The 140,546-nt window shown below is 57.2% G+C and overlaps 1 protein-coding gene and 1 long non-coding RNA gene across 5 annotated transcripts; both read right to left on the bottom strand.

The window, feature by feature from the left end:
* Window positions 1-7,546: 7,546 nt before the first annotated feature.
* Window positions 7,547-11,038, bottom strand: LOC144247149 (uncharacterized). Its single transcript, XR_013340845.1, has 2 exons — window positions 10,705-11,038; window positions 7,547-7,852 (listed from the first exon to the last, which is right to left on the bottom strand). It is a non-coding gene; the product is annotated as an uncharacterized LOC144247149 (long non-coding RNA).
* Window positions 11,039-66,523: 55,485 nt separating this feature from the next.
* Window positions 66,524-122,203, bottom strand: PCDH1 (protocadherin 1). 4 transcript variants are annotated; one of them, XM_031506050.2, is made up of 6 exons: window positions 120,752-120,911; window positions 114,037-114,851; window positions 110,312-112,504; window positions 93,563-93,782; window positions 69,338-69,380; window positions 67,249-67,358 (listed from the first exon to the last, which is right to left on the bottom strand). In XM_031506050.2, exons 1-5 carry the CDS (start codon window positions 120,813-120,815, stop codon window positions 69,355-69,357), a joined length of 3,318 nt encoding a protein of 1,105 aa, XP_031361910.1. In that variant the 5' UTR covers window positions 120,816-120,911; the 3' UTR covers window positions 67,249-67,358; window positions 69,338-69,354. The 4 variants fall into 4 exon arrangements, with proteins under 4 accessions (XP_031361908.1, XP_031361907.1, XP_031361909.1 ...); XM_031506048.2 differs by lacking the exons at window positions 69,338-69,380; window positions 120,752-120,911 and adding an exon at window positions 122,043-122,203 and having other exon boundaries at window positions 66,524-67,358; XM_031506047.2 differs by lacking the exon at window positions 69,338-69,380 and having other exon boundaries at window positions 66,524-67,358; window positions 120,752-120,912.
* Window positions 122,204-140,546: the final 18,343 nt, after the last annotated feature.

Genomic DNA, 140,546 nt, shown 5'->3' with positions numbered 1-140,546 from the left:
CACGCTGCCAGGGGACGTGCCCGCAGTGTCCCGGGTGCGGAGCGGGGCCCACGCTGCTGGCGTCCCCCAGGACAGGGGCCAGCTCAGGGACAGCGCAGTGCCACACTGCCGGGCAGGGATGCTCTGAGAGCAGCTGGCCCCGGTCAGGGGAGGCCATGGAGGGACAGCAGTGTCCCTGAGCAGGTGATGGACAGGGAGGTGACAGTGACAGGGAGGGGCTGGAGGCAGAATTCCCCCACAGGTGACCCCAGAGGCGTTGTTGTGGTGGCTGCAGGGTGAGGGACAGCAGCTGTGACATTCCAGGAGCCGAGCCGCCTCCTGCTCTGAGCCCTGCAGTTTGGCTGAGCCCAGGGCTGAGCCTTCTCCCTCTCCCTTCCAGGGGGCTGCGACCCCCCAGCACAAACTGGAGCTTGTCCTGGCCCTCTCAGCTCCAGGGCCTGATCCAAGGTGGGGCTGCTGCCGTGGGTGTGCCCTGGGGAAGGGGACATTGGGGATTTGTCACATCCCCCATGTGCCCTGACAGCCCCAGCTGGCCCTGGGCTGCCCCACACACAAATATCCCTATTTTTTCTGATGTGCTGGCATCTTTTGGCCCCCTGACATCTGGCATACACGGGTAGGGTGGCACTTAGTGGCACAGTGACAGAAAACCTGCCCTCGTTCCGGGTCAGAAAGGCCTGGGTGCTGTCTGTGCTCAGCTCCTGCCCTTCCCACCAGCACCCACCAAACCCCGCTGTAATTTGCTGTCCCTCAGGCTGCTCCCTATTACTGCTCTCCAAATGTCTCTCTCCCAGTCTCCATGGTGTTAAATTATATTTCCCCAGCTGGATTACTTTGCATTTGTTCAGAATGAATTTCATTTGGCTATTTCCTTCCTAGGCCTGACCCTTCTTTCCCAGTGCATTATCTTTTAGCTCTTTGTCCTCACCAGGATTTGCAGCACCTTCCCATTTCATATCCTCTGCAAATTTAATTAACAGGCTCTTTACCCTCCCTCTTTCAGATCAAATGAAGATGTTAAAGGAGAGCAGACCTGGCACAGATCTCACCACTAACCACTAACAACAATACAAGTACCTTGCACTTAAATTATGCACTTTCCATCAGAAGATTTCAAGGGCCTGTGCTGCAGAAGGATAATTATTAAAGCCGGGAACTCCTCTCCGCTGGGGAATTTAATATTTGAGGTCTGCCTCAGGGCATGTGTCTTGTTGACTGTTGTGTTACCACTGGCCTTGACAGGCCTGGGATCGATGGCCCTGCGGTGCTGCTGTCCCTGTCCCTGTCCCTGTCCCTGTCCCTGTCCTTGTCCCTGTCCCTGTCCCTGTCCCTGTCCTCATCACGCTGCTCTGGCCCCACCGAGCTCCCTGCATGTGGGACCCCCAGCAGGAGCCCCAAGCAGTGAGCTGGCACTGGTTCAGCAGTGTCACCTGCTGAGGTGCAGGAAATGACTCAGGAAATGCTGATTTTGGCTGGATTGGGAAATCCGGGGTGCTTCAGCCTGGGCACGCTCATGGGATGGGGACAGAGGGGTCCTGGACAGGGTGGGGCACCAGGCTGAGATTCACCTGCCCTTGGGCCAAGGGAAGAGGAACTCCAGGGCTCCTGGGGCCAGCAGGGTCAGCTCCTGGTGGGAATCACAGCCCTGGGATGGGCAGTGCCCCAGGGCAGGGCTGAGCTCCGAGGGTGGGCAATCCCACCTCTTTTCCCTTCAGCACCGACTGGGAACTTCCCAAAGCTGGAGCTTCCCATGGGGATAGAGGGTAGCCAACCCCCCAAAACCCCTCTAAAATCCTGCTGTTCTTCATTTTAATGCTGACACAAACTGTGGGACAGCTGCAGCATAAAAGGGATTTGCAGGGGAGAGTTCTTCACACAGCAGTGGCTTCTCTTTTTGCTGTTTCCCAGCATTTACCAGCTGAATGTTCTCGTGTCAGTGTTACCTGCACGATGAATAATGCACGCTGCTCCTGCTCTGTGTGACTGTATTCCCAAATCCCAGCTGCATTCTGTGCCTGCACACAAACCCCCAACCAAATCTGCTGCTGGCACCTCCTCCAGGGTCACCACCGTGGCCAGGGTGTCCTGGGGGGAGTGTGCCCCAAAAAGGGCATTTCCTGTGCTCACTGCTCCAATTTCCTCAACAAAAATTGCCCTCAGACCAAGGGAACTGAGTGTATGAGCTGCCAAAAGGAAAATCCCATGGAGGCAGGGGTGCAAAGAGGAGCCAGCATCCCTGTAGAGTCTCTCCCTAAGGCTGGACAGCAGGGCTGGAAAAAACCTGGCTCTTGGAAGGTGCTTATTTGTGCCTTCCTGGTAATGCTCCCAAAGTCCCCTGTGCTCCAGGCTCCTGCCTTGAAGGGGGAGTTCTGTTATTCCCTGGCTGTGCAGTCCCTGAGCCTGGCATTAGTCCCTGTGGCATTTTTCTCTTCTGATAAGTCAGCTCATATCCTTGATTTTCACAGCAATATTTCAGAGAGGCTGAGCGGGAATTCATCTGCTGTTCATAACAGAAGGAAAATAACCCCCAGTGCCATTTCAGGGGAATATTGATATGGCCCTGAGCAGGGGGAAGGGACTGTGCAATTCCAGCTGGAAATTGGGACTGAAATCCCAGCTGGAAATTGGGGCTGCCCTCCCAGCACTGAGCTCTCAAACCCGCCTTGGAAGAGAAGTGGGATTAAGAACCCAAATTCCTCACAGGATAAATCAAGAAAGAAATGAGCTGACAATGCTGGGAGCTGAATTTTTGGTGGGTCAGATTTTCCAGAGCAGCTGGGGCTGCCCCTGGATCCCTGGCAGTGTCCAAGGCCAGGCTGGACAGGGCTGGGAGCAGCCTGGGATGGTGGAAGGTGTCCCTGACATGGCAGGGGTGGGATGGGTTGGGATTTAAGAATTGCAAACCAGTCTGGGACTCCCTAATTCCATTCCATGACCTACCCCTGGTAGTTCCTGCAGCACTGGGCTCCAACCCTAACTGATAACTAATGAGTTAACCCTTAATCAGCCGCTCATATTGCCATTTCTCTTTTCCAGGTGGGTTTCCTTGCTCTGCCTCAAGGAGTTAAGACCCATTGCTATGTTCTCTGTCTTTTGTTTAAACCAAATTTTCAGCACCCTCCAGATTTTCTCTCAGGCAGTGAATCAGCTGAGATGATGAGAAGCAGTCCCTCTAATCTTCCTCCCAATTTCCCACCTTTTCCAGCACAATCCATTTCCTCCACGCCTGCAATCTCCACCCTCATCTGTGGCCAGGGCCGCTCTGGCTCTCGTGCTGTGCTGGAGATGGGAGATAGAGCACATCAAAGTCAGGATTTTCCCCTTTTCTTGCTGTTCTTTGCACAATTTATTATCAGGGAGCTGTGCCAATCTCGTGCTGCCAGGGCTGGGAAGGCGCTGCTGCTGCTGCTGCTTCGGATTAATTCAATCCAGGTAAAGTTGTCTGGGCTGTGAATTGTCCCTTTCCTGGTGCCAAGTCTGCTTGGCCAGGTTATCACTCCTCGGGAGCAGCAGCAGCCAGCTCCTCCCGAGGCTGGAAAATGCCCATAAAAATATCCACTACAGGTTTGCCTTGGAGAGGAGGGAAATTGGAAATCAGGGAGCAGCAGGAATGAGGTGGGGAGCCCCCAAAAGCAGCTCCTTGCTGGCTGAAGAGTGGCCAAGCTCAGCTCTGCAGGAATCTCTCAGATTCTCAGTGCCCTCAATTCCAGTTTGTCCTGGTAAATTATTAATCCAGCAATAAAAGCATTTCCCCTTTTCCAGGCCTCAAAGCTCCACTCGGGCTCTCCCTGTGGCTTTTATCTCCTGCTCCATCCCAGAGGAGGAATGGAGGTGATGGGATGGTCCCAGGGGAGACAAAGGGATGCATTTGTGTCCCTGAGCTGCTGTTTTCTGTGCCCTGCATCCCAGGAAAAGCTGCCCAGGCACAAGGGTGTCCCAGCAGTGAGGCCACAGCTGCGTCACTGCCAGAGGGCAGCTGGAATCTGGGAGCAGCTGGCACCCAGAGGTGCAAAGTGTCCCATGGGAATGTCACCTGGAGTTCTGGGCCCACTCCCACACCTCCCAGTGAGGCCAAGAAACTCCCTGGATGTAAGGAACCAAGGCTTTCTTGGTCAGGTGCAGTGAAAGACCCCTGGATCCTTTCCCTGGATCACGGCCCTTGGAGAGGCTCTGCTGGGGAAATGGGAACACTGTGGGTTGAGTGGGAACAGAAGGAGTGGGAATGGGAATGGGAATGGGAATGGGAATGGGAATGGGAATGGGAATGGGAATGGGAAACACCAGCAGGACCATGGAATGGCAGAGCAAGGGGAAGATGGACATTGGGGTTTGGAGCAGCCAGAGACAGTGGGAGGTGTTGCTGCCCATGGCAGGGGTGGCACTGGATGGGCTTTAAGTTCCTTCCAGCCCAACCCATTCCATTATCCTGTAATTCCATGATCTCTGCTTGCCATTTTAAACCGGAGCAAGGCTTTCCCCGACTTCCCTGCCCAGGGACAGGATCTGCAGTGCACTGCGGGGACGCTGGGCTCCAGGACGGTTTGGGTGGATGGACACCAGAGATCTCTGAAGGCTGCTCTTGGAATATCTGGTTTGTTAGAGGGGGTGGAAGGTCCTGCTTGGAGTCACCAGACGTGACCCGTGGCAGGCCCTAGGGCGTGGGGGCAGGGAGAGGCAAGGGGCAGGGGGAGATAAGAGGATGTTCCAGGAGAGGGGCAGTTCCAAGAGGGTGGAGGTTCCAAGAGAGCGTCTGGCTCCTCAGGGACTCCTTGTCAGGGGCTTTGAGGTGGGCTGGAACAAAACTTGGGCCAGTGGGGTCACAGACTCCTGATGCTCCAGGGGAGGGTTACAGGTGTGGGATGAAGCACACATTGGGGTGAGATAGAACAGTCCATCTGACCCTTGGACCTACTGTAGGTAAGGGCATTGTCCAACCAGAAGGGGGATTGTCCTCATCCTGGCTGTACTATTGTTTTCTAGTTGTGCAGTAACTAAGGTTTGGTATCTCAAAACTTGTTACCATCTCAGTCTCTGTATTTTCTAAATCTTTAGCCAGGCAATCATATTTACAAGGCTTTCTTGTTTCATCTTCCCCAACAGTGCACTTTGGCATCGCTGTATCCCACAGCACTGCCTTTCTTCCTGCAGGTGTCCAGGTGTCCCTGTGCCCCTCCCTGCCCTCTGACAGTGACTTTTCCCCCCTTTTCAGGTGCCTTCCCTGCTCGGCTCCGTGTCACCGACACCGACGCTCGCGTCACCTCCGATCGCGGCCCCACTGTGTGTCACCTCGGCACAGGAGGAAGCAGCCAGGCAGAAAGCACAGCAGATGTCAGCCCTCCTCGTGTTTACAGGGGAGAACATCACCTGGCATCACCAGAGACACGGGCAGCAACGAGTGATCTCCTCCCGGGGAGCCCAAGGACGGCCCCGCAGCACCTGGAGTATCCCTGAGCCTCGAGCCAGGAGAGAGCTTCAGCATTCCCATCGTCCTGGCGCCCAGGAGGGAAAACACCTTTCTGCAGAGCATGAAGCTCCTGAGAGCAGAGCCCTCCTGATCTGCGTGGCCCTGAGGAGGCTGAATTGCTGCAGAATCTCCAGGCAGAGCTTGTCCCCTTGGCTGTGTCACCAGAGCTTGGGACACCTTTTCAGCACCAGCTCGCTCTTGGATGTCTCTGTCACTCTGAGCTGCTTCTCCTGCAGGGCTGGCTCTGCATCCCCACCTCTGCACAGCTCTCCTGGAGCCCCTTCAGGCCCTGGAAAGGCTCTGAGCTCTCCCTGGAGCCTTCTCCTCTCTCACCCCCAGCTCTCCCAGCCTGGCTCCAGGGCAGAGGGGCTCCAGCCCTGGGAGCAGCTCCGTGGCCTCTCTGGACTCACCCAGCAGCTGCACATTGTCCTTCCTGTGCTGGGACCCCCCGAGCTGGAGGTGGGATCTCACGAGGACAGAGTGGAGGGAGACAATGCCCTCCCTTAAATCATCATCAGCAGCTGCTCATCCACGAGCTGTTGGTTCTGTTCCACATTCCAGTGGGAATCCATGTCTCTCTGGGATGCCAGGAGGTGTGAGGGGCTGGGAAGGGTGGGAAGGCTGAGCTGGTGCACACCTGTAATGAGGATGATTGAAGGCTGAGTGCAGGATGATACAGAACAATATCAGTAAGTGGTTTTAGTGTCAGCAATCTTCAAACTCGCTGTCAAAGGGAACATTTAAACGATTTTCCTGCTACTCCAACGCATCCAGGTTATATTTATATCCAGAGAAAACTGGTGCTATAAATGTCAGCTTTGGAGAAGGGCTGGCTGCATCCATCAGAGCAGGAATTAGGAAGGAGGGAGGAATGATGTATCATTGCCAGCTGATGGACTTGTCTGCAAGGAAAATCCCTGAGGCCTGATCCATGGCAGGGAATGTCCCAGCCTGGGCATCCCTGTCCTGGGGTTTGGACAGCCTCTGTTTGTGGGGAGATGTCTTGGTTTGAACAGACAGGGAATGAAGGCAGGAGCCTCCCCTGAAATGGAAAATGCAAACCCCCTCCCTCTGAGTTGTTGTAATTTTGAAATTTTGGGGCTCTCAGGCAAAGATATGGGAATAGGAATAACAGTTCTGTACTAGGAAAACTAAAATTACAAATGCAATGGTACAAACAAAACCAAACCCTGCCGGAGTCAGAGCAGCCCTGTCCCCTGTGGGTCAGGGAGGTGGCTCAGCCCCATCCCAGGGGGGCTCAGCCCTCCTGCAGTGCCAGCTGTGCTTCTGCTGGAGCAGGATCCTGGGCAAGGGGGGAGTTTTCCTTGGAGCTCCAGGGCTGGGGGAGATGGGCCTGGGTCCTCTGGGAATGCAGGGGGAAGAAAGCTGCTCCTCTGGGAATGCAGGGGGAAGAAAGCTGCTCCTCTGGGAATGCAGGGGGCAAAGGCTGCTGTGCTGTTCCCAGGTCAGATTGGATCCAGGTAGGAATTCTTGGCTCCTCCCCTGGGCACAGCATCTCCCCATGGATGATGGAATTTTCTCAGCCATGCAGGGACACTCAGTGGCCATTGACATCCTGCAGTTCAGAGTCAGGAGACCCCTCAGTGGGAAAGGCTGGATGGTTCATCCCAGTCCTGTGGTGCTTTCCTTAGGACCAAGCTTTGCAGCAAAACCCAGAACCTGGCATTCCATCACACCTGGAGCAGGGAGGCACCTTTGGGAGGAGCAAATGTTGGAATTTAAGCATTGAGGGAGTTCAGGTCTCACTGATGACATCAGGAGGTGGGGGCATCCCACATCTGATGTCCCCATCCCACATCAATGTCACCATCCCACATCTGGTGTCACCATCCTAGATCTGGTGTCACCATCCCAGATCTGGTGTCACCATCTCAAATCTGATGTCACCATCCCAGATCTACTGTCATCATCCCACATCAATGTCACCATCCCACATCTGATGTCACCATCTGTCTTGGTTTGACAAGACAGGAGTCTGTGAAAGAGGGCAAGGCCTCCATCCCCCCCCCCCCCCCCTGAATTACCAGGATCTTTAAATTAAAAGGCTCTCAGGCAAAGATATGGGAATGGGAGTAACAATTCTTTACTAGGAGAAAACTAGATAACAATTTAAAAAGGCAAATGCAATCGGTACAAACAAAACTAGTGATAAAGTCCACAACCTGAGGATTCGGGGTGTTGGTAGCAGTCCGGTTGAAATGACAGCTGCTCGTCTTGCAGTGGCTGATGAATTGCAGCTGCAGTGGTGATCTTTAGAAGGGTTTAGTTTTCCTCTGAAGATCTGGTGGCAGTGGGGCCGGTCTTCCTCTGCGCCGGGGTTGCCTCCGAGCTCCGCCGCCGCCGCCTCACCGCGCTCCAGCTGCTCCGCTGTGAGATCCCGTGAAGAGAGAGAGAGAGCTGCTTCTCTCCCCAAAAAGCTACCCCTTTAAACAACAATAGAGTGCTTGGCTTCCCCCTCTGGGTGGGACCCCTCACGGTGTTACATTTACCAGCCCGGCAGTGAGTCAGTCAATAGTGTATAAACAAACCATTGCCTCTACGGGGCAAACCATTGTCTTTGGGAGAGATAACAAAACCTGCCCAACCTTTCGACAGATGGCAAATAGAATACAAGCTTATCTTACAAACCAGGACACCATCCTATATCTGGTGTCACATCCCACATCAGTGTCACCATCCCACATGTGATGTCACCATCCCACATCTGATGCCATTACCCCAGCCTGGGCCAGGGCTGCTCCAGAGCCCTGAGCCAGCACAGACCCTCCTGGGCGCTTCAGCTGCTCAAAGCATGCCATGAAATTTGCTTTTCCCTGGCAAACTTCTGGCTGTGTCCGTCATGCCTGCCCTTTTCCAGGTGGGATGAGGTTGGAATAAGCAGCCTGTGGGTTGCTGTTGCAGATCTGACTGATCATGTTTTCAAACATTACACGGGGCAAGTTGGCCCTGGCAGGTGAAGCAGCAGCACAGGGCTCCTGCTAAATGCAAGGGCTCGCTGAAACCCCTTAATTGCTGGGCAGAAAATACAAACAAACAAGGGAAACCATTGACATTCCCGAGAACCTTTGGGTATCAGCGGGAAATCATTCCCAGCTCGGCTCACGGGTTCTGCTGACAAGTCCAGGAGCAGGGAAAGGTGGGCGCTGCAGGGCTGGGAGGGCACCAGGGGGTTCCAGAGGCGGCGGGCACGGGAGCCTGTGTGTGCCCCGAGCCCTCCCCCAGCTCTGCCTCCCCAGCCCTCCCTCCATGCGTGCACTCCTGCCTCCTGCTCCGAGCCATCTGCCCCTACAAAACGCTCTGGGAACGGAGCCCAGGCAATCCCTGGAGCTGTGGGAAGGGAAAAGCGAGGGCTGGGGCAAACGGCAGGAAGCTCCCCTCGGGTGAGCAGCGGATTTCTGCCAGGGAATCACCTCTGCCCACGCCCTGGCAGTGCCAGCTGGGTCCTGCCCCCATCCTGGCCTGAACAGCCCCGCTCCCATCACAGCCAAACTGCCCCAGCACATCCCCTGCTCGTTCACCCCACAAAGTGAGCATAGGGAAATCAGGGATGGGGATCCCAGAATCCCAGAATGGCTTGAAGTGGAAAAACCCCATCCAGTGCCATCCCCTGCCATGGGCAGGGACACCTTCCACTGTCCCAGGGTGCTCCAAGCCCCATCCATCCCAGCCTTGGACACTTCCAAGGTGATTAGCTTGAAAAAAAAGGAGGTGAAAGAGTAACCTACTCAGTCTGGGGAATAAAACTTCAATTATTGGTTCAGGAATTAAAGCAAAACCAGAGCCAGACACAGATATTGGTAAATTCAGAATAGATGGAGAGGTCTTGGGGCAATTAACCCTCACACCCCAGGGCTGGGGCAAATTCCACTTCCTGGCACCTTGAGTCCTTATTTTCCCTCAGGAAAAACGACATTTTAATTCAAAGATTTGTTGGAGGGAAGGAAGAGCACCCCACAGAATGTTCTGTCAGGCCTTCAACGCTCCAAGTGGATAAAAGCAGCAGCAGCTGCCCTTGGGCCATGGATGGATCATCTCTGCATTGATCTGAGCTAAAATAAATTTAAAAACCAGTTTTTAATGGCAGTGCCAGCCCAACCCCACAGCTGGAGGTGTGGAGCAGGAGGGAAAAGGGAGTGAGGCAGGATGGGGGCAGGGGGAGTTCCTCCAGGGGATCTGGGGATGAAGCACATCCTCACACGTCTTCTGCTTCCTCCTCCCAGCTCAGGAGGCTTTTGGGACCTCTCTTCTGTGGTGCTGCTGAGGAGGATGGAGCACAGAGATGGAGGATGGGGATGGGACAGGGGATGGGACAGGGATGGGACAGGGATGGGACAGGAATGGGGCACAGGGATGGAGCACAGTGATGGAGCACAGGGATGGAGGGCAGGGATGGAGGGCAGGGATGGGACAGGCATGGGACAGGAATGGAGGGCAGGGATGGAGATAGAGATGGAGCACAGGGCTGGAGGACAGGGATGGGACAGGGATAGAGGACAGGGATGGGACAGGGATGGAGGACAGGGATGGAGCACAGGCTGGGTGCCCAGGATCTCTCTCCAACAGAGAACAGGAATAAAGGCCAGGCAAACAGACACGATGTTCCCCTCTAATCAGCCCCATCCTCCTCCAAACCTCAGCTCAGACACGCCGCTCCCCACCCTGCCGGGCCAGGCATCACCAGTGAGTTGTTCATCACCTTCTGGGAACCTCTCCATCCCATGTGCCCTTGACCCTGGGGGTTTTGAACCCACCTGTGTCCCTGCAGCCTCGCCCTTCCCCTGGGCACAGCAGCGAGCTCAGCAGAGCGCGGCTCTGCTTTCCTACAGCACCACGGAATCCGAGACGGCACCGAGAGGGGCGAAGGATTCCTGGAGCCTGGGAACATTTGCATGGCATCAGATAGTGCTGAGGAGGGAGAGGGAGGCTGGAAACCAGAGCCTGGACACTCTCGCCTGGATTCGGTGGCTGCAGGGTCGGGTTTCAGCAGCACAAAGCAGAGGAATTGTCGCTGTCCCTTCAGGACGCGCAGCTCCTGTGAAGGGGAGCACCACCCTGCCCTTCCCCAGCTCTCCGGACACTGCGGGCACTGGCGTGTTCCCAGCAGTGGTTCCCACACCCCCACCCTCCTCCTGGGCTTGGTTTTTGGTGTTCCCAGCCATCCCAAGCACCCCAGTCCCAGTGCTGTGGGCTCCTGGAGCTCCGTGGGGCTCTGGGCTCACCCTCCTCACTCTGCTCAGGGCGGGAGGGGAAACTGAGCCCAGCTCCATGCCCAGCTCCCAGGTGGCTGCTGGAGACAACCGGGATGCCACGGGATTTTCTTCTTTTCCTGCTGGAACTTTGTCTCTTTTGTCGGAATCCATGGTATTGATGATCCCAGATTGTAGAAAGTCTCTGTCTTTCTGCCCCGCTGCCAAAGCAGAAGCCATAATTGGTCTGTGCTGGTTCCAAGGTTGTTTATTCTGTTTATCTCTCACATGTTCTGCTGCCCTGCCCAGCTCTGTCCTGCAGGGCAGCGTGTGGGGCTCTGCCCTCAGTGGGATGTGACAAACATTAAATACCAGAAACTCCCTGGGCTGCATTTACAAGAACGTGCCAATATCTGTCACCTACGTTGGACAGTGTGTCCCCAGCCTGAACCAACAGAAAAATGCCAACACCACAGTGAAACATGGAGGGCATGAAGAAGGAGAAAAAGGACAAGGCACACCCAATTTCCTCCAGCTTGTCCCCTTTGGACCCCCAATCTAGAATCCTAAAATTTTACTTTTGCACCCATGCCACACTTAATTATTATTATTATCAAACCCTCAGAGCTTGTAATTCATCCTGTAAGACTGAAAACTCTTTTGCATGGACAGAGATCACAGCCAGTGTCTCTGGGGGCTCTGTCCAGGGGGGTTCCTGACCCCTGCCAGGGTCCCAGGGCAGCCAGGGCAGCCAGAGGGAAGCCCTGGATTCCCACATCATTCACGAGGCTTTTGCCTTCCCGGTGCCACAGACAGCCTGGGCACTTCCAGGCAGCCCAGGGCTGCCAGCCCTCAGCTGGGAATGCTGGAGGGATTAGTGCTTTCCCTGACCTGAGCTGCTCACCGAGTCTGTTTTTTGTTAGGGAGAGAATGGATTAGGGAGTCCTATTTCTTGGTTGTAATCCTATTTCGAAAGATACTCGGAATCCCGTCCCTGAGCAGGGAGGACCTGCCTCCAGCTCCTTTCCCAGCTGATATCCCGGGCGCCTCCACCTTTCCCGGGGCTTTTGGCACACACAGGTACAATGCACAGGGGGAAACACCCTCCCTTCCCTAGGAACTGCACTGGGAGAGGCCTTCCCACACCAGGACTCAGCTCTGGAGCTGTATTTTTATTTCAGGCTCTGGTTGTGACCCAGACTGAGTAAGGAATGCTGGCCTTGCCTCCACTGAGGTATCTCCCACCTTCCCAAAACCTCCTTTATGGGAGGATTCAGGGATTTTTGTCTCCTTGCAAGTCCTGCACTGGTTTGTCCCAATCCTTCCGTTCCAGCAGTTGAAACATCAGAGGAGCAAAACTGGAGCAGATCCCCCACCCGTCTCTGCTCCCCCTCCATCCATCCCTCCCCAGCTTTCTCTGAGCTTTTATCCCAAGTTTCCCTCCAGCACTCCCACCCCATGGCATGCTGCTTTCTGGAAGGGCCTCACATTTCCTGTCATTTGCTCTTTCCAGAGGGCTGGAAAAATTGGGAAATGAGGATGTCTTGTCAGCCACAGGGGAAGCCACAGCATTGCTGGGATTGCAGAGCATTCCATGGGGAGTAGCAGTGTTCCCAGGATTGTCCCACAAAACCTTTCCTGGCCTTTCCATGGTGCTCCTTGCTCAGGGCTGGGACCCACATCTCCAGGGAGAGGTGAGGAGCTCCAGACACCTCTTTCCATGGACTTCCCTTGCTCTTTTTTACACAGGAGGGGGTTCTGCCATGGGATTTCCAGCGTTTTTCAGAGCTCTCCCCCTCAGTGCAGCTGACTCAGTGATGTTCTGCTGTCCATTTCGGAGAGGACACTCCGAGATGTTTCCAGAAGGGTGAGCTAAAGCTTTCCCACATCCAAAAGTCCTGGTGGTCCTCCAAACACACCCGAAATTCCTGGATGCAGGGCAAGAGCCATGCCGAGACTGAGAAGCCCTCAGGAGCTGTGGCGCCACAGGACTGGGGCCCCTGCCCTGGGATGTGCTGGAACTCTTGCTGAGGAATGAGAGCGCGGCAGGACTGGCCCAGAGCTGCCCAAAGCCAGGGAGGTTTCCCCCGGTGGATCTTGCCAGTTGCTCTGGGAAATCTCATTTTCCATCTGCCTGGCAACTGGGAGTGTCCCAGTGCAGGGCAGGGAGTGCTGAGCCTTTGCAAAGCGTGGAGGCCATTCCTGAATCCCATAAATCTCCCTCTGGGCTCCCAGGCAGGTGTGAAATACAGGATGCTCCTCGTGTGTCCTGGAGCTGGGCAGGATTTACTCCATGCCAGGCTCTGGATGCACATTTCTTATCTCAGCCCCGAGATTTATGGAGTCCCTGAGATTTATTCTGCCTGTAAAACGCTGTTAAATGCAGGGCTGAGTTGTGCAATGGCCATTGTTTGGGAATGCTTTGTGTCTGCTGGCAGAAAAACGGGCACAGCCCTCCCCGAGCGAGCGGCTGCCAGGTGGGAAGAGGCTCAGGAGGGATGTGAGGAGCCAGCTGCTGCTGCCAGGGGGATGGAGAGGGGCTGGGATGCACCAGCAGCCCACCCTGGTCCTGCCGAGGAGGGCCAGGGGCCAGGGGGGTCGTCAGGAAAAGGGAAAGCATGGAGGGGGTGAGGGGATGGTGAAAATCCCAGTCCTGTGGTGCTGGGGGTGCAACTCCATCCCTCCCTGCTCCTGCTGGAGGGGACATTTGGGCAAGGGCGTACCGAGGCAGAGAGGCCAGACAATGGGGAATTCTTGGGAAAAGGGGTGAAGGGGGTGAGGGGACGGTGAAAATCCCAGTGCTGTGGTGCTGAGGCTGCGCCACCACCCTGCTCCTGCTGCAAAGGGACCCTTGGACGGGGGGATACCAAGGCAGACAGGCCAAAAAATGGGGAATTCTGGGGGAAAGGGATGGAGGCAGTGAGGGGCTTGTGGAAAGTTCAGTCCTGTGGCCGCTGGAGCTGCACCATCACCCTGCTCCTGCTGCAGAGGGATTCTTGGGGGAAGGGATAATGAGCCAAGAAATGGGAATTCTGTGGAAAAGGGATGGAAGGGGCAAGAGGCCAGCCACGACCCGCAGCCTGGAGCTGCATCAGCTCGATTCCGCCGCTCGGCAGCCGCTCGGGGGGGATTCCCATGCAGGCCGGGGCAGATGGGCGGTGGGAAGAGCATCCCGAGCCCCGGGGCCGCTGCCCCGCTCGGTCCCGGCCGGGCTCGGCGCTGGCTGGGGGAGGCGGCGCCGGCGCTGCCGGCAGAAAAGGCTCTTTTGATGGAACGAAAATGTTCGCTTTTGAAAAACCTGGAGTCGGGGAAGGAGCCTCGGGGTTACCATGGAAACCCGGGGCTGAGCCGTGCCGCAGCAGGAGCCGCAGCCCGGGGACGGCCCCGGGCGCACCGGCACCGCTCCGGCACCGCAGCGCGCATCCCACCGGGAAAGGGATCGGCCGCCGGGAAAAGGGATCGGCCGCCGGGAAAAGGGATCGGCCGCCGGGAAGGGCTCGCTCTGCGGGCTGGGAGGCAGAACCCGGCCGTGCTGAGCGGAGCCGGGGCCACCAGCCCGCTGTAAACAAATCCTGCGGAGCGACAGCAGCGGGAGCTGCCGCCCATTGGCTCCCGCTCCTATCTCCGGGAGGATCGATAGAACAAATTAGAGCGGGCAGAACAATGCGAGAGAGAGCCCTGCAAACCCCAATTACCCCAGAGCTAATTAATGTGTTTTTAAACAAACATTATGGCAGCGCTTCAAACAGCGCCGAGGCGGCCGCAGAAGTTTCACGAGGGCGGCGGAGCAATTCCTTAGCCCGGGGCGATGGGGTGGGAAGGATCCCAAAACAAGAGTGGGGAGGGAAAACAATTGCTGGATCCGAGCACAGCTGGGGGAAAGCCGGAGCTCTTTCCGGCGCACAGCACGGGGACCGTGCTCCCCCAGCATCCCGCAGGGCTGCAGATCAATAGTCCTGGAGAAAAACAGGCAACGGGGAAGAAAAGGAGGAAAATGCGGTGCAGCAGCTCGCTCAGCCCTTCTAGGAAGGAGCAGACAAAGGGATGCAAGGCCCAAGCTTCCTGAAAGGACTCTGACCCGGAAAGCTGACCCTGAACAAAACGGGATCCTCGGGAATACAATGGCACCGGGACACGGCGCTGATCGGTCCCGGAGCGCCGGACAATGCGGGAGCGTTATCCCAGGCCGGCCTAAGGAAAACACAGGAAGGCCGGTACCCCTGGAGATCCCTGCACACCTCCAGGACATCATCCTGCCTGGACACAGCCCCGAGCAGCAGCTGGAAAACCCCTCAGCCAGGGTTCCGGGGAAAGGCCGGCGACAGGAGCACGATCCATGAAAGCCCAAGTGGATCCTCCTGAGAAGGGGCAGCCACCACAGCTCCAGCTCCAGGTGTTCCATTACAGACCAGGGGAGGGGTTTGCCCACCCCAGAGATTGGGGGAAAAGTGCTGCATGAAGGAATTGGAGAAAATCATCTGACAGCACTGAAGCCATGCATGATCCATCAGGCTTGGGATAAAAATCAAGAGGCTGAAGCCAGGCCCAGGGTGAGCACGGTGCAGGCACCACGGGCTGGGCATGCACAGGAAACATCCACTGTGGATCCTGGAAAGCTCCTGAGTTCCAAAAGGGGTTCCAGAAGAGCTGGAGAGGGACTGGGGACAAGGGGTGGAGGGACAGGACACAGGGAATGGCTCCCAGTGCCAGAGGGCAGGGATGGATGGGATATTGGGAATTAGGAATTGTTCCCTCGCAGGGTGGGCAGCCCTGGCACAGGTGCCCAGAGCAGCTGTGGCTGCCCCTGGATCCCTGGCAGTGCCCAAGGCCAGGTTGGACAGGGCTGGGAGCAGCCTGGGATGGTGGAAGGTGTCCCTGCCATGGCAGGGCTGGCACTGGATGAGCTTTAAGGACCCTTCCCACCCAAAGCATTCCACGATCCTGTGATTTCCCCAGACTTTCCCGGCTCCTGCCATGTGTGATTGATTCACAGACAATTCCCACGAGGGTTGTGTTTTTTGCTCCATGCAACTCGGCAAATTTTTCTCCCAAGAATTTGTCAAGGCTTTTAGCATTGACACACTTTTCCAGACTGAGGGTGGAGTCTGTGGCTGGGGAAGGAGGATTCTGGAATTGCCCCCTGTTGGTGGCCCAGGCCCTCAGCCAAAGTGTTCAGATGGCAGCTGAGCCCCTGCTGGGAATCCTCTGTCCCCCCTTAACCCAGCAAGGCCTTGTCTAGCCCTGCAAAAGCAGCTGGAGGATCTCCAGGAGGGATTTCACTACCCAGTGATGGGGGACTGGGTTGGATGGATCCCAGTCCTGCAGCCTGGATGTGACAGGACATGGGGAATGCTGGATCAGCCCCAGTCCTGCAGCCTAAGCCTGAATTCCCCTGGGGTCAGTCCCTACTCAGACTGGGTCAGGGTTGGAGCACCTCTGGCTCTTGGGTCTCCTTCCCTCCTGATGGTCCTTGCCTGGTGCATGGGAGCAGCCAGCTCCTAGAAATCCCATTTTTGGGTCGTGCCTCCAATTCCTGGTGCAGGGGAGCACCCAAGCCCCAGAAATCCCATTTTTGGGTCATGCCTCACTTCCAAGCTCCCTGCCAGGAGCCCAAGGATAAACCCCCAGCTCCAAGCACTGCCAGCACAGGCACCCACCCCCACCCAGTGCCGCTGCAGCTTCTCCTTGCCCCCAAACCCGCCGGTCCCAGCCAGCCCTGGGTCCCCATCCCTTGCACCTCTCTCCACTCGGATGCAGAGGGTGAAGCAGCGGCAGGAGGCGGCCCCGGGCAGGCGGGGGAGGTGTCACACACACCTCGGGCACGCCAGGCTCGTTCCTGCCCGGTACAGAGGAGCTGCCAGGCGCTGAGCTGCAGCCGGCTCTGCGCTCCCGCTGCAGTCCATCAGCCGAGCGCTCCCTGTTTGGGATAAGTGATGGGAGCAGGCCGGGAGAGGCAGCAGGGAGCCCCGGGAAGGAGGTCTGTGCTCTGGCTGCTGTGCGGGAGTGCAATCCCAGCTGTTCCTCGCTCTTTCTCAGCGGTTTGTCATCTCCTTCCCTCCTGCTCCTGAGCAACAGCCCAGGCAGGCAGGAAGCAGCTGGGGCCTGGATTACCTGGGACAATTCCGTGCCCTGACCAAGCTCTGGAAGGAGCAGGAAGGAAGCAGCACAATGGCCCGAGGCAGGATGAAGGGTCGGTGCAGGAAGGCACCCCTCCCTCCCTCCTTCCCATCCCTGCGTCTGGGACCTCTCAGGCGTCCCTTCCCTTGGATCCGCGCCGGAGGAGGGGATGTGAACCTCCTGCTCCTCGTTTCCCTGTGCTCCAGGTGCTGCAGGGTTCCAGCCCTGGAAGCACAGGTGGGCACAGCCTCGGGGGAAGGAAGCTCCTTGGTGTGAGAGATGCTGCTCACTTCCAAAAATTTAAAAAGTTTATTAAACCTTTTCAAAAATACAACAGAAGAATGAATAGAGCAAATATTTCAGTGTTGGGAGCAGAGGATTTTCCCACCATGTGCTCATCCACACAATGGAGGTTTCACCTTTTAACCCTTTATCCCCCCAAAGTTGTGTCCATCGACTCCTCCTGCTCTGTCCAGTGCTGGAGATCACTTCTGACACCTTGACTGGAGCTCAGGTGCTGCCACAGCAACGAGCCACCCCTCCCAAATATCCCAAGCCCAGGGCACCCCTGATAACAGCACAAGGGGGTAAAACATAGCTATAAAACTTCTCTTTACATATATATATATGATATTTGCCTTTTAATTGTGAGAGTCAGCCATGGCATCACTCATCTGTCACACTGGGAGAGACTCAGGTTGGTGGTGCCCTGTGTGTGGTGTGGCAGTGCCATACAGGTGGCACTGTCCCCTCTGTGCCACTCTGGGTGGCGAGGGGGAAGCACAAAGCAGGATAAGCACCAGGGGACGTTTGGATTTGATATTAGGAACAATTTCTTCTCCAGAATGTTTGTCTAGCACTGGAACAGGCTGCCCAGGGATTTAAAAGCTGTGTGGATGTGGCACTTGGGGACATGGTCAGTGGTGGCCTTGGCAGTGCTGGGGAGATGTTGGACTTGTTGATCTCCGAGCTTTTTCCAACCTAACCAGTTCCATGTGCCTCCAGGCTGGTTCCCCCTCCTGCAGCCCTGCCAATGTCCCTTCCCCGTGCTCCATCTCATCCTTCCTCTTTTGTTCCTCCCTCCCCCTCGCTGTTCTCATTCCCGCAGATCCACAGGGCTCCCTCTGCCTCCGAGCCGCCCCCGGGGACCTCTCCCTCTGCTCTGCTCAGGCCATTACTCCTCAAATTTCCTTTCAAACACTGGCAACTCCTCCCGAGGAAACGCAGCTCTCCAGGCAGGGAGCCTGCTCACCCCTGCCCACGTTTCCCCTGCCTCCCCCCGGCCCCGCAGGTGCTGCAGAGGTGGGAATTCAGGTGTTCGCCTGGATGGCTCCCAGCAAGGAGCATCAAGCGGGAAGGGAGCACAAAAGGCACCTGGGGGAAAAAATAAAAGCTCCTGATGCATTGCTGAGAGGGCTGAGGGGGGAGCAGCTCCTGCCTGCGTGGGGTTCCAGCGGGATTGCAGCGGGATTGCAGCGGGATTCACCCGCTCTACCTGAGCAGGCTCTGGGAGGTGACGGAGGCAGGGGTGCTCTGTCAGGATCCGTGGGAGCAGTGCCTGCCCCGGCGTGCCCCTGCCTCGGGACACGGCTGCAGCCCGCGCCGCAGCGGAGCTGCTGCTGCTGCTGCCCGTGGGAATCTCGGATCGCTTCCCGGAGCGCGCTCGGATAAGCGGCACCGTGGGAATTCGGGAAGCCGGGGACAAGGCTCGGCTTCGCTGGGATCGGCGCTGGGGGACTCCAAGGACGTGTCATTATCCTGTGCACAGAGCCAGCGGATATTTGCTGCGTATTTGCTGGGCTCTGTCCATCCCTCCTGGCTCGCATTCCCCCGGGACAGCTCTGGCTCTGTTTCCCGTTCGGAGCAGAGGACGAGCTGGCAGCACACACGGATCAAAGCCCTCTGCAGTGCCCTGGAGCCTTTGCCAGGGGAGGATGGCAGTGCCAGCTGCCCTTCCTGCCCCGTCACGCCCTGCTGGGGTTTAGAATCCCAGATCCCGAGCGCTCACATCCAATTCCTGCAGCAGCGCCCGGGGCCTGCGGAAGGGGCTCCTGCAATGGAGCGTCCAAGCTCTGAGCACTCAGCCTCGGTCACAGCAGAGGTCACTTCATTCCAGGACATCTGGCCCTCTCCTCAGCCTCCTGCAGCCCAGTGCCACCCCCAGCCCCTTCCCAGCTCTGCTTCCCACCCTCTTCTTCCCTCCCTGTGCTCCTGGATGGACCAGCTGCTCCTCCTCCTCTCTCCCACAGCCTCCCCCACAGCCTGCTCTGACATCCAAGCCTTATTTAATGTCTGTTTTGCTGCTAGGAAATGCAGTTCGGTGGCTGGAGATGGGGAGGGAACCACGTGAGGAGCAGCAGCAGCCTCCCCACGGATCCCTGGCAGGCACTCAGCCCCTTCCCTGGTGCTCCAGGGAGCAAGAAGCTTGGAGCATCCTGCCTTCCAAGGGTTAATGCCTGCTGCAGAGTCCTTGATTCCTCCCTCGTGGCATTTCCCATCCCTCTGCCTGGACAGCACTTGGGGATGCACTCAGCACCCCCAAACCCCTCATCCTGCTGTCCCCGAGCTCGGGGTTCAGCAGAGGAGGACCAGGAGCAGCGTTTTCCTGATCCAGGAGCCCTGAACGTACAGGCAGATTAATTTAGCATGAACAAAACACTCCTGCAACACAAATGCCCTGCAGCGACAGGGCCCAGGCGCTGCCGGGGCTCCAGCCTGGGCTGCGGCTGGGAGCAGCGATGCTGGGGGATCAGGAACATCGTGGGGAGCAGCAATGCTGGGGGGAGCAGCAATGCTGGGGGAGCAGCAATGTTGGGGGGGAGCAGCAATGCTGGGGGAGCAGCAATGTTGGGGGGGAGCAGCAATGCTGGGGGAGCAGCAATTTTGGAGGGGAGCAGCAATTTTGGGGGGGGAGCAGCAATGCTGGGAGGAGCAGGAATGTTTTGGGGGAGCAGGAATGTTTTTGGGGGAGCAGCAGCAATGTTGGGGGGAGCAGGAATGTTTTGGGGAGCAGGAATGTTTTGGGGGAGCAGCGCTGCCCCAGCTTTGGGTGCTGCAGCGCTGGGAAGCAGGCAGGGATGCCGGAGGAGGAAAGGGTCACCCAGGGAGCCTGGGAGAGGGGCTGCAGGCCGTCCCTGCTGGGAGCAGAGCACGGAAATGGGCGGCAGGAGAGCAGGGATGCTGCCAAGAGCTGTCCCAGCATCCCTGCCACAGGGAGTGGGGGACAAGTCCCGGCGGGAGGAGCAGCGTGCAGGCAGAGCTCCGGGGGTGCGGAGCAGCGAGACATTGTCACTGTACCACAAACCCACCGTGGGCAGGGCAGGGCAGGGCCGGGCTGGGCTGGGCTGAGCTCCCACTGCCAGAGGGCAGGGATGGATGGGAGATTGGGAATTAGGAATTCCTCCCTGGGAGGGTGGGCAGGCCCTGGCACAGGTGCCCAGAGCAGCTGTGGCTGCCCCTGGATCCCTGGCAGTGCCCAAGGCCAGGTTGGACAGGGCTGGAGCAGCCTGGGACAGTGGGAGGTGTCCCTCTGGCAGTGGGAGCCATTCCCTGTGTCCTGTCCCTCCATCCCTTGTCCATTCTCTCTCTCCAGGTTTCCTGTGGCTCCTCCAGGCCCTGCAAGGCCACCCTGAGCTCAGCCCAAAGCTTCTCCTCTCCAGGTGAACAATCCCAGCTGTGCCAGCCTTTCCTGCCAGCAGAGCTGCTCCATCCTCTGCTCATCCTGGAGCCTCCTCTGGCCTGGCTCCAGCAGCTCCAGCTCCTCCTGTGCTGGGACAGGGCTGGGGCAGCTCTGCAGCTGGGGGCTCACCTGAGCACAGGGGCAGATTTTATGAATGTCCCCTCTCTTCTCCAGGCTGAATAGGTTCCTCAAGCCACTCCTCATCACAGAGATGTTCCACACCACTTTCAGTCCCATTTTTCCTGCTGCCCAGGAGAGGAAATTCCTTTTTGACCCATCACGAGCTCATTTCCCAGTGAGTCTCTGATGAGGGACATCTCCCAAAAGCCTTTTGAAAACCCCTGCAGATTCTCTTGAGCAGATCCCCCTGCGCCCATAGGAAAAAAAAAAGAAAGAAAATTTTGTAATGGAGCAACTCCCGCCAAATAGGTTGGGATGAAATGAGGTGCAGTGAAAAGGACTTGATCCTCTCAGTGAACATCTATGGATTCTTGATGCACAATTTCCTTCCCCAGACACTGAAGGGAATTTTTCCCATTAGAACCCATTTATTTATGTACCCAACAGCTCCATTTCTATTTTCCTGACACAAAGTCTGACCCACTGCTCTGTGAGACTCCACATCCCATTTAATCCTTACAAAACCCCACACAACCCCCTCGGGCCACATTTGATCCCTTCCCTCGCTTTGCCACCGAGCTGATTTCCAGCACAGGGTTTCCATCAGCAGATGGAAAATATCATCTTTTCTTTCTGTACCATTCTTTGGGTGAATCTCCCTGGCTCTGGCAATTAGTTCCTATTCACGCCGTCAATTTGCTCTAAATTCCCTCTCCTAATGGCAATTCCATCTGAATCAATTCCTTTGATTCCCTAAATCAACCTGCAGTGGTACCCGAGGCTCAGCCTGCCTCAGGGACCCCGCCAGCCCCATTTTCTGCCTCTTTCCCCTCTCTCTTTAATTTCCTTCCTGACTCTCCAGCCCAGTTCTCCCCCTCCCTCTCTTGCTGGGCCTGGGTTTGTCTCCTGCCAGCCCCGGTGTTTTCCTGGGATTTACAGCCTGGCTGTGTTCTCAATTAGCAGGTTCCTTCCAGCTTTTATGGCTTCCGAGTCACAACATTTCCAAGGCTGTGGCAACATATTAGAGACTGCAGATGTAAAACAGGTATTAAAATAGGTATTAACTGCATTCCTCAGCTTCAAAATTCCCAGCTCCTGGGGCTTGGAGGCAGATGTGGCTTCAGACCAAGCTCTCTAAATTACCTTTCCTGGAGCATCCCAGGGAACAAAATCCTTCCTGCCTTTCACCTCCTACCTTGGACCCTTCTCTTGCATCCAGTTGGAAATAAAGGTCCTTCCACCCCCTCCTCTGCTTTTGCCTCCTCCTCCTGCAGCTCCTCAGGAGTTGGGCAAGGCTGGGGACCCCTCCCTGGTGAATTGACCCCTTTCCCAGGACAAATCCCCTCCGGGATAAGGTGGAGCATGGTGGGAGCAGGAAGGGGTGAGGAATTATTTTGTGGATGGAAACAGCCCAGCCACCTTCAGAGCCGGGATGAAACATCCTGGAGCAAGGGATGGCTCCCAGGGGGGAGGTTTGGGATGCCAGGCTGGAATTTTGGGCATCCAGGACTGTCTTTCACAGCCTCTCAGTGGGGCACTGCTGGGATGGCTCCGGGTGTGATCCCTGGGCTGGAACATCAGGGCTGCAGTGGGGAGGTTTGGTTTGGAAAGGCATCCCTGGGGCTCTCCCCACGCCAGGATTTGGTGCTCACAGTGCACAGACCTCTGGATGTCCCTGCAGCCCCTGCCGGGCTCTCTCCCGAGCTGATCCCAAAGGCAGCTCTGCTCCTGCTGCCTCTCTCCTCTCTCCCAGCCCGGCTTTATCCGTTCAGGAAATGAAGCTGAGCATCCCTTAGGAAAAGCTGGAAACTCGCTCGGCTTCCCCCGCTGGAAGCGGGGCTGGCGGGGCTGGGTGGAGCATTTGGAGCAGGGATAAACACCTGGGGAGAGAACAGGAGGGGTTTGGGGGTGGGAAAGGAGCTGCTGGAGGGTCCATTGGCCCCTGAGTGAGGCTGGAGCCTGCTGCTGGCCCGGAATTGCGGAGCAGGCAGGGTGGAAAGGCTGGGAAGCAGCAGAGGCTCGGCCAGGCTCGGTGTGGGGCTGTCCCCTGGGAGGACAAGAAATTGTCCCCTTCTCCCTTTGAGCTCCACTCGAAGCCAAGCAGGACAAAACTCAGGAGTTGTGACCCACAGCAGAGCCAAACCAATTAATCCAACTGTAAATACAATTAGGGAAGCGTTCCATGGATGTGGTTCCTGAGGAGAGGGGGTCAGGACATGGCAGAAATGGGGATTCCCTCCTTGGCAAGGTGGGTGGCAGGAGCACCGAGCTGGAACTGTGGCTTGGCTGAGGCCATTTGGACATCAGGAATGCGAGGGAATGGCTTCGGGTGTTTGCTCTGCTCCCAAGGCGTTCCAAAGAATAATAGCACTGATCTTGGAGGGATTTCAAGCAGCTGAAATTAGAATGAATGCTGTTTTTAATTTGGACTAACGAGCTTAAAGAGCAAAATGAAAGACTCCCAGCAATTTTGCAGAGTCAAGACACTTAACACGAAACCGGGGAACATCAGAATCTGATCTTTGCAATGTTTCCCATCTGATCTGCAGAAAGAGCAAACAAGCCCCAGTGTTTGAGTCAGATTAAATGGTTAATTATTACTGCTATTGTTGAACTCTGACAGTGTAGCAAATCAGTGATGGATGGGAGAGAAATAGAGCCAGGCTGGCTGGGAGCAGCCTGCGATGCTCGGGAGAGCTCAGCGAGCACCAGGGCCTGGCAGCATCACAGCTGGGCTTGTCAGCATCACCCCACTCCTCTGGGGGACACAGACACCTTCAGATGGCCTGGGGGAGCCAAGGGGTGAGTGTTAATAGAAACCCCAAGCATGAGAAATACCCGCATTTATTGGGATGCTGCCTGCTCAGCAAAGATCTGTCTGTGTGGGAATCCAGAGCTTCCCTCTGGCTGCCCTGGGACCCTGGCAGGGGTCAGGAACCCCCCTGGACAGAGCCCCCAGAGACACTGGCTGTGATCTCTGCCCATGGAAAAGAGTTTTCAATCTTACAGGATCAATTACCAGCTCTGAGGGTTTGATATGAGTAATAATTAAGTGTGGCATAGGTGCAAAAGTAAAATTTTAGGATTCTAGATTAGGGGTCCAAAGGGGACAAGCTGGAGGAAATTGGGTGTGCCTTGTCCTTTTTCTCCTTCTTCATGCCCTCCATGTCTCACTGTGGTGTTGGCATTTTTCTGTTGGTTCAGGCTGGGGACACACTGTCCAACGTAGGTGACAGATATTGGCACGTTATTGTAAATGCAGCCCAGGGAGTTTCTGGTATTTAATGTTTGTAACATCCCACTGAGGGCAGAGCCCCACACGCTGCCCTGCAGGACAGAGCTGGGCAGGGCAGCAGAACATGTTAGAGATGAACAACCTGGAAACGAGCACAGACTAATTATGGCTTCTGCTTTGGCAGCGGGGCTGACAGACAGAGACTTTTTGCAATTTTGGAATCATAAATACCTCAGATTCCAACATGTCTGTGGCACAGAAACCCCTGAGAGATTTGCTGGACACTGACATTGTCCCCTGAGCAGCCACTCTGGGGCTGAGTTGAAATTAAAACTCCTCCTGCCTTGCCATAAGAGACTCCCAGGTTTGTTGGGAGAGCATCTGGCTGGATTATCTTTTAAAAAAGTGCAATTACAATAGCGGTGAGGTGCAAAAAGGAAAAGAAATGTCCCCAGCTGTGTCACAGAGGCTGTTGATGTGACAGCCCCTGTGCCAGCTCCTCACTTCTGGGGAGCCGGGTCTGAGCAGCTGCTGCTTGAACTCCATCCCACAAGGGGGAAAATAAAGGGCTCTGAGGGCTTGGTGACAATGCTGCCCACAGAGGGACCTCAGGTGCTGAGCCACAGTGTCACAGTGTCACTCTCAACAGTGTTGTCCCCCTGGATGATGGTTCCCAGACTGGAACTGATGGTTCCAGCCAGAAATTTAATTGTTCTTCCTGTGGAGCTGAGTTAAGCCTGGCAGGAACATCCAACATTTTCAACCAGGGCTTGATGGTGCCTCTCAGCACCTTTCAGTGGGGGTTTCTGGCTGAATTTGTTGCAAAGAAAACCTTTAAAATAAAGGTTTAAAATAAACCTCAGTGTTTCAGGTGGACACCAACATTCCAAGGGTTTTCCAGCTTGCCAGGACAGTGGTGCTGGGGTGACATGAGCTTCCAGGTGTTTGGAGAGCTTGGATAATGCCCTGATCACATCCTTGGGGTGTGTAAACCAGCCTGTGCTGGGCCAGCACATCCAGGGAATCCCCCCGGGCGTTTTTGTCAGGATGGGAAGGAGGCACATCCTGATTTCTTGTACCAAAGATCCCTCCCTTCCCTCCCAGCTCCATCCGTATCCCTTGTCCTTCCCTCACTCCTGAAATGTCTCCTCTTGCAAGCCCTGCCCAGGAAGCAGAGAGTGCCCGGGCAGGGAGCAGAGGGAGGGACGTGCCCGGAGCTGGGCAGCTGGAGGTGCTGCCAGCCCATGCAGGAGCGGCTCCTTCCTCCCTGGCTGTCCTGGGGTGACGTGATGGTGTTTGTATCCCCAGTCGTGTGTTCTGTTTATGTTTGATATTCTATTCTGTGCTTTCAGAACTGACTCTGAAAGTGAAGGTTTGTTTTGCCTTGTTATCAGCCGGCTCAGCTCCCCCCATGCTCTGCTGTCTAGAAGAGGCTGGTGCTGGCTGGATTGCTTTGCTTTGCTTGCTTTTGCTTTTGCTTGCTTTTGAGTTAGTTTAGCTCAGCAGTCCAATTCTTTCCCTGGACTGTTTTCTTTTTTCCCTTTCCCTTTCCTGAATATAATTCCAACCTGCTCCGGACTGGGACTGGGAAACACCAAGGAGCACCCAGAGCCTGCGCTCTGTGATCTGCAGCAGCCATCCCCAGTGCCCAGAGCAATCCCCAGCGCCCAGACCCGGTGGCCACTCCCAGGAGAGACTTTCTGGATTGTCTTCTGGTGTTGTTATTTTCTTTTGTTGCTGGGGAGTGTTTTGTTTGTTAAATAAACAGGTTTTTTTCTACTTCTCTCAGAGGAAATTTTCCCGAACCAGGTGGGTGGGGAGGGGCCGTGGGGGTTTGTTTTCTGGGGGCTCCTTCCAGAGGTTTTTCTCCGGAATTTGCCCTAAACTGGGACACTGACATCCCTCCTTCCCTCATTCCCAAGCCCTCCTCCAGCCTCCTTCCCACCCCACCCCGCTGCCATCAAGGTGAGGATGGGGAGCGGGGTGGGACCTGCCAGGCTCTCAGGGCCAGCAGGGATTGAAACAATCCAATTTAGCCCGTGCTGCTCCCAGGGACATGAATAATGGGAAGTTGATGCTAAACTGGAGCCATAATTTTCATACCAGTGCAAACAGATCCAAATTGTGATAAAAGGTTTTCATCTGCCGAGGCTTGGAGAGGCCCCTGCACGCTGATTTACGGCGCCTCTTAATGTCGCATCTGACAGCACTTTGCAAACAAAATGTTCTGCCCATAAACTCACAGCCAGCGACTTCGGGAGGCTGGGGGAGCGGGGAGGGAGGCGAGGGGTGAGGGGTGCTGCAGGGGCACTGCTGCTGCTCCAGGTGTTTCCCAGTGTTCCCACCAGGGCAGCCCGACAGGCTGTGGGAAGGTGAAGGCAAAGCAGCCAGGCTTGGGAAGCTCCAAGGAAAGCATCCATCTCCTCCTGCCCATATCCATGGGGGCTGCGTGTCCAAATGGCAATTCCCATCCCAGAGGGGCTGTCCCAAGCCAACAGGAGCAGGGAATTGGCAGCTCTGGCTGGGAGCATCCCTGGCTTGGCAGGGCCACGCTGCCCTCTGTGCCTCCTCGCCCCTGCACTGGGAATCGTGCACTCAGCAGCTCTCCTTGGGAGCCGGGTCCGTGCTGGAATTCAGTCGGATGAGTCCTTCCATCCTGCATCGCGGCTTCTCTGAGACTCCGTGACCGAGCCCGGGAGGTTTTGTCACGCTGTTCCTCGGTGTTTCCATCCCCTCTCCTTCCCTCTGCCAGGGCACTCCAGATCCCCGTGCCCACGGCTGCCCCATCCCTGCCCTGCCCCATCCCCGGAGCCGGGAGCAGGGAGCCTTTCCCTGGGGAGCCAGCAGGAGAGGTGTCCCCTTCCCTGGGAAGGATTTTGGGAACCAGCAGGAGAGGTGTTCCCCTTTCCCTGGGGATCCCCGGAGCCAGCAGGAGAGGTGTTCCCCTTTCCCTGGGAAGGATTTTGGGAACCAGCAGGAGAGGTGTTCCCCTTTCCCTGGGGATCCCCGGAGCCAGCAGGAGAGGTGTTCCCCTTTCCCTGGGAAGGATTTTGGGAACCAGCAGGAGAGGTGTTCCCCTTTCCCTGGGGATCCCCGGAGCCAGCAGGAGAGGTGTCCCCCTTTCCCTGGGAAGGATTTTGGGAACCAGCAGGAGAGGTGTTCCCCTTTCCCTGGGGATCCCCGGAGCCAGCAGGAGAGGTGTTCCCCTTTCCCTGGAAGGGATTTTGGGAACCAGCAGGAGAGGTGTCCCCCTTTCTCTGGGGATCTCAGGAAACAGCAGGAGAGATGTCCCCTTTCCCAGGGAAGGGATCCCCGGAGCCAGCAGGAAAGGTGTCCCCCTTTCCAGGGAAGGATCTCGGGAACCAGCAGGAGAGGTGTCCCCTTTCCCTGGGGATCCCCGGAGCCAGCAGCAGAGGTGCCCCGTGCCCGTGCCGGGCTCGGGGTGTGCTGAACAGCCGCTGTATCCAGGGCCGGCCGGAGCCTGGCAGGGATGCCGCGTTCCTCGGGAAGCAGGAGCTGCGGGCTGATGGATCACAGCCCCGGGCGTCGGAGCACGCAGATCTGCTGCAGTTTGCACCAGTGGAAGCTTTCTCAGCCTGCCTGGCTCCCTTCCCGGAGATAATGAGCTGCAGTAATTGAGCCCGGAGGTCAGGAATGTGCGGCTGCTGCTGCCAGAGAGGAGAGGGCACTGTGCTGTGCGCAGGGAGCTCGGCAGAGGTGATGCCGTGTCTCCATGGATATCGGGATGTCGAGCGGCGCTGCAGGGACCAGGAAATCTGGGAAGAGCAGTGCCGGGCACACAGGGCCGGAGGGAGCACTCGGGTGTTGCCTCCCAGAGCAGAGGGGAGCAGAGCCAGCAGCACCCCGGGGTGCGGTTCTGGGGCTCTGCAGGAGCTGTGCCCGGGGGGGAGTGAGGGGGGCAGCCCAGTGCTGCTCCTGGATCCCCTCTGGGATCCAGCTCCGGGCCAGGGTGGGATCTTGTCTGGGTTTGAACAGCCAGGTGTGTGCTGAGGACGGCAGGAGCCTCCCCTGAACTGGAAATGCAAACCCCCTCCCTCTGAGTTGTAATTTTGAAATTAAGGGGCTCTCAGGCAAAGATATGGGAGTAGGAATGACAGTTCTGTACTAGGAAAACTAAAATTACAAATGCAATGGTACAAACAAAACCAAACCCCTGCCAGAGTCAGAGCAGCCCTGTCCCCTGTGGGTCAGGGAGGTGGCTCAGCCCCATCCCAGGGGGGCTCAGCCCTCCTGCAGTGCCAGCTGTGCTTCTGCTGGAGCAGGATCCTGGGCAAGGGGGGAGTTTTCCTTGGAGCTCCAGGGCTGGGGGAGATGGGCCTGGGCTCCTCTGGGAATGCAGGGGGAAGGAAGCTGCTCCTCTGGGAATGCAGGGGGCAAAGGCTGCTGTGCTGTTCCCAGGTCAGATTGGATCCAGGTAGGAATTCTTGGCTCCTCCCCTGGGCACAGCATCTCCCCATGGATGGTGGAATTTTCTCAGCCATGCAGGGACACTCAGTGGCCATGGACAGCAGAGATCTCCTGGAGGGAGGATTGGCTGTGGGAGGGATAAAGAAAAAACTGCCCCTTGAGCAGAGGATACCTGCCCCACCTGTGACTGATGGGAATAGAGTACGGATCCCCAAACCTCATCTTACAGCCCAGGACAGATCTCATCCTGCTTTTCCCATGTGGAAGCTGATCCGCAGCTCTGCTGGTCCCACTCAGCTTCCCCCATCACGTGGGGACATTGGGTGACAAGAATTTCAACAGGACCTGGTGCTATGTGCAGGTGGGGAAGGAATGATGATTCCAAATGCTGAGATCTTTTTATTCCTCTTCTTTTTCTCTCACAGGGGGCCCTGGCTGGGTACAGGAGCCATGAGACATCAAAACCTGCCCAGGTTTAGGGGAACATCCACAGGGTCCCTGCTGCAGCCCTGGGTGGCTGAGCTGGAAACACCTGGAAAATTAGGGATTTCTTTCTGGCACTGGAGCTTTTAATAACACATGGCTTGCTCCAAAAAAAAAAAAAAAATCAGGACATAGGGAAAGCTGGGACAAGGAAAAGCAGAACATGTGCCCTCAAACCCACAGGGGAGCTGCTGGGCACATGGAGCTCACCCGGAGCTCTTCCCCTCCTAGGCAGGCTCGGGGATGCTCTGGCTGTTGTCAGAGCAGCAGCAGCTCCTTGGCAGCTTCTGCTGGCAGGGAAGTTCTGCCCCAGCCTCGGGACAGTTCCGTGTCCTCCCAGCCCCACTGCACGGGCAGCACCAGGCCAGGAGAACCAGCCCATCCCCTGCTGGAACTCAAAATGTCTCTCAGACATTTTTAGAGGTTCCAGGCCTTGGTCAGAAGCATTTGAGACCCCTGACAGGCAGCTGGAAACAGCTTTGATTTTGAGATTGAGCCATGGAATGAGTTACCAACTTTGGAGGTGGAACAAGCAGTCACAAAAGGTTAGATAGGATAGTAGAAGTTACAAAACAGAGGGGAATTTTTTTTAGTATTGTACAGGGGCGTTTTAACACTTGTACGGGGGGTTTTTTACTTTGTACATGGGGGTCAGAAGTTCTAAGATGGAGGAAAGTGGGCTGATCCTGTTCTTCCTCCTTCTTCTTCCTTGCCTCCATGTGCTTGGTGATGTTGGCACTCACAGATTAGTTTAGAGTAGAAAAGCACTTTGTAACATAGGTAGTAGGTATTGGGGGAAACTATAAACATGTAATATGTAATGTACCATATAAAAGATAGAAAAGCACCATTTAATATAGGTAATAGGCATTGGGGAAAACTATAACCATGTAACACGTAATGTACCATATAAAAGATAGAAAATCACCATTTAATATAGGTAATAGGCATTGGGGAAAAACTGTAACCATGTAACATGTAATGTACCATATAAAAGAGAGCAGCAGCCCTGGGCGGGGAGAGAAGAAGCAGTCGGGGTCAGAGAGGATGTCAGGGTGTGTGTGTGCCTCTGCCTGAGCTGTGAGCAAACCACAGCAGCCCCAGAAGAAAATCTTTGAGATAACTTGCAATAAACTGCCTTGAGACCAAACAGCAAGAGCCTGCACAGTTTTTTCTTTGGAAGCACGGGTTGGAGGAGAAACTTCACCATCACATGGGACCCCAGAGCAAGGCCGGGGTTCTCATAATCCCCTGGTAATTCCCACTAGAAAGCACAGCAGGATGGCACAGGCCCTGCCACCTGTGTTTTGGGGTTTGGGGGTCAGTTTGTGCCCAGGGCAGCTTCAGGGCAGACCCGCACACACTCCCACTGCTGGAGCTGGGAGCTCCCCATCCCACCCTCCTGCCACCACGGGCAAGGGGATTTCGCTCCTCGGGTGCTCAGTAGCCCCCGTGGCACAGCCAGGAACCAGTCTGGTGTGGGATTCCTTCACATCAAAAGATTTTAGGCACATTGCAAAAGGCAGGCCTCGGAGACAGCAAAATAGTGATTAGAGCTAAGCAATAGCTGTAAGATTTGTCAGCAAAAAAAGCATACAAAAAGTAGAAAGAAAGGACAAATAAAACAGTAGTCTATATATTAACACTTAGATAAACTAACTTCCTAAATTGCAAAAAAAAATCTAGTAAAATATTAAAAAAGTATAAACTTAATAATAAAGCTCTATACATTATATCTTAAAGCTTACAAATATTATATTCAAAATAAGCAAGCATTATTTTAACTAAAAATATGTATACTTATAGTAATTAAATAAAACTACTATCAATATGCTTTATGTAACTAGTCAAAAAGTTTATAAAATAAATTATAACATTAAGTTCTTAGTCTGTTACCTAGATGTAAGCTACTAGCATCTTCCTATTATCATAACCATATAATAAAACTAATGCTAAAAAAAATAAACAACTCAAAACACATACCACAACATTCCCATCCCATTTGTGACTTATATAAAACCCCCAGTCAGCAATAGTCTGGCACAAAGAAATCTTTCTGAGCGCACATCAAAACAAGATGTGGACATAGAAAACCCCCCAAAAAGGAAAAAATAATTAAAATAACCTCAGTAGTTACATACTAAATATTAAAAATATTAATAGTTAAATACTAAAAAATATTTAAAACAACAGCCCCAAATGGGAAGGTCTGCAGAGGTTGGGGTCCAAAAGAAAGGCAGGGATGATCAGCAGAGGCTGATGGTTCCCACCCTTCCCAGTGAGCGAGCAGGGTGTGACACCAAGAGGGTTTTTTGCTGCTTGGTGTGAGAATTCAATGCTCATGAGGCCCCCTGGGAACCCCCGCTCTGCTGGGTCCCTGGTTAGAAAGAGTTCCTTTATCCCTGTGCCAAAAAAGCCAAACCTCAGCATCCCCATCTCCCCCTCCTGGGAACGCCTCGGGGTCCCTGCTGCATCCCAGCCCCTTTGAAAGCGCTGCAGTTGCAGCAGCCACACTGACGCTTTCCTGGCCGGGGTCACGGCTCCTTCCCAGAGTTATTAGTGTGCCTTTCTCTGGCCTTGAAAGCTCTCTCATATAATGTTCCTTCTATCTGTGTTTGGAAAGGATTTTCTATGGATTTGCTGCTGCCAGGGCTTTCTCTGGGAGGAGTTTTGCCCACAGTGAAGCTCGCGGTGCCCTTTGGCTCAGGCTCTGCCTGGAGGGATCTCTGGGTGTGGGGATCTCAGAGGAAAAACATCAGCAGCACTGATTTCCCAACTCCCAGATCCCCAGGAGGATGGGCCAGGCCTCCTCCCAGGCACATCAGGACAAACTGGCACCAATTCCAGCAGCAGGAAGGCACCAAGGGCAGCCTGCTCCTTGTGCCAGGCATGTTCCCATCCCTGCTGGACTCTTGGGGTTTGAACCTGCTGGAACTCACCTCTAGGTTAGGGGTGGCTCTTTTTTAACTTGTGCTTAAAAAAAAAAAAAAAAAAGTTTTTTGTTGTTTGGTTTTATGGTTGTCTATTGTAAGTTATTTAAAAGATTGTCTTTTTGGGCTGCAGCTCAGGTAAATGCACACACACTCTTAGTTATCTTTTTGTCTCTTGTCTTTTTTTTCTTTCTTTGCCTAGGGCTGTTGCTATTTTTTATATGGTACATTATGTGTTAAATGCTTACAGTTTTTCTTTAATGCTTATTACCTATATTAAATGGTGTTTTTCTACTCTAAATTAATTTGTGAGTGCTAATATCACTAAGAACATGGAGGTAAGGAAGAAGAAAGAGGGAGGACAGGACAGGCCTGTATTTTTCTGTCCTAAAACTTCTGACCCTTATGTACAAAACTAAAACTCTCTTGTATAGGACTTAAAACTCTTTTGTATACTATTAAAATTTTTTTCCCTTTACTTTGTGGTTACTTCTATTAGAATATCTAAACTTCTGTGACTTCTTGTTCTCCCTGCAAAGTTGGTAATTCATTCTATGGCTCAAATCTAAAATTATGGCAGTTTCCAGCTGCCTCACAGCTTCTGACCTGGGCCTGGAACATCCAAAAATGTCTGAGGGACATTTTGAGTTCTGACATCACCCAGGGCTGGAAATTCCTTCCCCGAAGGGCCGAGTGTCCCTTCTCCCCGCAGGCTTTTCCCACCCTGCTGGTACACCCTCATCCCGCTCCTGCTCCTTGTCCTTTCTGCTTTCCAGAAGCAGATTCCTGCTCTCCCCTCTCCACACCCCAGGCAGCTTTGCCCAGAATTCTCCCAGGATCCTGCAGCAAGGATGATGCACCTGGGGGAGCCTGGGAACCAGGTCCTGTCTCCAGGGGGACAATCCAAGTTTGCTGCTTCCTTCCGAGACTCATCACAGCTGCAGCTCCTGGGCTGCTCTCTGACCCGTCTCCAGGCTCCACACAAAGTCCTGCCACGTTCCCAGGGGGATCCCTCTCCCTGCAGATCCCTGAGGGCACAAGGGGGTGGTTCATGGCCCTACCAATGCAGGATTTTCTCCTGGCTCAGCCCAATGTGTGATCCCATCCAAGAGAGGCCCCAGGGACCTTGTCTAACCCATTTCCAGGTCTAACCCTCCTCTGATCCCTGCTAAATCCACATCCTTGGGTGCTCCTTGTGGCCATGAGTCCCTCCAGCTACGCTTTTGCTGTACATAGGAAACAAATTCCTTTGATCTGCTGTAATCAGGAGCCTTCTGCTTCCCTGCTCTGGCACTTCCCACTTGGACAGGAGGGGAAAGGGGGACGGGGCTGTTCTGGCACCTGTGATGGGCAGGTTCCTGCAGCACATCCCCAGGCAGCATCTCCTCCCCACAGTGACCCCAGGCATGGAACCAGGGAATGTTTGGGTTGGGTTGGAAGGGAATTAAAGCTCATGCAGTGCCAGCCCTGCCACGGCAGGGTCACCTCCCACTGTCCCAGGCTGCTCCCAGCCCTGTCCAGGCTGGCCTTGGGCACTGCCAGGGATCCAGGGGCAGCCACAGCTGCTCTGGGCACCCTGTGCCAGGCCTGCCCACCCTCCCAGGGAACAATTCCTAATTCCCAATATCCCATCCATCCCTGCCCTCTGGCAGTGGGAGCCATTCCCTGTGTCCTGTCCCTCCATCCCTTGCCAGTTCTCTCTCTCCAGGTTTCCTGGGGCTCCTCCAGGCCCTGCAAGGCCACCCTGAGCTCAGCCCAAAGCTTCTCCTCTCCAGGTGAACAATCCCAGCTGTGCCAGCCTTTCCTGCCAGCAGAGCTGCTCCATCCTCTGCTCATCCTGGAGCCTCCTCTGGCCTGGCTCCAGCAGCTCCAGCTCCTCCTGTGCTGGGACAGGGCTGGGGCAGCTCTGCAGCTGGGGGCTCACCTGAACAGGGAAGTTCCTCTCCAGTTCCCTGCATTTCTTGGAGTACAGCACCTCCATCCCCTCCTGCCTGCTGCTTTCCAGCATTCCCGTATTGACACTCCCAGCTCATTGTCCTTGTCCTTCTCCAGGCCAGAATTCTCCTCATTATCCATGTCCTGTCCCAGGTCTCTGTTGCTCTTCCCCTCCGTGTGACCAACCAAGGCTTTCTCCCCCAGCTTTGGGTTCCACCACCAGGCAAAACCTGTCAGATCCTCCCGAGCACAGGAGGAAACATCCCAGCTTGGGAAGGCAGGCAGTGCCTCTGGAAGAAGGGACACGTGGGATGGCAGCGGGGAGAGCTCACCCATTTAGCTCACAGCCCTCAGGGAAATCAATCCTCTGGTGTTGAGTTCCCCTCGCAGGTGTAGATTCCATGCCACGATTCCTGGAAGAGCTCCTGCCCGCCTGGCTGTGCCCAGGGTGTGAGTGTCAGCAGGGATCAGCTCAGGCCCCTGAGCTGAGATGCTCCCACTTGGCTGTGGCTGTCCGTGGCTCATTTCTCACCACTCAGTCCCGTTTCATTCTCACTCTCTGCAGAGGAAAATCAACTCCAGGCGCCACACGTCTGATAGAGTCTGGCACACACCCCTGAGCTGCTGCAGGAGGAGCCCAGGGTGATTAACGGGGCGAGGATCCCACCTCTGGCCTGATTAGTCTGACCTGTGTCTGGTTCCATCTTCTCAGGAAGACAATTCTGCACGGAGGGCTGGTAGCACAAAAAGCTGCCATGCAAAGGCTGTGTCCGTGGGAGCTGGGAGCTCTTCTTCCCAAATGGAGAGGAAAGCAAAGAGCTGAAAATAATCTGGGAGGCTGGAAGGAGTTCGAGCCCTGTGGAGGCTTTCTAGGAGATGCAGAGCGATGCCCTCCTGCCAGGAGGAGTCAGAGACAATTGCCTGGGAGCAGCAGCTCTGCCCAGGGCTCAGAGGTTCAGGGTTTCAAGGGTTTCCAAGTGCCCAGTGCTGGAAAACGGGTGAGGGGCTGACCCCAAAACATCTCCCTGGAACCAGGAGAGGAGCCAGCATTGTCTGGCACTGGATAAGGGATGAGGGCCTGGAGAGCTGCCCGGTGCCCAAACCTGGGGCTGGCACATCACAGGGCAGTGCTGAGCCTGGGTAAGGAGTGGCAGCCCTGCTCTCCCCATGCCATGGGAGCTCAGGCTGGGTATGGCAGCCCTGCTCCTTTACATCCCATGGGAGCACGGGCTGGGTGTGGCAGCCCTGCTCTCCCCATCCCATGGGAGCACGGGCTGGGTGTGGCAGCCCTGCTCTCCCCATCCCATGGGAGCACGGGCTGGGTGTGGCAGCCCTGCTCCTTTACATCCCATGGGAGCACGGGCTGGGTGTGGCAGCCCTGCTCTCCCCATCCCTTGGGAGCACGGGCTGTCCCCACCCGCTGCAGGGCACCCCCTTCTCCTGTCACTGCTGTCACCCCTCCAGGCCGCTGTGGCTCACAGCCGTGTGGCACTTCCAAGGGATGAGGCAGGGATGGAGCAGAAGGGAAGATGGAGCAGGCAGGGACAGGCAGGAGATGGAGCAGGCAAGGAGGATGAGGCTGTCAGGGATGAAGAGCGAGGGAAGTGAGGCAAGACAGGAAGATGAGGCAGACACAGGGATGAAGAGGATGAGGATGAAGCAGGAAGGGGATGAAGAGGCAGGGGAAGAAGAGGAAGGGAATGAGGCAGGCAAGGGATGAAGATGTAGAGGATGATGGGGAAGCAGGGAATGAAGAGGAAGGGAGGGAAGAATGTAGAGAATGAAGCAGGAAGAGGGTGGAGAAGCAGGGAATGAAGCAGGCAGGGGATGAAGCAGGCAGGGGATGAAGCAGGCAGGGAATGAACAATGCAGGGAATGAACAATGCAGAGGATGAAGCAGACAGGGAGTGAAGCTGGTTGATTTTAGCCCAAGCAGCCAAGCCCTTCTGCTGCTGCAGAAGTTTTCCTGGACTGATTTATCCAGGGCTGGCCCAAATCCCGGTGTGCTGCCTGGGACAGAGGATGGCCTGCAGGGGCTGGAACTCCCAGGAGGCCCCAGTGAGGAGCTCCAGCAAGGTCCTGGGCAGTAGGGTGGCACACAGGGTGGCACACGGGGTGGCCCAGAGGGTGGCACACAGGGTTGGGAGGACCAGGCCTGTGCTGGGGAGCTGTCCCCCAGCCATGCAGGGACACGGTGACACCCATGGTCTGTGCACACCAATGTCCCTCACATCCCTCTGTTTGATTAATGGTCTCTCTGGACAGCTGGAGAAATGGTTGGACTTGGCAGTGCAAGAGCAGAGATTGGCAATCATGTGAAAAATAAGGAAAAGGGTTCAGTGGAAGCCTGGCACTGTGAAATGAATGGAATTAATTCAAAGGCAGCCAGGCCACAGTGTCACCAACATCACGGGCAGGCAGTGCCCTGCTCGGGGCAGAGCCCGGGAATGTGAGCGTGGCCCCATGGCCACCCCATCGATCTGGGCAGGAGCCTGGCCCTGGATGAATCCGGGAGGTGCCTGGAGCCACATCTGACAGCTTGAATGGGGATAGGAGTGGATGTGTGAGAAATGCCAAGGGCTGGGGTGAATAGCATGGGGACAGGGCAGTACTGAGGCACAGCCTGAGGGAAAACAGCACCTGGAGTGCTGCAGGGAGACACAGGGACAATGAGGAACTGCCCAGATTTCATCAAATCCCACCTCTGGTGGTGGGAGCAGCTGGGCAGGTGAGCCACAAGCAGGCTGTGTCCCCTGCAGGCGCTCCAGCAGTGGTGACACGGAGTGGGGATATGTGTGGGCAGCGGGGTCAGGCTGCAGCCAGGAGCTGCAGTGACAATATTTGCTGCTGCTGCTGTGTTTGTCACCTCAGAGCAGCTCGAGTTCCTGGCTTAGCACAAAATGATTCTGTTTCATGAGAACGGAGAGAAAAGCCCAGAGTAAAACACCCACTGAGGAACAAAGGGGAGCTGTCAGCACTTTGAAAATGGAAAGGAAAACAGCACCAAGTGCTTCCCAGAGGTGGGCTCGTCCAGCAGGGTCTGCAGGACAGCTGGAGGGATGCAGGCAGGGATGGGGTGTGGTGGAGCTGGGAGAGGGCTGGAGGCTGGGGGATCTCATGCTGGAGGATCCCTCCCATAAAACCTCCCAGTGCAGCCCAGCAGGGCTGGAGGGAGCACAGAAAGCTCCTGGGATGGTCCCTGCTGGCCTTCCCAAGACGCCTCCTCAGATGTTTAAATCCCTGTGGCAGCTGGTTGCTTTCCAGCCCTATCCATGAGGGTATGCAAACATTTCACACTTCAGAGCTGCATGGATTTAATTTCCATCCATGGGTGATGCCAAGGGATCTCAGGGCTCTTCTGGCAGGGTCAGAGCAGGGCACAGTGATCCCCAGGCTGTGGGATGGGATGCAAAGCACACCTGGGATCCAAAGCCCACTCCTTCATTCCTCGCCTGCTTCACTCCCTGTCTCTTAATTCCTTGTGTCTCCATCATCCTCTACATCTTCATCCCCTGCCTGTTTCATCCTCATCCTCTTCCTCTTCATGCCTGTGTGTGCCTCAGGGCTCCACCCTGGCACTGCCCGTGGTGCCATCCCAGGTGTGTTTGGGCTGGGGGAATGTCCCCCTGACCTGCTGGATCACCTGGTTCCCACGGGGAATGGCGATGGGAGCACGGGGGAGTCAGCAGGAGGAGGAAGGACATTTCCAGCTGAACATCCCGACTTTGCTGGCTGAGAAATGGGAAGTGACAAAAGCCGAGCTCCTTTTGCCGAGGCAGGAGATGTTCCTGGCATGGGCAGCCCACTCAGCATTCCTCAGGGACACGTTCCCTGCTGCAGGCCCTGCCCTGGAGCTGCTGCCACCACGGCACAGGCAGCACCCGAGGATCCCTTTTCCCTTGCAGGGATTTGCTCCTGCAGCCAGCGAGGCATGGGATGTGTGTGACTCCCGGGAAAGCCCCGCTGGTGACAGCACAGCAGGTTCCAGGTGCTCCAAGCGCTCCACGCTCCAGGGTGTGCAGGAATTTTGGGTCTCCAGCCTGGAGCACTCGGTTTAGCCCTGGAAAAATGCAGCTGAAAAAACTCTAGAGATACCCAGGTGTTCTGCAGAAACTCCAGAAGAGACAAGGATCGGGACATGGAAGTTGAATTTTCCACCCTTGTCCCTCTCCTCCAGTCACTCATACTGGGATGTACTGGGATGTACTGGGATGTACTGGTGCTTTTGGAGGTTGCAGCCTCTGCTCCAGGGAACAGGGACAGGAGGAGAGGGAACGGCCTCAGGCTGGGCCAGGGCAGGCTCAGCGTGGGCAGCAGCAGGAATTTCCCCATGGAAAGGGGGCTCAGGGATTGGGAGGAGCTGCCCAGGGGGATTTGGAGTCCAGGATAGGACTGGAGGTGGCACTGAGTGCTCTGGGCTGGGGACAAGGTGGACATCAGGCACAGGTTGGCATCAGGCACACTTGATGGTCTGGGAGAGTTTTTCCAACCTTGATGATCCTGGGATTCTGTGCTTCCACATTCCCTATCCTTACATGACAGGGAGGAGGAGGATGGCAGAGTGTCGCTGTAGGACACGCGAAAGCACACCGGGAGCTACTGTTATTGTAAGGTGAAAGAGAGAGCATTTATTTTCTGATTCAGCATTTATACTTTTCTAAAGGTGACAGTGAATTGCAGAGTGACTGTGCCACCTCTCCAAAGACATTGGACAAACTACTAGTGCATTAAACTTTTTTATTTCCATGAAGGAATGTAAAACAATAGGTTGTTTATGGAAAGTTGTGTGAGAAAGTTCTCTATCAGAATATAAACTCGGAAGGCTTTAGAAAATCTTAAGAATCAGGGAGACAGCAGAGGATCCATGGATGGAGATGTGCTGCTGGAATGGGCAGGAGCTGCTCCCCATGAGCAGCCTCTGCTTTGGAGCTCCCTGGGATTCTCGACCTGAGGAGCTGCTCCAGTTCAAAGGCATTTCCAGGCTCTTATTGGGAAGATGTGAATTCTGCCTGGCTGGAGAGCACACACAAGGAAGGAACTGCTGTCCAAAATCCAGGCTCTGGGGAAACTCCAGAAACTCCTCTGACCCTTTCATCCCCCAGTTCAAAGATGTGTGATGTTCTCAGCACTTCAGGCTGCGTTGGGAACTGACCAAAAATTCCACCTCATTTGTTTGTAATCAGCTCCAAGTTGTCCCCGGGATCCGTGGAAGCTGGCAAGGGGACACGGTTGTTTATTCACCAGAGCTTTGCAAACATGGAGTGCAGGGGAAGGGGCTGGGAGGCTGCAAATGCAGCTTCCTGATCCAAATGTTTGCTGTCCCTTTTCCCCTTGGGTCTGCAGAGTGTGGAAAGGGGGTCAGGGAAAAGCGTCCCTGCTTTGGTCACATTCCCATAGGAAGCATCTGCTGCTAAACATATGGTGCGGAGTAAAACCCATCCCAGAAACACAAACACAGCCTTCTCCTTGGTTTCTGCCTCACAGAAAATTCGGGAAGGGGTTCTGGGAAGAGGAGAGCTGGCCTGTGGGATGTAGGTGGCACAGCAAGCTCAGAGTGGAGCTGCTGGGAGTGGATCAGCAGAACTCTCCATGGATCCAGCAGCTGAAGGTCAGGAGGGAGCTCTGAGCTATCCCAGCTGTGCCAGCTTCCCAGGGAAAGAGAGCATGAGGAGATGGAAGTGCTGGAATAGGAAATACAGGATGTGTGCAACTCAGAAAGAACCTTTGCTCCTTTAGGGCACTGGGTTGTGGCTGCTGCTCAGACTTTGGTGGCCTTATCCATCACCAAGAGGTGGGAACATGTTTTCCATGGAAGCGTGGCCTGGAGTGTCCAGAGATGGGACTCTGCACCCTCAGTGCTGCAGGTCCCTGGGTTGGGAACAGACCCAGAGCTGTCCTCCCACCCCTGTCCTCAGCCAGGCACAGCCCTGCTGGGAGAGCCGGGGCTGACCCAAGGAATTCCACACCTGGAGCATCACAGCCAGGCTGTAAACTGGGCAGTTACTGGGAAAGGGCTGAGCTGTGTTCCAGAATGGGGACCTGGCTTCAGTCAGGGAGTGGTGAGTGATTGTTTTGTGCATCACTTGTTTTTTGCCATTATTATCATAATTATTATCAGTGTTACTATTATTATTATTATTATTATTATTATTATTATTATTGTTATTGTTATTGTCATTGTCATTATAATTTATCATTATTATTTGCCATTATTATTTACCATTATCTTTTATCATCACTATTTACTATTGTTACAGCATTTTACTTTATTTTCAATTCTTAAACTGTTCTAATCCCAACACACAACTTTTATTTTGATTCTCCCCATTCCACCAGGGTTGTTCACATCTGGGAGGATTCTCTAAGCTGTTCAACCTTGCCCAGGCTGGATTCCCAATAATTCCCTTCTCCCACACCATGTGCCCACAGGAATTCCTTCCTGGGATGAAGAACTGACTGACCAAAACCAGGGAACAAACAGGATCTGGAGAAAAGACAACTTGAGACCCGACCTGAGCAAGAGGCTGGGCTTTAGGATGGACTTTAAAGGAAACTGTAATTAAAAGCACTGAAATAAATAGAAAAAAGAATTAAATCCCACATGGATTTACCAAAGCCACTCCATGGCAGGTTGGCTTTTTTTAGGAAAGTAGCTGCTTTCCCAGACAAAAGAATTCCAGGAGATCTCATCACCCTGAACCTCAGTCAAGCATTTGATGTAAGGCACAGAAGAAATTATTAATTAAACTGGTGAGGATGGGGATTAATGGAGAAAGGAACCTGGGAAATGCCCGGAGGGGAGGTGGCAATGGATGGAGTTAAAGCAGCAAGCTCGGAGCTGCAGGCAGGCTGCTAATGGAGTTCCTCAAAGATCCATTTGGGCTCTGATTTTCTTTAATATTCCCACTAATGATCTTTGCACACAAGGTAGGAGGCTGCTGATAAAACCTGCTGGAGGTTCAAAGGAGAAGCCGGTGATGGCAGCAGTGGAATATCAAACAGAAGAGCTTGGGTGACCTCAAGGGCTGCAGGAAGAGACCTGGAAGGGAATTCAGGAGTCCAAATGTGGGGTCAGGGGCTCAGGAACCGATCCAGGAACTCTGGAGCTGCTCCAGGAAATGCAAAGCAGGAGGAGCTGCTGGGGAGTCACTCGGAGAAGGACCACCAGCTCAGTTTGGAGCAGTTTGGAGCAGAGGGGAAAAGGGGTGGTCAGCTGAGCTCCAGGAGCTCCTGGGGACTGAGATCCCTCAGCTCCAGGACCAGCCCTGCCACTCCTGCTCCCTCCAAGCCTCCCCCGCTCCCCACGCTGGGAAGGATTTGGCTTCCCTGCCTGTCGGAACTCAAAATGTCCCTCAGACATTTTTAGAGGTTCCAAGTCCAAGTCAAAAGCATTTGAGACCCTAACAAGTAGCTAGGAACAGCTGAAATTTTAGATTTAAACCATAGAATAATTTACCAACCTTACAAGAAGAACAAAAAGTCACAAAAGTTTAAATATTATAGTAGAAGTAATCACAAAATAAAAAGAATAATTTTTAAGTGCTGTTTTGTACATGAAGGTCAAAAGTTTTAAAATAGAAAAATTTGAGCCTGTCCTGTCCTCCCTCCTTCTTCTTCCTTACCTCCATGTTCTTAGTAATGTTAGCACTCACAAATTAATTTGAAGTAAAAAAGCACCATTTAATATAAGTAATAAGCATTTAAAAAAACCTATAAACATTTAACACGTAATATACCATATAAAAAATAGCAACAGCCCTGGGAGCGGGGAGGGAAAAAAACCCAAAAAACAAAGAAAATAACTAAAAGTATGTATGCCTTTGCATAAGCTACTAAGCAAACCACAACAACCTAAAAAGACAATCTTTTAAATAACTTGCAATAAACAACCATGAAACCAAACAACAAGAAACTACTAAGCCTTTCTTTAAAAGCACAAGTTTAAAAAAAGATTTTTCCACCACACAGAGCCACCCTCAACCTAGGGTGAGCTCCAGCACCTGCCCACCAGGATTGCTCTGCCAGCCCAGAGCGATCCAGGGAGGTGATGGAGGAGGATCCTCTGAGCTGAGGGGGGATGTGGCACAAAGGAGAACAGAGTTGGACTAGTCATGAGTCCTGGAATAACAGAGGGAAGAGGACAAGTTCCAGCAATACCCCCTGAACATTTGTGTGATGCTGGGAGGCCTCTGGGAAGCCCCAAGGTCTCCAGCCCTGTGGCCACTCAGAGATGTGAACCCCGTGCTCCAGGTTTGCACAAATTCAGCAGGAATTTCCCCATGGAAAGGGGGCTCAGGGATTGGGAGGAGATGGCCAGGGAGGTGTGGAGTGCCCATCCCTGGAGGTGCCCAGGATAGGACTGAAGGTGTCACTGAGTGCTCTGGGCTGGGGACAAGGTGGGGATGAGGCACAGCTGGGACTTGACGGGTGGGAGGGATTTTCCAACCTCGGTGGCTCTGGGATTTGGGGAATGAGCCAGCTGGGACAATGTTGTGTCTCTTCCCTGCCTGCTTCCAGAGGTTTGGCACCGAGCTGGGCACAAGGGACATCTATCAAAAAATGTCAGCTCCTCTGACATTTCTCCTCTCTCTCAGCCCCTAAATGATCAGGCTAGCCCAGAGATCCGAGACCTTGAGCGGAGGAACATCAGGAGATGGGCAAAGATTTCCACAAGAGGCTCTCACCCCGATGTAGTTGTCCAGCTCTTTTTATTGCATGGTCCGAGGGAAGAGCAGGGGAAAAGAGGGTGAACAGGAAGGGTCAGGGGTTTATCTGGGCTCTGGACAGGGGGGGCTTCTCTGGCTCTCTCCAGCCCTGTTGGGGCTGGAAGGAGGAGACCAGAGTTATTTGATCAGAGTCACAGGGGTCTTGGGAAATGGGAAAAACGTGGCCTGAGCGCACTGTAACACTCCTCTATGTCACCTCTCTCTGCTCCACACCTCACGTGCCAAGGTGGCCAGTGTCAGCTGGGCAGCGGCCAATTCCCCAAATCCCCTCCCTGGCCACTCCTTGGGAGCAGCCGAGCCTTGGCTTCTGCTGTGGGGACAAACCCCAGTGGTCCCCTGAGGCCACACAGCCCCGGCAGCCCCCTCAGCCAGGCGGGTGAGGTGCCAAGGCCGACGTGTCCGCGCTCCATGGAGCTGACAGCCCCGGGATCGTGGCGGTGGCAGGACACGCGCGGCTCATCCCGGCGCCAGCTGCTCCTGCTTCCACTCCATCGCTCCTTGGAGCAGCTCCCGGCTGGCAGCGGCTCCCTGCTCGGGATGGCAGCTCCTGGAGGAGGCCTGGGCGCGTGGCAGGTGGTGACAGCGACAGCCGGGCTGCCCACGGGACACGGCCCCGCTGCCGGGATGGAGGAGAGGGAAACGCCGGCAGAGAGTTCTGGGCGCTCACAGCCTTACCTGGAGGGGCTGGGTTACAGGGAGGAGCCCCTCCCTGGGCAGAAGGTGCTCCTGTCTCCAGGAGATTTCCTGAAGAGAGACCCAAGGCCCTCACCTCCTCCCTCCTTCCCTGGAGGACATTTACTCCGTGTTTTCGTCTGGAAACAGCCCCACTGCTGCTCCACAGATCCCAAACTGCGGTCAGCCTCGTTCAAACAAACCCACCCTGGGCTGCCTGGGCCCTGCTCACGGGACAGAGGAGTTTTCCAGACATCCTGAGGGAAGAGTTTGATCCCGAGGGATGCACACCACCAAGAAAAGAACCTCCAGGAACCAGCTTAGTCTCACCCTAAGTTGTCCTTAGGATCTTCAGCTGCCAGCTGAGCAAGGCCATCCCTGTTTACCCCAGGGAGAGCTCGGGAAGGGGTGTGGATTGTGGGATGTATCCTTGGTGCTGAGGACAAACCACATCCCTGTCCCCTCCTGCAGCTTCCCCAGCACCCACCATTGCCATTCCCTGAGGGATTGCCCAGCTGCTGCTGCAGTGCAGCGCTTTTTCCTGGCACTTCAGCTCTTCTCCACATTCCTGCTCTTATCCCAGCACCCAGAAATGGGAGTTGGGGTCCTCGAAGCCTGGCTGGGGAGTCAATCCCACACAGTCCCAGCTCCATCACTTTCCATGTATCGCAAGCGAGAGGCAGCAGGGAAGTGATTCCATGGATGAAGAATTCCCAGCAGCCTCGTTGTGCCTGGAGTGGAAGGACGTGCCCTGAGAACAGGGAAAAGCTGGGAATGAGCCCTTCCAAGCCTTTCCAGCCCATCCTGCCAAGCTGACCGTGTTTCCACAGCACTAAATATTGATCCGTGGGCTGGGAGGCACTGGAATGACCTCAGTGCTGGAGCAGGGAAGGGACTGCCTGGAATGAGGCAGTGAATCAGGGGTGACCTTCTCGCCCTGCAATTTCCTGAAAGGTGGCTGTGCTCAAGTGGGGTTGGGCTCCTTCTCCAGGCAGCACTGACAGAACCAGAGCACACAGCCTCGAGCTGTGTCAAGGGAAATTCAGGTTGGATATTAGGAAAATGTTTTTTACAGAAAGAGTGATAAAGTTCTGGAATGTCTGCCTGGAGAGGTGTTGAACTCCCCATCCCTGGGTGTGTTTAACAAAGCCTGGATGTGGCACTGGGTGCCAGGGTTTGGTTGAGGTGTTGGGGCTGGGTTGGACTCGATGATCTTGGAGGTCTCTTCCAACCCAGTAATTCTGTAATTCTGTGACACAGGGACCTGCCAGCACCTGGTGTGGCACCAGCCTGTCACCCCCCTGTGCTCACCCTGGGACATGGGGATGTTGTTTCTGGGTGTCAAGCGAGCCGTGAGTCCGCCCTGAGCAGCTTTTCCTGCTGCTTCCCTCGGTGGCTGCCATGGAAATCCAGACCTCTCCCAAACATGGGCTCTCCTCCCCCCTCCATGATTTACTCTCCTTGTTCTGCTCGTTCTTGGCTGCTGCTCTCAGGGCATCCCAGTCCCAGTGATGCCTTGAGAAGGCTGCCCTAGAACAAAGGCTGGACAGAGCTAAAGAATAAAGCAGGGATTTATTCAAAGGATCTCCTCAATGGATCCACCTTGGGCAGCACAAGACCCCAGCCAGGGCTGCACCCCAGATGAACCAAAATGGTCCCAAAATGGATTCAAGGTTTCTTACTTTTATAAGTTCTGCTCCATTCACATATTGGAGTTCATTGTCCAATTCCAGCTCCAGCCCATGAAGTCCTATCTTAGTTTTTCTCTCTCCAGCCCACGGTGTTTGTGCTCCTGGGCTGAGATTTGGATCATTTGTCCTTGGTGCCCAGCTGGAGCAGGAATTGTTTTGTCTCCCTGCTCTGTGCAGAGAGCTCACCACCCCATAAAAAGAAGCCCAGAATTATACACTAAAGCAGCACAGAATATGAAAAATATAAAATCTCAAACCTGGGGCATCACAAGGGCTGCTGATTCCTGCTTTTCTCCAGGTGGAAAAAAATCAGTGGACATACTTACACACCAGTCTGGCCCTGCTGTGGGCTGCAGCTGCGCTTCTGCCTGGTTGCAGGGATGGGATGGGGCAGCAGGAAAACACCTCTGCTCCTGTGGGAATGCTGTGTGAGCCCCACAGTGCTGTGCTCATCCCATTCCTAGTGGAGGCAGTGGAAATGGGAATGGCTTCTCCTCAGCTTCACCAGCACGGCAGAGTGCACTGATGGCCAGGGATGGAATTCCAGGATTTGATGTCCAGGAATGGAATTCCAGGATTTCCCATGGGATTTGGGCTCCTGGCTGGATCCATCGCCAGCCTGGGGCAGGCTGGGACGCAGCCCTGGCTCCCTCCTAGTCAGGGGCTGCGTTTTCCAGCTGCCAGCAATTTCCATGAAAAACCTCATCAGTGCAGTCAAAACACATTGGTTGAAACTGTGCAATTTTGAAGGGAAAAAAAAAAAAGATATTTTAAGCAATGTCTTGGTCAACAGATAGAAAACCTGGGGAGCCTGGAGGAAGAGATGTGGGAAATGGGGAATTTAAAAGGGAATTTTTGAGGGGCAGGAGAGCTTGTGAGGGTGGCTGAGCCCACAGGGGTTGAAGACAAGGCATGGTGGTGACAAAGTGGCCCAAACCTTGGTCTGAGGACAGACACTGCAGTTGTGAGGAGATGTCACACGTGGAAATTCCCAGCTTGGGAATACAGGGAGAGATCTGACAGGATCCTGAGCAAATCCCAGGAAAAAGGAGCCTCAGCTGCTGCCAGCCAGGCTCTGTTTTGTCATTCCTGGCCATCTGCAAACACAATTTTGCTGTGACTGGTCCATTCCTGATAATATTTTTGTCTCCTAGCCTGACTGTGCTCTGGAATGAAGAGGCCCAGGAGTTCACCAGTCCCACGACGTCCTTGGGAGGCAGCCTGGGGCAGACTCGGAGCTTGCAGGGTGCCCAGCTGGAAACGAAGGAGCTGCAGCACTGCTGAGGTCCAAGGTGCTGCAAGCACATCTCTTGCTCAGGAGATCAGCATTTCATGGCCTGTCCCAAAACAAAGGGAATTTTTGGGGGTAGATTATTTCAGAGGTTCCTCAGCACGTAGTGAACCATGGGATGATGCTGTGGGTGCACCCAGGACACCAGGGCTGAGCTGGATCCTGCAGGATGAAGGAGAGGAGCTCGAGGGCTCCTTCCCCTCTCCTGACCAGGTGAGACATGGAATAAGATAACCAGAGGAGCCGTGGCTGCCCCTGAATTCCTGAAAGTGTCCAAGGCCAGGCTGGATGGGGCTGGGAGCAGCCTGGGACAGTGGGAGGTGTCCCTGCCCATGGATCTGATCCTTAAAGTCCCTTCCAAGCCAGACCAGTCTGGGATTCCATGATCCAGTCATTGCCACAGCCCCGAATGCCTCCAGCACAGAGCATTCCTTGGAGCACACATCCTCTCTCAAACAATTCAGGATTTTATCTTTTATGGTGATTTTGCCGAAATCAAAGAAAAAAAAAAAACTAAAATATGTCTATTCCCATCTTATTTTTATTTTAATAGGATTAAGTATCCTTGTGCTATCAAAATGTCTGTTTCAACATTTGCAGGCTGAGGAATTTCTCTCTCTGTTCCAAATGACATTTAGGAACAAAATTAAATCTAAGTGTTCCTTCTACTTGTGTTTGAAACAGTCCAAATTGCAGTGACGTATTTGGGCTTTGTTGACACGGAACATTTGGATTAATCCAAAAGAAACACTTCCCGAACTTCATCTCCAGAAAACACTCAGACTTTGATGGGCCTGTTTCATTTGCAAATGAAGGGGAAAAAAAAAATTGGAGAAAAGTCACATCCTCAGCATTTCCCAGGAAACTGCAGCTCCTTTCCTTCCCCGTGCTGTCTGAGGACCGGGGTGTGCTCCAGGGAGGAACCAGCCATGGATGATGGGCAGCTGGGGCTGGGCAGGGTGGGGGACGCTGTGCAGGTGGCACTGGGCAGACTGGGACCGTGGCACCTGGTCCTGTGGCCCGTCCCCAGCAGTGGGACCTCCCAGTCTGGTCCAAGTTGGTTTTCAGCAGAAGCCCAGAGAAGCTGGAAGTGTCCAAGGCCAGGTTGGACAGGGCTTGGAGCAACCTGGGATAGTGGAAGGTGTCCCTGCCCATGGCAGGGGCCAAAATGAGATGAGTTTAAACGTCCCATTCCATGAGTCCATGATTCCATGATTCCGTGATTTTATGATGCCATGATTCCATGATTCCATGATGCCATGATGCCATGATTCCATGATTTCATGATTCCTGGGTTCCATCATTTTATGATGCCACGATTCCATGATTCCATGATGCCATGATTCTATGATTTCATGATGCCATGATTCCATGATTCCATGATTCCTGGGTTCCATCATTTTATGATGCCACGATTCCATGATTCCATGATGCCATGATTCTATGATTTCATGATGCCATGATTCCATGATTCCATGATGCCATGATGCCATGATTCCATGATTTCATGATTCCTGGGTTCCATCATTTTATGATGCCACGATTCCATGATTCCATGATGCCATGATTCTATGATTTCATGATGCCATGATTCCATGATTCCATGATTCCTGGGTTCCATCATTTTATGATGCCACGATTCCATGATTCCATGATGCCATGATTCTATGATTTCATGATGCCATGATTCCATGATTCCATGATGCCATGATGCCATGATTCCATGATTTCATGATTCCTGGGTTCCATCATTTTATGATGCCACGATTCCATGATTCCATGATGCCATGATTCTATGATTTCATGATGCCATGATTCCATGATTCCATGATGCCATGATGCCATGATGCCATGATGCCATGATTCCATGATTTCATGATTCCTGGGTTCCATCATTTTATGATGCCACGATTCCATGATTCCACAATAAGCTGTCCCAGAAGATGCCACCCACCCTTCTCCCAGCTCTCAGACCCAGTTCCTACAAGCTTGGCCACCAATAGACCAGCCATTACCACATTCCAAGGGATGGGAAGCTTTGGATATGACTTCCAGCCAGCCCTGGAGCACGTCAGGAGCATTTACAGCAGCTGGAACCTCGTGGCCTGCAGGGAATGTCAGGAGTGATGGATTCAGTGAATATCTCTGCTGCTGCGGGTCAGTCTCGGGGCTCCTCTCCCTCTCCGTGGCGTTGTTTGCTTATCCGTGTCCTGCATCCATCAGCTGTGAACTCTGTGTGCTAGGGCACGGCTCACTGGGAGAGATTTCACAGAATCTCAGGATCACCAAGGTTGGAAAAGCTCTCCCAGACCATGGAGTCCAAGCTGTGCCCGATCCCCACCTTGTCCCCAGCCCAGAGCACTCAGTGCCAGCTCCAGCCTTTCCCTGGACACCTCCAGGGATGGGCACTCCAAACCTCCCTGAGCAGCTCCTCCCAATCCCTGAGCCCCCTTTCCATGGGGAAATTCCTGCTGCTGCCCACCCTGAGCCTGCCCTGGCCCAGCCTGAGGCCGTTCCCTCTCCTCCTGTCCCTGTTCCCTGGGGCAGAGCCCGACCCCCCGGCTGTCCCCTCCTGTCAGGAGCTGTGCAGAGCCACAAGGTCCCCCTGAGCCTCCTTTGCTCCAGGCTGAGCCCCTTCCCAGCTCCCTCAGGAACTCTCCAGCCCCTTCCCAGCTCCATTCCCTGCCCTGGACATGCTCCAGCCCTTCCAGGGCTCCCTCGAGGTCCCCCAGCACAGGGACAGTCCTGCCCTGCTCCTGCTGTCACACTGCTTTGGATCCAGGCCAGGTGTCCATGGCCTCCTTGCCCACCTGGGAACCCTGGGCTCGTTTCTTCTCAAATCTGATGCTGCTTTACCCGCTCAGGCAGGGCTGGAATTTTGCTGGAATTGATAAACCAACAAGGCACAGACCCTGCACTATGGCCCCTCCTGTCCCCCCATCCCTGGGCTGCTGGTGGCAGATGTCAGCAGGAAAGGGTGGCATTTTTGGGGTGGGTGAGGAGAGCCTGAGATATTCCCTCAACAACAGGGCAGCTTCCAGCAAGTCACCGAACAAGGAGCAGGCAAAGAGCAGCCACAGAGCTGCTGGGAGCTGTGCAGGGCTGGGACGTGATGTCCTGGGGACAGGGGGACACTGACTCACTGCAACCTGCTGGAGGGGGGGAGGGAAGGCAGATGAACTCATGCTGCCAAAGAGGGGAAGGGGAATCAGATGGGTTTTACAAATATATCAGGGGAGTCTCAAATACTGGCAAGAAAGTCGAAGCCATTAATAAATTAGGAAGAAGATTAAATTAATGATGACTCTCAAATGGCTGGAGCACTGCAGAGCCTTCTAAAATCTGTCTTTAACCAAGAAAAAAAAAAAAAAGAAGAAAGAAAGGGAAGAGAAGCTAAAGAGTTTCTGTGGACAATAAGAAAACAAAGGAAGTCTTGTCAAATGATCACATTTGAATCTTAAGGAAAGGCAGGTGAAGCTGAGCAGGGTTGGGGGCAGGCAGAGGGCCCGGGGTGGGAGCAGGCTTCTGGAATGAAGCAGAGCCCCACCTGGAGCTGTCTGAGTTGCAGAGGAGCAGGAAATGACCCGAGGGGCTGGGCAAAGCAAGTCCAGGACAGAGGGACAGCAGTGGCTGCAGGCTCCCCTGCAACCCCCCCATGGGGAGCCCAGAGCCAGGGAGGCTTCTGGAAAAGAAAGCACTGGGGCAGGGGACCAGCCCAGCACCTCTGCAGGTGGGTTTGCTTGCCCACAGAATTCCTGCCCTCTCCCCACACTGCCCAGGGACCTGGGGAGAAGGCTCTTCCTTCCCTTTTCCCTCTGGAGCTGCCAGCTGGGTCCTGCTGCTTCCAAGGGAGCCACTCTGGGCTTCTGGGTCTGGGAATACATTGTGGGATCCAGACAGTCAGAGGAGAAGGTGGAAAGTCCTCACTGGGCACAGAGATGGGAGCGGCAGCTGTAGGTACAGCTGCTGGATGGTTCTGGAGTGGGAATGTTGATTTCCATGGCACCTGGACAAAATGTCTTACTGCACAGGAATGGGAGAATCACTGAATGACAGGATATCCTGGGCTGGAAGGGATCCCCAAGGGTCAATAATCCAGTCCCTGTCCCTGCCCAGACCCCCCAACAATCCCCCTGTGCATCCCTGGTGCCCAAAGGCTCCTGGAGCTCTGGCAGCCTCGGGCCGTGCCCATTCCCTGGGGAGCCTGGGCAGTGCCAGCACCCTCTGGAGGAAGAAACTTCTCCCAAAATCCAGCCTGGCCCTGCCCTGGCCCAGCTCCAGCCGTTCCCTGGGTGCTGTCCCTGTCCCAGAGCAGAGCTGGAGCTGTCCCTGCTCTGCCCCTCAGGAGGAGCTGCAGCCCGGGGAGCTCTGCCCTGAGGCTCCTCTGGGAATGGGCCAAGTGCCCTCAGCCAAGGTGCCCCAAATCCCCCTCCCAGAGCAGCAGGACCGATCCCACTCTCTGAGCTGCTGGCGCTCTGCAGGATCAGGGAAGCCTGGCTGGATCAGTCCCACATCCTCACCTCCATCAGGCTTCGCAGCATCTTGCATCGTTTCCCCCACAAACACAAGAACCATGGCTGGGTTTAGCCCAGAGCAGGGATTTTGGCCCAGATTTGGCAGAGAGAAAGCCCTGCAGGAGAGAACCCCAGGCAGAGCCCTGGGACTGCCCAGGAGAAGCCCTGCAGTGCCTGGGGCTGGGCTGGGGACAGCAGGATGCTGCGGCAGCAGCATGGAGAGAAGAATTCCAGATTGCCCCATGGCTCCTCTCCCCACCCTGGTGCTCTGGCAGATGTTTCCTCCAACACCCATCCCAGCACAGGAGATAAAAGTGTCTCAGGAGGTCACTGAGGACCACCTGTCACATCTGAGGGTCTTGGTGTCGGCAGAGAGGCTCCTGCAAGCAGAGGGGACAGCCCAGGATGTCCCCGAGCACCCTGCAGGACACGGGACACAGCAGGGCTCCCTGGGGGGTGCTGGGGGGGCTGAAGGATGGGGTTGAGGAGGCAGATGAGATGAACTCAATCTGTCCAGCTCTGCTGATCAATCACGCAGGTAGGGGCTGGATCACTGTCTCTGAGTGCCTGAAGGGTGGGAACAGAGGGAGGTGGGAATTCCTCACTGGATTTGGGGCGCCAGGAGGAGGATGGGAAATGCCAGGGCTGCTGACTCAGCTCTTCCTGCCCTTCATGATGGTTCTTCAGGGGCTGGGATGGGGCTGAGTCCCAGCCAAATCATGCCTGGGCAGCAGGGGAAGATCCTGGCCTATGGCTGAGGGTCAAGGATGTCTGTGGAAACCATCTGGGATGAGGGGATGGAGCAGGGAGAACATGGTGGGAAAATGGGACCATGCAAGGAGAGCAGCGGGGTGAGGAAGGTGGGATGGGACAGGCAAAACCTGCAAAGGTTGGACAGATAAGAAGCTGCCAAGACTGGAATTTCTGCCGTGTCTGTGCTGTTCCAGACCCTGGTTTGGCACCGGGGTCCCGTGGGCTGTTCCATCAGCCCTGCAGGGAGCTGCTCCTGGGGATGTGCGGGCAGGAGCCATGGTGGGAGAGCCCAGGAGAAGGGAATGGAGACCCTCCATGCAGAAATCCAGGCACGGGGATGGAGTTATTCCAATGGCACAGGGACACAGGTCACCCCAGTCCTGTCATCACTGGGACATCAGCCCAGCGTTGCGGGGAGGGCTGGATTGGGATCCATCCCTCCAAGCATCACTCCCAGCCCAGGCACATCTCCAGCGCCATGGAGCTGCTCTGTGTGTCCCCTTCCCTGTCTGGAGCAGCACTGGTGGCTTTAAGGTGTCCCCCCTCAGTGTCCCCTGCTCAGCCCTGCTGTTTCTTGGGGCCTCTGGCAGAGCTGTGCCTCATTCAGGCTCTTTATCTGTTTTCATTTTCTATGCACACCTCTGGGGCACTGCTCAGATATAAAATAATCAAAATGACAGTCCCCAGATAAAGGCCACTTCTGTTAGGAGCACACCAAGCTCTCGTGCAAAAGCACACAAATGGCAGTTTATTTCCTACCTCAGCTCCTCTCGGGCCTTGCAAGTGTTGGATCCAAAGGAAAACCTCCCGCTCAGCTCTTTCCCACCTGTGAAACGTGGTGCAGTGCATAAAGTTCAGAGGCAGGAGTGAATAACAGCGACTTTCATTAAGTGTCAAGTGAAAGCAGAGCCAGGCTGGAGCCTAATTCCAGTTGGGACCCGTTCAATAGCAAATTAACCTGCCAGTGATCTCCCAGGAGGCTACTGATCAGAGCAGGAGGAATAATTTGAAACCAGGTTTGGAGAGCTAGGTAATATCTTTTTTATTAGATCAGCAGATAATTTGTAGCCAGATATTTATTCTGAGAGCCTCTGTGTGCGTGAGGAGCCCTGTGCCTCCCCCTCTCCCTCCCAGACCCGTGAAATCCTCCTTGGATATTCCCATCACGGAGGCAAGACCTGAGCAGGGGGTCGGGGATGCCCCGGGAAGGGCAGGGGGGCACTTTTGGGTGCTGGTTTCTGTGACCCCTCCCTGGCCGTGCCCGGGGCAGGGGAGGCAGAGTGAGGATGGCCACGGGGATGGCTGAAAAGGCTTTTCCCCCGTTGTTTTCCTTTTCCCCTGGATGCTGGCAGGGAGAGGCCAGGCAGGCGGGCAGTGCTGGAGCAGCATTACCTCACCAGCGCCGAGCCGCGTTGGCTGCAGCGCCCGAGGAGGAGGAGGAGGAGGAGGAGGAGGAGGAGGAGGTGGAGGAGGAGGAGGAGGAGGAGGAGGAGGATGCTATCTCCTGGCAACCCCCGCGCCTGTCACATCCATCACGGCAGCGGATGCAGCGCAGGACCCGCAGCCCTGGTGCCACGGGGGTGCTGCTGAGGAGGGCTCCCATCCCTTGGAATGGGCTTTTCTGGGGCTGTGGGTGACAGGAGTGGCAGCTCTGGGATGAGGGAACAGGAGCAAGGGCAGTGTCAGGAAATCAAGCTGGAGAGGATGGGTCCAGAGGCAGAAATCCTGAGCATGTCCCAGCTGATGGGTCAGGACCCCCCCTCACCCCCCAGCAGGGGCTGCTGTGGCACTGAGGGTCCTGCCTGCAATTCCAGCTGGGATTCTGTCCATGCTGGCACACAGAGAGCTGGCAGCACGCTGCCCTCCAGGGCCAGGGAGCCCAGCAGAGCCCAGCTCCATGAGGAGCTGCTCCAGTCTGGGCTGGTGGATCCCTCTGCAGCCACAGCCAGGCCACTCTGCTTTCCCGAGTCCTCCAGCATCACAGATTTTCACCTCTGGCTCCCAAAAAGAACAGGATGAGATGAAATATTTGTGTCCTCTCTGCTGGGGGATGCAGCCACGTCTGTATCCATCCCTGTCTCTAGCCAAAGATTCCTTCCTGAGCATCCATCCCCGGCTTTAACCAAAGATTCCTTCCTGAGCATCCATCCCTGGCTCTGAGCCCCTCACGTGGGGTTGGTGACTGCAGGGCCGGGCAGGGGGGCACATCCCGGCAGGAGCAGCACACACCTGTGGATGAGAGGCATGAAAAGCTGGGAATCGGCCTGGGGCTACCGGCGAGCTGCCCTCAGCCCCACCCAGCCCTCCTGTTCAGGGACTCGCACTGGAAGGGGAATGGGAATGGGAATGGGAATGGGAATGGGAATGGGAATGGCAGTGAGGCACCGCGCAGTGCTGGAATGGACTGCAGGAGGGGTGGAGGGATGGGGAGGCAGGAGCAGAGCAGATCCAAGGGGATCCAAGGGGATCTTGGCTCCTCGGAGCCATGGGCTCTGTTTGCAGCCGATTCAGCAGCAGCCTCGCCAGGGCTGGCGGCGCTCGGCAGCCCCGGGATGCTCCTGGCAGCTCCCGGGGCAGGGATGGAGATGGCGCTGGAGAAGAGCCACGATGGCCCCGCACCTCCTGAGCATCCCACGCTGCCGGAGAGGGGAGGGCAGGGAGGGAGGGGAGCGGGGAGGAGCGGGGGAGGGAGCGCCTGATGAGGAATCCGGGAAAGGGAGGCAGACAGAAAAACTAATCGGGGATGATTGAGGGAGAGCAGGAGGATGAGTGAAAGACTGAGACAGAGTGATAAAGAATATGTCAGATGGACAGGAAAACTAATAAAGAATAATAACGGCCCCTGGCCCTGCACAGCGCCCACAGCCGCCTCGGGCCGAGCGGGGGAGGGCCAAGGCTGGGTGTGACACCCACCCCTGCCCAGGGCACACACAGGGGACATGCTGTGTGTGTGTGTGTGTGTGTGTGTGTGTGTGTGTGTGTGTGTGACACCCATCCCTGCCCAGGGCACACACAGGGGACATGCTGTGTGTGTGTGTGTGTGTGTGTGTGTGTGTGTGTGTGTGTGTGTGTGACACCCACCCCTGCCCAGGGCACACACAGGGGACATGCTGTGTGTGTGTGTGTGTGTGTGTGTGTGTGTGTGAGAGAGACACCCATCCCTGCCCAGGGCACACACAGGGGACATGCTGTGTGTGTGTGTGTGTGTGTGTGTGTGTGTGTGTGTGAGAGAGACACCCATCCCTGCCCAGGGCACACACAGGGGACATGCTGTGTGTGTGTGTGTGTGTGTGTGTGTGAGAGAGACACCCATCCCTGCCCAGGGCACACACAGGGGACATGCTGTGTGTGTGTGTGTGTGTGTGTGTGTGTTGTGTGTGTGTGAGAGACACCCATCCCTGCCCAGGGCACACACAGGGGACATGCTGTGTGTGTGTGTGTGTGTGTGTGTGTGTGTGTGTGTGTGAGAGAGACACCCATCCCTGCCCAGGGCACACACAGGGGACATGCTGTGTGTGTGTGTGTGTGTGTGTGTGTGAGAGAGACACCCATCCCTGCCCAGGGCACACACAGGGGACATGCTGTGTGTGTGTGTGTGTGTGTGTGTGTGTTGTGTGTGTGTGAGAGACACCCATCCCTGCCCAGGGCACACACAGGGGACATGCTGTGTGTGTGTGTGTGTGTGTGTGTGTGTGTGTGTGTGTGACACCCATCCCTGCCCAGGGCACACACAGGGGACATGCTCTGTGCTCCCCCGGATATCTGGTCCTGCACAGAGCAGCTCTGGTAGCTCAGCCTCGCACTCACAGCCATGTTGGTGCTCCTGGGGAGGAGGATGGGGGTGTGTGGGGTGTGCAAACCCGGGTGGCATTGTCCCACCACTTGTCACTGTCCCCAGGCTGCTGGGGGCACCCCCAGCCCAGTGGGAGGGTGAGGTGCTGAGGGAGGTTTGCCCTCACCAGGTGTGTCCTGTAGGGTTAGTGGCACACCCAGCTGGCCAGCCCAGCCTGCAGGACCCCACAGAGCCCTTCCCTTCCCTTCCCTTCCCTTCCCTTCCCTTCCCTTCCCTTCCCTTCCCTTCCCTTCCCTTCCCTTCCCTTCCCTTCCCTTCCCTTCCCTTCCCTTCCCTTCCCTTCCCTTCCCTTCCCTTCCCTTCCCTTCCCTTCCCTTCCCTTCCCTTCCCTTCCCTTCCCTTCCCTTCCCTTCCCTTCCCTTCCCTTCCCTTCCCTTCCCTTCCCTTCCCTTCCCTTCCCTTCCCTTCCCTTCCCTTCCCTTCCCTTCCCTTCCCTTCCCTTCCCTTCCCTTCCCTTCCCTTCCCTTCCCTTCCCTTCCCTTCCCTTCCCTTCCCTTCCCTTCCCGCTCCAGCCCGGGACACTGAGGGTCTGCGGACAATCCCTCGCTGCTCCCCTGCTCCACAGCATTCCCTGTGCTTCCCTCCTTCCCAGCCCGTGCTCCGAGCTCCCGTGCCCAGGGCCGAGCTGTGCCCGTGCCAGCCCCCGAGCTGTCCCTGCTGTCCCCAGAGGGGCCGGGTGACAGCCCCAGCCCCCGCCCACTGCTGGCTCCTGCGAGGTCACACAAGAGGAGAACTGGAACATTGCCCCTGCTGCATCCCAGACTGGAACATTGTCCCTGCTGCGTCCCAAACCTGCCAGCGCTGAGCACTGCCCTGGACAGCTCCCGGAGAGTCCCCGGGGCGGGCAGGGCAGGGTGGGATGGAGCTCAGTGTCACTGCCCTGGGAGCTCTGTGTCACTGCCATGGGCTCGGGGCGCTGGCATGGCTGAGATGGGTCTGGTGCCAAAGGACAGGCATGAGGGACAGAGCTCAGGCTGGCCAGGCTCTGGCTGGTGACAATTCCAGGTCACCCGGGCTGGGGACACGCCGCTGGGACACCCGGGAGCTCTCTAGGGACCGGACAGGCTCTGGGGGTCCTAAGGAGGGGAGGGGACGGGGTGGGAAGAGGATGGGAGGACAAACACAAGGGATGACAGCCAGGAGGGCGAAAGCTGGAGGTGACATCTCACGCAGTTCTCGCGCTAGAACTGTGGGATTTGGAGATTCCTGCTATTTCCCAGGCAGGGTGAGGATCTCAAGGAGCTCACTTTTGCCTGGTAGGGGAAAACCAGCACCCTGAAGGTTCATGTGGGGCTGATTTTCCCCCACATTTGGGATCCCACTGCATCCCAATGCTGTCTGAGGGCCTGTGGAGGTCCCAGCACTGCCTCCTGCTGCGCTCAGCCCTGGCTGGGGCTGTGCCAGAGCAGATTCCAGCATCCATCGGCTGGAGGTGGAGCCCTGGAACAGCGAGTGGGATCTGATCATCTCTTCATCTCCTGCACATTTGAGTCATGAGCATAATTCAGCAGCTTTCAAGCTACAGGGAGGCCGGGGAAAACAGCTCCTCCTCAGCCTCTCCTCCTTGGATATTGTCTGTCCTTCCCCACCCGCTTCACCCCAAGCACGGAATTTTGGGGTGCAGAGGATGCCACCTCATTTGGGATGAGCTGGTCCACACAGGGAGCTGTGCCATGGCAGAGCTCCCCTGGCAGCCAGAGAGGCCCTGGGAATGGTGCCATCCTTTCCAGCAAGCTGGGAAAGGGCAGGGATGTGCAGAGCTTTTCCCGGGAAAGGAATGCCGTGCCTTGGTATAAATTCCTGCTGGTAGAAATCCTGCAGGACCCACACCCGAGGGAGTCATGGATCTGCTCTCAGGGAGCTGGGCAAGCTGGGGTCTGCATGTGGATGGAGCACTTGGGCCTGCCACAGTCTGGGAGAAGCAGGAGCAGAGCAGTGACTGGGATGGGATGGAGAGCACGGGGAGGGATTTAGGGCAGGGAAAAGGAGGACAAGAGGGCTCCATCCCGCCTGACACTTTCCCAGTGCTTCCCCACATCCCTGCCCTGCACACCAGCCCTTCCCAGCACTTTGCAGATCCATCCCTGCTGTCCTGGCTGCTACAGCCGAGTTCCTCTGGCACAGAGCCCTCTGCTTCCTTCCAGGCTTTCCTTGAAGGCCTCCTGTTCCCTGTGCCTGGCCAGCCAGGATGCACCCTCAGGGTGGGTGCTCAGCAGAGGGCCAGGCCAAGGCACCTCTGCTGTCCATTCCCTGAGGATGGTCATCCTCCTTTGGCAACCCTCTGCTGTGTTTGGGTAGAAAGAACTGAGTTTTGGGGCTTTTCCTGGATTTGTGGCTGGTTTTTGTTGGAGTTTTCCTGGGTGAAGGAGGCACCACTGGAATGTGGTGTCACCACGCAGGACACAAGTCATGAGTGAGCAGAGCAGCCTTCCCTGATGGCTCCTCCAGATCAGATCCGTGCAGGGAAACTGAGGAATGCTTCAAGCCACTTGATTCCAGAGGTGTTGCCCAAAGGCCACACAAAGTCCTGGGACCTCCAAAGCTCTGCCTCATTCCATAGGATCATAGAAAATGAAATGGTTTGGAAGCAACCTTAAAAATCATTTGTTCTACCCCCTGCCACAGCAGAGACACCTCCCACTGTCCCAGGCTGCTCCAGCCCCAGTGTCCAGCCTGGCCTTGGGCACTGCCAGGGATCCAGGGGCAGCCACAGCTGCTCTGGGCACCCTGTGCCAGGGCCTACCCACCCTGCCAGGGAACAATTCCTAATTCCCAATATCCGAGGTGTGGCAGTGCCAGAGGAACAGAAACCTCTGCCCTGTGCCTGCAGGATTACACCACAGTGGGTTATGGGGGACCCCTCGATGTTATTACAGCACTAATTAATCACTGGGCCTGATGGTTTTCCTGTGGGACCCTTCCTGTGCTTCCCAGAAAGGCAAATGAGCCTCACGGCTCTGTCCCTGCAGTGCTGGAGCTGTGACAAGGCTGCTGCAAAGAGGGAACCGAGCTGGGGCTGATGTCCAACCTCTTTTCAAACCTCCTTTTTAAAGGTTTTGGGAAATAATCTTCTTTCTCTGGAGTCAAACCTTGCAATTTGGGGCTATTTTAGGAGTGTGAGTTGGCCTCAGCTGTGTCCATATGAGACCAGAGTGGCGAGATGGGCTCGGGGAGGTAATTCCGAGTTTCCCAAAGCTGCCTTTCCCCGGGAATGTGGGTGCTGGGAAGTGATTGGCACCTGCCGGGCTGATGGACAGCGGGGAGGGAGCCGGGGAGGGGGCAGGCACAGCTCCCTCTCCTTGGAGCAGAGCGTGGCTCCATTCCCGCTAATCCCATTAGGGCTGCTGCACTAAACCCCTGAGCCCCGCCCGCTCCAGGAGCGCCCGGACCGTGCTCTGGGCCGGGCTCAGCCCGGGTGGATGGGCAGGAGAGCCCGGGCCAGGCGGCTGGACCTCCCTGTGGGATTAAATCATGGTGCCAGGCCAGCCTGGGCGCTCAGACTGGGATAAAGGGGGTCCTGGCACTGGGAGGGGCTGGGAGCAGGGCAGGGATGGGGACACGGTGGGGTGAGAGCTCTGGGGATGTGGGATGGGGACAGTGTGGGGTGGAAGCTCTGGGGGTGAGAAGATGGGGACAGTGTGGAGTGGAAGCTCTGGAATGGGGTGAGAAGATGGGGACAGTGTGGGGTGGGAGCTCAGGAATGGGATGAGGGATGGGGACAGGGTGGGGTGGGAGCTCTGGGGATGAGGGGACAGGGACAGCAGTGTGTGTGGGGATGATCAGCTGGCCCTGGAGCCTCTCCCTGTGTTGCAGGAGGACAGCTCCGTGCTGGCAGAGAGCAGAGCCCCTGCCCGTGACCAGCTGCAGCCCCCCAGCCTTGTCCCCATCGATCTGCAGTGGGAATAAACGAGCCGAGCGTTCTGCTGGGGCTCCAGCTCCAGAGCCCCCCAGGGAGGGGGCTGGGCTGGCTCTAAATCTCCTAATCCCCTTCATCAGAGTGCCAGACAAGCAGAGACACCGAGCAAACTGCCTGGGGCTGGGCCCCCCTGCCTCCTCTGAGCCGCTGCAAATCCCAATCATCCTGCGGGCGATTACAGGGGCTTCTCCTGGAGCACAATATCCCATCTCCCCCGGAGGCCACCGCAACATATGCAGGGCCGGGCTCCGGGGCCGCCGCGGGCTCGTCTCTCGCTGATCCCGTTAGCGAGTGCCGGGCAGGGCTGTGCGGGCCGGGGCTGTGCGCTCCCCGGTCCTGTTCCATCCCCGCTCCCCGGTCCCGCTCCAGCCCCGTTCCCCGGTCCTGCTCCAGCCCCGCTCCCCGGTCCTGCTCCAGCCCCGCTCCCCGGTCCTGCTCCAGCCCCGCTCCCCGGCTCTGCTCCAGCCCCGCTCCCCGGTCCTGCTCCAGCCCCGCTCCCCGGTCCTGTTCCAGCCCCGCTCCCCGGTCCTGCTCCAGCCCCGCTCCCCGGCTCCCCTCCAGCCCCGCTCCCCGGTCCTGCTCCAGCCCCGCTCCCCGGTCCTGCTCCAGCCCCGCTCCCCGGCTCCCCTCCAGCCCCGCTCCCCGGTCCTGCTCCAGCCCCGCTCCCCGGTCCTGCTCCAGCCCCGCTCCCCGGTCCTGCTCCAGCCCCGCTCCCCGGCTCCCCTCCAGCCCCGCTCCCCGGTCCTGCTCCAGCCCCGCTCCCCGGTCCTGCTCCAGCCCCGCTCCCCGGCTCCCCTCCAGCCCCGCTCCCCGGTCCTGCTCCAGCCCCGCTCCCCGGTCCTGCTCCAGCCCCGCTCCCCGGTCCTGCTCCAGCCCCGTTCCCGGTCCTGCTCCAGCCCCGCTCCCCGGCTCTGCTCCAGCCCCGCTCCCCGGTCCTGCTCCAGTCCCGCTCCCCGGCTCCCCTCCAGCCCCGCTTCAGCCCCTCCCGCCCTCTCCATGGTCCTGCTCTGGAGGTTTCACAGCCGCCTGGGGGAATCGTGGAATAAAACACATTTCGCGATTAAAAAAAAAAAAAAAAAAGTGGTGTCAGCTCTTCTGTTCTTTTGGAACCCCTACCCTGAGCACTATGCTGGCTCAGCGGTGATCCACAGCCCTGCTGCCATGCCAGGAGGGATTTGTGGCCATCATCACAGCAGAAAGAGCTGTCCCATTGCTCATCCGAGGAAAAATCCACCCTGCTGGGCCCTCACTGCTCAGCCGGCTCTGGGCAGGGCTCTGCTGGCTCACTCCGGAGCTGCTTGGCCCAGGAGCCATCTCAGCAGCTTTCAAATTCTTCAAGGATGCAGTGAGGAGATCAGGCTGCTCTGAGGTTCCCACCTGGCTCCCTGTTTCCAGCTACCAGAAATGCCCACTGCTCTGGGAACCAGAACTTGGGGAAACACAGATGGGATGGGGGTGAGGCCCTGAAGCTTCCCAGAGCAGCTGTGGCTGCCCCTGGATCCCTGGCAGTGCCCAAGGCCAGGTTGGACACTGGGGCTGGAGCAGCCTGGGACAGTGGGAGGTGACCCTGCCATGGCAGGGGTGGCACTGGATGGGCTTTAATTCCCTTCCAACCCAACCTAAACATTCCCTGGCTCCATGCCTGGGGTCACTGTGGGGAGGAGATGCTGCCTGGGGATGTGCTGCAGGAACCTGCCCATCACAGGTGCCAGAACAGCCCCGTCCCCCTTTCTCCTCCTGTCCAAGTGGGAAGTGCCAGAGCAGGGAAGCAGAAGGCTCCTGATTACAGCAGATCAAAGGAATTTGTTTCCTATGTACAGCAAAAGCGTAGCTGGAGGGACTCATGGCCACAAGGAGCACCCAAGGATGTGGATTTAGCAGGGATCAGAGCTCCTTCCCCTCCCCTGACCAGGTGAGACACGGAATAAGATGCCCAGAGCAGCTGTGGCTGCCCCTGGATCCCTGGCAGTGCCCAAGGCCAGGTTGGACACTGGGGCTGGAGCAGCCTGGGACAGTGGGAGGTGTTCCTGCCATGGCAGGCTGGCACTGGGTGATCCCCAAGGTCCCTTCCAACCCAAACCCTTCTGTGCTTCTGTGATCCCATGGCTACTGAAAATCCAGCTTTCAACCTCCCAGTGCTCAGGGCTGAGCAAAGTCCTGCTGGGAAAACGCTCAGGAGGAAATGGTGCCCCTGCACTGCTGGAGCCAGCAAGGTATCCCAAACCTCATCCCCATTACCATGCAAGCCCTGGAAATGACCCTGCCAGGTCTGTGCAGGCAGCTGGACAGCTGGGGCTGCCAGGTCAGGCCCTCGGGAGGCACAGGAATTCAATTTCCCATCCAAATGGATGTCCCTGGCCTGGCACGCTCCCAGCTCCCGCTGTAAGCCAGGACCCAATTAAACCAGATGTACCTGGAAAAGCCAGGTCACAACAGAGCTTTGGCACCAGCCCAGCCCAGCCCTGTCCCACGCTGTCCCCAGCAGCCACCCCTCACCCCTCAGGGACGGCCAGGAGCTCCCATCTCCTGCACCCCCAGCCAGGAATGGATCCCACAGGCTGAGCAAGACACCAAGGCCCCATCAGCCCATCCACGGAGCCCAGGCAGGTGGGACGATCCTGGGGTGGAAGATTCCTGTTCCCACCCCTGCAGGGCTCCATGGGCACCAAATCCATCCTGAGGGTGCTGCTGCTGGCATCCCTGTGCGCATTCCTGTTCCCACCCCCCTCAGGGTGCTGCTGGGATCCCTGTGCCCATTCCTGCTCCCATCTCCCTGCAGGGTTCCATGGGCACCAAATCCATCCTGAGGGTGCTGCTGGGATTCCTGTGCCCATTCCTGCTCCCATCTCCTTGCAGGGCTCTGTGGGCACCAAATCCATCCTGAGGGTTTTGCTGGGATCCCTGTGCCCATTCCTGCTCCCACCCTGCTCAGGGTGCTGCTGGCATCCCTGTGCCCCAGCCCCCGGCCGTGCTGGGCAGCTGCAGCATCCGCAGCATCCGCAGGCCCCTTCCCAGCCGGTAATTGATGTGTGCTGCCATGGAAACCAGAGGGTTCCAGCCCGGCTGGATGCGAGCTCAGGGCTGTGCCGGAGGAGTGGAAGGCTTCGTGTGCCGATGTGGGGTGAGGGGAGAGCACAGGAACGGGGAGGAGAGGCAAGGAGGGAAGGAGGAGGGCAGGGAGTGGGTGGGAAAGGGCCAGCAGAGAGGGAAAGCAGGCACAGATGGCCTCAGGGAGGGGTCTGGATATCCTGGGATGGCTGAGGAGGAGGGAGTGTGAGGAGCAACTGCAGGGCATGGAACGTTCAGGACGGACAGGGAGGGCCTGGGACTGTCTCTGCTTAGGAAAACACCCTTTGGTCACCTGTCCTGCGGGCAGCTCTGCCCTCTGTGCCAGCTGTGCCAGCCTGGAACCACCCTCAGCAGCCGGATCTTCTTTCCTTGGGATGGCAGCAAAGGGCACGGGGCTGCCCGGGATCCCTGGGGACACATCCCTGCTCCCAGCTGGCCTGGGCCTGCCCCGAGGGGCAGCTGGGAGCCCCCCTGGCCTCACCACGAGGGGCAGCCCCGCAGGAATGGGGGTATCAGATCCCCCCTCACCGCCCTGCAGAGCCCTGGGCATGGCATGGCTCAAAAGGAGTCTCTGCAGAGGGGAGGGGAGGCCAAGCTTCATCTTCACGTGGGAACTCCTCCTTCCTGGAGTCTTCCAAGCTGGGAAGGAGCCTTTGCCTGGTGGTCCAAACACAGCGAGCCCAGAGCTGAGCAGGGAGAGGTGCAAGGCCGTGTGTGAGCCCAGCACAGCCCAGATGTGCCACACCTGTATGGAACCCACCCGAGAGAGGAACAACCCTACCCCGAGCCAGGAAACCTCCCGGGATCATTGGGATCCTGTGCAAAGGCAGGCAGGGAAACCCCACAGGCACGGCTGGAGGAGCTCCCTGCAGCTGGGGTGGGAAGAGCCACAAATGTGCCCTGGTTTGGAGTGGCCCAGATGTTTCCAAAGGGCCTGAGATACACAAAACCCCCAGCTGTGCCTCGGAAAGGAGCTGGTGATATGGTGGGAAACAAAGCAAGTCTCCAAGGAGAGGTGGTGGAGATGGGAAGGGGTCTGGAGAGCTTTGATGGCACTTTCTCTGATTCCCACCTTGGCTGGTGGCAGGTGCAGGCAACCTTGGGGCTGGAGGTGTTTTTTCATTGAAATATTTGGGTTTCGATCATAGAATCAATCACAGAATCATGGAATGGCTTGGGTTGGAAAGGGTCTGAAAGCTCCTCCAGCTCCAGCCCCCTGCCATGGGACACCTTCCACTGGAGCAGGATGATGCAAACCCCGTCCAACCTGGCCTTGCAGGAGTCTGGTCTGTGGGAAAGTGCTTTGGGGGCTTATCCTCCTTGTCCTGGTGCAGGAACATCCTCGAGCTGGCAAACAGGGAGCCAAGAGCAGGGCAGGGAGGCGGGTGGACCCCCAAGCCTTCCCAGCTCTTTCTTCCCCTGAGGATGCTCAGGGGGACGCGTGGGAAGGAGCAGTCAGGCCCAGAAGCAGCCGCGTTTTCACACTTTTATTGTAAAGCTTTAGGAAGGGCTAATTACAATGGAGTTGGTCATCTTGACAGCTCAGCAAACGAACGGAACAGGGGAGAACAGAAAGGGGCATCACGACGGTGTCATGCTCACGGCTCCGAACAGAAAGAGTTACAAGGGAATCAATTGTGCTCACAGCGCCCGGGGAAAACCAAGCCCAAGGCCCAAAGGCTTCCCCGCACAGGGAAATGCATCACACATTGAGCAGTACAACCTTAGCAAGAGGCGTCGCCTTAGACATAGGGCACCATCTGAAAAATAGTGGGGGGACTTTACTCTGCCATAGGATTTCTCCTTTAGAAAAGCTACACCTGCATGTACATAAAACTGTACAAAAAACAAGGCATCACAAGCAAGGAAATGAAATCTCGTATAAATAGAACCAACACTGAAGAGCTACAAAGGGGTCGCTTAGATCCTTCCCACGCAGCCCGCCTGCTCCCTGGCTCCCACCTTTGGTTTTCCCCCTGGCTTGTCCTAGTGCAGTGTGAGATACAGTGAACCTCCTCCTCCCTGTGCTTGTCTGGACTGGGGCCCGTGGGGAGCTGTCCTCCCCCCACGCGCACAGAGGCTTTATCCTTCTGGCTTATAATTGTGCAAATGAGCTTCTTCCCACAGCACCTCTTCCTCGCCCTCCCCCCGGACTGATCCCCAGCCACACTGGCAGCTTCCCCCCGGGACAAATCCCCTCAAACCCCTCTCCCAGGACTGATGTCCGGCACCCTCTCCTCCCCAGGAACCCATCCCCCTGCACCCCTGGCACCCCACTGAGGCCCCGCTCCCATTGCCCCCCTCTGGCCTTCCCCACACACCCACCCCGTGCCCCGAGACCCCCAACCCCTCTGCACCCCCAGACACCCAACCCTGGCCCCACCGTGCTCCCCTTCAAACCCCCCCCAGCCCTCTGTGCACCCCCGCAGGACTCAGCCACCCCCAAACCCATCCTCAGCCCCATCCCGCGGGGACCCCCTGCACTCCCCCTCCCTCTGCACCGTTCTCGCACTGAGGACCTCGCCAGTGCTCCAGGGACAGCACAGCAATTCCAGCCACAGGAATTCCAGCCTCGGGATCCCTCTGGAGACCCCAGCACAAGGCAGGGAGCCCCCCCCACCGGGATGAGGTGGTCTTGGACAAGCCCCCCTCGGATGTGGCTCTCCGGGGGTCCCCGAGAGGGGCACTGGACACTGCCACTGCCTGGGCCCAGGGGAGGCGTGAGCAGCCGAGTTGGCAGTGGAGTCAAAGATCGTGGCCATCGCGGCCAAATTGCACATTCTGCCCAGTTTGGCCCTGAAACTACAGAGCTACAATAAAAACAAGGTCAGGAGCGGCACCTGCTCCGGCAGCCGGACCGGGGGAACGCGGCCCCGCAGGGCAGAGCAGGAATCCCGGCCGGGCGGGGGCTGCACCTGCACCGGGAGCATCCCGCCCGCTCCAGGGACAGCCGGCAGCGGGAGGAGGGTCCTGCCTCCTCCGGCTGGCACCGCCGGGGCCGCGGGCGATGCGCGGTGGCAGCGGTGCCACCCGGGGAAGGCAGGGCTGGGGGGCGAGGGACGCGAGGGACGCGGGGCAGCGGTGCGAGCAGGCACCCTCCGCCGCCCTGCCTTTGTCCCCCGGGCTCGGCTGGCACCGTGTCCCCTCGGCTGGCACCGTGTCCCCTCGGGGAGCCGCGCAGGAGGTGGCTGCGTGTGCCACCGCCCCGCCAGGGGAGAGGAGCTGCTCAGAGCGGGGTGCTGGGGGACGGGCTGGGCAGGGGGTCCCGACAGGCACTACAGCTATGGCAGAGCCCTGCGGGGTCCCTGTGCCCCCGGAGCCGGCAGAGCCCCGCGCCAGCCCCGCGGGCACGGACCCGTCCTGCCGAGGGTGCCGGGGCTGGGGACGGGAAGCACAAGGGTGGCCCGCGGGCAAGGACGGGGAAGGGCTCCCCAGGAATGAGGCGCGAGTCGCCCGGAGCCCTCCGGCCAGGGGCGCACCCCAAATTCCAGGACTGCGCCCAGGGAGCAGCGACAGAGCCGGGTCCCCCTCCGGGGAGCCCTGTGAGGGGCAGGGGCTCCTCTCCCCCGCCCCGGGCGGGGACCCTGCACGGGAGCTGAGGACGCCGGGGCAGCAGGGACCTGCCGGGGAGACCGGTGGACCTTTGACAATGGAAGAGAAAGCTGGACCCCGTGAGAGTGGCCCTGGGGCCTAAGGGCAGCGGAGTCCAGCGGGCAGGGGCTCGGCGGCCCCCGGTGTGACCCTGAGACAAAGCTCCTCCTCACAAAGGCAATGGTGGCTTTACAGGCGGATGGGACGGAGGTCGAGGGCACGGCACAGCCTGGCCTCGTGGGCATCCCCTGCCCCGGAGGAGGCCCGAGGCGATGGGCTGAGAGCCAGAGCCGCTGGCGACCTCCCTGCCAGCAGAGGCGGACTGAGGGCTTCTCCGGACCCAGCCGGTCCCTTCCTGGGGACATCCCCTCCCCGGACCCAGCCGGTCCCTTGACTGGGGGCTTCCCCACCCCGCTCCACCCGCCAGGCGCAGGGCCACTCACCGGGACCCCCCCACCCCCAAAGCAGCCCCCACCTATGGCACCGGGCAGTCCCTAGGGACCCTGCAGCTTGTGGGCACAGTGACAACGTTCAGAAAGAGATCCAGGCTGGAAAACAGCAAAGTCCCTACAGTCCAGCCAGGATGCTGCCCCTCTCCTCCAGCTCCCCAGCTGCTGTTTCAGGGACTGATCACATTTCTATTTACAATATAGAACACGAGTGCGGGCTGGACGCTGCGCTCCCAGGGGCTCTTCCACGCAGGAAACCATTCAAAGCTGGAACTTGCTCCCTGTGGGTTTTTTTTTTCCTCTTTTTTTTTTGTTTTTCCTCTTTTTTTTTTTTTCTCTGCGTTTTTTGTTTTGTTTTGTTTTCTCTTTAAACGTCTTTTTTTTTTTTTTTTTTTTTCAAGGACAATAAAAAGTTGCGATCAGGCAGGACTTGAATGTCATTCCTATAAGATTCGTATTTACAGGAGTCTACAGCAAAGAGACAGGCAGCTGGCTCCCCATGCTCGGGGACACTCCTCGTCCTATGCCCCAGGAACTCCACCAGCTCTGCGTGGACCTTTGGTACGTAAGCCCTTCTCTCCCTTCTCCGTGCACTCCGCACCAGGAGCCTGCCCAGCCCTCCCCGGCAGCAGTTCGGGATGCTCGGCAATCGGGGTTGGGATGCTTTTCACCCTCCCCACCCACCCCCAGCCCCGGGGAACATGGGGTTAAAAAGGCGCTCCTCTCATCCCTGCCTCGCCCTGCCCTGCTCCCCGCAGAGCCCCCTGCCTGGAGAAGCTGCCGGAGCCATAAAGCATCGAAGTGGAAAATGTTCCTCTGGCCTCTGCTCCCTGCCCCTCACGCCCAGCCTCACAGGTAGATCTCCCTCTTGGTGGTCTGGGCCGAGGGGGTGGTGGCTGGCTGGAAGTCCGAGGTCTGGGTGAGAGGAATTTCCTCCATGGGAGAGTCCTTGCAGGGCTCATGGCTACTATTGGAGAAGGCACTGTACGTGGGGAGCAGGCGGAGGTTGGCCATTTTGGTGCTGCGCTCTTCCGACAGTCTGGGGCTGCCGTTCCCGACTTGCTCTTGACTCCCTCTGTCTTGGTAAGGCACAAAAGTGGAGAGTTTGAGGGCGTTCTTGGGCCTGCGGCTGGGGGAGGACTGGCCAGGCATCCAGCAGGTGTCGGAGTGGCCGAACTCTGTGCACTCCCGGGTGCAGGTCCCAGTCATGGCTACATCAGGCAGAGGCCGGAGATCTGCGGGGAACAAGGGACAGCGGTGTTACCCCCCAAAACCCCGGCTCGGGAACCCAGCCTCGGGAACCCTGCTTTGGGAACCCAGCCTCAGGAACCCTGCTTTGGGAACCGCAGCTCCGGAACCTTGCCTCGGGTACCCTGCCTTGGGAACCCTGCCCTGGCAACGCCCAGCTCGGGAATCCCACCTCAGGAATCCTGCCTCGGGTGCCCTGCCTCAGGAACCTCACCTTGGGTACCCCACCTTGGGAACCCCGGCTCAGGAACCCTGCCTTGAGTACCCTGGCTCGGGAATCCCGCTTCAGGAACCCTGGCTCAGGAATCCTGCCTCAGGTACCGTGCCTTAGGAACCCTGCCGCGGGATGCAGGAATGAGGAGCAGGGACTGGACATCCCCATCCTATCCACACTGGGAGGGACAGCCAGACTCACAGATACCCCAGGAGCTGGACCCACAGACACCCCAAGAGGTGGACACATAGACATCCCAGGAGCCAGACCCATGGACAAAAAAATGTGAGCAAAGCAGAGCAGGGAGGGAGACCCAAAGCCACAGAGAAACAGGAGGCAGAGCACAGGGCAGAGCTCCTTGAGCCCCTCTGGAGACGAGAATTGCACAGAGAGACTCCACAGCTTGGATTTGCACAGCAGGACACACGCTGCCACACCAGGCTTGATCCCAGAAGTTTAGGCACAACCTGGAACCTGCTAAGCTCCAGAAATTCCCATTGGGCACCACCGATGGCATCACTGTGCAGAGACAGAACTGCCCTGGATTCAGCCCCGAGGCACAGCCATGTGTCCTGGGCAGCATCCTTGGGCATCCCTGCCCTGCTCCCACTGGGCATTCCAGACCACATTCTAGCCTCCCCTGGCACCCTCAGCAGGAGCCACAAGCCCAGCCAGAAGTCCTGGTCTCATGTGGAGCTTGAAATCTCCAAGCACACTGAGAGCCATGCCCACCCTGAGAAAGGCTGGAGATGCCGTGGGGTGCCCTGTGGAGATGCCAGGGGTGCCCTGTGCACCAAACCCCTGCCCCCGAGGGAGCCCAGCACCCCAGGGCACCACAGCTCCCTGCTCCTGGCACAGCACCAGTTAGACCAATTCACGTACTGGTGTCCTCACACACCAGCCACCCCCTGCCCCCGGTGTCCCTGAGCCTTGTCCAGGTGTCCTTGGCACAGGCAGCTCCTGTCATGAGGCTTCTGGGGCTGAAATTTGGCACTTCCATGCAGAGCTGAGTGTCCCTCCCAGAGCCACCCCAGTCGCAAGCCAGTCCCTGATTTCGGCCCCAATTCGGCACAGCCCAGAGTGTCCCGGGACACATCACTGCCTGCTGCCACAAGCAGATCCAGCCTGGTGCTGATGCTGGGGTGGAACCAGGGGCTGCTCACGACCTTGAGGCTGCTTGGACTTTCGGATGTCCCAGTGGTTCCCAAAAATCTTCTCCATGTCCCCACCACCACAGAGTTCTCTCCACTGACAGGGTGATGGAGGGAGATGCTAAGGAGCTCTGGGGACCTGTGGGGCACCCCCTTCCCGTGGGACACACATGGTCCACACAATTGCCTCATCCCAAAGGCAGGGTGGACCCTCAGGCACGTCCTGAGCTCTGGGAGGAAGCAAACTAGTTCACCATGGTGGGGTTTATGCCCTGGCCAACACTCCCTCCTGCCACCAGTTTGGGACTGCCACACACCCGAGTCACCCTGGCACAGCTTTCACACACAGGACGCAGGAGAAGGCTGCAGACAATGCTGGGAATGCGTGACACCGGCATGGATGAAGGGTGAAGTCAGCAGCCAACAACTGTGTGAGCACGTCTTGCCCTAAACCAGCCCCCAGTGACGCTCCCCAAAGCCTCGGCGGGGGGCTGAGGCATCCCGGTTTTCCCCCTGGGGCCTGTGCCCATCTTCCATCCCTGGCACCCACGGGGGCTCCCCTGGCAGCTGGGATATCCTGGCGGGAGCCACACGGACATACCTGATGGCAGCCCCCCTTCACAGCCTGCTCCGCTCAGGGGACTCTGATGAGGGGCAGAAAAAGGACGACAGCGTCACATCAGTGCACAGCCCCGGCCTCCACACCCCGTCACCTCGGCCACCCCGAGCCCTCTCCCCGCTGCCTCCTGGCCTCTCCCGGCCCTGCTCCGGCCGCCTGGAGGCCGCGCGGCCACCACGGCTCCTGCCTCGCTCCTGGCTCCGGCTGCATCCTCATCCTCCCTGGAGCCCACCGGCCCTGGCGGCACTCACAGCGGGCTGCTGGAGCCCACCGGGGTGGAGACCAGAAACCCGGGCACGCAGAGCGGCTGGGGCTGTGCACAGGGTACACACAGGGATACACACACGGATACAGACACGGATACACACACGTGGATACACACATGGATACAGACATGGACACACACACGGATACACACACGGATACAGACATGGACACACACACGGATACACACAGGGTACACACAGGGATACACACATGGATACAGACATGGACACACACACAGATACACACATGGATACAGACATGGACACACACACGGATACACACAGGGTACACACAGGGATACACACATGGACATACACACGGATACACACACATGGATACACACAGGGTACACACAGGGATACACACAGGGATATACACAGGGATACAAACGGATACACACATGGACACACACACGGATACAGACATGGACACACACATGGATACACACAGGGTACACACATGGACACACACACGAATACACACAGGGATACACACATGGACACACACACGGATACACACAGGGTACACACAGGGATACACACAGGGACACACAGGGATACATACATGGACACATGCATGGATATAGACATGGATACACACAGGGATACACACACATGGATACACACACGGATACAGACATGGACACACACACGGATACACACAGGGTACACACATGGACACACACGGATACAGACATGGACACATGCATGGATATAGACATGGATACACACAGGGATACACACACATGGATACACACACGGATACAGACATGGATACACACACACGGACACACACATGAATACACACATGGATATACACAGGGATACACACATGGACACACACATAGACACATACACAGATACAGACATGGATACACACAGGGATACACACACATGGACACACACATGGATACACACACATGGATACACACATGGATACACACAGGGATACACACACATGAATACACACAGGGATGCACACACATGGATACACACATGGACACATACATGGATACACATATGGATATACACAGGGACACACACATGGATACACACATGGACACATACATGGATACACACAGGGATACACACATGGATACATGCAGGGATACACACACATGGATACACACACAGGGATGCACACACATGGACACACACATGGATACACACATGGATACATGCAGGGATACACACATGGATACAAACAGGGGTACACACACATGGATCCACACACGGATAAACACACAGAGATACACACAAAGGGACACACACAGATATATACACATGGACAACATACACGGATACACACACATGGATACACACATACGGATACAGACATGGATACACACACACGGATACACAATCAGGGATACACACACATGGATACATACCTGGATACACACACAGGGATACACACATATGGATACAGACATGGATACACATACACGGATACACAATCAGGGATACACACACATGGATACACACAGAATACACACACACGGATACACACATGGATACACACAGGGATACACACACATGGATACACACACATGGATACACACAGGGATACACAATCAGGGATACACACACAGGGATACACACAGGGATACACAATCAGGGATACACACACATGGATACACACATGGACACACACAGAATACACACACACGGATACACACACAGACACGCACACACGTGGACACACACGGATCCACACTGGGATTCATCCCAGCAGGATGCTCCGCCCTGCTCACGGTGCGGGGGACAGCCATGCTCACACTGCGGGGACAGAAAGCAGCAGCACAAAAGCAGCCCAGGGGACACGGCGGTGGCACGGGCAGCACGAGAGCGCAGCTTGGCCGGGGCGTCCCTGGGGCTCCCCATTTCCCGGCGAATCGCCTCCATTCTCTCTCCCACGTGAGACACAAAACCACTGGCACAACGGCTCCGTTTCATCCCTACTCTGGGTAAGCAGAAGCAGAGAATGGAATCTGAATCCAAGAGGATCCACCAGGTTTTCCTCTCAAGAGCACAGGATGCTCCAGCGGCCACGCAATGGCTTGGGCACTGTGTTCTGTGGTCTTTCCCTTGTGTCCATGAGGAATTATCGCCATCCTTTCCTCATCAACTTTCCTCCTGGACATCCTTTCCCCTTGCAGGAAGGCCCTGGTGCTCTGTGCTCCCAGGGGAGTGGACGGGAGCCATCCCCTCTTCCTGGGGCAGAAGGAGCTTTGCCGAGCCCGCAGAGGGGACTGGCAGGACTGCAATAAAATCCACCTCTGCAGGGAACAAAGCTACGGAGATTTCCTCGTGCCAGCAGCAGCTTGGGAATGGCAGGATCAAGCAGGAACGCTGTGTTCAGGATCTTTTATTCTGCTCTACCCATTGTCTGCTCCTGGCACTGAAGCCTTTTCCAGCGTTGTCCCCTCACTCGCGGAGCTGCTGAGGAGCGGATCCTGTGCCATGAGCCCGGAACGGGGCAGGGTGGAATTCCTGAATAGCTGGGACTGAGGGAAAACACGACTTCATGGCCTAATTCCCAGCACATGCTGGTGGCTCAGGGACTCCGATGTGGCACCAGACAAAGACAAATCCCTCCTTAGTGGGAATTTTGCCCGCAGACTTTCCCCAGTTTTGTGGGGTGGTGAGGAGGCAGGCTCACACCTCGGGGTGCACAAAGGGTACTCGGGATTGTCCTCCTCCACCCAAAATACACTTTTGTGCCTCTGAGAATGTGACAACATCCCCAGGGATGAAGAGCACGGCCACGCCCTCTCTCGTATCAGGGTGTCCTGGGCACACAAAGTAAAGCTTTGTGCAGCTGCTCTGTTTTCCTGAGCTTTGGCCCATCCTGGTTATTCCAGGCCACCAGACTGTGCTTCCCAGGCAGGGAAGTGGTTGCTTGGGCATTCACAACCCTCCCATCCTCCTGGCTCCCTGCTTCCTGCAGCTTTGCCTCTTTTTGGCATCCCCTTGTCAGCTGCCTCGGGGCACTCTCCTCCTTAGGGATGAACCCAGGGCAGGAAAAGTCGGATCCCTCTGGTTTCTTGGGGGGCATGGTTGGGTTTTCCACCAGGACACCCTCAGAGATGCCAGGCTGGCTTTTTGGGAAGAGGCACAAATTGGCGCTGCTGCTAATTATTCCTGTCTCCCTCGCTCCCCACCCAGGGCAGGAGCTCATCCCGTCACAGGGCTCCAAAACCTCACTGGGGGATTCCAGCAAAGCTCTGGGGCACTCTGGGAACAAGAGAAAAGCAGCAGCCTCAGCCAGCAGCACTTCCATCTCCTGCAGGAGACGGGCAGAGGTTGCCTGGCCCTCTGCAAGCCTGGGAGCTCCAGGCAGAGGCTGAGAGCCAGCCCTGAGCACGTTTTTTATGCCAGCCTGGTTTTTATCCCCAGCCTGTTTTGGTCCTCCTGTGTCTTCCACTTGCGTCAGTGCAGGGAGAGCAGGGATGGATGATGCAGCACAGGAGAAGTCTTGGAAGGGAGGGGAAGTGCTGGAGCAGCTCTGGGAGGGGAGGCAGTGGGGCTGTGACAGAGCAGAGCATGGCAGAGGATGCAGAGAAGCCCAGGAAAGGGGAGGAGGGAAGCACAGCATGCCAGGAGGGACTGGAGAGGCTCCGTGGCGTGGGGAAATTGGGAAGGGGAGTGTGGGGAGAGCAGCTGGGAGGAAAACCAGATGCTTTCCCTAAGCTGGGATCAGAAAGAGCCTTTTTCCCTCCCTGGGGAGAACTCATTCCAGCCAGCTGCCCCAAAAGCAGAGCCCCAAAGGCCTGACCTGTGCTGGCCCTGGGGACAGAGGGACAGAGCAGGGCCCACACTGCACCCCGGGGTGCCAGGGGTCCCAAAGGTCTGTCCTGAGCCAGGGAAAGGGGCAGTGCTCCCAGGAGAGGCAGCTTTCCATGCTGGAAAAGCCTCCTCTCCTCAGGGCTCTGCAGACCCCTCTGGGATGTCCCTGACAGCGGTGGCCCCCCATGACATCAGCTCCCAGCAGCACTGTCCCCCCTCCCTGTGCAACAAGGACCCCCTTCCCGCCCCACAGCTCCTGGCAGTCAGCACCATTCCCTATTTCACCATTCCTGGTGCTGCTCTCCTGCACCATGGCTCCTCCAGGAACCATTCCCAGGAATCCTGCTCCCTGCTGCCCATGGCAGAGCTGCTGCCAGGCCCCATCCTGCCGTGCCAGTGTTCTCCACGGGCGCCACTCTCCCGCAGCGCCACTCCCACAGCTGTGTCCCCCCAGGTGTGTCCCCCCAGGTGTGTCCCCCCAGGTGTGTCCCCCACGGCGCACTCCCGAAGGCACAGCTCTCCCACAGCGCTGCTCCCTCCAGGTGCCATTCCCCACAGTGCCATTCCCGGGAAGTGCCATCCCCCACGGCACTGCTGCCTCAGGTACGGCTCCCCCAGGGTGCCACGTCCTGCAGGTGCCACGTTCTGTGCTGCTGCTGCCTCCAGGTGCTGCCTCCCCCCGCTGCTGCCTTCCCTGCAGGCAGCGCTGCTGCATGGAGCCATCTCCCCCAGGTTCCATGTTTTACAGCGCTGCTCCCTCCAGATACCACTTCCCTGCGGAGCTGCTTCCTCCAGGCACCAGTGCTGCTGCTCCCCTCCCTCCTCAGACACCCTTAGGAACAGCTGGGATTGTGCAGCCCAACATCCCATGTTCTTACACTGGCTAGCCCCATTGCTATCCTATCCTATCCTATCCTATCCTATCCTATCCTATCCTATCCTATCCTATCCTATCCTATCCTATCCTATCCTATCCTATCCTATCCTATCCTATCCTATCCTATCCTATCCTATCCTATCCTATCCTATCCTATCCTATCCTATCCTATCCTATCCTATCCTATCCTATCCTAATCCTATCCTATCCTATCCTATCCTATCCTAATCCTATCCTATCCTATCCTATCCTATCCTATATCCTATCCTATCCTATATCCTATCCTATCCCATCCCATCCCATCCCATCCCATCCCATCCCATCCCATCCCATCCCATCCCATCCCATTCCAGCCCAGCCCATCCCATTCCAGCCCAGCCCAGCCCATTCCAGCCCAGCCCAGCCCAGCAGGAGCTTCCTGCAGGGAACAGGAGCTCCGTGCCTCATTCCCAACACGTTTTCCCCTTGTCAGGGCTGTTGGGCGAGGGGAGCTGTGCTGCAGGTGCCTCTGGAGCCAGGATCTCCTTCTCAAGGCCAGAGACAAAGTCCCCCTTCACGGTACCCAAATGAGGGGGGCACAGCCAGGGCATTATCCCAGCAAGGAGTCATGGAATATCTTGAGCTGAAGGGACCCACAAGGGTCATCCAGTCCAGCCCCTGTCCCTGCCCAGACCCCCCAGCAATCCCCCTGTGCATCCCTGTGCCCAAAGGCTCCTGGAGCTCTGGCAGCCTCGGGCCGTGCCCATTCCCTGGGGAGCCTGGGCAGTGCCAGCACCTCTGGGGGAAGAGCCTTTCCCTGGTGTCCATCCCAAAGCTCCCCCTGCAGCCGTTCCCTCCTTCCCTGAGCTCTGCCCTCGGCTCCTCTGCTGCAGCTGAACCAGCCCGGTGCCCTCAGCCCTGCCCGGGTGGGGCCGCAGAGCCTTCCCCAGCCCCAGCCCCTCCTCTGGACACCCTGGAGCAGCTCTGGCTCGCTGATGCTGTGGCACCCGAAACTGTCTCAGAACTCACGGTGAGACCACTCCAGCCCAGAGCAGAGCGGGACAATCCCCGCCTGGATGATCCCCCAGGACACCCTTTGGATGCAGGATCCCTCCCACATCTCCTCACCCATTCCTGGCCCATATGGCCAAGCCCAGAGCTCAGCAGTGTCCCTGCAGAGCTCCCCGCAGCCCCGGGCAGCCGCAGCTCCCGCATCCCTCCCGTGCGGGCTTGCGGGAGCGCTGCAACACCCAGCCAGACGGCGCGGGACCAATCCTCGCACTACAACACCCAGCCAGATGGCTTCCCAAACTTCCCACCCTCGCTCCAGATGGCTCCCGCTAGCGGAGCCCGACCCGGCACTGCCCACCGACGTGGTGGCTGCGGCTCCCGGGGCAAGAGGGAGCAGCACCCGCTCTGCCCTACATCCCCGGAGCTGCCGGGCTGGGCCAGCGCACAGACGGGCTCCTCCGGGGCTCCGGAGATGGAACACTCCAACTCCAGCATCCCCCGGCCCCTCCCGCCCCGCTGGCTCTGCCCCTGCGCTGAGCACACACAGCTCGCCCTGAAGGGAACGGGCTGCCAGCCCCCGCTGCACTCGCGGATCAGCCCCCAGCCCCTGCGGGGTATCCCAGCGCTCCAGAGCTCCAAACGTTCCCAGCCCCTGCCGAGGGACCCCAGCCCCAGCCAGGGAGGGATGGGGACAGATCAACGCACCAGGCTCAGCATGGCCAGCACAGCTGGGGCTGGGGAGCTTTCCCCGCTCCCAGGGGATGTGTTCTCCTTTTCCCAGCTCCCAGGGGATGTTTTCCCTTTTCTCCACTCCCAGGGGATGTGTTTCCCTTTTCTCCACTCCCAGGGGATCTGATCTTCTTTTTCCCTGCTCCCAGGGGATGTGTTTCCCTTTTTCCCAGCTCCCAGGGGATTTGTTTTCCTTTTCCCCACTCCCAGGGGATTTGTTTTCCTTTTCCCCACTCCCAGGGGATGTGTTTTCCCTTTTCCCCACTCCAAGGGGATGTTTTCCCTTTTCCTCACTCCCAGGGGATGTGTTTTCCCTTTTCCTCACTCCCAGGGGATGTGTTTTCCCTTTTCCCTGCTCCCAGGGGATGTGTTTTCCCTTTTCCCCTCTCCCGGGGGATGTTTTCACTTTTCCCCACTCCCAGGGGATGTGTTTTCCCTTTTCCCTGCTCCCAGGGGATGTGTTTTCCCACGTGTGCCAGAGCTGGAGGAGCCACCTCCCTGCTGCAGTCACAGCGGCCACATTGCCACAGCAACGGCAGGCAGAGCACCCAGATGGATGTTCCTGGACACTGAGCGTGTCCCTGCAGGGCTCAGCAACACACTGAGGGCTCCCAAAATCCCCATCGCCCCACGGCTTCCCTGTGACACCCAGCAAAACAAATTCAACCCCCATATAACAGATTCTGTGGTCGTGGTGCCACCCCCATGATCTCCTACCCTGCCACACAGGGACTTCAACCTTCACTGGACTATAAAAACCAAAATTACTACATCAAACTGCTGAATAATTATGTTAAGAAACACCTAAATAGGATTACAGGGTTCAAAGGTTAGGAAATGCCAAAATCAGGATTGTCCAGGCAGCCTTAATTCTCCTCCTGCAAGTGCTTCATGATGCAGAGCAGAGTCACACTCTGGTGGGAAATATTTCCCCTGGGGTCCGTTTGTGGCTTGCAGGGAGAGGACAGAACCACCTGGGAGGTTTAACAGGGAAGAAGCTGACCTGCCAGTGAGACTCTGCCCCAGAGGCTGCAGAAACCAGGGAAGGTGCAAGGAAAGGGTCAAGAGATCACAGAAAACTCCTCCTCTAAAAAGGGGCTGGAGGATGGGGGTGTTGCTCTCCTAATGAGAAAAACCAGAATTTTTCTCTCCTCCTTCCATAAATAAGATATCTGGGCACATTTCACTGGCACTTCTCAAAATATTTGGTACCTGGCACATGCCCTCTATGAAAAATTGAGTCCCTGCAGCTAAAACTCACAGCAAAGGCACAGAATGAGCATTGCTGGGCAATCCCCTCACTCACATTGCATAAAACAACCCAGTGCAGGTCCAGAGTGAAATCCTGGATCCATTAATATCCCAACATTATCCTCTGGCTGTCCCACAGAGGCATTCCACAAATATCCACCAGAAAGGTTGGGGAGTCCAAACCAATCCATGGGATAACCAAACCCTCTTCCAGCATCGGCTCCTGCAGCATCCAGGAGAGCAACAACACCTGAGGTTCCTTTAGGGGCGCACAAAGGCCCTAAAAACATGGAATTAGGGAAGTGGAGCTGCCCTCCTGCCCTCCCTGCCCCAGGAGCTGGGACAGGTGGGAGCACAGGGCTAATGATGGTTATGTAAATCCCATGGGAGCAGCAGCAGCACCTGCCAGCCCCGGGGGCTGCCAGCTCATGCATGCCTTGGATGTGCATTCCTGCTGCCCAAATTCCTCCTCGATTGCTCCTGCCTGCATTCCCACCTGGCTCTGCTGATGTATGCTCGAGATTCCTGCAGTGGGGGGCTGTGGGGATGGCCTGTCCCACCCTGCAGGCAGGGGCTCCCTGGGGACACGGGAATGGCATCCCAGAGCTCCCTGGGGACACAGGAATGGCACCCCAGAGCTCCTTGGGGACACGGGAATGGCACCCCAGAGCTCCCTGGGGACACGGGAATGGCATCCCAGAGCTCCCTGGGGACACGGGAATGGCACCCCAGAGCTCCCCGGGGAAATGGGAATGGCACCCCAGAATTCCTTGGGGACATAGGAATGGCACCCCAGAGCTCCCTGGCACATTCTGGGTACCCTGTGCTGCCAGCCAGTGTGAGCACAAGGGGCCAGGCCACGAGGAGCAGTGTCACAGTGCCACTCTGAGCACCCACTGACCTGGTGACACACTGCCCACAGCCCAGGTGCCCTTGCCAGCCCTCTGGTGTGCTTCACTCTCAGCTGGTGGCCCTGGTGGCAGCAGGTCAGTCCTGTAATCACAGGTTGGTGACACGCAGTGGTCCTCTTACCCCGTGTCCCCACGTCCCCAGCTCTCAGACAATCGCTGGTTCCAGAGGGGCTGGAGACCTGGGCCATGGCAGGAATGTGCCCTGTGGGGCTGGGGACAGTCCCCCCACCCAGCAGGGGGATGTCACAGCAGCAAATGCTTCTTCCAGCACATAATCCTTGAGATTTGAAAGTGCCTGAGCCTGTGAAAGCCCATGTCTGATCCTCCCTGGCCTGTCCCCTCTGCTCCGGGCTGGGGGGAGCACAGAGGGTCCCCTCCAGTCCAAACCACCCAACCCATGGCATTGCACCAGGGGCTGGCCTGGGCACCCTCCTCCTGCTGCATCCCAGCGCTCACCCAGCACCTGCAAGGGTTAATCTGCCTCTCCAGAGCTTCTCAAAGCTAATTAGAAAGAGCTTGGGCAAGTGTGGTGGCAGACAGGGCTGCACTTATCTCCCCACTTCCGGGGCTCTGCCCTTATCATTTAATTAAAGCTGCAGCCTGCTGCCCTGGCTGGCAGCAGCTCATCACGGAGGGCACTGGAGCTTGAGGCAGCCTCTGCCAGCTTGCCAGGAGGAGCAGGAGAAGGGAGAAGCGGGCCCCAGGAAGGACAATCAAAGGGAGAAGAAGATAAAGGAAGAGTCCCTCTGTGCTGGCTGGGCACTGGGAAGGCAGCGAGGGACCCCAGTGTGCCACCCCTGTGCCCTGCGTGAGGGGACGTGGGGACAGCTCTGCTCCAGGGGGACCAGGGCAGAGTCACAGCCTGGGAATGAGCCAAGGAAATGCCTTGGTGGGAGGCACTTCATAATGGCTCCGTCTCCCAGAACCCCCAGAGCAGCTTTCCCATGGAATCCCAGGATCACTGGGGTTGGAAAAGCTCTCCCAGACCATCGAGTCCAAGCTCTGCCTGATCCCCGCCTTGTCCCCAGCCCAGAGCACTCAGTGCCACCTCCAGCCTTTTTCTGGACACCTCCAGGGATGGGCACTCCAAACCTCCCTGAGCAGCTCCTCCCAATCCCTGAGCCCCTTTTCCATGGGGAAATTCCTGCTGCTGCCCACCCTGAGCCTGCCCTGGCCCAGCCTGAGGCCGTTCCCTCTCCTCCTGTCCCTGTTCCTGGGGCAGAGCCCGACCCCCCGGCTGTCCCCTCCTGTCAGGAGCTGTGCAGAGCCACAAGGTTCCCCTGAGCCTCCTTTGCTCCAGGCTGAGCCCCTTCCCAGCTCCCTCAGCCTCTCCTGGGGCTCCAGCCCCTTCCCAGCTCCCTCAGCCTCTCCTGGGGCTCCAGCCCCTTCCCAGCTCCCTCAGCCTCTCCTGGGGCTCAGCCCCTTCCCAGCTCCCTCAGCCTCTCCTGGGGCTCCAGCCCCTTCCCAGCTCCGTTCCCTGCCCTGGACACGCTCCAGCCCCTCCAGGGCTCTCTGGCCATGTGGGGCCAGAACCAGGCACAGCCCTCGAGGTCCCCCAGCACAGGGACAGTCCTGCCCTGCTCCTGCTGTCACACTGCTTTGGATCCAGGCCAGGTGCCCACGGGATCCTTGCCCGCCTGGGCACCCCTGGGCTCCCAGCAAGGCACCCTCAGGTGCACCCTGACCTCAGAGTCCCAGAGCAGAACCAGCCATGCTCAACCCTCCCAGAGGAAAAGGACAATCCCTGCCACGCTGAACCCAGCTTCCCAAAGAAAACTGGGGGCCACAGAGCACTGGGAAATGCCCAGGAGGGAGGCCACGGAGAAACTGATGGACGTAAATCACAGAACAGGATCGATGTCCACAAAGCAATGGCAGCAAACCCTTGCTGGTCTCCCAAAGAGAACATGGATCACAGGGTCATGGAATCACAGAATAGTTTGGCTTATCTTGTTCCCTGCCATGGGCAGGGAGACCTTCCACTATCCCAGGTTGCTCCAAGCCCTGTCCAACCTGGCCTTGGACACTTCCAGGGATTCAGGAGCAGCCACAGCTGCTCTGGGCAACCTCAAGGCCTCACCACCTTCACAGGGATTTTTTCCCTAATATCCAGTCTAAATGCCCTCTGTCAGTTGGAATCCATTCCCCTGATGGATAAACCCTGGGAATGCTGTTGTCTGAAGGCCACACAGGGCAGTGTGGGTGCAGCTCCCCAGGGATGTCTTCTGAGGTACATTCAGTGCACATTTTGGGACAAGCAGCCCCCATGCCAAATCCCACACCTCCCTCCCAAAGTGTGGTTAAGCTAATGGATCTTGAAAGGAAATTTTCATAATCACTTCGTTAGCAGGGCTGAGGCGGCACGGCTTGTTCTCCAAAACCAGCTGGAACAGCTCCGCTAAAACTTACGAAAAACAGAGAAAGAAATCAACCTGAGGGGAACCCAGCATGGAAAATTGCAGCTGTGGTGCTGGCAAGCAGCTGAGGCGATAAGCGATCGCGAAGGAGCCGTGCAGCACAAAATGTCAGAGCCTGAGGCTGCGCAGGGCGGGGAAGGATCCTCACTGCAGGCTCCCGGAGCTGCTCCGGAGCTGGCACGGAGCTGGGAACGGGAACAGCCGCCCGGGGAGGGGCTGGGAAGGGGCTCCGCTGCGGAAAAGGGGTTCAGGGCACACTCTGTGGCTCTGCACGACTCCCCGACAGGAGAGAGCAAACAGGGAAAATCAGGAGCTGCTCCCTGGGATTAGCGGCCTCAGGTTGCACCAGAAGAGGTTCAAGATGGACATCAGGGAAAGTTTCTTCCCAGAAGGATGGCCAAGCCCTGGCAGAGCTGTCCAGGGCAGTGGTGGAGTCACCCTGGAGGGATTTCAAAGCCCCTGGGAGATCCCCTGTCCACTTGCGCATAGGGGTTACTGGTGGCCTTGACAGTGTTGGAATGGCTGGACTTGATGGTCTCAGAGGTTTTTCCAACCTTAGTTCCATGATTCTGTGTAAAGGGTGGTCCTCTCCTGCCCCTTGCTCATGTCCTAATCACACAAGCCAGTATTAACAGGCAATAATTGGATTATTTCTAATTAATTTTCAGCATGGCCAGTCCTCTCACCTCAGCTACAGCCACGGGGAGCACTCCAAGGAGCGCCAGTTCATGTGCACAGGGATTTGGGAATACCAGCCTGGCTTTGTGAGTCCTCTCCAGTGTTTGCTCCTTGGTGGCTGCCTCTCATTGTTCCCGGGTATTAAAGCTCTTGTGTCAAGGAGAAAAGAAGTGGCGTTCGCATGTCTGCCTTTGAACAAAACCATTGTTCAGCTCCATCAACAATTTAATAATCCTCCCCTGGCAGGACAATGGATGGGGGAAATCGTGGGTGCAGGGGGGCGGGAGCCACGGAGCCAAGTGCTGTTCCCGGCCTTTGAAGTCAGGGAGGTGTTTAAGTGAGAAAGAAAACACAAGTTTATGGAAAAAGCTCCTCTCAAGGAGGGGATCTGCAAACAAAGGGAACTGAGACCACTTGGAGAGAAGCAGAGCAGGGAGAAGGAAGAGCCCTTGGAAGAGAGTCAAGCCAAACCCCAAGGAAACCGGAGAGGAAATGACAGTATGGATTTGCATGTGGACGCTTTGTTTCCTTGCCACAGATCTTTCCTGGGCTACTTATGAGGAAAAGGAGCACCCTCACATCATTCCAGCTCTTTTACAATCTGTCCTGCTCCTGTCCTGCAGACATCAACGGGCAAGAGGCAGATCCCTGCCGGAATTGTTGGTGGCTCTGAGAAGGCTCAGGGGACAGGCACTAAATGCAGGGTGAGGCTCTTGGGCTGTGCTGAGGGGGAAATGTCTGTCCCTGCTGGAGGCACACACAGCCCTGGATCCCAAACCCAGCCCTAGGGAACCAAACCCACTAGAAACCCACCACACAGCAGTCCCGGGAGCGTTAGAGCAGGGACATAGCCAGGGAACTTTGCAGGAATGATCCCACATCAAATGGGGCCTCTTCTCTACTGGTTGCTCTGAGATCCAGAGCCCCAAGCCCTGGACTGCCCAGCCCCTTTCTCTGCAGTGCAGCCGTGCCACAAAGCAGCTGAAAACGCTCCTTATTGACGCCTCCAACGCCCACAGACTGCGAGGCTGAAAATCTGCAGTGGGAGCACCACGGGGAGAGGTTTTGCGGCTGGCACGTGGCAAGAGCAGCACCGGTCACATCCTCCTGTGGTGCAGGCAAAATTCACCCCAAGAAATCAACCCTGGTCCTTGAATTAGAGCATTTGCCCTCTTGCTGTGATTCCCCACCAAGCACTGAAAGGATCCGCCACCCTAATGGCCAGGGCTGGGGAGAAATCCCCTTCTCCTGGAAAAGCAGGAGGGGTCAGCACCGAAGCATCCGGCTGAAGGAGCAAACACGGGCTATGGGGAAGTTTAGAACAGGGCGGCCTGGTGGCTCATTTGGGAAAAAAACCTAATCCTGATGAATTTTGCCGTGCTCTGTGTTTGTTTTTAGGATGGCAGCAAGAAGCCCTTGCGGGAAAGCGAGGAAAAGACAGAAAATTGCTTCCGATGGGGAATATCAACCTCCAGCTACCCCTGGGTGCTGCAGTTTACAGGCTGCTGGAGGAGAAATGCAATAAAGTTTGCACCACTCGAGGGAGGCCTGCCAGAGGCAGTCCTAAAGGATGCCATGAATAAAACATGCTTTAAAGAGCCAGCGAGGATTACAAAATCTTAAAACCCAGGCGGGACAAGCGGGATACATCATCCCCCCCTGCGTCAGAGGCAGGTTGGCAAAGAGGATGTGCTCAGACCACAGCACCAGGGAGCAGCAGGATGAGCAGACAAGATTTGGATTTCGCAATCCAACAGAGATGGATGAAAATTTACAGAATTGGTCCACGGGCATAATTTTTTGCAGTTATTTTTCCGAAGGGATGAGACGGCAAGAGCAGGTCTGCTCCTCATGCGAAGGAAAATCCATGTGCAGCACGGAGCAAAGCAGCGTCAGTGCCCAGGTAGAGAGCTCCGAGGGATCCGCGATTGGAGAGGTCCAGGCCAGCAATTGACCCTTTGAAGGAAGCCGTACATCATCATTAAAGAGCTCCACGTCCCGAGGGACCCGGAGGCGAAACAACCCCGGCGCTGCTGTCCCGGTGCGGGAGAAAACAGGGCTCAGGGAATGACAAATGGCATGCACGTGGGCGGCAGGGTTTACCTGCAGCCCCAGCACGGGAAAGGCTCGGGATCTGCTCCTCAGGGAAGCTGATAGGGGAACAATAGCCTGCAAGTGGCATTGTTTGCAGGAAAGGCGAGATATTTGCCTTTTCTCACTGATGTTGCTGCATCTCTGTGGGGGCCCCTTCCTGTGTGGCTAATAAGCAGCAAGACGCCAGACGTGGAATACAAAAATTCCTTTGGCTTTGATTCGTTTTCTTTCTGGATAGAGTCAGCCTTACTTTTGTCAAGATCCCTGTTGTCTGGGTAATTTCATCTAGAGATCCTTAAGGAGCAGAGATTTCCACATCACTCCGAGTTTAATATCTCAGTTTGAGCTGGCATATATTCCAGCAATAATTTATACAGCTGAAGAAGGGGAAAAAAAAAAAAAAAGATTACTTCTGTCTAATTGGCATTACACTAATTACCAGCAAAATACATCAGGCAAATATCACATCTCCTCACTCTCTGTCATTTTGCATTCCCTGCTCCATTTTCTCTTTCCTCGGCAGCGATAAAACAACACGACAGCCATTCCGACATCCCTGAGCAGGGATCACATCCTGACCCCCTCCTCCTTTTCCTGCTGCCTCCTTGTTTCCTCACGTCCAGGCAGGTTGTGCTAACCCAGGCACACACAGCTGATGGAGAACTGCTGTTCCCAGGAACCTGTGCATCCCAGCACCCTGCTCTTCCCTGCTGGATCCCTTCCTCAGCCTCTCCCATGCTCCTTGTCCGGAGGGTTCATCCCTGGAAGAACATTTTATACCTGAGTAATATAGGACACAGACTTACAGGAGAGTCACAGGTTTCAGCCATGGGCCACCTGAGCTGATTTATTCCTGATTCACAGCATCCCTGCCAATCTATCCCAAATTATCGGAAAAATGATGTTATTTTAGCCCAACACCAGTCTCATGCTGGAGTAAAGATGCCAAGTGTAAATCCAAAGACGTCCAAGAGCTACCACAAGCAGAGTCCTCATCATCCAGCTCATTCTGACGTGAGCTCCCTGCAGACAAGAGCCCTGGAACAGAGCACTTTGGAGGGATCCTTCCCTCTTCTTGTCCCCCAAGCCCAGGAATGAGGTCTGGATGTTTGCTTTTAGGGATACAGCGTCCATGACACCCTGGGAGGTCCCACGCTCCCACCAGTGAGGTTCAGCCTGCCTTTTCCACAAGGATTGAGGCTGAAATACCTCACAGGGATCATCTGGGAGCCTTGTACCCCGTTCAGAGGCACAACACCCTCTGGGGACAACACACACAAACAATGTCCCTGCGTGTCTCTCCTGGGAAAACGGAGCCTTCTGGCCACCAACACATAAACTTCCCCACTGGAAACTTCTTGCCCTGCTCAGAGGTGCTGGAAAGGGAGCCCAGCTCCAGCCACACGGGCCAGGGAACAAGGACTGAGCACCACGTGGCCGCTGTTGTGTCCCCGAGCAAAGCGTGGCTGCCTCAGCTCCCAGGAAATGAGCCCTGGATGCTGGCAGGGAACTGAGCTCTCGGGAAGGAGAGGCAAAGGCAGGGCTGCCACGGTTTGATAACCTCTGAGGCACAGCAGCCCGGCCCTGGGATGGCTCGCCACGTCCATGACTAATGGGAGATTTATGGAGTGTCCTCTCCGCCGGGGAAGCGGAGCGCCGGCGTTCCAGCCACTTAACGGAGGGGACTTCAAATCAGGATGGATGAGAGCCCGTGGGAAGGAGACAGGAAGGGAGATTCTTTAATGGTGACAGCACAAAGGATCAAATCCCGGGGAAGAGCCAGCAACTGAGACTGACACCTGACCTGTCTCAACAGCAAAGCTCCCATTGATTTCACCGGGGACAGGGATGAATCCTTATCCTCTATCTCCTGCTGGTGAGAGGGATTTTCCATGTGAGGGATCCACACCTGACCGATCCTTCAAACTCAGCCACCTGCTATTTTTATGAGAAAGAAACTGCAGTGTGGAGTCCACGGGAAGCTCAAATGGGAGAGTTTGTAAGCTCCTCTGGCATTAAGTTTAAATCCCACACTAATGCAGGTCCCTTGCACGGGCAGAGGCACTGCCAGGCAGGTTTATGGAGACATTCCGGAGCATTGGGAGGCAGATAAAGGGGGAATAACTGCGGTAGATCACACAGGCGCTGGAAATGGCACGTCAAATTACTTCAAAAGGAGCTTTCTAAGGAAGCAGGTCTTTGAAAACAACAAATAGTCTGGGGCTGCTGAGGGATCCTGCCTGTCTGTTGCTTTTACACTCGGTGGCTCTTTCTGGTTTAGACGTGTTCTAAAGCTGAATGCCAAGCTCAGAATCCCTGCCTCCTGCAGAATCCTGGCTTCCTGCAAGTTCAGCTCTTTGTGGAGCCACAGAGCAGGCAGGGTGGGAAAACTGCTCTGTCTGGAGAGCAAAAATGGCCAAAACAATGTGACCCAGCAAAACCTCAGCCTGGTCACTCCCCTGTCCAGCTCCCTGGAGCTGTGCTGGGACAGCAGGACAGCACAGGGACAGGGGTGAGCCAACCAAGAGGGACAGGAGGGACCTGCTTATTCTGCTCCCAGACACACAGAGTGTTGTGGCTCAGCAGAAATCATCGTTCCCATTCCTGGCTGTTCCCCACCTGTCCAAAGAAACCAGCAAGTCCCAAGTTCAAACGTGCATTTTAAAATGGGCTGGGAAACACAAAAGAAAAGCCTGAAGCAGCTTCACCCAACCCCTCACTCCAAAGAAATGTCCTCCCTGAAGAGGAACGTGGGACAAGCAAAGAAAGGGTCCCACCCTCCCATTCCCATTGCAGATCTAATTCGGAAAACTCTTCCTGGAACCGGGTTTAAGGAACTCAAGCTGAAGCCATGAATAGTTGGAGGCTGACGTAAACTATTTTTGGAAAATCTACTTTCTACCAAAGAAGGGATGTTGAGATTTGGCCCAGAGATAAGAATAGCTGTGCATGACCATTTGCATGGGCATTTGCATTGGAATTTGCAACCATTGCCAGGGAAAAGGAAAATGCCGAGTCCTGTGTGGGTTGGGTTCCTGTTTTAATGTCACTGGGGTCATGTTCTGCCAGGTGAAAACCTTTTCCCAGGCCTGCTGAGGTGGAATGTGATGGAAAACGTTCCTGCCTTGGACTGGAGGAGTTCCATGACACAGTTTGGCCTCCCTTGTTGGGAAGATGGGAAATCCTCCCTTCCCTGGGGCAGCAGAAGGCGCCTTCCCCCAACGAGCTCATTTATAATTCTTAGCTAAAATCTTCCTTATTCCCATCTGTTTGTAGCTGATTCCCTTAAGGAAAGTCTCAAAGTTTGCCATGGAGCTGACCAAGCCCAAGAGTGGTTCCAAGGAGTGGGGTGAGCTTGGGGTCAGCAGCTCCCAGCTGCTCCCCAGGCCTGGGGTCTCTGCAGGATTGCCCAGAAAATCCACACAGTGAGGGCAGGGTCACCTCCCCGAGCTGTGCACTCACCATGCACAGGGACAGAGCATCCTGGGCTGGGCTTCCAGAGGGAAAGAGGAATAAAGATTAGGAGAAATGATAGAATTTTCTCCACTCAGTAAATTCAGAGCAGGAGGAGTGTGATGGACGTATCACAAGCAGGAGGGCATTTGCGGATTTCCACCCGCTTGCCACAGACAGCAAGAGGGAATGGAAGAGATCCCAGCCCAGCCCAGGGTCTCAAGGACCAGCAGAAACTCCCAAAGTCCAATCCTGAACGCAGCAGGCACACACAGAGCCATGGGGACCTAGACATGAGAGAAGAGAAGGCACTTTCCCGCTGGAATACGGAGATTTTGTCTCTTGGGCGTTGACTCTGAGTGACTGCACTGCCTGGACCTTTCACAATCACACCGCGTGGGCTCAGGGACAGAAAGGGGAGGGGGCGGGGAAAGAGCAGCCAGAATCCAACAGGGAAATTTGGGTTCTACAAATAACTCCTCTAAAGATGTCCAGGATCCGCCAAGGATCTTTGGAGAACTCGAGGACAGCCTTATGTGTGTGCTACCACATAATCCTGTGAGGCAAGAGAGGCAGATAAATTATTGCAGCTATTTTGGACAACATCTGAAGCGAGGAGCAGCCTTCTTAGAAGGTCTTGAGAGGATTAAAGGCACTCTCTGGAGCTGGGAGCAATGTGCTTGTTCCTGGGGCAGGGGAGCAGCCGTCCCCTGTTTAGCCCGGCTCCTGGGGACAATTAAGAAAGGTCACCTGGCTGCCGTGGCAGGACAGCTGCCCTGCCCTGCCCTGCCCTGTCCCGAGCAGCTCTGGCGTCAGAGTTTGCCCAGACATGGCTGGAAAACATGGAAAATAAGGAAATAGGGCTGGAGTTCCAGCTCAGGCAGAAATGTTGAAACCAGGATGGGGTAATCCAGGGCCATTTGTAATCTGCTGGATGTTGTCTGTCCTGATAAAAATCTTTTCCCAGCAGTGGTTAAGCAAACCAGGAGCCGGTTTTGGGGATGAACCAACATTAAGTGTGGAGAGGAGAGAAGCAGCCAATTTGTTCTGCAGAAGAAGAGGATCACTGAGGGACCCAGAAAGAATTTCCAGAGGCAGATGATGAGCAGAACATTCACTAAGAATGTGGACACCCTAAAGCCGGGCAGGTGGGAGCTGCTGGTCAGGACAAAAGGAATTCCAGCCCTGAAGTGTTAAAAAGGGCTGAAGATCAGTTACAAAAACCCCAAACCCACAATGTCTCAGCTAGAGACGACTCCAAGCAGCAGCCAGACCCGAGCTCAGCTGGGCAGAGGTGTGACCTGCTGGGTCCCAGTCAGCAAAGATCGGGAATGGCACGGATCCAGCTGGAACCCCACATCCCAACAAAGCCCACTCCAAAGGATTCCTCATCCTCTGCACCAAAACAGAAGTGCTGCATGGTGCATTTGAAAAAAAACCCAACTCCACAGACTGCAAATGTGCCTGGAACTCTTTCTGCAAGACGAAAGGGACATTTAGAGATAATGTAGGAAAAAGAGAATAGATTTTAAGATCTAGAGGAGTCTCTGTGCCAGGGAAGGAGACAGAATGTAATTTTTTTGTCCCATCTGTTGGCTGCGAGGAATTGAACAACAATCACAGTGAGAACCTTAAAAAGCAGCTCATGACTGGCACTAAAGCAGAGGCAGGAGGCAGTGACTGCCCAGGGCTGCAAATCCATCCTTGTGGTGAGCAGGAAAAGTGGATGGTTGGCTCGGGAATACTCCGAGCCATCCACCTTCTCAAGGAGCTCAGAACTGGGGGTGCTCAGCATTGAGAAAACTCCAGGGAGAGCTCAGAGCCCTGCCAGGGCCTTCCAGGACAGCTGGAGAGGAACCTGGGACAAGGGATGGAGGGACAGGACACAGGGAATGGCTCCCACTGCCAGAGGGCAGGGAAGGATGGGATATTGGGAATTGGGAATTGTTCCCTGGCAGGGTGGGCAGGCCCTGGCACAGGGTGCCCAGCGCAGCTGTGGCTGCCCCTGGATCCCTGGCAGTGTCCCAGGCCAGGCTGGAGGGGGCTGGGATAGGGAAAGGTGTCCTTGCCCGTGGCAGGGAGTGGGACTGGAGAGTCCTTTAAGGTCCTTTCCAAGCCAAACCATTCCATGATCCCTGGCACTGCAGGGTGCACACACAGCCAGGTGCAGCCGTGTTTCCATGCCATGGTGACACTGCGAACACAAACACTCCCAGACACATCATCCCTGCACCTGGAGCTGCTGTGGATGTCACCAAGTGCTGCTGGGGGGCTGTGGGACATCACCTGGACACATCCAGCCCACCAAAAGCTTGTGGGCAAATTGGAGACCATGCAGAGAGGAAAATGAGCCGAAGGAACGGAAGGCTTGAACTATAATCAGAAATTAGCAAGGAGGAGGAGGGAAAGTTCTCCCCAGGCTGCCTCTGCAAGGGTTGCCAAAAAGCACCACACACATCCAAGATGTGCCAGATGTTGCTGCTGCCCAGGAATGAGGCTGCAGGTCTGTGGTGGTGGCAGGAGCAGATGGCAATGGCTGGGAGGAGCGCGAGGAAGGGTGGGAGGAGAGGAAGAGACACCCAGCTGCCAAAATCTCTTGCCTTGGCTCTGCTCACAGGGAGGGACTTGACTCAAGTTTTCTTTCAAAGAGATCTTTAAATGTGGAGTTGCCTGAATGGGATCTCCGAGTACGCACTAGGAGAGGGAATTCTGGTGCTGTGGGACTCAGTGGGAAGAACTGGGAGGAGCAAGGCAGAGTTTAAGCGTAAACTGGTGACACTGGGGACAGAGAGGACCTTCCAATCCTCTGGGAGGGCTCACCTGGGGTCTCACACACTGTGCTAACAAAGTGCATTCCTAAAGGGATGCTCCCAGCAGAATCACAGGCTGGGACTTCACGACCATGCCACACACAGGTAAGACGAGCTGCTCCTTCTTCCTTTGCAATGCATCCCTCTAAATCCTCCCTGAAACAAAGGAAAAACTGGACTGGGGGGAGGTGGGGGTTTATTGAGCCCTGCAGCCAAACCTGGGAAGTGGAATCTCCATCCATCCACTCCAGCTGTGCTGAGGTGCTGGGAGGGGCTTGGACAGCACCGAGAAAAGTCTGGGCTTGGCAAAGCCTGAACCAGGCAGGAGGGCTTGAAACCAGCTCTGCCATAAAGCCCCAAAGCCACGTTCTGCTCCTGCCTCAGACATCAGCAGCAGGCTGGGCTCTGGCATTGGGAGCAGCCGGATTCCTGCCTCGTGCCTCTGGAACACGAGGATCCTGACATGGCAAAGGGAGGAGCTGCCAGAGCGAGCAGCCACCTCCGAAAAATGCAAATTGCAATTTTCTGTTTCATTCCCCACCTATGGCGGAGTTTCTTTCCTTGAACTGTGAGGATAAACTCATGAACATCTGGGAAGTGCAGATCCTACGGCACAGAGAGTGTTGGGAAAGCTCACTTTGGTTGATAATTCCAAACTCGGAGCATGGTTGTAACTGCACGCATTAAAAATGGCATGGGGTCCCCACTTTAAATAACAGCCATAAAATAGATTTTGGGGGTGGAATAATATGAATCAGAAATGCCTCATCCAATAAATCACAATCTCGGATATATTTGCACTACGCAGGGACAAAGAGAAAACAGGCTTCATGTTACAATTCCTAAATTGCTCATATTTGGTCCTGAAATCCTGTTAAATTCCCTCAGTGGAGAGTGACTGGCACTGTCCCCATCCAAGCCCTCCGTGCATTACGGCAGGGCAGAGCCTCCATGGAGCACCAGCATTCCCAGGCTCCTTCCAACCAAAGCAAATCTGGGATCCGGGGGGAACAGATGTCTTTGGGAAAAGCACCGGGTGGCCAAGTGGGAGACTGAGCTTCATTCCCAGCTCAGCATGCCCCACCAAGGTGGGGAACAGCGCAGGGAAATGTTGGGGAGGAAAAACAGTGGGTAGGGAGGGAAAATAGCAGGGATGACAAACGCCTGGGATGACTGAGGAGCTGCCACATCAGTGCCAAGCTCCTGGAGAAGTCTTCACCAGAACCAGCGTAATTCCTCCTGCAAAAGGCCTGGCTCAGCCCCTGCAATACAGCATTTTACTGCAGTCTGCACAGCAGAAAGGGTCCAAAAAAGGAGGACACTGAGATGTGTGTTAATCAAGTGAAGAACCATCTACAAAGAAAAGGCATGGATCTGTCTTCCAGTTGAAACGCTATAAATAGCCTTGCATACTTGCTTATCAGATTGGTTCGGCTGCAGGGATAATCTCCTGGAGAAAGCAATGGAAGCCCTGTTATGTTGGATATTTATAACCAGATGAAAGCTGAGAAAATGCACAGTCGTGTCAGGCTGGCGCTCGTGCCGCGGGATGGGGGCGCGGGATCCAGCACGGCTCCGCGGTTTAACAGGAGGTCAGGAACAGCTCGGTCTGCCCAGCTTCCCAAAACCCCAACCCCTGACCTCTCTGAGGGGCTGGTGCTGCTGGTGCAGCCAAGGCAAGGACATGGTGGGACGGTCCCCAAAAGGTCACGATGGTCCCACATCACTGGAGAGCCTTTGCAGGAAACAAGTCACGATCCTTCTCAAGATTAACAAGGTCTGGTTGGAAGCACAGATGTGGATGTGCCACACCTCGGGCAGGACACGGAGCAAACACATCTCTGGTGAGCTGCTCTAACACCCCAAATCGCCTGTCCCAGTGCCAGGGTCCCCTCACAGTCTGCTTAGAGGATCACGACCCTGACCCCAGCTCCTCAGGTCCCCCCTGAACCGCCGTGCCAGATTATCTGCAGAGCGCCAGGACCGGCTCGGGATAATGCTGGTGGATTCCCGAGAGCCTTGACCGGCCACGGCCTCTGCACCCAGCACAGGTCAGGACAGATGCTGGAGCCACTGGAGCCTGATTCCCAACCACTGCCAAGGGCAGGGAGCCAAGGCAGGACGTCCAGGGCATGGAGAGCGGAGCAGGGCTGTGGTTTTTCCCTGGGAGCCTCCGCAGGGTCGGTACCACCCAGGGATCTGGTGGTGGACGGGCATGGGGTGATTCCTGCTCTCCTGGGAGGTGAACACACACAGGGCCCCTTGTGCCAAGGCAGGAGCTGGTTTGTAGGGCAGGTTGGTGATGCTGTGGGCGGGGAGCCATTCCTGGCGCCTCCAGGCAGAGTCCCTTGGCATTCCCCAGCTCTGCCCATCCAGCCGGGCATACAGTGAACGTTCCAAGGAACATCCCAAGACAACCTCTCTGCTCTCCACCTTCCAGGTGCTCCTCCCTCTCCCCTCTTTCTACTTTTAGCCCTGCTCTTCCCTCATGATCTCTGAGTTTCCTGTCACATTCCAGGCATCAACCTTTCCTCTTCCAGGTCCATCACCCCCACTACTTCTCCACGTCCATCAGCTCATCCGTGGGGCATCTCCTTGCTCACTACCCTTCCAGCCTCTCTTCCAAGTACCCAGGGAAGCCCAATACTGTTTCCAAGTGCCAAAGCTTCAGGAACTTCTCCAAACTGCTCTTCCCAGGTGACTGACTGGCACTTTTGGGGAGAAAGTCATCTGCACAACACTCGTGGACAGGAGGGTGCAATAGATGGATTTGAGAACCCCACCACACCTCGCTCCAATGGCATTGGGAAGAGATGTTCCACTGGACCAGTCCATTTCCACAACAGAGGGACCCAGCAGGTTTGCAGCTCCCTAAAAACCATCTGAACACACACTCAACCATCTTCCCACCATGCACACACCTGTCCCGAAGTCAAGGATGCTCCCAGGAACGGGAGGAGACTTCAGGAGAACCCTCTGCCACCTCATCCTCTTCCCTCCCAGAAGTTTCTTTGACCCTGCCACCTCCACAGCCACCTCCCCCGGGCACACGAGCACAGAAGGCAGCAGGTACAGGAGAGAAGATGTTATGTGCACAGCCAGAGCCAAATCCAAGGAAGCAACGGGAGCTGGCCAGAGAAGACAGTGGGGGGGTGGGCTGCAGCCAGGGGGGCAGCACAGAGGCAGCACGAGCAGCACGACCGCGGGTGAAGCTGCGTCGGGGCAGGGGGAAGCAGCTCTCTGGTGGTGACACCACAGACACCTCCAGGGGTTCTCAGGGAAAGCTGGACCCCACTGCGAGGTGACCTGAGGGGCAAGGTGAAGGGACACGTCGCTCTGGGGTTTGCCACCACCACCACCACACTCGATGAGCCTCCGCTCCGTGGATCTCCTCAGCCCCACCTGTGCCACTAAACCTGCTCTGCCCTCTGCCCCTGGAACCTCCCATAGCTCACTCCAAACATGCATGGGGAGCTCCAGCACACCCCAATCCCCCTGAGGTGGGGGTGGGCAACCATGGGACCCCTGAGTGGGGCACATGAGCTCCCTATGGGCTGGGATACAGCCCCTCTGCTCGCCCCTGTGCTGCCACCTCAGACCTCCGTGTTGGGCCAAATCCACCTGTCCACGCCACACCCACCTGTCCACGCCACACCCACCTGCTTCCTGCCACACCCATCTCCTGCCCCACCCACCCATCTCCTCGACTCTTCCCATCCCACAGCTCGCCCACACCTCCCCTCCCTCACCCGCCTGACCCCTCCCCACCACTCCTTGCTGCTCTCTTGCTCTGAGTCTCACCTCCACCCTCCCATCCCCGCCAAGCCGAGCGTGTCCCAGCCGAGCTCCACGTCACCCACACTGGGGACATGGATCATGGAGGAGCAGAAGCCTCGGGGCAGGTGCCAGGGGAGGGGACAGGCGCGAGGGGTGGGCATGTACCGTTCTCAGGGTGCTCCATCTCCCCGATGCTGCCATCGGGCGTGGTGCGCTCATAGTGGTCCTCGGGCAGGGCCAGGGGCCCGATGCGGGGCCCCGACGAAGATTTGCTGCTGGGGGTCTCGGATTCCTCCAGCCCGCTGTCGTAGTAGCTGTGCTGGGAGGGGTCCTGCAGGTCCTGAGCCTGGCTGGCTGCAGAGAACGTCACTCGGCGATGAGGTAACTGCAGACAAGAGAGAAGATGTTGCATCACCCACCCCGCAGGTGAAGGCACAGGGTGGGGTCATCCAACCTGACCCCATCCTCAGCCCCCAGAGCCATTCTGGCAGACTCAGCACCAGGCTCCATCCCAGCCAAGAGCTCCCATCGCATGTAGGGAGCACACTTTGCATGGTCCCTGTGCTCCCCCAACCCACCACTCCCTCCATGGCTCTGTCCCAGCCCCTTCTGTCACCCAGATGTCCCCTCCCACGGCAGGATGACTCTGGAAAGGTCCCCCCATCAGCACAGACTCCTGAATCTCTGTCCCCACCCTTGGCTGGGGGTTCCTCACGCAACCCCAGAGCCCCGCATGGCCAAGGCCATCCCAAAGCCTCTCTGATGGCATCACTGCCCAGCACAGAGCCACGGCAACCTCCTCCCTCCCCTGGCCTGGCCCCAGCTCCCATCCTCAGGATTCTCCTCCCAGGGTCACCACCAGCACCACTTCTGTGTGCTTGAAGCGTTTCCAAGACCCCACTTCACACTTTCCCTCCCCAGCTCTGCCTCACGCTCAGAAGCAGCTCCCTGCCAGCAGCCATTAAGCCACATCATTATCCCGCTCCAAATCCTTCCACCAAATCCTTCTTTGGTGTGATTACCGAGGAGTGGAGTGGAGAGTTCAAGGGGCAAGCGCGGGGAACGAAACACAACCACCGAGAGCAAGAAAAAGCCACCACAATGTTTCTCCACCAGAAACGCAGCAAGAAGCCCAAGACAGGAATTATTTGATGGGGATCTGAAGGTGATGAGGCGAGAGAGGAGCCAACACATCGTTTAGGCTGAATACTGTTTTTTGTGCTGGTGTCTTTCCTACAAATCAGTGGCAACCAGGCGTCCCACACACAGCGAACACTGGCCAGAAAGGGGAAGGAATTGAGATGAACAGAGGGAAGGAACACAGAGGGAGCATTTAGATGAGCTGCTTTAAGGTTGGTTGGACCTGATTAAATTCACCACAGATGCTTAGAGACCTGATTTAAGTAACTTCAGAGCTGTTAGGGCTGCTTTTTTTTTTTTTTCCCCAAGACATTTTTTTTTTCCTGAAGAATTTGTAGAGAATCAGGGAGCTTCCAGAAGACTGGAAGTGAGCTAAAATAGCGCCTGTCTTTAATGATGAGAAAAAAGAAGAGCTGGAGAATTATAAAACAGTTAGCTTAATTTCAGTTCCTGGAAAAATACTGAAGCAGATAAAAGAACTCTTTGTAAGTACCTACAAGATAACAAGGAAATGAGTAACAGCCACTGTAGGTTTGTCACAAACAAACATGTCAAGCCATTGAACTCCTTCCTTTGAAAAGACAGCATGCCTCGTGGAGGGAGGAGGAGCAGTAAATGTTCTAGCTTGACTTGAGGAAGTTTTTTTTTTTGACACTGTTTCAGCTGATTTTCTCATAAGTAATGCAACAAACAGCAGAGGTGCAGCACAGTACATCCCTACCTGGGTAATGTGGGTGCAAATCATTTGGAAAGTGTTATTCCCGAAGGAATTACTGCAGACAGCCTTTTCAGCTGGGATCATGGATCAAATTAAAGCTCCGGGTTGTGTCCTGAATCTGTTGCTGGGCTGTGTTTTCAATAGCTGCTGGCACGACAGATGTGGGATGGATCTGTCACATCTGCACCCTCGTGAGGAGCCATCACAGCTGGCTGAGGATCATGGCACATTATGGGCTGGGCATCCACCCACAGTGCCAGCCTCCCACCCAAAAATGCATCAGTACTGGGATGTGGGAAGGGGCTGGGGTGTGCCAGCTCTGCTGGGTGCCAGGAGGCTGAGCTGAGCACTGGTTTTGAGGAGAGTGCCCCACTTCAGAGAAGAACAGACAAGCAGTCGCTAGAAACCATGACAAAATATTTTAAAAAAGAAGAGAGAAATTGGTTCAGGGAAGAGAAATTAAGGGTGGCAAACGCTGGAAAGGAAAAGCCTCTGCTTGTGAGCACTGGCAGATGAGAAGGAGTGACCTCTACCTGCAGCAGGGAAGCCCGGGTTAATTACCATGGCAAAAATCCCACAGTGCTACCTTTGGCCAAGTGCAATCACAGAATCATGGCAGGGTTTGAGTTGGAAGGGCCTTAAAGTTCATCCCATCCCACCCCTGCCATGGGCAGACACCTTCCCCTAGCCCAGGTGGCTCCAAGCCCCATCCAGCCTGGCCTGGGACACTTCCAGGATGGGGCACAGCACCCTGTGCCAGGGGGCTGCCAGAGCAGAGGGTGCAAGCCCTGTCCTTTGGCACGGGTGAGCCCCTCCGGGAGGGCTCTGGAGGAGCTGAGGACAAGGCAGCGCTGCCCAGGTGCCGATGACCCTCTGGAGTCCCCTCCCAGCCCACAGGGACTGTGTAAAGCCTGGCACTGCCATCCCCTGGCCCCTGCCCACCCAGCTGAAGCCGATTTCCTGCCTTGCCTGGCCCATCCCGAGCTCGGGGCTCCTGCTTTCCCTCCGTGCCAGCCCCACCATGAGCGGGGCTCCTCGAGATAACCAAATAAACACCCTCCCAACGCCAGCCTGTGACAGCCACCGTCCCCCCAGGCCCCGGGGTCTCCATCCCAACAGCAGCGCTTTTACCTGAAAAACACCTCCTTTAAATGTCACCTCCTGCCAGGCAGCCCTTGAAAGGGCTCCTCTCACTGCAGGGCTCCCAAGCCCTGTCCCCTGCAGCCCCACAGGGCAGCGTGGCCCTGGCACGGGGAGTGTCCCCTCCCTCTGTGCCCAGCCCCACCGGAGGGTGCCCTGGGAAGCTCGCACACCCGGCTCTGGAATCGTGGAAAGGCACGGAATCGATTTTCCTGGCCTTGACTCACAGAAATTGGGTTTGTGTGACCTTTCTGGGGGAGGTTTAAGAGCCTTGGAGCAGGCAGCGGCCTCTGCACAGGAGCTGCTTGTGCAGTGCAGCCGAGGCACGCCGGAGCCTTCTGTTTGAGGAGTCAAACACAGCAGGTCCAAGTCACAACCTGCAAACAGCAAATCTGCTTTGGGGCCCTCATCTTTGCTTGCCCCAGTTTCTCCCCGTTCCTTGTCTAAGATGACCTTTGTAGGCGCCATCTCACCAGGGCTTCCTCCAATGCGTTCCTGCCCTTCCAACCTCGCAGGTTTTTCCACCTGAGGTCTGTGCCAGGCTGTTAATCCTGAGTGCTCATGCAGCGTGACCCTTGGATCCATTTTAAGTCAGCGCTTCCCAGGATATCAGCCAGCGTTCCGTTTCTCCGCGCGCGGCTTCGCGCCGGGCCGCGTAAAAACGCACTTTGTTTAAACAGGCCCAGTTTACCAAGCGATGTGGATTGCTCTGCATGACTGCCCCGTGCTCAGCACCACCTCCCACTCCACCAATCTCCGTGGCAGCCGCGGGTTCATCAGCAGTGATTTCAGATTTCCTTCCAGACCATTGATTACAGCGGTGAATGGCAGCCGAGGAGCAGCTCCAGGAGAACCTCGCTCCACGAGGAATCCCAGCCAAGCTTCCCTTCCCTAAGCTCTAGATAAACCGGATCTGCCTCACAATGCCGTGCTGGGAATCCCAGAATCCCAGGTTGGAAAAGCCCTCCAAGGTCCTTGAGTCCAAGCTGTGCCTGATCCCCAGCCCAGAGCACTCAGTGCCACATCCAGGTGCTCCTTGGACACCTCCAGGGATGGGCACTCCAAACCTCCCTGGGCAGCTCCTCCCAATGCCTTTCCACCCTTTCCAGGGAGAAATTCCTGCTGATGTCCAGCCTCAGAACAGTGTTCATGCAAAACAAACAAAAAAAAATAATGATAATGATAAAATCCCCATTATCAGTTGGGAGCATCCATCAGTCTCCAGCTGCTCTGTACCCACACAAACCAGCTCTGCCTCTCCAGCCCCGCAGGAATGCCGGCAGCAGCCCTTGTTCCTCACGGAGGCCAGGACCATGCCTAAGGAAAGGTTTAAAAGCCAGGCCTGTCACGTAATGCCAGTGCCCAGTGTCCCCTGCCATCAGCCACAGTGACTGACGTCAGTGCTATTTCCATCAGCCATTCCCTGCTTTAGCCATTAATCCAGTTGTTCCCTGGGGCTGCCGAGGGCAGGGAGCACTGCACAGCCCCAGCCAGCTCTTCCAGCTGCTGTGGCATCGCTGCCCCACCAGTCCTGCCCATCCCAGGCTCCCCAGCTCCATGGACACCTCCGGAGCAGAGAGATCCCACTCTCTGCTACAAATTACTCCATTCAATTATGTGAAATATCTCTATTTTGAATGCCTTTGCTGGTTCCCAACACATGGGCAGGTCCCACATCCTACGTTGTTATGTCTCAGCCCAAATTACTCCAACTACTTAGTCAATACTTTTGCATTTTTCTCCATAATTAACAATTTTGCAATCTCCACTTGGAATTGACAGTTCCTGAATTCCACCTCTTCCCGGCACATTTTTTAAAGTACTTATTGTGTTGACTTTGTAATAATTGATTCTCCCCCAATGTCTTTGGCTTTGCTTGTTAATTTTCTGCACTCCAGAACGACTCATTTCTCCTAATTGCTGTAACTCCCTCCTTTTACCCCCAGTATTTATTGGTTTCCTATTTCCAACTGCTGCCACTGCGCTGGAATGGGATTTGGGGAAGAGCTGTCTATTTTCTCAGCTGAGAAATTGTGGCTTTGGATAAAAAAATGCATTTTCAGGGCTCCCTAGTGCTGACTGTGATATTCCTGGTGTGGACACCTGTGCCAGCACCACATCTGAGGGACAAACAGAGCCCCTGTTCCCTCTTCCCACAGGGATGCTCTGATAGGGATGTTCATCCCCGGGAAAATCCTACAGGTTCCATGCTGCTGCAGCTCAGGGATTTTTCCCGAGGAGGAATTGTTGGCAGCTCTCCCTCTGATGACCCCCATCCTCTGTGAAGTGCTCTCCTGCCTTTTTGAGTCCGTGCCTGCTCCGGCCTCTGCAGATTCCAGCAGCAATGAACTCCCGGCCCATGTGCTCGCTGGAAAAGCTCTTCCCTTTGCTCCTGCCTCTGCTGCCTGCTCATTTTGCCTTGAACTTCTCCTACCTGCAGGGTTGTGAGGAACGGCAGTAATTACTCCTCTCTCTGCCCCCTTCCAGTTCCACAAATCCAGTCTGCATCCGCCTCTGCCAGGTCCTGCTGCAGATACCAGGCAGGTCTGGCCAGCCCTGCTGCCCTTCCCTGTGCCCCTTCCAGCCCTGAAAACCTTCCATGTGCCCCTTCCAGCCCTGAAAACCTTCCCTGTGCCCCTTCCAGCTCTCCTGCCCTTCCCTGTGCCCCTTCCAGCCCTGCTGTCCTTCCCTGTGCCCCTTCCAGCTCTTCCCCAGTTTTCCAGCACAGGGAAGCCAGGTCCAAACCCACGGCTCTAGTTCTGGGGCTCATCTGGCAGCAGCAGGAGCTTGTTTTGGTGAGGAATTTTTGTGGGCTGTCCCCGACCTGCCTGGTCCTGGCTGCACATCCCAAACTCCCCAACACCAATCCCTGGCTGTGCTGATTCCTTCTGCCACGAGGGCACATTAGGAAAAATTATATTGGGAGACATTTCTTCATGGAAAGGGTGGTCAGACATTGGAAGGAGGGTGTGGAATCACTATCCCTGGAGGTGTTCAACAAACAACCAGAGGTGGCACTCAGTTGCCTAGGCTGGGTGACATCAAATCTTGATGATCTTGGAGGTCTTTTCCAACCTTAATGATTCCATGAGGATTCCCTCTCATGGATGCTGGATGGGGCTAGGGGGACCCCCCACTCTTCAGCCCCTCTGCTCCCTCCTGCCGCTTCCTTCCCTCATTCAAACATCTCCAGCTCCCAGCACAACCGGCACCAGGCTGATTCTCCGTGCTGAACCCAAGGAAAACAAACTCAGCCCAAGTGACAGCAGGAATTTGGGATATCACCATGTCCCCACAAACCCACGGCATCACCGCCTGTGCAGAGGGCAGGGACCCAGCAGCAGGAGAAATTCCATTGTTCACAAAGGAAACCACAAAATCCGCCCCGGGCACCCTTTTCCTGCTGGCAGGGGTGGAGGGGAGCCACCCTGCTCCCTGCTCCCCCTCCCCGAGCGCGCTGGGGAAAATCCAGCCCTTGTTAACTGGCTCGCTGCTGATCCCAAAGCGGGATCCGCGGCACCCTGGCCTCCCGTGCCTCCCCACCACCAGAAGCCTCCTTTCAGGCAGCTGCCAAGGGAGCTGCTTCCCCAACAGCCGCCACAATGCAGCAACTCACAGGGCCGGGAGTGAAAGGCAATGTCAGAGCCAGCGCCCGGAATATCAAAATAAGTGACAAGGGAGCCATTGTGGCGCGGGAGTTACTCAACTTCACATGGATTCATCAACCCCTCTCCTTTACAAACCAACCTGGAGCCACGCAACATCCCTGGATATGGAGAGGAAGAGAGAAAGATAAGGCCAGGGACCGTGCTTTGAGTGACCCAGGGCCAGCTTTCCATGGGCGGAGGCTTGGGAATGGTTTGCTTTGCCTGGCGAGGAGCGGGACTCCAGTGCAGTGCAGCACAGCCCTGGGAGCAGGAGGCTGAGGGGAATATTATGTCCATGGAAACCAGGGCAGGCCTCGAGGAAAGCTGGAGCTGAATTGCCAAAACCACCCAGGGCAACGCTTAAGCTCCAGGAAACAGGACACAGGCTCAGCTCGTCCCTGAGCCGACCATTTTACAGCTCATCTGAGCCACGAGAGCTCCTGCTGCCATGCTGGGGTGAGCACGGAGCTGGGGCAGCTCTTCCCATCCTGTTCCATGACCCTCCAGCAGCACCTTGTGCAGCCACTGCACTGATGTTTGGAGGAGAAGCCCTCCAAGAGCCCTCCCTGCTTGTTCTGCACTCACCCTGCAGGTGATGGGAAGAGCTCAGGGCGCTCCTGGCACAGCAGCACCCTGAGGCACAGGGACAAGGGACAAGACAAGCACTCCCCTGGCTTGGTGTCACCTCCCAGCATCTACAGCTCCCCTCTGCGCCTGCCCTTGGTGGCCTGGGGGCCCCTCCCTGCCCTGCCACAGCATCTCCAGGCGTTCAGTCGGTTGAGCAGACCCAGCTGCATTTTCCCTGGATTGCTCCCTGTTCGCACAACACGAAGGAACTGAGGGAAGGGCTGGTGCTGGCCATGGGATCAGGTGCCAGGGGCTGCTTTGGACAAGGGAGAGACATGGATGGACCCATCTCTGCGCACACCTGTGAGACCCATCCTTTGATTCACAACACTCCTTCAGGCCCTCCCAAGATTTTGTCCCTGAAGATGGTGTCTCCCAAAGAGCCCTGACAGTTCTGGAGCACAGTTAAGAGTCCCAAATCTGTGATCTACCAGCCTGACTTTACTGGGGTCACCTCCACCACAGCCACTGGGGTCCCACAGGGCACATCAGCCGTGGGGTGACAGCTCCGGTCCATGGTGCTCACAGGGTCTCGTGTGGTGGCTGTGCCTGCCCACAAATCCCTGTGTCCATCCCCAGCTCCCTTCAGCTCTTTCACTGGTGACAAACCAGAGAAGGAATCCACAACCAGAGGAAAAACATGCAGGAATCCATGGAATCCCACCTCCCAACCCCAGGTATTGTCCCAAAAAGCACCTGCTCCCCTCCTGAGTGGCTGCTCAGCTGACAATTAGCGAGTGCTGACCTTGCAGTCAGCAGAGGCAGTCTCCAAGTCCTGCCGAAATAATGATAGCAGAGCAGCCAGCCTCAAATGGACATCAGCTCCCGAGGCACTATTTAATGAATAAATCCAGGGAAAATGCGGGCTGACTCCACATAGGTGCCCTGAAGCCTCCTGAAATTTGCATGATGCTCAAAGAAGCCGCCAAAGCCCGGTGCCAACCTGCCTGGTCAGATCGAATTTATCCAACTCAGAGCAAGATCTAACGCAATTAGAAACCCATTTAGGCAGCCTGGGGACAGAGCTTGCCTAACCCTCAGCCTATCCCAGCTCTGAGCCCATCCAGGAGGTGCCATTTGGCTTTTCTTTGGGTGAAATGAAGATGGGCAAGGAAAAGATAGAAATAAATCATCGGAAGGGCGAACGGTAAAATGGAAAGGGGTCATAATCTTTATGGAATGATGTCTAAATTGGCCTGGCCGTGCTGCCCTGGAATGTCTGTCACCATCCAGCTGATAATGGAGCTATTCTGGAGAGGTTGGTGTGGAGTGGAAATTGCCCTGGACGCAGCATGAGGCCTCATAATCACATTAAAACTATCTCAAAATCCCAGGGAGGAAAGGCTTCCAGGACTGGGAGCAACACTTGAATAAAACCCTCAAGGAATCCAACAGCTGCAGAGTGGGAAAATGATGCTGGGAGAATAATGAGCTAATCTGGCTCCCAGTTGAACCCAGTGGAGCTGACAGGGAGCGCTGAAGGCTCTGGGGAGAGCAGGGGGTCCAAAGCTGTACACTTAGGAGTCTATAAAAAAAAAAACTGAGGTAACCAGGAATGCTTCCATGGAAGCCTTTCCACAGAAAACCTGTCAATTTGCCGAAATCAGATCATTTTTCAAGCGAGCTCCCTGTTTCAGGGTTGGGGCGTGGGGGGATATCTTTGCTGACACGTGAAAATGAAAAAATGATGCTCTTGCAAAGGTACCTTTCACTTCAGGACTCCAGCCAAGTATTAATTATGGAGCTCAACTCAAAAAGGTCAGGCGACATTTTAGACATTACTAGAAAAGAAAATATTTATATATAATATATATTCTGATTGACCTGGGAAATAGGGGGGAAAATTGTCAGTTCTTCCTGATTTGCTTTCAAATTGAAAATTTTCCTCTGAGGGCAAACCTGTTTTGCAGCCAGCTCTATTTCCACAGGCAAAGGGCAGCAGCTTTTCCTGTTTGCCCAAGGAATTGTGCCTGTTCCAGAGGTCTGGGCACCCACACGCTGCAGAGATGGGCAGAGCCCTCACTTTAGTGGTCTGCACCTCCCGATGAGTGGAGATACCAGCTGAGACAAACTTTCCTTTGGAGACATCGAACAGGTAGGACAAGTCATAGGAAGGCTTCTTAGGGCCACTTATCTCACCTGCACTGCTCCAATTCCCATTCCCACTGGCACAGGACCCCTGGGATGGATGAGCTCCTCAAATCCCAGGATTGCTGCGACATCATTGGCCAAACCATATCCTGTCTGCAGACAAAATTTCCAGCACATTAGCAAAGGTTTCTGAGCTCTCTGGGCAAGAGACGCCCTGATAGTCCCTAATGAACTGTGATCCACTTGAAATCCTTGGGAAAAAACCCACCCAAGCTCCTCCAGGCACTTTCAGAGCCTGGAATCACAACACCTCAGAAGGTCTTGCCCAGCCTGAATGAGAATGAAGGGCTCTTCAGACATCTGAAACACGGGTTTTGCTTTGCATGGGGCTCAAGTGCTTTTGATGAACAAGCAGGAAGATGAATGGACGAGTGTGAGAGGAACATCACACACCGCTCCAGCAGGACACTTCCAGCAGGATCTCAGCCACCAGGTCCCCCCAGCAGGGCCAGCAGCTGTTCCTGAGCACCGGGAGCTGGGAGGATGTGAAAACCAGGCCATGGGGGAGCAAAATAGCTGCAGGCTTCCAGGCTGCTCAGACCTCTGAAGATGTCTCCGAGGAGCTGGATCAGGGCACGCTGCTCCGACAGCTCCGGAGCGAGATCGGCTCCCAGGGACAGAGGTGGGGATTCGCTGCCCTCCCCAAAGGACGGCTCCAGCTCGGATGGAGCGTGCCAGGATCCCTGTGCCGTGGGCAGATAGGAGATCAGAGCGGGTGTTTTGCAAGCCAGGAGGAATTCAGAAGGATGTTTACATCCCGGGGAAGGGGCATCTTCAGGGATCTCTGGGCAGGACCCACAAGGCCTGGCTGTGAGTGCCAGAAGGATGGAAATAATGAGGTGGTGGAGCTTTCTCCTGCTCTCCTGGCAGGTCGCAACCCACGCTGCCACCACAAACCCACCCACGCTTCCCTGCAAGCAGCTGAAGGGCTGAGGCAGTAAACAGCTTCCACCACACAAGGCATTGATGCAAAACAACCAGGGGTGTTTTTTAAGGGATCTGGGGGAGTTGTTTTCTTTCTGGTCCTCTGCCTGACCTCCTCTTCCTTTCGAGTGGGTTGGGTTGGGAACCACACTCGGAAAAGAAGCCTTTACTATAGTTAGGATATGGAAACCAGGTCCTCAAGGGTGCAGAGACCTCCAGAACAGTTCGGAAAATCAGAGAATAAAATAATGGAATAGTTTGAGTTGCAAGGAACATTAAAGCCCATATCATCCCACCCCCTGCCATGGCAGGGACACCTTCCACCATCCCAGACTGCTCCAAGCCCTGTCCAGCCTGGCCTTGGGCACTGCCAGGGATCCAGGGGCAGCCACAGCTGCTCTGGGCACCCTGTGCCAGGGCCTGCCCACCCTGCCAGGCAACAATTATTTCCCAATATCCCATCTAAACCTCTCCTCTTTTTAGTTTAAAAGAGTTCTCCTTGTCCTATCGCTCTCTGCCTATGTAATTCTCTCCACCTTTTTTGTAGCTGTCCTTGAAGAACAGAAAGGGTCAGGACAAAAGACAAGGACAGTGAAGGACCTGTTGGGGGGAAGCTGAGTGAGGCTGAGTGCCAGGTCTGACTCCAGAGGCAAAGCCAAGGCTGAGCTTCTCCCAGGCTGGACTGGGGGATGCTGCAGCCACAGTCAGAGGTGACAAGAAAGGGAGCACTAAGATGCCAGGGGTGACCTCCTCACTCCTGTTCCACCCTCCTGTGCCTCAGCTGAGCTGCCTGTGGTTTCTGGGGTGCTGAAGGTTCAGGGCACTGCAGGAAGAGCCTCTTTGGGAATAATCTCCACTGACCATCTTGGTTTCTGCCAGAAGCAGAGCTGGGTTGTGCAATGGCAGTACAGCGTGCCCTGGGGATGGGCCGTGCCCAGGGCTCCTGGCAGGTGCTCTCACAGGACAGGGCTGTGTGGGGATGAGGGTGGAGGGGCAGGAAGGTGATTTGGGCCTGGCACACATTCCAAAGGATGTGCCAACCAGTGGGACATTTGCCAGGGCACCACAGGGGCTGAGTGTCCAACACACCACAAACCACAAAGGGGCTCTTTGGAACCTGCCCTGGCACAGCCCCACAAGGGGGGATTCACTCTGGGGGTCCCAGCTGGCCACCAGAGCACAGCAGCCACCCCTTTGCTGCTGTCCCACAGCTCCCAGGGCTGCCCTCCCCAGCTCTGACACAATTCCAGCCACTCTGTGCCCTTTGCTCCAGGCATTCCTTAGCCCTTGTTCCTTCACAACACCCTGTCCTACATCCTGCACCCTCTCATTACTCCAACCTTCCATCCCATCCCAGCTCTGTCCTCACCCGGGAGCACCCCACCCTCCACCCCCTCCAGCCACATCCCACCCTCTCTGCTTCACCCCATCCACACCTCTGGGTGCTCTGTGGGCTGAGGGGCCACCGAGTGCCTGGGGACATGCAGGGACACGCAGGGACCACAGGGACACGCAGGGACCATGGGGACACGCAGGAACCATGGGGACACGCAGGAACCATGGGGACATGCAGGAACCATGGGGACATGCAGAACCATGGGGACACGCAGGGACCACGGGGACATGCAGGAACCAACCACGGAGACACGCAGGGACCACAGGGACACTCAGGGACCATAGGGACACTCAGGAACCATGGGGACACGCAGGGACCATGGGGACACGCAGGGACCACGGGGACATTCAGGGACCACAGGGACATGCAGGAACCAACCACGGGGACACACAGGGACCACAGGGACACTCAGGGACCATAGGGACACTCAGGAACCATGGGGACACTCAGGAACCATGGGGACACGCAGGGACCACAGGGACACACCCTGTCCCAGGCGGGTTCTGCCCCGGGATTTGGGTGCCGGGGGAAGCAGCCTGCAGGGCTGGGCCCCGCTCCAGGGAACAGCACTGCAGCTGAGAGCCCGGCCGAGCGGGCAGAGCAGTGCTGGGAATATCAATCAGGGAGGCTTGGAGCGGGCGGCTGCACACACAGCCAGGGCTTTCATCCCCCAGGAGCCACAGCTCGGCCAGCAGAGCCAGCCAGGGGCTCAGCCCTGCGCTGGGAGGGCTCAGCATCCCTCTGTACCGAGGCCAGCACGGTCAGGAGAGACTGGGGACAGCCAGGGCGAAGGGAAAGATCAGGAGAGAGGGTGGAGAGGAGCAGACCCGGTTGTGAAAGAAGCAGGAAGATTTGAGGGAGGAAAGGAGGAGGTCCCCAGATCCAAGCTAGGAAAGGCCAACGCTGGCTCCAAGGGCATCAGGCAGGAGAGAGGCTGAGGCTGTGAGGAGGGAGAGGAAGAGGAGGGGAGGGAGGAATGAGAAGAAGGGAGGGGAACTGGGCAGTGCTGTCACCCAGCCCCACGTGGGAGTCCCAGGCAAGGAGCACAGGTTGAGGGAGCCTTCAAGGGAGAAAGGACAAGGTCCCCAGCGCTGGTGGGGTCAGGCACTGCCAGGCAGGAGAGAGCCAATGACCTCCCTGGTATGTCAGTGACGGTAAGTGCCACTGTCTCCTTGCAGACACTGCCTACAGAGCTGTCACCTGGCCAAGGCTGCCCACCCTCTGTCACTGTGTCCACCCCACTGCCGCCCTCCACCCAGCGCAGCCTGTGCACAGCCCTGTGCCCCTCTCCCTGGGGCTGTGCACCCCCTGTGCCACCTCCTACAGCCCAGGCTGCACAGTCCCCACTGCCACCTCCTTGGCACAGGAGCTGTACCCTGCCCTGTGCCACCTTCCCCCTGGGGAAACTCCAGCTGCACCCCCTGCATCCCCTACCCCTGACACACAGCCCGTGCTGTGTCCCTGCCCCTCCTTGTCACCGAGACCGTGCCACCTGCACAGGGCGCTGGCAGTGACCATCCTGCTGTCACCTCCCCCCCAGCACAGCCTGCACACACCCACGCTGGGTCTGGCTGCACATCCAGCCTGTACCAGGGGCTGCTCTTCTCCCGTAGCTGAAGCTCCACATTCTGAGCTCCCAAATGGCCCAGGGTGCTCTCGCTCCCTGCCATCAGCCCAAGTCCCCAGCACAGACACGCCAAGAGCCACCTCACCTTCCTGCCTTGCCCGTGGTGCCCTCAGCATCCTCACCAATGCTCCAGCACGGGGCACTGCCCACTCCCCACCCCGGCCTGTGCTCCCCCAGCTCTGCCAGGCACCCCAGTGATGCTCACAAGCTGCTGTGCTTTGACACAGCCACTCTTCCCAGCAGATCCAGGGATCTGCAGCCCCTCAAAGACACTTCCCTCATTCGGTCTCAGCCCGGCAGAGCCAAATCTGACCCAAGCCCCGTCGATCCCAGCAGGAGGAGCTGATTCATAGTGTGGAGGAACTGCTCCCAGCACAGCGTCTCTCTGAAACGGGGGAAAGCAGGGCAGGTCCCCCATGAACCCTCAGCTCCATCTGCAGCTCCTTGCTGGATCCATTTATCAGCTCATTCCACGTGAATGACCTTGAGAAAACCCACTGATCCAGGACAGTGGGAGACTTTCCCAGACATCTGCCAGCACCTAAACCTGCAATTTATGGAGACTCTGAGCTAAATTCTCAAACAAGACGATTTCATTTCTGTCCATTACAGCTACAATATTCCTCTCCTCCCCTCCCGCAGAGAGTAATTAATGCTGCACCGCGCTCCGAGCCCGCGGGCAGGTGCAGGAACCTCTGCTGAGCTCACTCAAGTTCACACCACTCCAGCTGCCTTCCTGGGTGGTGGGGGGCCGTAAAGACCCAGGGCAGCTCTTGGGAAAAGATGTAGAATATCTCCTCCTGGTAAAAAAGGATGGGGCCTGGGAGCCAGGCAGAAGAAAGAGCCGCTCCCCACGCCAGCGCCTGGAGTTCTAACCCCACGTTCATCAAAGAGCTGCTGAGGACGAGGAAGGAAGGGAAACTTCTCTCAGAAGGTTCCCAAAGGGAAGCAGATAGCAGGGCTGAGCCAAGCCCCCAGACTGCCCGGCCCAGCCCTGCGGGGAGCAGTTACTGAGGTGGTTGCTGGTGTCTCCTTTCCTCCTCTGCAGCCATCGCTTCTCCCTGCGGGTCCCAGCCCTGCCTGCCCAGGAGGCCCAGACACTTCCTGGATGGTTCAAGATAAAACCTTATGCTGTTAGCAAAACAAACGAGGAGGCTGTGAGAGCCAAGGCTGGCACAGGGCTCAAACCACCGCAGCCAGAACCACTGGTTTCCCCGGCTGATCTAATCTCTCCCAGCGCCGGAGCTCCTCGGCCCCAGCAGGCCGGTGAGGCCTCTGGAGGCCCTGGGGAAGAGGTGAACTGGTGTGATGGAGCAGGGATGGTGCCCCAGTCTGGAAGAAAAACCAGGAGAAACAGGAATGGGTGGCGAGGGAGGGGGGTCCATGAGATGGGACAGTGGGATGGTGGGAGAGGGGAGTTGGACTGTTCCTGCCTACCAGGGTCCATCTTTTCTCCAAACAGCTGGAGATACGACCCCAGGCAAGCTCCATGGCATTGGCATCACCCCCATCCAACCCACCAGGAAATCCCATAGAGGGCAGAGCCATCTGCATGGGAAGCAAGACCACCCGGCTCCAGCAAGCCTTCCTGAGAGGATCTCTCCTTCCCATCCCCTGCCAGGGTGGGGGAGCACCGGGATCTGGGCGCTGCTGACATGCCAAGGCTCCATCTGCAACCGCGTGCGCCCTCGTTGCAGCACTGCGGCGGGTGGGAGCCGGCGGCTGCCAGCCCGCGCCGGCGGGATTTGGGTCAGGCTAGCCAGGCACAGGGATCTGCTCCACCACGCTCTGGCTGCGGGACGTGGGTGTGGCTCAGGAGGATGTAGAGATCAACCAGGAGAAGCTTTGAGGGAGGATGTTGGTGTGAAATGAAATGAAATGAAAGCTGGGCGGGCTGGGCTGTGGCTCAGACTGCATCCACACACACACACACGTGTGTGCGTGTGTGCGTGTGTGTGTGTGTGTGTGTGTGTGTGCAGGTGTTGGGAACCCTGTCCCGGAGGGACATCTGCAGAGGGCCAGGGCGTGACTGGACATGGGACATGTCAACCTGGGGATGAAGGGTCAGCACCATGAAGCCTTTGGACTGACCACGCTGGCTGTGGTGGAGGGTTTGTGGAGATGGCCGGCCCACGTGAGCATCACTTCTGGCCTCCACAGGGCCTGAGTGCTCCGGTGGCCAAGGACATGGAAAATATGCCTGGGAAATTGCTGGGAGAGCCTTTTCAGGGGCAGCAGGGAAAATAAGGCACAATCGGTCAAAAATAGAAAACTTTATTGAAGTCAAATCCAACAGGGCAGCTGAGCTCAGCCCCACGGCAGGAGCCCAGCCTGCCGCTCATGGGGGTACAAAGAAGAGGGCAGGGGTGTCATGGGGCACAGGGGGTACAGCACGGGGGAGAGTGGGTGGTCCTCACCCATGGGGCCCCAGGAAGAAGACAAAGCCACAGGCACTCGCTCCCCCTCTCCCTCCCTGACTGGTTAAGGACAGAAGTGCCAAAGCAGAAACATGGTGCAAGCTCCTAAGTGGCCAGACAGCCTGAGAAAGAAGGTCCTGCAAGCTCCACACTCAGCCCACGACCTTGTGGCTCAGCTCCAAGCTCCAGTGCACACCAGCGAGCAGCCAAGACCTGCCTCCGCCCTGCCCCGCACGCAGAGAACCCCCCGGCAACACCCAGAGCAGTGACCCGACCGCAGCAGAGACCTCCGTGCCCCTCTCCCCTGGCCCCCAGCACAGCCCCAGCCCTGCCACACGGACAGGCCATTCCCGTGCCACCAGGATCTGCAGATCCTCTCCCGCAGAGCCACAGCTCCAGGCCCAGTGCTCGTGCTAAGCCCGGAATTCACCGTGCCGGCTGTGGCAGAGGGCCCGAGCCTGGGGGAAGCCGAAGCCTGAGCCTGGGAAAAAGGCAGAGCTTTGCTCCTCCACCCAGCCCCACCTGCCCGGGCAGCCACAGCGGGCGCAGAGCTCCCTTTGAGGCGCCCTGTGCAGGGATGGTGGCAGGCTCAGCCGCACCAGCAGAGCCGGGCTGGCAACAGTGAGGCCAGAGCCCTCCCAACTGCTCCCTGGAGCAGGGCAGGGCTGGAACCCGGCTGTGGCAGGAGCAGGACCAGTCCCTCCTCCCCATGAGCCAGCCCAAGCGGAGGGAGGGATGGGAGGGTGGGCATCGCCCTCCTTGGTGCTCTTAGAGTGGTCCCCAAAGCGGACGCAGGCAGGTGGCATTCCCTGCCCGGAGCCCCACATGCAGAGCCACACACATGCAGCGCCCTTTGCATCACCGTCACCCGGGCAGCGCCACCAGGACCCAGCCCCGGGCGCTCTGACAAGGGCTCAGACAGTTTTTGGCCTCCCTCACACCGTCCCCATCCCCTCCCTGCACCACGCCCAGGCTCTGTGGCTCGGCTCCGGGGTAGTCCAACACCAGCCCCCTGGGCCACGCATGCAGGGCTGGGGGCCAGTCCACGCTCACTCCCACACCTCTGTCCAGATGGCTCCCCGGTGCAGCGGGGGCGCCGCTGCCGGCCTCAGGATGAGCTCTCCTACCTGCTTGTTGGTGTATTTCTGGGGGTTGGTGCGGTAGCTGTAGTCCGAGTACTGCTCGGAGCCCGTCGAGTTGTTGTCCCCGGTGCCAACAAAGGTGTTGGTGGCCGGCAGGTCCTGCACCACTTGGTGCTTCTTGGAGGCAGAGGGTGACTGAGGCTGCAGCTGGATGGAGGGCAGCGGCGAGTTGGAGCGGTAGTGGCGGCCCAGGTCCGGGCTGCCAGGAGGGTAGTTCAGGGGCAGGTGGATCCGGGGGCTGTCGCTGACCGAGTCGTTCATGAGGTTGAACTTGAGCGATTTCTGCAGTCCCGTCTCCTCCTCATCCTCCGTGGGCTTGGGTGGCTTGGGAGACTTGCTCTTCTTCACCTTGTTTTTACTCTTCCCACTCTTGCTGGCCTGCTTGGGTGCATACAGGTCCTTGGTCTCCTTCTTGCCCGCCTGGTAGCCGCTCTTGGCCTCGCGCTGCCGGCAGTAGCGCACCAGGACCACCAGCACGATGACCAGGGTGACAGCCACAATGCCGGCGATGACTCCAAAGAGGATGTTGCTCCGCTGCTTGCTGCGCTCGTACTCGGGGTCACCGGCGATGTCGATGTCCAGCGGGGTGTCCAGGCTGTGCCCCACCAGCGTATCCAGCAGCGTGCGGTTGGCCAGCGTCTCGTTGACGTAGAAGTGCACCAGAGCCGTGCCATGCCGCGAGGGCTTGCCCTTGTCGTTGACGCGCACGACCAGGCGGTGCAGGCCGTGGTGCTTGCGCAGGATCTCCTTCTCCAGAGTGATATCTCCGCTCTGCGGGGAGATCTGGAAGAGCTCGAAGGGGTTTCCTCCTGTGATGCTGTAGATCAGCTCGGCGTTGATGCCCGAGTCGATGTCCTCCGCCTTGACCTTGCTCACCTGCTGGCCGGGGCTGGTGTGGGGCAGGATGTGCTTGTAGGTGGCGTTGGAAGGGGAAGTGATGAAGGGGGCATTGTCGTTCTCATCCAAGACGTTGATGGTCACCCCCACATAGGCAGACCTGGGGGGATCCCCACCGTCCACCGCCTTGAGTCGGAAGGTGTAGGTGCTCTGCTGCTCCCGGTCGAAAGAGATGCTGGAGAGAATGGTGCCAGTGCCATTTTGGATGACAAAATCCCCGTTGTCTTGCTCCACTGACAGCTGGATCCGGGCATTCTCTCCTTTGTCAGCATCGATGACCGTCACCATGCCCACAGGGCTGAGGGGCGGCATGTTCTCCATCACTGAGAAGTTGTAGCCGCTCAGCATGAACTTGGGGTCGTTGTCATTCCTGTCCATGACGTTGATGGCCACAGACGCTGTGCCCTGCTTGCTGGGGCTGCCCTTATCTTCCGCCACCACCAAGAACTCGTAGCGTTCCCGTTGCTCTCGGTCCAGCACCGCCTTCACCCGGATTTCCCCGGAGTCAGGGTCAATGGTGAAGGAGCCCTTGGAGGAGGGGTCTGTCACCAGGGAATAAACCAGCTTGGCGTTGGAGCCGCTGTCAGCGTCAGTGGCACTCACCTCCATGACCAGCTCGTCAGGCTCGTTGTTCTCGGGGAAAGCCACCTCAGTGAAGCTCTGGCTGAAGACAGGGGCGTTGTCATTGACATCCATCACCTGCACCTTCAAGGAGTTGGTGCTGGAGAGGGGCGGGTTCCCCGAGTCCACGGCCACAATCTCAATCGTGTACTCCTTCACCGACTCGTAGTCCAGCGGCGTGGTGGTCTGCAGGAAGTACTTCTTCTTGCTGTCACTCCCTGTCTCACTGGCCTGGCGCAGCTGGAATGGGACGTCACCAGCCACCACGCAGGTCACCACAGCATTTTCACCCTCATCTCGGTCGGACACCTGCACCAGAGCCACTGCTGTCTCTACTGGCACGTCCTCCGAGATGTTGGCCATGCCATCCTGGTGGGTGACCAACCCTATGCCCCGGATCTCTATGGAGGGCGCGTTATCGTTCATGTCCTTGATGGTGACCACCACCTGCGCGCGGGCGCTCTTGGGGTTGGCGCCCTTGTCCTTGGCCATGACGGAGAACTTGAGGGTGCCGATGTCCTCGCGGTCGATGGGGCCCTGCACGGTGATGAGCCCCGTGGCGCGGTCCAGGCGCAGCAGCCGCCGCACCATGTCCGAGGCCTGGTGGAAGGAGTAGTCGATCTCGGCGTTGGCGCCCTGGTCCGAATCGTTGGCTTTCACCTGGGGGACAGAGGGACAATCAGTGAGCAGGACAGGGGCACGGCGGGGTGAGCCCCTCCGCAAACCGCCACAGCCTTCTCTGAGGACAGCTGAGGGAAAAACCAGGATTTCCTCTTCTGGGGCCAAGGACTGTGGGGCAAAGAGCCTGGGACCGGCAGAGCAGCTGGGAGCCGCCCTCGGGCACGGAGGCTCTGCCTCGATCTTCCGGAGAAACCGGCTGGGCTGGTTGGCTGCGCTCCCTCCCAGCCAGCTCCGGCACGCAGGGAATCCTCCGGAACCATGGAACTGTGCCACTGAGACCCAGCCAGCAGCAGGGAGGGACAGCTCCAGCTGTGCCCCCGAGGAGGGGCTGGAGCAGCTGCCTGGCTCAGGTAGGGTGAGGAGGGAGGCAACGATGTGCAGAGCTGCAGCAGCTCCATCGTGGCATCCAGGGATGCAGCCACGCTGGGATTGGGGCTGTCTGAGCCCTGCACATCACCGTCCATCCCTGCCCACCCTCCAGGAGCCCTGCATCCCCATAAACCTGCCTCTACGCCTACTATTTGCTCTCTAAAGAAGATGAGGTTTGTCTAACATTTGCCTCCCTAATCGGCTCTCTGAGCAACCTCTTCTCTGCACCATTTGCTGCTCCGCCGTTATCTTGCTCAGCAGATTTGGATGGAGAACGAAAGTTGTTAAATGTAAATTCCACCTTTTACCTCCACTCACAAAACAGGCGGAAGTCATTTTCCCCCTGAAAGATAAAAGCTGAGCAATGGCAGCAGCGGCATCTCAGCCCATTCTCCTCCTGGCCATGCAGCTCCCTTATCTTCTTCCAACTCCCATTCTCTTAACAGTGAAAAATGAATTCTTAAAAAATTCACATCAGAATTAGCAGGCAGATGAGAGCTGGCCGCGCGCCGCTTATTAAGATGGCAGCTGCAGATAAACAGATGTCGACTACTATCATCTCAATGCCCCCTCCAAGCCAAATCCACCAAGATCCAGCCCCCTGGGCTCCCCAGGCCAGTTTGCAGCGCTGCCCGAGACAGGCAGAGCCCCGGCTCCCTGCAGACAGCAGGGCACCTCCGGAGCCACAGCCAGCCCCGCGCACGGGCAGCAGGGATGCTCCCTGTTCCCACCTCCCGAGTTTCCATGGAGCAGCCAAGGGAATGCAACTCATGAAAGGGTCTATGTCTTGTCTGCAGGCAGCACTGAGACCGCGCTGGCCCCAGGCCAGGCTCCCGGTGGCCCTCAGGTCCCAGCCCTCCCAGGAACCCAGAACCCTGCTCCCTGCAGCTCTGCTGCTGCCCCTCAGCTGTGTCCTGCGGCCCCACTCCAGCTGTGCCTTCCTGCGCATCCTCTCCAACCTCGCTTGGGCAGATGTGATATCCCAGGGACCTGCCTGGCCGCTGGCCCTGGGCGACACTGTGGGCTCTTTCATCAAGCCCTCCCTCCTCCCCGGAGGAACCACAGCCATGTCAATGCTCCTGGGTTGTCCCTGCAGCCAGGAAGGAGGGGAAACAGTGAGGAGAAGCATCCCCCACACTCACCTGGAGGACAGAGTGCCCCACAGGGCTGTTTTCAGAGAGCTCTGCCTCGTACAGGGCCTTTTCGAACTTGGGCGCGTTGTCGTTCATGTCCAGGATGGTGATGCGGAGCAGGGCACTGCTCGCCCGAGGGGGGTTCCCCCCATCCTGCACCTTGATGGTCAGATCGTAGGAGTCCCACTGCTCCCGGTCCAGGTTCCCCATGACGATCAGCTGAGGCTGCTTCTCATCCTGGTCCTCGGCCACCTGCAGCCCAAAGAGCTCCTGCGCCTCCGGACCAGCCATCAGCTCGTAGGAGGCAACGCCGTTGGGGCCCGAGTCCCGGTCCATGGCCAGGGGGATGGGGAAGAGCGTCCCAACGTTGGTGTTTTCAGGGATGGAGAGGGTGAGGACGGGCGAGGCGAAGTTGGGGGTGTTGTCATTGATGTCGAGCACCTCGATCTGCCCCTCGAGCAGGCGTGGGCTGCTGTTGGCGTTCAGGTTAGTGATGGACACCTCAAACTCCAGGAAGCAGGGCTCTCCGGGCAGGAGGTGCTGGCATTCCCGCAGGCTCTCCCGGTCGATGGAGGTCTCTGTGGTGTAGATGTCCCCAGTCTTGCCATCCACACGGAGGTACGGGGCCCCCACTTCCAGCTTGTAGAGGTGCCCCATGTCCGGTAAGCCGTAGTCAGAGGCCAGGCTCCCTATGAGGCTGTTGGGGGGTTGCTCCTCCTGCACTTTGTAGACCGCACGTGTCCCCGAGGCCAGGGCAGGGAGCTGGCAGAGGAGCCAGAGGCCCAGGCAGGACGCCAGCGGGTTCATCCTGCGCTGCAGGGGAGCTGGAGGAGACACAGACACCGGAGGTTAGCGACCAGCCCCCTTCCCTGGCTCACCCCACTGCGCCATGTGGGCCCGCACATGGTCCTGGCACGGCTCCCGAAGGAAGGGGCTGCCGGGGCTCCTGAAGGACCCGTCCCAGCTTGCACAGTTCCTGCAACGCCCTGCTGGAGTGAGTAACCCTGTCATTGAAACCTCAGCCCTGCCACTTGCAGGAAGCCACTCCTGCCACTGTCCACCCTCTTCGTCACCACACCAACTGTAATTAGACCCAACGAGGCACACTAACAGGGTGGACTGCAGGCAGCCTGCTGCCAGCAACCCGATGGGAGTCGGCCAGACTCTGAGACAGCTTCTCACCACCCAAACACAGAAGCATTGTGTGCCACCAGTGTAGGGGCACAGCCTGCCACGCACAGCAGGACACACGGGCACTGCACACAGCTGCCAGCACTGCAGAAACAGGAGCACCAAATGGAGAGTTCTGCTCTGTGGGAAGTGGGGCTGACACCCATCCGACACTGAGGGATGTGGGGCTGACACCCATCCAACACTGAGGGGATGTGGGGCTGACACCCATCCGCACTGCAGAGACATGGGACATTGAAAGGATACAGAACTGACACCCACCAGGGACACAGGGCACTGCAGGGATGCAGGGCTGCCACCCACGCAGGGATGGAAGGCCATGGATGGCTGCAGGGATGCAGGGCTGCCATGCACCCAGCACTGCAGGGATACAGGGCACTGCCAGCATACAGCTCTCTCCCATCCGTCACTGCCTGCACTGCAGGAACAGCAGCAGCCACCACTTTGGGGACACAGGACACTGCAGGAATGCAGGACTGCTGCCCATCCAGCACTGCAGGGCTGCAGGGCACTGCAGGCCCATGGGGTGCTGCAGAGATGAAGGGCTGCCACCCCTCCAGCACTGCAGGGCCGTAGGGGCACTGCTGTGGCAGGAGCAGAGCAGCGCTGCCCTTGCTGCACTGCCAGCGCAGTGGCACTGCCAGCCTCGCACTGCCAGGTACAGAGGCACCACCCACCCGGCACTGCAGGGATGCAGGGCCCTGAGCATCATCCCTCCTGCACTGCCTGTGGAGCACTGCCAGCCCCGCTGGCCCGGCAGCCAGAGGGACACCGGGTCCCTGCCCAAGCTGTGCTGCAGTGCAGGAGCCCCCGGGCAGCCCCCGGCAGTGCCCAGCCCCGGCGCACTGCAACGGCAGCACAGCATCCCCCTCGCTGCACAGTCACTAGGCAACCCCACACCCTGCGCCAGCAGCTCCTGTTCCCTTCCTCACTGCAGACACACTGTTCCTTCCCGTTCCCTCCCACTCCAGTCTGGGACATGGCACGCACTGGGTGCCCACCCCTGCCAGTGCCCATCCTGCTGCTGCAGCGGTGGTGCCGGGAGCGCTGCCCCCCTGCATTGCAGAGACACCCCTGCACTGCTGCACCCCTGCACTGCTGCCCCCCTGAACTGCTGCACCCCTGCACTGCTGCCCCTGCCATTGGCACCTCTTCCCTGTGCCCATGCAGTGCCCAGGCCGTGCCAGGAACACCACCAGCCCCACAGACTGACCCTTCCTCTGCAAGCCACATGCTCTGCCACCAAGCCCCTGACTGGTGCAGTGCTTGGCCACCAGCTTTCCCATTCCCTGGATTCCATTCTGGGAACACATTTTCCTCCTCCAGGATCCAAGGGCTTCTGCTGAGCCATGAGCATAAAGGGGTTCAACGCAGCTCACTGGCACCCAAAAAACCCAGGGATTGGGTGCCCTAAAATTAACAGCCACAAACCTCTGCCAAGGCCCCACAGCATCACCCTGCTTTCGCCGTTCCCATCACTCCCTCTCTCCATACTCTGTGCCCAAGGACAAGCAAACGCTCCATGGGCAAGCGCCCCATTGCCATCCCCCTCCGTGGAATGGAGGCAATTGCCACACTGCAAGTGCCCAGTTCCTGCTTAGCCTGGCATGGTATGGATCATCAGCGAGCGGAACACCCTGGACTGTCCTCCTTGGTACTTCCCACAAGCCAACAGCTCCCGGTCCCTCCGCCCTCTGCTTCCCCATGGACAGGGGGACACGGATGGAATGAGTTCTGCCTCTGCAGTGAAAATACATCTCCATGCCTGGCCCTGAAGCCAAGCTTGCCTCTGCTGCCTTGTCCTGCCACTTGCTTTGTGCAGAGCAGAGCCATCCCCAGCTGGCTGAGGCCATGCAGAGCTGCCCATACCAGCAGCTCTGGGATGTGTGACTCCAGGAGGAAGGGATGAGGAGAGAGCCGGACATCTTCCATCCCTGGACCGGGCTGAGGATGGAGGAGGTCAGGAGCCAAGCAGAAACAGAACAGATTTCTGCATCAGCAATGTGTGCACACACGTGTGTGTGTCTGTGCTGGGCGTGCACTGTGAGCGTTCCAGAGGTGTGCACCTGCCCGGAGCAGGGCCGTGTGTCCGTAGGGAAAGGCACACACCTCACACCTGTGCCCTAGCAGGGTGTGCAGCTGTGTCACACGGGGCAAGGAGCACATCCCTGCCCGCTCTGAGCCGTGCCCCAAGGTGTGAGCTCACACTCCTGCACGTGTGTGCGCCCCACACAACGCGTGTGCCCGCGTGTGCGCATGCCCTGGCGCTGCCACCCGTGATGTGTGTGATGTCACCCGTGCGGGGGCACTGGCACCTGGGTCACGCTCGTGTCTGCCACCCCACAGGTGCGCTCACACCAGACCCCCCTCACCCAGCTGCCTCCATGGGGTGAACCTGCCCCGAGGCCTGCGCTGGCATTGGGGATGGCCCTGAGTGAGGACAGGGAAGATGGGCAGCTCCAGCTGTTGGGAAAGGGCTCCTGGAGGATGCCCGGGCTGGGAGAGGCACCGTGCCCACGGCTGGGCTGTTTGCACTGGGCTGGGCCCGGCTGCTGGTGACGTAGCCACGTCCTGACTAAGCCCTGGTTCGAGGTGAAAGATCACCGGGAAAGGGAAAAGTCTCAAGGCAGTGCTGATGTCTCACATGGCTGAGGGAGCTGGGAGGTGGGGCCCAGCAGCTGGAAATGCCAGGAGCCCTGTGCCAGCCTGGAGGAGGAAGGGTGTCACCCAAAGGTGCCCAGGATTTCTGCTTCAAAACCAGGGCTGGAATCTGAGCCCAAGCCCCATTCCTGCAGGCGAAGGAAGGCACCCTGCAGAGCAGGGAGGTGAGAGGAGGAGAGGGACAAGAGCCTGAGGGGCACTGCTGGAAGGCTTGAGGAGCCCTGGGCTCGGCGGGATAAGGAATCAGCAGGGTCATGAATCCTGCTCAGCACCCAGGGGTGCAAATGACACGGCACAGACGTGAGAGCCCAGAGCTGGGCGTGAGGAGGAGGAGTAGGAGGAGTAGGAGGAAGCCTCCACAAGCACGTCTGTGCAGGAGACACAGGCTTCCCAGGGGCCAGTCCAAGGCACCAGGCTATTTTCCCATGGGATCTAAGGACTATCCCACACTTTCTTCTCTGGTGCCAGGCACCTTTTTCCAACCTGCTGGCAAAGCACAGAGCACTTAAAAATAAAAGCCCCTCCCAAAACAACTATTCCTCCGCACACACAATTCTCCCTACGGGGAGTGTGTGAGAGAGACTGAACCACATGAGAGAGGCGTTAGTCACGCTGCTTAATGCATGACTGGGAAGCTCTCGGAGGACAGTGGCATGCAAAATCCGACAGAATTCAGCCATCCCCACCAAAAAAAAAAAAAACAAGCCTTAATGAGAGAGAGGTTATAAAGCGCCGCGAATTTAAGCAACTGCTTGAACAAGCCTGTGCTCCCTGTGATTCCCACAGCCTGCTGGCCCCGTTCCACGGGAGGCAGCACCGCTTCGGGAATGGGCACCAAAGTCCAGCCTCTCCTCGCTCCCAGCGGCTGATTGCGTGGCTCGGAGCCACGGCTTACAAGTCTCTCCAAAGCCTGCACTGAGCACACAAGTGCTAATCCCCCCTGCATGCTCCCCCCAGCCCTGCTCCGACACCCAGAGCTGGAGCGACATCCCAGCAAGCAGCAAACAGCTCATCCCAGCTCCACGCGGAGATCAGGGGTCATGTTAGCCGAGAAAACAGCCGCTGATGGTCAGTCCTGCGCCCAAGGCACGCATGGGCTGAATCCTGGGTATTCCATAGCACGTCCCAGGGTTTGCTCCAGCTCCGGCTGCCACTGCGGCTGCTCGGCGTTTCTGCAGGCTGGGCCCGAGCGCCGGGAGCCAGAGCACCCCGGGAGGAGGAACCCCACTGGCCTGGCAACAGCGTCACCCCTAAATCATCCCTGAGGAGCTCAGCAGTGATGACAAGCCGGCAAAGCCGAGGGCCCTCCCTTCTCTTGCTGCCTTCTCCACATCCCTTCCAAGTCTGGCAGGCTGCGAGGCAGAGACCTGTCAGAGCCTCCCTGGAGTGGTACCCCCATCCTCCCAGCCGTGGGTCCCCCATAGCCACTCCGGGCTCCTGTTCCCTCCCTCCCGGCTGGAGAGGGGCCCTGGGGGAAGACATAAATGTCGCGGGCTTGAGACCCCCCGGCAGGGCCGCTGGGAGCCGGGCACAGCGGGAGCGGCTCTGCCCCGGGGATGCAGCCGGGAGGGTTGGGGGGACCTTGGGGAAGGGGGACAGGGTCCCCCCGGCCTCGCAGGGCGCCGCGGGAGCGGCTGCTGCCGGCTGCGGCGGCTGGGAGGGAGGATGGAGGCCGGGCTCCGCCGCGGCCGAGGCTCCCCGGTCCCCGCGGCGCTGCCCGGGCTGAGGCTCCGGCTGCCGCCGGCTCCGCTGCGGGCGCGGAGCGGAGCGGAGCCCCCGCTCCCACAGGCGGCTCCGCCAGCCCCACGCACACGCACAGACACACGCACACACACACGGATACACGCACGCAGACACCCGTGACAAAACCACGGGAGCCGCTCTGCCGGCACCGGCTTCGCGCTCAGCCTCGCGTACCGGGAGACAGGGATCGTCCGCGGCGAGGCACGCACAGCCCGCGGACACACTCGGAGCCGGCTGACACACTCGGGGCAGGCTGACACACTCGGGGCCGGCTGACACACTCAGAACCCGCTGACACACTCGGAGCCGGCTGACACACTCGGGGCAGGCTGACACACTCGGAGCCGGCTGACACACTCGGGGCCCGCGGACACACTCGGGGCCCGCGGACACACTCGGGGCCGGCTGACACACTCAGAACCCGCTGACACACTCGGAGCCCACGGACACACTCAGAACCCGCTGACACACTCGGAGCTCGCACGCACACCCCGTCACACACACAGCTCCGCACACAGACACGCGCACCCCACTCGCGTCCCCGCACCCCGGTGTCACACGCACCCCACGCGGGCACCCCGCCACGGCCCCCGGCGTGCGCCCCGCCGCTCCGGCTCACGCACAGCCCCGCTCCCAGCCGGCTCCCGGCTCACCCGCAACTTCTGCGGCTTCCACGCAGCCGCGCACACCGCGGGCGCACACACCCAGGGCTGGACGAGGGAATCACACCCAGGGCCACCCACCCCCAGGCGGAAAAATAAACACCCCGAAACACGCGCGCAGCCCCCGCCACAGCCGCCCTCCCGCAACCACCGCCCGCCCTGCGCCGCGCCGCGCCGTGCGGGGCTGGCCGCGCTCCGCGCCGCGCCGCACAACAAGTGGCAGCGCCGGGCGGGACCGGGGACGAGCGGGAGCCGCCCCGCTGGCCGCGGAGCCCCGCACAGCCCGGCGCGGAGCGGAGCGGAGGGATGCGGGATGCTCGGGAGCGGGATGCTCGCCAGCGCCGCTCCCGCCGCCGCCCGGCCCCGCGCTCCCGCACGGCGCCGAGCTCCGGCGCGGGGCATCCCGCACCTCCCCCGCGGCTCCGTCTGGCTGCGGGAGGGGGTCCCGGCCCCGCCGCAGCTCTTACTTGGATGGTGCCGGCGCTGCGCTCCGCGCCGAGCCCCTGCGCGCTGGTCCCGCGGCGTCTCCATCGCCTCCTTCCCGGCGGGACCGCGCTCCCCCCACCCCCCCGGCTCCTCTCGAGCGTTATCCACGGATGAAAAACAAATGGAAAAAAATACTGGGGAAAAAAAAAAAAAAAAAAAAAGACAAAATAATTAAAAAAAAAAAAAAAAGAAAAATAGGAAAAAAAAAGGGGGAGGGGGGGGCAAAAAAATATAAATGTCCCGCGGGAACCGCCCCCCTCCCCGGGCCGGGGCTGCGGCTCCTCCGGCGGAGCGGCGGCTCAGGCTGGAGGCAGCCCCGGTGGGCAGCTCGGTCCGTGCCCGCCTCCGTCCCTCGGTGTGTGTGAGGATGTGCAGGGGAAGCGCAGCGCAGGCACGGCCCCTTCCCCCCCCCGCCCGCCGCTGCCTCCGCCTCTCGCCGCCACCACCACGGGGAGGTGGAGCTCCGGCTCCTTATCAGATCCCGAGCCCGGCCGGGCTGCCGGGACGAGCGGGCAGCGGCTGCCGGGCAGAGCCGCCGGCTCCGGGCTGCCGGCACCGCGCCCAGCGCCGTGCCCGTGGAAAGCGGGGGTCCCCGCGCCCCCCCGGGCCCCCTCACCCCGGGGACCCCTCCGCTCCGCGCCCGCACACGTGCGGCTCGGGTCTCCCATCTCACTCCCCTCTCGGTACTCTTAATCATTAACTCGCTCATTTATTCTTCCAGCCGGCGCTTCACAGCCCCACAACCGCGCTGCGCAGGGCCAGGCCCGGGCCGCGCAGCCGGGAGGGTCCCTCCGTGGGACCGAGCTCCGCGGGCGCTGTGCCCACCCCTCCCCGACCCCGGCCGGCAGGGCTGCGAGCCCGCAGAGCTGCCCTGCCGGCTGCGGTGGTGGGGCCGGAGTGGCCGCTGTGCCCTGCCGTCCCAGCTCGGTGAATCACGGCTTTATTCAGCGCAGGGTGTCGGGGCGCAGCGGCCACGGAGCGCCTGGACTCCCAAAAGCAGCCGCGAGCTCGCAGCGCCCTTGGGATGCTTTCACGAGCTGTTCTCCCTCAGCTGGCTCCTCACCCCGCCACCTCGGCTGGCCAAGCGAAGTCGCCGGGGGCCTGGGGACAGCGTGTTCAGGGCTGCCCCTTCCTTCCCTTGCTGCCTCCGCCGCCTCCGCGCTCCTGCAAGGAGCGGCCGCGCTCCCTGCCAGCGGCTGGAGCTGCAGCCCGGCCCCGCCGGAACCCTCAGCCCCCTCCGAGGGTCGCGCAGCCCCTGGCGCTGCCCCTCACCCGCCTTCCGGGCCGGCTGCGGCGCGGATTTCTCGCCAGGATGCTGGAAAGTCCTTCCCGCTCCGCCGCAGCGAGGATGGGAGCGCGTCTCCCCGCTGAGCTACGCCAACCTGTTGCGCAGCGCCCTTCGCTGCACACATGCTCAGCTCGGCTGCATGACTGCACCATCTAGAGGCTGCGCCTGCCCGCTCGGAGCAGCCCGGCTCGATCTCACCCCCTAAATCACCCCGTTTTCCCCCCAAAATTGCCGGGCTTTTCTCCCAGATCTCTCCGCATTTCCCCGGCAACAAGCGGGTTCAGGCTGTGGCAGGGCTGCGTCCCGCCACGCAGGAAAAGGGGGCCGGCGAGTCATCCCTCAGGATGGAAAGCCCAGCTCTCCTCCCAGACTTTCTGCTCCTCCAGAGATGTCGGCTCCTCCGCGTCTGTGTGCAGGGCTTTTTTTTCCGAGTGTCAATTCACATGAAGCCAATTTAGCAGAAGATGTGAATTGAGAAGCCAGGGAAGGTCACAGCCCACCTTTGGGGCAGGGAGAGGAGCTGTGGGGTTTGTCAGGCTGTGCCTTGCTGATCCAGCGTGAGCTGGGCAGGGAGAGGGAGTGAAATTCTGCAGAGACAGGGGGAGATTTGATGGATCAGTAACTGGCAGCCCTCCTTGGAGGGACGGAGAGCTGGAGCAAAAGGAGAAACCGAGAGTGACCCTGTGGATCCAAGGCTGCCCGTGGAGCAGGGACAGCAAACTTTAGAGATTGCTGGGGACCAAAGGTTTGCATTTCACAAGAGTCACGGGGCAGCCAAGGAGTCGATGGGCAGCAGCACAGGGAGTGCCGGGGAGCTGGGCACGTACCTGGATCACTGGATGCAGCTGATTTCTGGGACACCCGTGACTGTCACCTCGGTCTGTGCTCAGACATGTTTGTGAGGGACAGGTCCAGGCTCTAGGAATGCAGGGGGAAAGTGTCCTGGCATCAGAAACCACCTCTGTGCAGCCCAGGGGAGCAGCCTGGCAGAGCAGTGCCAGCAGCACTTGTGGTCTGGGGAGCTGGGGGGACACCATGCCCAGGCCCCTGCTGATCTGGCATCCCAGGGCTGCCTCATCCATCTCTGCCTTCCTCCTCCACCCCACTGCCTTTGAAAGCCTCACCCACAGTGCTCCTTGCCCTCTGACAAACAGGAAGCTCACTATTCCCTGTACTTCCTTCTACTGGGCATTATTGTAGAATCCCAGAATGGTGTGGGTTGGAAAAGAGCTCAAAGAACATCTCATTCCACCCTTGTCTGGCAGGGACACCTTGCACCGTCCCATGGTGCTCCAAGCCCCCTCCAGTCTTGCCCTAAACACTTCCAGGGATGGCGCATCCACAGCTCCTCTGGGCAACCTGTGTCTCACCCCCCTAACAGGGAAGAATCCATCCTGTACATGTACCAGCTCCAGATGAGTCACCCATCCTCACCTTGTCTTCACCATTCCCAGAAAGCTGAGCCAGTCTGAGCAACAAGAAGCCCTCAGGCTGCAGCTCTGTCTGCAGAGTTTTTCCCTGAGCCCCTCCAGGGCTGGCAGTGCCACCGCCCCCGGGGCTGCTGCTGGAGGCTCCGGCTTGCCCCGAGCTCCAGGTCCCCGTGCTGGGCTGCTCCAGGTATCCGTGCTGGGCTGCCCTGGCATCACACAGAGGCAGCAGCTTCGAGGTGCCAGTGGGGCCTTGTCAGAAGAACAAAGCCTGCGAGGGAAGAGCATCCAGCTAAATCTCTGGGAAAGCGAGAAGAAAGGGAAACACGGAGAGCAAATGAACCTTACAAGAGAATAAATACCCCCCCCCAACACACACACGCAGCAACCTGGCTGCCGTCTGCTGCAAGGAGTTCAAAGGCTCCTCTGTTCTCTCTCTCATCAGCTCTGGGCTCCGCGGGAGAAGCAGCAGCTCGGATTTGGGCAGCAAATGCTAATAACACAGATGTTCTGACAATCCGCTTGTTTCTACAATTAAAAACAAAAAGATCCTCAAAACCCAAAAGCGAGGAAATGAGCACATTAAAGAACTTCTCCTCCGCTCGCCTCCTGCGTCACCGAGGGCTGCAGGTTTGCGGGGGAAGGAGCGGGGTGGGCGCAGCCCCATCCGGAGCGGCGGTGGGATGAGGTGGGAGCAGCGCAGCCCTCGGAGCGCCGCGATGCTCCGGCCACGGGCCGCGGGCAGCAGCCCCAGCTGGGCTCCACCGAGGAGCCGCAGGGCTCCCGTGTTCGCCGCCCGCCTTGCCTGTGGGATGCTCGCTGCCAAATTATTGGGAGATTGTTTTTATTACTGTTTTAACTCTTTTTTTAACCTTGTTTTTCTCTTGGCTGCTCTTTCACTCACTCATTAATTTTGGTATTTTTCTCACGGTATATAACCCCTGTCACGGCTGCCATGGCAACAGGAGGGAATGTGCTCAGCGCTAAAATATCCTCTCAAAAATAACAAAAATAAGACAACAGAGGCAGCTTCTGTGGGCTGCTGCAAATGCAGATCTGGCCTGGCTTTATGGTGACGGAGGATGAAAGATCCTGCAAGCTGGGGAAGCCCCTGAGCCCTGGTCCTCCCACAGCGCTCGGCCCACCCCACATCCCAGGGCACAGGGCTGGGAGCTCCTCCTGGATGGACATTGGGGCTGAGCATCTCCAATCTCTTCATCCAGCCCTGAAAGCTCTTCCCCATCCTCAGGACCACTGTCCCTTGTCCCTCAAGGCCACGTGAGCTCCACCATCGCCACACTGGAAGGTCCCCCTGGGATGGACACTGTGGGCTGAGCAACTCCAGTCTCCTCATCCAGACTTAAAAGCTCATCCCCTTCCTCAGGGGCCTTTCCTCAGGGATCGCTGTCCCCTGTCCCTCAGTTCCACATAGTCTCCACCATTGTCATGCTGGAAGCTCCTCCTGGGATGGACTGAGCATCTCCTCGGGGCTGAGCATCTCCAGTCTCCTCATCCAGCCCTGAAAACTCTTCCCCATCCTCAGGGACCTTTCCTCAGGGATCACTGTCCCCTGTCCCTCAGGGCCACATGAGCTCCACCACTGCCACACTGGAAGCTCCTCCAGGGATGGACGCTGGGGCCGAGCATTACAGAAAGCTCCTCTCCTTCCTCAGGGAGCGGCATTCCCTGGATAATGAGGAGGAAAGGCGGGTGTAGGCTTGGAGAAGCTGGTGAGGGCATCGCTCAGGGGGGGTGTTGGCGTCCCATGGGTTTCCAGCCACACGTGGATCCCTGGGACAAGACCCACCTGGTGATGTGATATCCGCAGGCTCGGGAGCTGCAGCCAGCGTTGGTGGCAGGGCCAGCAGGGCTGTCACCCAGAGCCCTGTCTGCGTGTGACAGGATCACCGGGCTGGGGCAGAGAGGCACTTGTGTTGATAGAGCGCACTCGGAGCTCTCCGAGGCATTTGACTTCCTTCCACCTGACATTTTGATTAAAACTTGCATTAGAAGGAATTAACAGGGCACAGATGAGATGGATTCAAACTGCTTCCCTGGCAGATCTCCGAGGGGGCTGCTAATGGGGAGAGAGCAGAAAGTAGCATTATTCCCACCTTCCCCCCCGGGGCCCCGCGCTTCGTCCGCTGCTATGAAACATTTTTATCAATGATGGAGATGAAGAGATGAAATCTTTGCTGGAAAAGCTGGAAAATGACACCCAGAGTGATGAGACAGAAAGGGAAGAGGATGTTTTCAGCTGGTTAAATGGTCAGGGGGTGTTTGACTGCAGATATCCGGAATATATCTGGGACTGAAGTTGAGATTTGAAGCCCTCAGGCTGGATCTTGGAAAGCAGTGACTCTGGACATGCCCATGCAAGCTGGGGAGAGGAATTCTGGCTTTTAACCAGCAACCAAGCCAGCTTTAAATTTAAGCCCTCCCAGGAATATCTGCCTCGTCCAGCAATGCAGACTTGTCTGTGAAAGAGTAATTAGGGACCATTGTGTACTGGTGTGTGGGGGCTGCAAATCAATGAATAGCGCCCTGCTGGAGCTCTTTGTCTGGCACCCACACTGGGGATGTCAGGGGAACACCAGAGAGCTGGAAGGAGCACCACAGACCCCACCACAGGCTGGAAAAGCCAGGCCTAGGGCTGTGATGCTGCTAAAGCTCTGTTATCAGGTGATCTGAGCACCTGGCCTGTGTCCTCCCACAGGGAAAACAGAGCAGGGAACCCTTAAATCCCACAGCAAGGAGCAACAAGAGCAGGGCTGGAGCTGAAGAGAGGCAGATTCAGCCTTGGATTGAAATCCAGCATCTAAGGGTGAGAGCATTTGAAGGCTGGAGGAGCTTTTCTGGGGGAGATGATGGCTCACAGCACTGCTGCAGCTTTTGTCACCAGATTAGATCTCACTTTTAAAAAGAAGCCATTTAATCCTGGGAGCAGCTCTGAGGCCCAGGCGAGGATGGGCTGGGGTGAGTGACCTCCCTGGCCCGATCCTCCACCTCATCCCTTCCCTCCACAGGGAACAGAATGTCTGCAGTGCCCTGCAATTATTCAAGCACTGATTAATCAATCCCCTGCTCCAGGGTTCAGGAAGATCTCTCCTGTCCCCACCCATCCTCTGCAGCACCGGAGATCTCCTCAAGAAGAAGCAGCAGAGCCCCAAAATGAAACCCCGGGGGCCGATGGAGCTTTGGTGCTCAGTGCCTGAGCTGATCCTGGGATTCAGACTGGAGAGGAGCTTCCCTGGCACCCCCAGGCTGCTGGAAACCCCTGGGATGCTCCAACAGCTTCCCCAGGTTGGGAGCCACCCCCAAGGGGCAGCTCCTGCTGTTCCCAGCACCGTGCCCATGCCAGTGCTCTGGGCTGTGGTGGCCCTCCTCCCATCCCCTGCCTCTGGCACTCTCTTTACTCCCAAAACACTCAAATTCCTGCTCCTGGGTATAAGGAAGGAGTGAGTGGGGCTGTACACGAGGTGTGGGGTCACAGAGTCGTGGAATCAGAGCATGGTTTGGGTTGGAAGTGGCCTTCAAAGCCATCTAAATCCAAAATGGGGATGTCACCAACTAAATCACATCATTCATGTCCCCTGCCCCCCTCAGCTGTCCCCATGCCAGGCTCCCCATGACCTGGCAGGAGCAGGTTTGGGAACAGGCACCCTGGACGGGTCCCTGGTGGTTCCTGTCCCGCTGCTGGAGCTGCTGAGGGTCCGGCAGAGCTGGGGGGAGGCTGGAGAGCAGCAGGAAGGGGGAAGCTCTCAGGAAGTGCAGCCCTGTGAGGAATGAGGCGAGTTTCTCACGTCCTGCCCTGCCGCTCGCTGAGCTGGCCTCGCCTCCTCCGGGGATCTGCTATTCATTCCTCCTCCGAAGGAGAATTACACCCATTTCCTGCTTTTGTTAGGGTCCAACGGTCTCCTGCCTGGAATCCCACCTCCAGCTGCCGCTGGGAGATGGTCCAGCCCTGGAGACAAGCGAGCAGGCACCGCGGAAGGGAGGCTTCCACATCCTCCCACAGGAGCTGTCATGTCAGGGAGCCCTGACCTCCCTCCACAGGATCCCAGGGGAGCAGGAGACTCGGGGAGAGCAGAGCAGAGCTGCCCTGCCCTGCCCTGCCCATGACTGGCACAGGGATGGGACACACGGAAACCTCTGCTCAGGCTGGGACTTGCCCGTGGAGCCTGGGCTGGGCAGGAGAGGAGAGAGGAGCAGCTCTGGGCATGGAGAAAGGGAGAGGCTCATCCCCCATCCCTGGCGAGGAGGGACACACAGCCAGCAGAGCTCTGGAGGGTTGAGGGACAGATGGGGACCATGGGAGGGTCCTGGGTGACAACAGCAGGTTGGGGACTGTGGTCACAGCAGGGAGAGCTCAGGGTGAGCGTGGATTTGGCAGGAACAGACTGAGGGCAGGGTTAGGGCATGGGGACAGCAGAGGGGACAAAGGGGACAGGGAGCCAAGGTGCCACGAGCACCAGCAGGGCAGGAACAGATCCCTGTGGGCATGGAGGGCAGGAACAGGCAGCCCTGGCACTGGCATGGGGGAGGACAGAGCAGCACGGGCCGGGATGGGAATGCACTGGGGCAGGCTCGGGGAGGGGGGAGGTCACTGTCCCTTGGAGCTGGCATGTGGCAGGAGCACGGGGCCAGCAGGGGCTGGAGTGGGAAGGGTGGCAGCAGCCATGGGCCTGAGTGACCTCTGCAGGGCTGGGGTTGTGTTTGCTCCAGGGAGTGATGCTGCCCTTTTATCTCCACTCCGTGTTTGCTCTGCAGTATCCTGGAACCAACACTTTACAGGGCAAAATCCAGAGGCCCTGGGTGAGGATGGAAGGGGAGTGCAGGGCTAAACAAGTGGCAGACAAGCTGGGATCTGCAGGCAAGGCCAGTCAAGATCAACTACAGCCCATCCCGAGGAAGAGAAGGAGCCTCAGAGGGATGGCTGCAGCGGGGATCCTGCTGGGGATCTTTTCTCTTGGGGTTGGGGCACTGTGGCAGTGCTGACCCTGGGATGCAGTGCTGGAATACTCGGGATGGGACATCATCCCAGCTGTGCCCGGGTGCCAGGGTGATGGCACAGAGCTCACAGCACGTCCTGCTTCCCCTGTGCCTGAGCATCACCACCCCAGGCTGGCACCTGCCGGAGCCCACCCTAGGTCAGGGGTGGTTCCGTGTGCTGGAAAAGTCTCTCCTCCAACCCGTGCTTCCCAAGAAAGGCTCAGCAGTCTCTGTTGTTGGTCTCAAGGCAGTTTATTGCAAGTTATCTAAAAGATTTTCTTCTCAGGCTGCTGTGGTTTGCTCAGAGCTCAGGCAGAGGCACACACACACCCTGACATCCTCTCTGACCCCGACTGCTTCTTCTCTCCCTGCCAGGGCTGCTGCTGTCTTTTATATGGTACATTACATATTACATGTTTATAGTTTTCCCCAATGCCTATTACCTATATTAAATGGTGTTTTTCTATCTTTTATATGGTACATTACATGTTACATGGTTACAGTTTTCCCCAATGCCTATTACCTATACTAAATGGTGTTTTTCTACTCTAAACCAATCTGTGAGTGCCAACATCACCAAGAACATGGAGGTGAGGAAGGACAAAGAGGGAGGACAGGACAGGCCCAAATCCCAAATCCATCTTAAACCCTCTGACCCCCATGTACAAAACCAAAACCTGTACAGCACTCAAAAATTCTTCCCTCTACTTTGTAACTACTTCTACTCTAATATCTAAACTTTTGTGACTTCTTGTTCTTCCTGCAAGGCTGGGAAATCATTCCATGGCTCAAACCCAAAATCACAGCTGTTTCCAGCTGCCTGCCAGGGTCTCAAACGCTTCTGACCTGGGCCTGGAACCTCCAAAAATGTCTGAGGGACATTTTGAGTTCCGACAGGCACCCAGTGTGGACCTTCCCTCCTGAGAGGGACGAAGTCCACCTGGCCCCAGCAGCGTTGCTGGGTGCCACACAGGCCAGCGTGCCCTGCCCAGAGCCGTGGAAGTAGGGAAGGGTGGCAGGGCTGAGCAGAGAGGGGGTGAGGCAGCTTTGGGGAAGGATCCTGAGGAACTGGGAGCAAATGGGGAGAGCAGACTTTACCCATCCTGGTAAACAAATAGCATGGATCACTCCAAAGCAATCCCCGATTCCACCATCCCTAACAGACACAACCTGCAGGGCCCTGAACTTTTGTGTATTTATTTTAGGACAAAAGCATTGAAGGGAAAATATCAAACAACAAATAATCTCCATGCACACCGTCCTGCCAGACGTTCTCTGCTCCCCAGGGCAGGCTGGCAGCTACAGCCTGTGCTGCTGAGTGCCACATCACATGCCCACATCTGCCCGTCCCCAGGCCACTGCAAGGTTGTCCCCTCCACATCCACCCCTTATCCAGCGCCTCAGATCGGGCTGGCCTGGGTGGGTTCCTCCAGAGGGGCAGTTTTTTTCCAGGCTCGTTTGCTGCACTGGCCCTTGGATTCCTTTTTCCCTTGCAAAGAGGCCCTGTGGGTCCTGGAGGATTTGAGCAGCCCCTCGCAGTGCAGGGTGTGCTTTGAGCATCTCCACGTAATCCTCTCTCCCATCCTTTGTTGGTTGCCTTTCAGAACACACAGTTCCCAGCGTGGAGCCGGGTGGCAATGAGCCAGGACAGCTCGCTGCTGTGGGCTCGGCACGAGGGGCAGCTTCCAGCCTGGGGGCAGCTCCTGTGGCCAAAGTGGCCGGGCCAGGGCAGCCCCAGGCCGCTGCCCCACGCTCCCCAGCAGCCCGGTGTCCCCAGGAGCTGATCAGCAGCGACTGCTGGCGCTCGCAAGCAGCCGTGTTTCATCTCCAGAGGAAACTCTTCAAAGCCACCCAAGCACTTTGATTTCGGAAAGGTTTTCATTCCTGTGAAGATAAGAAAAGCTCCCTTGGCACGGTGCAAGGGCCCCCAGGAGGGACCTCAGCCCACATGCCTGGGAGCCTGGCAGCCACGGGCTGAGAGAGCTGAGCAGGCAAACGAGTCCATGGCCACCAGCAGCATCACCGCTGGCCTGCCACGGGACTGGGCCCTGCCCGCTGCCAGGGCCAGGGATGTGCTGGGGTGACCTGGAGAGAGGCTGTCTGACACCTGGGGAATGGGCTGGGCACCTCCGGGCACTCGGGACAGGGAGGTGCCTCCTTCCAGCATTGCTGGCACGGCCTCTCACAGGGACCATGGGCTGGTGGCCCGGATGCTGCTCCCAGCTCCGGGCTTGGCAGGTGGAATGTGTCTGGATGTGGGAGCAGTGAAATGAGGAAGCACCAGAGGAATGGACTGGGGGCAGGGAATTTTGGGTCTAAGAGCCATGCAGGGGCTGCAGAGGGTGTGGAGCAGGCTCTTGGGACAGTCTGGGAATGATGGGGACTGTTTCACCATAGGGGGGATGTTCTTCCTGTCACCCCAGAGCCTGGCCCTGACCCTTCAACCTCATTCTGGCTCAGAGCCACCAAGGCTTCAACCACAAAAGAGACTTTGAGCTGCAGGATGTGGAGGTCAAGAAGCAGAAGCCCTTTTGGCGTCTGGGTCTTCTCCACAGCAAGGAGTAAAATGAATGAGACAATTTGGAGGGGAGATTTGGGTGATGAGATCCAATTGTCACGGGATAACGAGATCCCTGAGCCACCTCAGCTTGAGCTTCCTGGCAAAAGCACCATGAGCTGGCCCAAAAGCCTTCAAGAAATCAAAACTGAGCGTGGAGATGGCACAGGGGAGCCACAGGGAGCTGCAGGAAAGTGAGCCCATGGTGTCCCCATCCCAACGTGGAGCCAAGGAGGGAAGTGCCACCAGGGTTAGGGAGGGCTGTGCCAGGCACACCAGTGGAGGGGCAGAGGAGCAGAGGAAGGAAAATCACTGGAGAGTGCTGGCCTGGCTCACAGCAAGACATTTGGAGTGAATCTGGTCACAATTTTGCTCGCAAAATGAAAGCTCTTGGCCTGATTGCAGCAGCAGCACTCGGCCCTGGAGAGGGCTGAGAGCACATCCAAGGGCACTGTGGAGTGGGCAGGGAGCTGCTCAGCCCCTCTGGAGTGTGAGGAAGGTGAAGGGGCAGCGCTGGTGTCACCAGGGTCCTGGTGACAGGAGGTGGGGGCACAGCCAGCACCAGACTGCAGAAATCCAGGGCAGAAGGAGATCTGGGCCCCCCCTCCTGCTGCCCTGCCCCGTGCAGGGGCTGCCCCACAGCCCACGCTGGGCTGCTCCGGGTGGCAGGTCTTGCCCCACGGTGTCACCTCGCAGAGATGCGGGATGGGGCAGCTGCAGAAAGCCAAGGAGCAATGGGAATGACACAGCAATTGTGCCCCCATTGCTGCCGTGCCACCGCCACTGCTGTGCCACCACCCCTGTCAGCCCTGCAGGGACACCAGCTCCCCATCCATGGTGATGCTCGGGGTGTCCATCACCTCCGGGTCCCTCCTGGGGGTGCCAGGGGGTGCCAGGGGGTGTGGGTGCCTCACTGAGCACCCAGAAGCTCCTGAGTGGCTTTTCAGGTGAGTGAAGGGGCAGCCCCCAAGCTGGGAACTTCCTCCCTGCCCTACTGTGGCTCTGTGGGACCCCACAGCTGCCCTGGGAGGTACCAAAGCCCAGCTCAAAGCTGGGCTGGTGAAATGGGGGACTCCCTTGGATTTGAGGATCACATTGGAGGAGCAGGAGAGGGCAGGCTTGGCAGGAGTGAGCTGGAGACATGCTGGCACTGATGGAAGGAGCACGGCAGAGCCTGGGAGACCTGGCCTACTTTCCAACAGTGAGGAGCCAGGGCGGGGGTCCCTGCTGCTTTCCCTCCTCAGCCCCTGGGCTGAAGCTGAGGGAGCTGCAGCGGGGACTCCCAGCCCGCAGTCCCGGAGGTGCCCGGTGCCCAGGCTCCGGAGGAAGGTGCACGAACGCCCCGGGGCACCAGGCAGGCAGAGGAAGCCCTGGAGGGAGGCGCTTGCTCTCCTTTCTGCCGAGAACAGCCTGGGGCAGAAACGCTCCCCTGTGCCCCTGCCTGCCCAGCCCCCTCTCCAAACAACGGGGGGCTCCAAAGGCACACAAAGAGGGGCACCCCGAGCATCAGGATGATCCCAAAGGGGCTTTTCAGGGAGCTTTGTCACCAAAAATATTACAGAAAAGTCTTTCTCAGCTGAGTTGTTTTTTTTCTTTTTCTGGTGTTTTTTTCCAGCCTGAGTCAGGTATTTAAAACCCTGTGGACCTCTCCGTGCCACTCCACCTCTTCAGGAAAGTGGGAGGGGAGGAAGGGATACAGAGGATCCCATAATTGAGTTTTGGTTTGCAATCCTATTGTTAGCAGGGCAAAAATAAACCCCGGAGCAGCAGCAGTGGGAGGCAGCACCCGCAGCCCTGCAGGACACCCTGGTGCCTCAGGGCACTGCCAGGCCCCTGGGCACTGCAGCGTTGGGTTTCATTTCCTTCTCCTTCAGCCAGGTTTTCTGAGGCAATGAGGTGATTTTAGCTCCTGGCTGATGTCACCGATGTCAGGGAGCTCTGCAGGATTTAGATCCCAGAAACAGAGAATTGTTCAGGTTGGAAAAACCTCCAGGGTTATCAAGTCCAACAGCACCACTGTTTTCACCATGAAATCGTGTCCCCAGGTGACACATCTGCACATTTTTTGGAACCATGGAGTCACAGAATCATGGCTTGGAAAGGGTCTTTAACACCATCTTATTCCAACCCTCTTGGCAGACACCTTCTCCTAGACTCGGTCGCTCCAAGCCCTGTCCAGCGTGACTTTGAACTCTTCCAGGGACTCACTTCAATTTGAGGCATCCCCAGATTGGTGGCTGGATGTGGGGAGGTGCAAAAGGTGCCCTGAAGGAGGAAAAGACACACCAGGAACAAACAACAACCTCTGGCAGCATCTTCCTGGCACTGCAGCCCCCCTGAGCTGGTGGCCAGCTGCTCTCAGGGTGGGTTTGTGGAGCTTGGCAGAGCCTAAATCCCTCCAAAACTGTGTCCTGCTGGCCCTGAGCCTTCTGAGCTCTGCTGGGTGGGATCTGAAGCTCTCAGGGTAGGTTCCAGCAGCTTGGAAGAGCCTAAACCCCTCAAAAACAGGGTCCTGCTATTCCTGAGATCTGCTGTGAAGGACCTGCAGCTCTCAGTGTGGGTTTGAGGAGCTTGGCAGAATCTAAACCCATCTAAAACTGGATCCTGAACTCTGCTGTGAAGGATCTGCAGCTCTTGGGGTGGGTTTGAGGGGCTTGGCAGAGCCTAAACCTGTCTGAAACTGTGTCCTGCTTGCCTTGAGCCTTCTGAGCTCTGCTGGGTGGGATCTGCAGCTCTCAGGGTGGGTTTGAGGAGCTCGGTAGAGCCTAAACCCATCTAAAACTGGGTCCTGCTCTTCCTGAGCTCTGCTAGGAGGGACCTGAAGCTCCCAGGGTGGATTCAAGGAGCTTGTCAGAGCCTAAACCCATCTAAAACTGGGTCCTGCTCTCCTTGAGCTCTGCTGTGAAGGACCTGCATCTCTCAGGGTGGGTTTGAGGAGCTTGGCAGAATCTAAACCCATCTAAAACTGTGTCCTGCTAGCCTTGAGCCTTCTGAGCTCTGCTGGGTGGGATCTGCAGCTCTCAGGGTGGGTTCCAGCAGCTTGGTGGAGCCTAAATCTCTCGAAACCGTGTCCTGTTGGCCTTGAGCCTTCTGAGCTCTGCTGGTAGTGACTTGCAGCTCTCAGGGTGGGTTTGAGGAGCTCGGTAGAGCCTAAACCCATCTAAAACTGGGTCCTGCTGGCCCTGAGCTCTGCTCACAGCTCTCCTTGCTGCCAAGCCCTCCATCCCAGCCCCAGACTGTGCCTGCTGATGCACGGGCACGGCTCGTGTGTCCGTAGGGGGAAGCAGCCCCAGGAATAACCCAGCCTGGAAACCAGGAGCTCCTGTGCTCGTTTGAAGTGCTGGATACGGCAGCGCAGGAGCCCCTGCTCGCCGAGATTTCTAATTACGCTTCTGCATAATTGTTCCAAGCATTTGCTCACGCTGAAGCAAAGCTTATTGGTTTGTGAGCCCGAGCACACCCCGGGGCCTGCTTTCAAATGTAGGCCCAGCCTTTACTGCCCCCGGTGCCACAGTTGGAGGATGTGAATTTGTGTGTTATTGCTGAGAGCTCCGTCACCGGGCTGGGGGCTCTTGGAGGGCTCCAGATGTGTCATCTGGGCCAGGGGATTTGCTGCCTTTGGTGCATTCCGGCCTCGTGGCTGTGAATCCTCCATCTCTGCCTTTGCTTCCCTGCCCGAGGAGGAGGATGGGTTTGGGGACGTGGCTTCTGCTCCTGCATGAGGTTGTCCCAGGGTTTGGCCATGTATTCCCACATTTCCCCCTTTTCCTGTGCTCCCTGTGCTCCGTGTGCTCCCAGCCATCTCTGCATCCCGATCTCCATCCCGTGTTTCACCCCTGCATTCTCTCCCCCCTCTGTGGGTTAATCCCTGTTTTCTGCACAGCATTTGGCTCTCTGTCATGCATCTGCCATCAGAGCAGTAGGAACCTGCCCCGTTTCTCTTCACAGTATTCCCAAAGCTCTGCTAAGCAGGCTTGAGCCCTGCTCCCATCACATTCCAATCCCTGGCATTCCCACAGGTCTGGGATTGAGCCATCTCCTGGGCCTAGGAAATGCAGCACAGAGAGATTTGCTCTTGCTCTGACCCCCGGCTCCGTGTCTCTGGGATTGCCTTGTGGGAGTCCCAGCACCCATGGGAGGCAGGATCAGAGCCAAACTTGGGGCAGGGACTGAGATTAAATCCAGCTCTGTCTCCTGCCAGGCTTGCAGGGCAGTTGGATGGGGCTTGGAGCATCCTGTGACAGAGGCTTGGAATGAGAAGAGAATTAATTTCTAACCCAAACCAGTCCATGATTCCATGACTCCATGAGAACCTTTCCCATTTCCTCCAGCCTTTGTGCAGCGATGGGAAGTGCTGAGCTGCAGTTTGCTCTGCCCGCAGGCAGGAATCCCTGCAGGGTGGAACACAGGAACTTCCCCTGCCCTCCCAGATGGATTTAGGGAGCCATCCCTGGCAGTGACTGCATGGGGTCACACAGAAAATTGGGAATGTGTCCCCACCAAAGGCCCAATGAGCCTTGGGAATGTGGTGCCAAAGCCACCCATCAAACCTTTCATGTGTTGAACACTGGGAACAGGGACAAGTGGCATCCACATGGCTACTGCCACAAACCCCATATCCCAGGGCTGCTGTCCCCTTGGGATGAGGGAAGGATTCCTTCTGTCAGAGCCGTGGAGGCTCCTGAGCAACCAGGAGGGAGCAGGTTTGGGCTCCAGGCAGCAGCACCAAGGGAGAAATGTGCCCCCAGCAACAACTGCCCCCTGCTCCAGGGATGCTTCCCGCTGCTTGCCTGGTGATCCACTTATCCAGGCTGGAGCTCCAGTGCTCCCCTCCATGGACAAAGCCCCTGGAGTGTCTCCAAAGCTGCTGATTTCCCCAGAGGAGCCCTGAGCACCTTGGCCAGGACACAGCCACCCTTCAGCTGGGTGTCTCCAGGCAGGATCTCTTCCAGGACAAGGCCAGCACAGGTCCCTGGGGAGCTCCCAGGCATGGCTGTGCCGTGGTGTTGCCCAGGAAGGGGAGAAGGGAAGAACAGCAGCAGCAGCCCTGCGCAGTTATGCAGTAATATCCAAATCTGCTTACTGTCTGCTGCTGTGATTGAAGGAGTTTCTGTAATAATGTATTAGCTAAAGCTTCCAGATTATCCCAAAAACATCAGCTTTAACAAAGGGGTAATGCCTCTTTAATCCCCGCATGATCCCGGTTCCCAGTCTCTGCAGGACATTAATTCACGGCTAATACACAGTCTGGGGGCTGCTAATGTGGGCTGCAGCCCCGCGGGGCCAGCCGGCCCCTGCTTTGTGCCCCTGCTCCTGGGAGCGCCGGGATCGCAGCCTGGCCCCGCTCCCTGGGCACAGCTCCCGCCTGGGGCTGCTGCGTCGGTCTGGGAGCGATGTGGGATGTTCCTGCCTTCCCTGCACCGTGGGACAGCCCCAGAGGGACCTTGTGGCTCTGCACAGCTCCTGGCAGGAGGGGACAGCCGGGGGGTCGGGCTCTGCCCCAGGGAACAGGGACAGGAGGAGAGGGAACGGCCTCAGGGCAGGCTCAGGGTGGATTTTGGGGAAATTTCTTTACTGGAAGAAGTATGGATGTGGGATGTGTTCCTCACCCCCAGGTCCCTGGAGGAGGTGTAAAGGACACCATAGAGAAGGTAGCCCAGAGAAGCTGTGGCTGTTTCATCCCTGCAGGTGTCCAAGGCCAGGATGGACAGGGCTTGGAGCAACCTGGGATAGTGGAAGGTTGTTACAGTGCCCTCAGGCCATATTTTCCTGCATTCCCCAGGACCCCTGTGACTCTGATCAGATAAACCTGGACCCCTCCTTCCTGCCCTGATGGGGTTGGTGGAGAGCCAGAGAAGCCCCCCCTGTCCAGAGCCCAGATAAACCCCTGACCCTTCCTGTTCACCCTCTTTTCCCCTGCTCTTCCCTCGGACCATGCAATAAAAAGAGCTGGACAACTACATCGGGGTGAGAGCCTCTTGTGGAAATCTTTGCCATCTCCTGATATTCCTCCCCTCAAGGCCTCAGATCTCTGGGCTAGCCTGATCATTTAGGGGCTGAGAGAGAGGAGAAATGTCAGGAGGTGTCCGTGCCATGGCAGAGGGTGGATTAAGATGATCCTTAAGGTTTTTTCCAGCCCAACCCATTTTGGGAGTCTGGGATTCTGTGCAAACCAGCTGTGGTTCTGTTGCACTTGGCCAACAACTTCCTGGTGGGAAATGCCATGGCCAGGGGTGGTGGGACCTCCAGGATCCCAGCAGGGCTTCACCCTGCACCCATCCCTTGCACCAGAGCAGCTGTCCCGGTGAGAACACCACAGAGCTGGGCCAGGGCAGGGCCAGGCTGGATTCTGGGAGAAGGTTCTCTCCCCAGAGGCTGCCAGAACTCCAGGAGCCTTTGGACACCAGGGATGCACAGGGGGGATTGCTGGGGGGTTTGTGCAGGACTTTATTAATCTTGGGGTCACTTCCAGCTCAGGACTATGCGGGGTTTGGAAAAGGACAGGTCAGGCTCCTGAGAGCCCAGCAAAGGCAGCACTGCAGATCCAAATCCCAGGGCTGTGTGTGGACAAACTGGGAAATAGGGCAAGAGCTGGGTGAACAAAGAGCAGATGGGGACCAGGACATGGCTGTCCCCTTCATCAGGACCTCAAGAGCCACTTTGACCCTCTGACACTTTGTGTGAATTGCTGTTGTCACCCTGGCTGGCTGCAGCTGAGCTCCCCTGCCAATGTCCCCAGCTCAGCCATGCACAGGGTGAGGATGGACCAAGGAGAGATCCCTTGAGGAACAACTTCTCTGCTTTCTCCTTCTGCACCCCATTCTCATCTCCCCAGGCCCAATTCCACAAGCAGAAGGAGCTGGAACTGGAACTGGAGATCGTGGTCTGAAATCTGCTGTGTCAAAGAGATTTCAGCCTGCAAAATTCTGCTGGCAACCTATGATTTGTTTCAGCCCGCTCTGCAGAAAGCTTCTTGTGTTTCTAGCCCAGAAGGAATTCCCTCCATCCTGCTTGGGGTGAGCACATGGAAATGTTTGATGGTGGGAGGGAACCCTGGAGTTTTGAGTTCCCCATCCCTGCGGCCAAGGGGTACAAAGCACAAAACAAAAAGCTGAACATAGCCCCAGAATGGCAGAGGAGGCCTCAGAGGTGCTGGCTTCCCGACACAGGTGGGATCCCTGGCCAGCTGACTGTTGGAATCTGAGGTATTGATGATCCTGAGATTGTAGAAAGTCTCTGTCTGTCAGCCTCGCTGCCAAAGAAGAAGCCATAATTGGTCTGTGCTGGTTTCCAGGTTGTTTATTCTGTTTATCTCTCACATGTTCTGCTGCCCTGCCCAGCTCTGTCCTGCAGGGCAGCGTGTGGGGCTCTGCCCTCAGTGGGATGTGACAAACATTAAATACCAGAAACTCCCTGGGCTGCATTTACAAGAACGTGCCAATATCTGTCACCTACGTTGGACAGTGTGTCCCCAGCCTGAACCAACAGAAAAATGCCAACACCACAGTGAAACATGGAGGGCATGAAGGAGGAGAAAAGGGACAAGGCACACCCAATTTCCTCCATCTTGTCCCCTTTGGACCCCTCATCTAGAATCCTAAAATTTTACTTTTGCACCCATGCCACACTTAATTATGACTCATATCAAACACTCAGAGCTGGTAATTCATCCTGTAAGATTGAAAACTCTTTTGCATGGACAGAGATCACAGCCAGTGTCTCTGGGGGCTCTGTCCAGGGGGTTCCTGACCCTGCCAGGGTCCCAGGGCAGCCAGAGGGAAGCCCTGGATTCCCACAGCAGAGCTTTCATCCTGCTGGCTGTTTCTTCACAAAGCCAACACATCCACAGCTCTGGAGTGTTATCTCAGAGCTACCCGAGCATGTCACAAATTGTCATCTGGAGGTGTCCATCCTTCCCCCAGCCTGTAAAGGCCGAATGAGCACAGGCTCCACGGGGAGGCAGCTTGAGCTGCGAGGAGCTCGTCCCACCCCATCTGCCCAGGCCAGGTGCCACTTGGGCGAGGACCTGAGCACAGTTCAGCCACAACCTTTGGGCTGCCTTTTCTCAGCTTCTTCTTTTGATGTGGAAATCGGCAGCTCCCTCAAAGAGCTGCTCGGTGGCTGAATGCAGCAGCGGGTGTCTCTTTGCAGAGGCTCCTCTCTCCCCAATTACCTTCCTGGTCTCCACGGTTACGGCATCGGCTCGGGGAGGTTCCTCTGCCTGCTCGTCCCTCACCTGTGGGGCATCGCTGCAGCCCCGGTGCCAGTCCTGCCCTTGGGTCACAACAGCCCCATGGACGCTCCAGGGTGGGGCAGAGTGGCTGGGAATTGTCCCGTGGGAAAGGCCTGGGGGTCCAGAGGTGCCCAAGGAGCCCGTGGGCACCTGGCCTGGATCCAAAGCAGTGTGACAGCAGGAGCAGGGCAGGACTGTCCCTGTGCTGGGGGACCTCGAGGGCTGTGCCCGGTTCTGGCCCCGCATGGCCAGAGAGCCCTGGAGGGGCTGGAGTGTGTCCAGGGCAGGGAACGGAGCTGGGAAGGGGCTGGAGCCCCAGGAGAGGCTGAGGGAGCTGGGAAGGGGCTGGAGCCCCAGGAGAGGCTGAGGGAGCTGGGAAGGGGCTCAGCCTGGAGCAAAGGAGGCTCAGGGGGACCTTGTGGCTCTGCACAGCTCCTGACAGGAGGGGACAGCCGGGGGGTCGGGCTCTGCCCCAGGGAACAGGGACAGGAGGAGAGGGAACGGCCTCAGGCTGGGCCAGGGCAGGCTCAGGGTGGATAATATGGAAAATTTCTTCACTGGAAGAGTGGTCAGGCACTGGAACAGGTGCCCAGGGAACTGTTGGAGTGCGACCATTCCTTCAGAGTTCAAAAACATGCAGGTGTGTCACTTGGGGACATGGGTCAGTGGTGTCCTGGGCAGTGCAGGGGAACGGATGGAGTGGAGGATCTTGGATATCTTTTCCAGCCTCCAAGATTCCATGATTCTGTGACATTCCCCGGCTGCTCCTGGCACCTCACTGCAGCCCTGGGGACATCGGGCACCTGCCCTGGCCATTCCCCAGTTTGTGCCGCCCTGCTGTGTGCCACTGGAGGGGCAGGGGCCGAGATGCTGAGGGGACACACACGGATCCACGTGCAGGTGTCAGCCCCCACCCACATGGCAATGGCACTTGGACACGCACGGGCCAAAGCTCTCAGGTCTTCTTTAACCCCCAGTTCTTCCCAGGCAGGGTGAAGGCTCCTGGGTGGAGCCTCTGCTGCAGCTGGCAGTGAGGCACCAGCCGGGAGCTTTACTGGTTATACTGGGAGCCTGGTGGAGCCGAAACCGGCCCTCCCACAGTGTCTGGGCTGAGTCAGCCGTGCTGGCTGCTCTCTGCCATGAGGGCCTGCACGGGGCTGTTCCATGGCTGGGCATTCCCTGCAGAGCCCACGGGCACAGCGAGACACACGAGTGACACAGAGGCGTGCAAGGGATGGGCCCTGCAGCTCCCTGGCACAGAGGAGGTGCCCCTGCCCAT

This window comes from Lonchura striata, chromosome 15 (assembly GCF_046129695.1).
Source record: "Lonchura striata isolate bLonStr1 chromosome 15, bLonStr1.mat, whole genome shotgun sequence".
In the NCBI taxonomy this organism is placed as follows: Eukaryota; Metazoa; Chordata; class Aves; order Passeriformes; family Estrildidae; genus Lonchura; species Lonchura striata.
Note: the sequence above shows the minus strand (reverse complement) of the source record. Positions and strands in the feature narration are given on the sequence as shown.

Bases quoted from the DNA above. Each gene is read 5' to 3' on its own strand.
- PCDH1 (XM_031506047.2), bottom strand. From the start codon at position 120,815: ATGGAGACGCCGCGGGACCAGCGCGCAGGGGCTCGGCGCGGAGCGCAG. The intron at 112,505-114,036 runs GTGAGTGTGGGG...TCTGTCCCCCAG, and splicing joins TGGGGCACTCTGTCCTCCAG to GTGAAAGCCAACGATTCGGA. The intron at 93,783-110,311 runs GTAGGAGAGCTC...TCTTGTCTGCAG, and splicing joins AGAAATACACCAACAAGCAG to TTACCTCATCGCCGAGTGAC.